This window comes from Panulirus ornatus, chromosome 29 (genome assembly GCF_036320965.1).
Source record: "Panulirus ornatus isolate Po-2019 chromosome 29, ASM3632096v1, whole genome shotgun sequence".
In the NCBI taxonomy this organism is placed as follows: domain Eukaryota; kingdom Metazoa; phylum Arthropoda; class Malacostraca; order Decapoda; family Palinuridae; genus Panulirus; species Panulirus ornatus.
Genome location: NC_092252.1, coordinates 19,687,695 through 19,829,476, shown reverse-complemented (window position 1 = coordinate 19,829,476; position 141,782 = coordinate 19,687,695). Strand labels below are relative to the sequence as shown.

The following is a 141,782-nucleotide window of genomic DNA, read 5'->3' as shown; positions in this document are numbered from 1 at the left end:
CACACCACACACATAACTATGGCACCAGGTACACCCCACAACTACACACTTAACTATGGCACCAGATACACCCCACACTACACACATAGCTATGCCACCAGGTACACCCCGCACTACACACATAACTATGGCACCAGGTACACCCCACACTACACACATAACTATGGCACCAGGTACACCCCACACTACACACATAACTATGGCACCAGATACACCCCACACTACACACATAACTATGGCACCAGGTACACCCCACACTACACACATAACTATGGCACCAGATACACCCCACACTACACACATAACTATGGCACCAGGTACACCCCACACTACACACATAACTATGGCACCAGATACACCCCACACTACACACATAACTATGGCACTAGGTACACCCCGCACTACACACAAAACTATGGCACCAGGTACACCCCACACTACACACATAACTATGGCACCAGATACACCCCACACTACACACATAACTATGGCCTGAATGTGTCTGTACCTGAGTGTGTCTCTTCCTGTGTGTGTCTGTTCCTGAGTGTGTCTGTACTAGAGTGTGTCTGTTCCTGAGTGTGTCTGTACCAGACACCTGTGTGTGTCTTTATCTGAGTGTGTCTGTACCTGTGTGTATCTGTACCTGTGTGTTTCTGTACCTGTGTGTGTCTGTACCTGTGTGTTTCTGTACCTGTGTGTGTCTGTATCTGAGTGTGTCTGTACCTGTGTGTGTCTGTACTTAAGTGTGTCTGTACCTGTGTGTGTGTCTGTCTGTACCTGAGTATGTCTGTACCAACGTGTCTGCACCTATGTGTGTCTGTACTAAAGTGTGTCTGCACCTAAGTGTGTCTGTACCTGTGTGTCTGTCTGTCTGTCTGTATCTGAGTGTGTCTGTACCTGTGTGTGTGTGTGTGTGTGTGTGTGTGTGTGTGTGTGTGTGTGTGTGTGTGTGAATCTGAGTGTGTCTGTACCTGAGTGTGTCTGTACCCCTGTGTGTCTGTACCTGAGTGTGTCTGTACCTGAGTGTGTCTGTACCCCTGTGTGAGTGTCTGTACCAAAGTGTGTCTGTACTTAAGTATGTCTGCACCTGTGTGTGTGTCTGTACCTGAGTGTGTCTGTACCTGAGTGTGTCTGTACCCCTGTGTGAGTGTCTGTACCAAAGTGTGTCTGTACTTAAGTATGTCTGCACCTGTGTGTGTGTCTGTACCTGAGTGTGTCTGTACCTGAGTGTGTCTGTACCCCTGTGTGTGTGTCTGTCCCAAAGTGTGTCTGAGCCTATGTCTACCAAAGTGTGTCTGTAAAAAGTGTGTCTGTACCTGTGTGTGTGTCTGTGCCTGAGTGTGTCTGTACCTGAGTGTGTGTGTACCTGTGTGTGTGTGTCTGTACCTGAGTGTGTCTGTACCCCTGTGTGTGTGCGTGTGTGTCTGTATCTGAGTGTGTCTGTACCTGAGTGTGTCTGTACCCCTATGTGTGTGTCTTTACCTGAGTGTGTCTGTACCAAAGTGTGTCTGTACCTATGTCTGTACCAAAGTGTGTCTGTACCTGAGTGTGTCTGTACCCCTATGTGTGTGTCTTTACCTGAGTGTGTCTGTACCAAAGTGTGTCTGTACCTATGTCTGTACCAAAGTGTGTCTGTACCTAAGTTTGTCTGTACCTGTGTGTGTATGTACCTGAGTGTGTCTGTACCTGAGTGTGTCTGTACCCCTGTGTGTGTGTGTCTGTACCTGAGTGTGTCTGTACCCCTGTGTGTGTGTGTCTGTACCTGAGTGTGTCTGTACCAAAGTGTGTCAGTACCAAAGTGTGTCTGTGCCTAAGTGTGTCTGTACCTGTGTGTGTGTGTGTCTGTACCTGAGTGTGTCTGTATCCCTGTGTGTGTGTCTGTACCAAAGTGTGCCTGTACCTACGTATGTCTGTACCTGTGTGTGTGTGTGTGTGTCTGTACCTGAGTGTGTCTGTACCTGAGTGTGTCTGTACCCCTGTGTGTGTGTCTGTACCTGTGTGTGTCTGTACCTGATTGTGTCTGTACCAAATTGTGTCTGTACGAAAGTGTGTCTGTACCTGTGTGTGTGTGTGTGTGTGTGTGTCTGTACCTGAGTGTGTCTGTACCTGAGTGTGTCTGTACCCCTGTGTGTGTGTGTCTGTACCTGTGTGTGTCTGTACCTGATTGTGTCTGTACCAAATTGTGTCTGTACCAAAGTGTGTCTGTACCTGTGTGTGTGTGTGTGTGTGTGTGTGTGTGTGTGTGTGTGTGTGTGTGTGTGTGTGTGTGTGTGTGTGTGTGTGTGTGTCTGCAAGGGAAGCAGCCAGTGCTCCACTCTGCAGGGGAAGTATCAAGTGCTCCACTCTGCAGGGGAAGCAGGCAGGAATGAATAACTTCCCCTGTAACTGCTCTTACCAGAGAGCAGTAACTTGATTGTCCTTCCAACCGTCGACTATATTTCCCCCAGACCAGTTGAGGGTAAGGTATGCTTGTGGTGGATGACAACATTTCCCCCAGACCAGTTGAGGGTAAGGTATGCTTGTAATGGATGACAACATTTACCCCAGACCAGTTGAGGGTAAGGTATGCTTGTAATGGATGACAGCATTTTAGATAATGTCCTTCGTCTTCATCACATCTTCCAACAACTGGAGTTGTTGGTGTCCCAGGATGATGCATGTGTGGCTCCTTCCTTCCTGCCTGCAGTGACTGACTCCTCCCCAGTAAACACAGTTCCAGGCTTTAGATTTGTGTGTTCCTTACAGAAGCTGGCCATCTTGTCTGTAACAATATCAGTTCATTCATTTTAGTTGTGTTGGCGCCAGACGTATGAAAGTTGACTGCGAAAATAATGGAATGACGCATTTAATCCATTGTGGACACGTCATCTGTAAGATGCCTTATTGAATGTATAACATCCCATTGTTGTTTGGAAGAGATCATGTTTACTCAGCGAAGTCAATAAACTCAGCACACACGAGACTCGAGCTGTTTGATACCCCCTCATGTGTTGCTCCGCCTCGCCAGTTATTTTTCACCGATTTCTCTTCCTATGGGACTTGTGTGGGAGGAACAAGTGGTGCCCAGACCCGGGAGCAGACTTTACGTGCTCAAGCGAACTGAACTTGTGTATGATTCTAAAGTAGCATTGTCATGGATAAAGGGAGACCCTAATGGATGGAAGACCTTTGTAGCGAATAGAGTAACTGAGATTCAGAGTTTAATCCCCCGAGTTCAGTGGAAGCATATTCCTGGTAAAGATAATCCAGCAGACCTTATTTCCAGAGGTGCCTTTGCTGAAGACTTAATTTCCTGTACCTCGTGGCTGTATGGTCCTGCTTGGCTCTCTGAACACTTTACTCCCATGCAAGAGGATGAGGTACCAGCAGCACTGCCCATTGTAGAGGAGGTATTCCCAGACAGCCTAGTGACATGCTTAGTGTCCGAGCCTCCATCAGTAGGGATTGACTACGCCCGCTGGAGTCATTTTACAAAAGCTATTAAGTGTGTAGCTTGGGTAATAAGGTTTGTGAACAATTGTAAACCTCATGCTGTTAAATGTTTTGGGCCCTTGTCTTATACAGAGTTAGATCAAGCAAAGACAAAGTTAATAATTTGTGTTTAGAGAGAAAGGTACAGCCAAGAGATCAGTGCCTTAATGCTTGGAAAGTCACTCCCTAAGAGTTCTGACATTAGGAAATTCGATCCTTTTATGGATGAAAATGGCCTTTTGAGAAGCAAGAGTCGGCTGGACCAGGCTGAATTAAGTTATGATTGCAAGTATCCTATGATTATTCCAGCAGGTCACATTGCCAAGCTGTTAGTTAGCTTCCAACATGTATTTCTGAAACACGCTGGTGTTTCCACTTTAATTTCAACATTAAGATCTTGTTACTTAATTGTCGGAATGAGAAAGCTTGCTAAGGTAGTGTGTAGAGAGTGTATGACTTGTCGTAGACATCACTCACAAGCTTGCCGCCAGCCTGTAGCTCCTCTCCCAGGACTAAGAATTAACTCTGCTCCTCCTTTCACTGTGACAGGTGTAGATTATGCTGGACCACTGTTTTGTGTTGATTGTCCATGCAAGAAGCTGTACATTTTGTTATTCACTTGTGGAGTTGTCCGTGCAGTACACTTAGAGTTGACTAACTCTATGTCTTATGATGATTGCTTACTTACCTTTCGTAGGTTTTCTGCCAGAAGAGGCCTTCCATCAGTTATTTACTCTTACAATGCCAAGACTTTTATTAGTATGTCTAAACAAATGCATCAGTTCTTTGGCACCCTTGCTCCCCAGTGGAAGTTTGTGGTACCCTATGCTCCATGGTGGGGAGGTTGGTGGGAAAGATTAGTCCCATCTGTTAAATTACCTCTGAGAAAGACTCTTGGTATAAAATGTTTAACAAGATGTGAGCTAGAGACTACCTTACATGAAATTGAGGCGTATGTAAATTCCAGACCCTTAACTTTTGCCACATATGATCCTAATTCTGTAAGCCCTTTAACACCTTCCCATTTTTTAATTGGACGCATTGCTGGATTTCATAGAGAGCTTAAAGGTGATTGCCAGGTTCCTGAAATGTCACATAAGGACCTATGTGAGCGAGAAAGCCTGAGACATCAACAACTTGATAAGTTTTGGAGTGTGTGGGTGTCTGACTGTTTATTGAATTTACCCCCTATCATTACAGGTTTCATACCCAGATGTAAACTGGTGAAGGGATCTGTTGTGCTGGTTCGGGAAGATAATTCTCCTCGTTTGCAATGGCCCCTTGGAGTGATTGTTGAGCTATTCCCTGGGAAGGATGGAATAATTCGTAGTGTCAAAGTTAAGACTGTAAAGGGAGTAATTAGTAGACCAGTGCAAAAACTGCATAACTTGGAGCTTTCATCTGCAGGGGAGGATGCTACAACAGATGAAGCTCATAGTCCCTTACCACCAACAGATGCCGCCTTCCCAGCATATGCTCAAGTTTCTGATGAGGCTCACTCCATGACACCGTCGTCAACTTATGTGTCTAGAACAGGACGAACTGTAAAGCCTCCTCAGAGGCTGAATATGTGAGATTGGAGGGTTTGAGATGTATTGTAGATTTAGGTTGATGATCAGTATAGTCCCTTTGGGGTATTGTTTATTGTTGTATTGTATCATTTGCTTCTCAGGGTGAGGGTTGAGTTGACTCTTAGTGAGACATTTGTATTTATACATCCTGATGCCATATGATCATGTTGTTGAGAGTAAAGATAGGAGTTATTAAAGGTACTCCTATAGTGGGGAGATGTTGGCGCCAGACGTATGAAAGTTGACTGCGAAAATAATGGAATGACGCATTTAATCCATTGTGGACACGTCAGTCTGTAAGATGCCTTAATGAATGTATAAGATCCCATTGTTGTTTGGAAGAGATCATGTTTACTCAGCGAAGTCAATAAACTCAGTACACCACGAGACTCAAGCTGTTTCATACCCCCTCATGTGTTGCTCCACGCCAGTTATTTTTCACCGGTTTCTCCTCCTATGGGACTTGTGTGGGAGGAACAAGTTGTATTTATTCAAATGTTTGTTGTTTCGTATTAATGCTGAGTTTGGCCACAAGAGGCACTTCATGTTGTTGTTGTTGTAGGATTGGAGAGGGAATACAAGATGTAGAGGATTGTCTTCTGTGCTTCATCCTGTCTGCTTATCATGAGAGGACAAGAGACACACATATTGTAACACACTCCACCTGCCTGCATGTGTGTTGGCAACTTGTACTAATTTCACTACGTGGGCGTGGGTTAGGTTAGGTTAGGTTAGTTAGGTTAGGTCCCCGCGTGGGTTTGGTTAGGTTAGGTTAGGTTAGGTCCCCGCGTGGGTTAGGTTAGGTTAGGTTAGGTTAGGTTAGGTCCCCGCGTGGGTTTGGTTAGGTTAGGTTAGGTTAGGTTAGGTCCCCGCGTGGGTTTGGTTAGATTAGGTTAGGTCTCCTGACAACGTTGCCTGAGCGGCAGGGTCGTCGGTAACACAGGTAACCGTAAAGTTATGACCTTCATGTGGCGTGACATTGTGTAACTCTCATCTGGTGTAGTGTAATACAAATCGTCACCAAGTTCCTCCATCCTTGATCGTGTTGTCAAGGTGGCCAGTTAGTACCTGGCTATTTGAATAAGGCAATAAAAACACGCCTAAACAAAATGAGTCACACGCATCACAAAACCTGCACCCAACACCTGTGCACACACACTACACTTTCCACCCAACACCTGTGCACACACTACACTCTCCACCCAACACCTGGGCACACACACTACACTCTCCACCCAACACCTGTGCACACACACTACACTCTCCACCCAACACCTGTGCACACACACTACACTCTCCACCCAACACCTGTGCACACACACTACACTCTCCACCCAACACCTGTGCACACACACTACACTCTCCACCCAACACCTGTGCACACACACTACACTCTCCACCCAACACCCGTGCACACACACACTACACTCTCCACCCAACACCTGTGCACACACACACACTACACTCTCCACCCAACACCTGTGCACACACACTACACTCTCCACCCAACACCTGTGCACACACACACTACACTCTCCACCCAACACCTGTGCACACACACATTACACTCTCCACCCAACACCTGTGCACACACACTACACTCTCCACCCAACACCTGTGCACACACACATTACACTCTCCACCCATCACCTGGGCACACACACTACACTCTCCACCCAACACCTGTGCACACACACTACACTCTCCACCCAACACCTGTGCACACACACTACACTCTCCACCCAACACCTGTGCACACACAGACCACACTCTCCACCCAACACCTGTGCACACACACTACACTCTCCACCCAACACCTGTGCACACACACTACACTCTCTACCCAACACCTGTGCACACACACTACACTCTCCACCCAACACCTGTGCACACACACTACACTCTCCACCCAACACCTGGGCACACACACTACACTCTCCACCCAACACCTGTGCACACACACTACACTCTCCACCCAACACCTGTGCGCACACACTACACTCTCCACCCAACACCTGTGCACACACTACACTCTCCACCCAACACCTGTGCACACACACTACACTCTCCACCCAACACCTGGGCACACACACTACACTCTCCACCCAACACCTGTGCACACACACTACACTCTCCACCCAACACCTGTGCACACACACACTACACTCCACCCAACACCTGTGCACACACACTACACTCTCCACCCAACACCTGTGCACACACACTACACTCTCCACCCAACACCTGTGCACACACACGACACTCTCCACCCAACACCTGTGCACACACACTACACTCTCCACCCAACACCTGTGCACACACACACTACACTCTCCACCCAACGCCTGTGCACACACACTACACTCTCCACCCAACACCTGTGCACACACTACACTCTCCACCCAACACCTGTGCACACACACTACACTCTCCACCCAACACCTGTGCACACACACTACACTCTCCACCCAACACCTGTGCACACACACTACACTCTCCACCCAACACCTGTGCACACACACATTACACTCTCCACTCATCACCTGTGCACACACACTACACTCTCCACCCAACACCTGTGCACACACACTACACTCTCCACCCAACACCTGTGCACACACACTACACTCTCCACCCAACACCTGTGCACACACAGACCACACTCTCCACCCAACACCTGTGCACACACACTACACTCTCCACCCAACACCTGTGCACACACAGACCACACTCTCCACCCAACACCTGTGCACACACACTACACTCTCCACCCAACACCTGTGCACACACACTACACTCTCCACCCAACACCTTTGCACACACACTACACTCTCCACCCAACACCTTGTGCACACACCTACACTCTCCACCCAACTCCTGTCACACACACTACACTCACACTGTGCACACACACTACGCTCTCCACCAACACCTTTGCACACAACACTACACTCTCCACCCAACACCTTTGCACACACACTACACTCTCCATCCAACACCTGTGCACACACACTACACTCTCCACCCAACACCTGTGCACACACACTACACTCTCCACCCAACACCTGTGCACACACACTACACTCTCTACCCAACACCTGTGCACACACACTACACTCTCCACCCAACACCTGTGCACACACACTACACTCTCCACCCAACACCTTTGCACACACACTACACTCTCCACCCAACACCTATGCACACACACTACACTCTCCACCCAACACCTGTGCACACACACTACACTCTCCACCCAACACCTGTGCACACACGCTACACTCTCCACCCAACACCTGTGCACACACACTACACTCTTCTCTTCTATTTTAAGCTAACCCATCCCCTGTGCCAACACTTCTTCCTCTCCTCTAACCAACACATCTGGACAACCTAACCTAACCTAACCAACACATCTGGACAAAGAAAAACAATTGTGGGTAGCGAGCGGCAGGGGGTCGAGGTGTGATAACCAAGTGACATGTGCACTTGGGTCCAGCGGGCCAGAGCACCACCCACTCACAACATTGTTGACAACAGTGTAACAAGCACCATTACAGTCATCATTACCAACAACTTAGTACAAACGAGACAACATAACTTATGATGCTGCTTGGGACACTACAGTTGACACTCTACAATGGACACTCTACAGTCGGCACTCTACAGTGGACACTCGACAGTGGGCACTCGACAGTGGGCACTCTACAGTGGACACTCTACAGTGGGCACTCTACAGTGGACACTCTACAGTGGGCACTCGACAGTGGGCACTCTACAGTGGACACTCGACAGTGGGCACTCTACAGTGGGCACTCTACAGTGGACACTCTACAGTGGGCACTCTACAGTGGGCACTCTACAGTGGACACTCGACAGTGGACACTCTACAATGAGCACTCTACTGTGGACACTCGACAGTGGGCATTCTACAGTGGGCACTCTACAATGAGCACTCTACTGTGGACACTCGGCAGTGGGCACTCTACAGTGGGCACTGTACGAACTTGAAAGGCTAGATATCGCTTTGATATCCAGCCCAGGGCAGGAGAGGCCGCTGACGCTGAGCATGACTGGTTATTTGTGATTGTTAAGCGTCAGAACCAGCTAAGCTTACCCGTGATTGTTAAGCGTCAGAACCAGCTAAGCTTAGCCGTGATTGTTACACGTCAGAACCAGCTAAGCTTACCCGTGATCGTTAAGCGTCAGAACCAGCTAAGCTTACCCGTGATTGTTAAGCGTCAGAACCAGCTAAGCTTAGCCGTGATTGTTACACGTCAGAACCAGCTAAGCTTACCCGTGATTGTTAAGCGTCAGAACCAGCTAAGCTTAGCCGTGATTGTTACACGTCAGAACCAGCTAAGCTTAGCCGTGATTGTTAAGCGTCAGAACCAGCTAAGCTTACCCGTGATTGTTAAGCGTCAGAACCAGCTAAGCTTAGCCGTGATTGTTAAGCGTCAGAACCAGCTAAGCTTAGCCGTGATTGTTAAGCGTCAGAACCAGCTAAGCTTACCCGTGATTGTTAAGCGTCAGAACCAGCTAAGCTTACCCGTGATTGTTAAGCGTCAGAACCAGCTAAGCTTAGCCGTGATTGTTACACGTCAGAACCAGCTAAGCTTAGCCGTGATTGTTACACGTCAGAACCAGCTAAGCTTAGCCGTGATTGTTAAGCGTCAGAACCAGCTAAGCTTACCCGTGATTGTTAAGCGTCAGAACCAGCTAAGCTTAGCCGTGATTGTTAAGCGTCAGAACCAGCTAAGCTTAGCCGTGATTGTTACACGTCAGAACCAGGTAAGCTTACCCGTGATTATTAAACGTCAGAACCAGCTAAGCTTACCCGTGATTGTTAAGCGTCAGAACCAGCTAAGCTTAGCCGTGATTGCTAAACGTCAGAACCAGGTAAGCTTAGCCGTGATTGTTACACGTCAGAACCAGCTAAGCTTACCCGTGATTGTTAAGCGTCAGAACCAGCTAAGCTTAGCCGTGATTGTTAAGCGTCAGAACCAGCTAAGCTTCGCCGTGATTGTTACACGTCAGAACCAGCTAAGCTTAGCCGTGATTGTTACACGTCAGAACCAGCTAAGCTTAGCCGTGATTGTTAAGCGTCAGAACCAGCTAAGCTTACCCGTGATTGTTAAGCGTCAGAACCAGCTAAGCTTAGCCGTGATTGTTAAGCGTCAGAACCAGCTAAGCTTAGCCGTGATTGTTACACGTCAGAACCAGGTAAGCTTACCCGTGATTATTAAACGTCAGAACCAGCTAAGCTTACCCGTGATTGTTAAGCGTCAGAACCAGCTAAGCTTAGCCGTGATTGCTAAACGTCAGAACCAGGTAAGCTTAGCCGTGATTGTTACACGTCAGAACCAGCTAAGCTTACCCGTGATTGTTAAGCGTCAGAACCAGCTAAGCTTAGCCGTGATTGTTAAGCGTCAGAACCAGCTAAGCTTCGCCGTGATTGTTAAACGTCAGAACCAGGTAAGCTTAGCCAGTGTGACTACCTCTCACATGGTTAGGTGTGCTGGAACTTGGCTGGAGGGAGGGAGGGAGGTTGGGAGGCAACATCATGTTGTTGGTGGACTCGTGTACCAGCCACTATAACCTGAGCCAACAACCTTCACCTGGGAGAACAAAGTGGCGGCGGAGCAAGACAATCAAAGCCGACCTAACTTAACCCAACCTAACCTAACCTAACCTAACCTAACCTAACCTAACTTAACCTAACCTAACCTAACCTAACCTAACCTAACCCTTCACACCACAACACATCATCTGGAGACTGCTTCAAGCTGCTCCGGTGAGGAAATACAATGTATATGATATATTGTATCCAAATACAATTTATATGATATATTGTATCCAAATACAATGTATATGATATATTGTATCCAGGAACAAATGACAAGAGATTTATATTATTTAGTTCCTGCCACATGATCATGGCTGAAGGTGGGAATATATTATGTATCTTGTTGACTCAAGGATTCGTGACGTGTTTACTCTACATTAAAGTGTTTAATGAAAAGTTAAGCAGATATATTTGGATGGCCATCATGACCACATGCATATAAATTACAATTCTAACATTGCAAAGGCATCATATGATGATCTGCATTGCATGAAAGGATGACTGATTTGGATAACAGTTGTTCATACACGACAAGTGCACAATGTAGTCATCATACATCGACCACTGGAGAAAGTTACAACCTCGTCTGATCTCAAGTGCACAATGTAGTCATCATACATCGACCACTGGAGAAAGTCACAACCTCGTCTGCTCTCAAGTGCACAATGTAGTCATCATACATCGCCCACTGGAGAAAGTTACAACCTCGTCTGATCTCAAGTGCACAATGTAGTCATCATACATCGCCCACTGGAGAAAGTTACAACCTCGTCTGCTCTCAAGTGCACAATGTAGTCATCATACATCGCCCACTGGAGAAAGTTACAACCTCGTCTGATCTCAAGTGCACAATGTAGTCATCATACATCGCCCACTGGAGAAAGTTACAACCTCGTCTGCTCTCAAGTGCACAATGTAGTCATCATACATCGCCCACTGGAGAAAGTTACAACCTCGTCTGATCTCAAGTGCACAATGTAGTCATCATACATCGCCCACTGGAGAAAGTTACAACCTCGTCTGCTCTCAAGTGCACAATGTAGTCATCATACATCGCCCACTGGAGAAAGTTACAACCTCGTCTGATCTCAAGTGCACAATGTAGTCATCATACATCGACCACTGGAGAAAGTTACAACCTCGTCTGCTCTCAAGTGCACAATGTAGTCATCATACATCGCCCACTGGAGAAAGTCACAACCTCGTCTGCTCTCAAGTGACCAGTTCTTAACTAATGCCAACCATGACAACTGATGGCCATATGTCAGCATAGTGTGCACCAACATGTAACACGTCCAGGACAAAGAAAATAATCTTAGGAAAAAATTAGTCTGGAAATTAGAATAATGTCCAGGAGACTTTATGTCCAGTTTACACGTCCAAGACATACTACGTGACCACGAAGATGACATGTGGGGATGGTAACATAATGGTAACATTTGGGGATGGTAACGTAAGGGTAACATGTGGGGATGGTAACATAATGGTAACATGTGGGGATGGTAACGTAAGGGTAACATGTGGGGATGGTAACATAATGGTAACATGTGGGGATGGTAACGTAAGGGTAACATGTGGGGATGGTAACATAATGGTAACATGTGGGGATGGTAACATAATGGTATCATGTGGGGATGGTGACATAATGGTAACATGTGGGGATGGTAACGTAAGGGTAACATGTGGGGATGGTAACATAATGGTAACATGTGGGGATGGTAACATAATGGTATCATGTGGGGATGGTGACATAATGGTAACATGTGGGGATGGTAACATAATGGTAACATGTGGGGATGGTAACATAACGGTAACATGTGGGGATGGTAACATAATGGTAACATGTGGGATGGTAACATAATGGTAACATGTGGGGATGGTAACATAATGGTAACATGTGGGGATGGTAACATAATGGTAACATGTGGGGATGGTAACATAATGGTAACATGTTGGTGACCAACAATGTATGTAGATCGTAAGTAACGTGATCAAGATGGTAACATTCCTTGTGGATGTCTCAAACTTGGTTCTCTTACATACAAGCAGATCTTATACCAAACTTTACGTTACGTTAGGTTAGGTTAGGTTAGGTTAGGTTTGGTCCCCGCATGAGTTAGGTTAGGTTAGGTAACATCATTATGTGTGGTATAACATTATGAGTGGCATAACGTCATCATGAGTAGTATATTATTATCATGAGTCGTATAACATCATTATGAGTGGTATAACATTATGAGTGGTATAACATCATTATGAGTGGTATAACATCATTATGAGTTGCATAACTTCATTATGAGTGGTATAACATCATTGTGAGTGGCATAACATCATTATGAGTGGTATAACATCATTATGAGTGGAATAACATTATGAGTGCTATAACATCATTAGGAGTGGTATAACCTTATGAGTGGTATACCATCATTATGAGTCGTATAACATCATTATGAGTGGCATAACATCAATATGAGTGGTATAACATCATTATGAGTGGTATAACATTATGAGTGGTATAACATCATTATGGGTGGTATAACACTATTATGAGTGGCATAACATCATTATGAGTGGTATTACATCATTATAAGTGGAATAACATTTTGAGTGGTTTAACATCATTATGAGTGATATAACATTATGAGTGGCATAACATCGTAATGAGTGGTATAACATTGTGAGTGGTATAACATCTTTAAGAGTGGTATAACATGAGTGGCATAACATCAGTATGAGTGGTATAACATCATTATGAGTGGTATAACATCATTATGAATGGCATAACTTCATTATGAGTGGTAAAACATCATCATCCAAACACGTGGTTAAATATTCTAATTCACCATGTGCTATGAGGCCGCCAGTACTTGACAGTTAGGAATTACCTGTGCCAGAGCCTTCAAGAAACATGAGTGATGATGAGTCTGGTGATGAGTGATGATGAGTCTGGTGATGAGTAATGATGAGTGGTGATGGGTAATGATGAGTCTGGTGATGAGTAATGATGAGTCTGGTGATGAGTAATGATGAGTTGATGAGTAATGATGAGTCTGGTGATGAGTAATGATGAGTCTGGTGATGAGTGACGATGAATCTGGTGATGAGTGATGATGAATTTGGTGATGAGTGACGATGCGTTTGGTGATGAGTAATGATGAGTCTGGTGATGAGTGATGAGTCTGGTGATGAGTACTGATAAGACTGGTGATGAGTGACGATGAGTCTGATGATGAATGATGATGAGTCTGGTGATGAGTGATGATGAATCTGGTGATGAATGATGATGAGTCTGGTTATGAGTGATGATGAGTCTGGTGATGCGTGACTATGAGTCTGTTGATTAGTGATGACGAGTCTGGTGATGAGTAATGATGAGTCTGGTGATGAGTGACGATGAGTCTGGTGATGAGTGACTATGAGTCTGTTGATTGGTGATGACGAGCCTGGTGATGAATGATGATGAGTCCTAGTGATGAGTGATGATGAGTCTGGTGATGATGAGTCTGGTGATGAATGATGATGAGTCTGGTGATGAATGATGACGAGTCTGGTGATGAGTGATGATGAGTCTGGTGATGAGTGACGATGAGTCTGCTGATGAGTTACAATGAGTGTTGATTAGTGATGACGAGTCTGATGATGAATGATGATGAGTCTAGTGATGAATGACGATGAGTCTGGTGATGAATGATGCTGAGTCTGATGATGAGTGATGATGAGTCTGGTGATGAGTGGCGATGAGTCGTGATGAGTGATGAGTCTGGTGATGAGTGACGATGAATCTGGTGATGAGTGAAGATGAGTCTGGCGATGAGTGACAAGTCTGATGAATGATGATGAATCTGGTGATGAGTGATGAAGAATCTGGTGATGAGTGATGATGAGTCTGGTGATGAGCAACGATAAGTCTGATGAGTGATGGTGAGTCTGGTGATGAGTGACGATGAATCTGGTGATGAGTGATGATGAGTCTGGTGATGTGACGATAAGTCGTGATGAGTGATGATGAGTCTGGTGATGAGTGATGAGTCTGGTGATGAGTGATGATGAATCGTGAAGAGTGATGATGAGTCTGGTGATGAGTGACCATGAATCGTGATGAGTGATATGTGGTGAGTGATGAGTCTGGTGATGAATGATGAGTCTGGTGATGAGTGACGAAGAGTCGTGATGAGTGATGATGAGTCTGGTGATGAGTGATGTTGAGTGGTGATGAATGATGATGAGTCTGGTGATGAGTTGAGTCTGGTGATGAGTGACGATGAGTCTGGTGATAAGTGATGATGAGTGGTGATGAGTGATATTGAGTGGTGATGAATGATGAGTCTGGTGATGAGTTGAGTCTGGTGATGAGTGACGATGAGTCTGGTGATAAGTGATGATGAGTGGTGATGAGTGACGATGAGTCTCGTGAGTGACGATGAGTGGTGTTTAGTGACGATGAGTAGTGATGAGTGATGATGAGTCTGGTGATGAGTGATGATAAGTGGTGATGAGTGACGATGAGTCTGTCTCGTGAGTGACGGATTAGTGGTGATTAGTGACGATGAGTGGTGATGAGTGATGATGAGTCTGGTGATGAGTGATGATGAGTCTGGTGATGAGTGACGACGAATCTAGTGATGAGTGATGATGAGTCTGGTGATGAGTGACGATGTCTGGTGATGAATGATGATGAGTCTAATGATGAGTGATGAGTCTGGTGATGAGTGATGATGAGTCTGGTGATGAGTGATGATGAGTCTGGTGATGAGTGACGACGAATCTAGTGATGAGTGATGATGAGTCTGGTGATGAGTGACGATGTCTGGTGATGAATGATGATGAGTCTAATGATGAGTGATGAGTCTGGTGATGAGTGATGATGAGTCTGGTGATGAGTGAGAGTCTGGTGATGAGTGATGATGAGTCGTGATGAGTGATGATGAATCTGGTGATGATTGACGTTGAATCGTGATGAGTAATGGGTGGTGATGAGTGATGATGAGCCTGATGAATGATGATGAGTCTGGTGATGCGTGACGATGAGTCTGATGATGAGGAAGTAGAACAAGTAGAGGACAATATGGATCCAATATTTGGAGCAGCTGTTCCTCAAGTGCACCATATGTGTTCCTCAAGTGCACCATATGTGTTCCTCAAGTGCACCATATGTGTTCCTCAAGTGCACCATATGTGTTCGTTCCTCAAGTGCACCATATGTGTTCCTTAAGTGCACCATATGTGTTCCTCAAGTGCACCATATGTGTTCCTCAAGTGCACCATATGTGTTCGTTCCTCAAGTGCACCATATGTGTTCCTTAAGTGCACCATATGTGTTCCTTAAGTGCACCATATGTGTTCCTCAAGTGCACCATATGTGTTCCTCAAGTGCACCATATGTGATCCTCAAGTGCACCATATGTGTTCCTCAAGTGCACCATATGTGTTCCTTAAGTGCACCATATGTGTTCCTCAAGTGCACCATATGTGTTCCTCAAGTGCACCATATGTGATCCTCAAGTGCACCATATGTGTTCCTCAAGTGCACCATATGTGTTCCTCAAGTGCACCATATGTGTTCCTCAAGTGCACCATATGTGTTCCTCAAGTGCACCATATGTGTTCGTTCCTCAAGTGCACCATATGTGTTCCTTAAGTGCACCATATGTGTTCCTCAAGTGCACCATATGTGTTCCTCAAGTGCACCATATGTGTTCCTCAAGTGCACCATATGTGTTCGTTCCTCAAGTGCACCATATGTGTTCCTTAAGTGCACCATATGTGTTCCTCAAGTGCACCATATGTGTTCCTCAAGTGCACCATATGTGTTCCTCAAGTGCACCATATGTGTTCCTTAAGTGCACCATATGTGTTCCTCAAGTGCACCATATGTGTTCCTCAAGTGCACCATATGTGTTCCTTAAGTGCACCATATGTGTTCCTCAAGTGCACCATATGTGTTCCTTAAGTGCACCATATGTGTTCCTCAAGTGCACCATATGTGTTCCTTAAGTGCACCATATGTGTTCCTCAAGTGCACCATATGTGTTCCTCAAGTGCACCATATGTGTTCCTCAAGTGCACCATATGTGTTCCTCAAGTGCACCATATGTGTTCCTTAAGTGCACCATATGTGTTCCTCAAGTGCACCATATGTGTTCCTTAAGTGCACCATATGTGTTCCTTAAGTGCACCATATGTGTTCCTCAAGTGCACCATATGCGTTCCTCAATTGCACCATATGTGTTCCTTAAGTGCACCATATGTGTTCCTCAAGTGCACCATATGTGTTCCTCAATTGCACCATATGTGTTCCTTAAGTGCACCATATGTGTTCCTCAAGTGCACCATATGTGTTCCTCAAGTGCACCATATGTGTTCCTCAAGTGCACCATATGTGTTCCTTAAGTGCACCATATGTGTTCCTCAAGTGCACCATATGTGTTCCTCAATTGCACCATATGTGTTCCTTAAGTGCACCATATGTGTTCCTCAAGTGCACCATATGTGTTCCTCAAGTGCACCATATGTGATCCTCAAGTGCACCATATGTGATCCTCAAGTGCACCATATGTGATCCTCAAGTGCACCATATGTGTTCCTCAAGCGCACCATATGTGATCCTCAAGTGCACCATATGTGTTCCTCAAGTGCACCATATGTGTTCCTCATGTGCACCATATGTGATCCTCAAGTGCACCATATGTGATCCTCAAGTGCACCATATGTGTTCCTCATGTGCACCATATGTGTTCCTCAAGTGCACCATATGTGTTCCTCAAGCGCACCATATGTGTTCCTTAAGTGCACCATATGTGTTCCTCAAGCGCACCACATGTGATCCTCAAGTGCACCATATGTGATCCTCAAGTGCACTATATGTGTTCCTCAAGTGCACCATATGTGTTCCTCATGTGCACCATATGTGATCCTCAAGTGCACCATATGTGATCCTCAAGTGCACCATATGTGTTCCTCAAGTGCACCATATGTGTTCCTCAAGCGCACCATATGTGTTCCTTAAGTGCACCATATGTGTTCCTCAAGTGCACCATATGTGATCCTCAAGTGCACCATATGTGATCCTCAAGTGCACTATATGTGTTCCTCAAGTGCACCATATGTGCTTTGCAATGATATTTGTTCAGTTATGGAGGCACTTGACCACCAATATGTCAGTGATGAGCAGAGTGAAAGATTTCACCGGACATTTTGGACATGATAAAGTAGTAGTAAGGAAAGTGGAGGTTTTGGACATGATAAAGTAGTAGTAAGGATAGTGGAGGTTTTGGACATGATAAAGTAGTAGTAAGGAAAGTGGAGGTTTTGGACATGATAAAGTAGTAGTAAGGAAAGTGGAGGTTTTGGACATGATAAAGTAGTAGTAAGGATAGTGGAGGTTTTGGACATGATAAAGTAGTAGTAAGGATAGTGGAGGTTTTGGACATGATAAAGTAGTAGTAAGGATAGTGGAGGTTTTGGACATGATAAAGTAAGTAGTAGTAAGGATAGTGGAGGTTTTGGACATGATAAAGTAGTAGTAAGGATAGTGGAGGTTTTGGACATGATAAAGTAGTAGTAAGGATAGTGGAGGTTTTGGACATGATAAAGTAGTAGTAAGGATAGTGGAGGTTTTGGACATGATAAAGTAGTAGTAAGGATAGTGGAGGTTTTGGACATGATAAAGTAGTAGTAAGGATAGTGGAGGTTTTGGACATGATAAAGTAGTAGTAAGGATAGTGGAGGTTTTGGACATGATAAAGTAGTAGTAAGGAAAGTGGAGGTTTTGGACATAAAGTAGTAGTAAGGGAAGTGGAAGTTTTGGACATGATAAAGTAGTAGTAAGGAAAGTGGAGGTTTTGGACATGATAAAGTAGTAGTAGTAAGAAAAGTGGAGGTTTTGGACATGATAAAGTAGTAGTAAGGAAAGTGGAGGTGGTCTGTGTTGGCAGGTGGACACTAAGGTGGCATGTTAACACACGAGGACAGATACACACGACCATCCTACACCTTAACATTGTAGTGGGAAGTTTTTAAGTGTAATACCAGCATGATTTATGAATAGTATACACTAGTGGTAAAATGGAATTGTTCTCTCACTTCAAAACCATGACTGATAGAAACACTGATTCGATTTCATCGTCAAAAGTACAATAAAGTTTATATATCATTGTTGATGGATCCAAACAAGTGACAATTGACTTGTGAAATATTATCAAGTCTTGTGTCACAGAATGACTTGTTGAATTTATAATAATCAACTCCAAATGAACATGAAATTAAGAGAGGTTTACATGATCGTGAATTGATTGAGAACTTCTAATCCCTGAAGGCATGAATTTATACCATTTCATTAAATTGCTAAAGACTTTTTGATTCACAAGTAGGTTGGCTTCAGCTTGTGTCCTGTCATTATGATGTATCATGTGTGTCTTGGTATGAAGTAACATATCTTTTTTTTGTTGTTTCTTATGAAATGTTTAATTTGTGGTATCATGTAATATTCTCAAGTTGTCATGGTAATTGATGTATTACCATGAATATATATTAGGATCATTTCATGACAGCTTCATGGATGAGCAATAACACCGTGAAAGCCACACGTCTGACCAGTAACAAACTCCAACAAATATCACCTCGACCTTCCCACTGTGGGTGGGGACATCTTGCCACACGGAGGGTCTCTCAGAAGTCACTGGAACATATTAATGTACATGTAATTGTAGTACGTTCTGTGAAGTCCCACTGTACTGAACTGAACTCAAACATCTCCAGATAACGAGTCCAATCGGTCATGGCTTGCGTGCGTCCACGATGAGAGAGTTCATATACTTGTCCCTCAACACAAGCTTTTGTAGCTAGGCTATCCCCCCCTCCCCTCCCCGGATAATACATTAATCATAATCAAATACAACAGCTACGTCTGCCACTACGGAACTGTTGTAAGTCCTATATAACTATTGTAAGTCCTGTATAACTGTTGTAAGTCCTATATAACTGCTGTAAGTCCAATACAACTGTTGTAAGTTCTATATAACTGTTTTAAGTCTTATATAACTGTTGTAAGTCCTATATAACTGTTGTAAGTCCCATATAACTGTTGTAAGTCCTATATAACTGTTTTAAGTCCCATATAATTGTTGTATGTCCTATAGAACTGTTGTAAGTCCTATATAACTATTGTGAGTCCCATATTACTGTTGTAACTCTTATGTAACTGTTGTAAGTCCTATATAACTGTTGTAAGTCCCATATAACTTTTGTAATTCCTATATAACTGTTGTAAGACCCATGTAGCTGTTGTAAGTCCTATATAACTATTGTGTCCCATATAACTGTTGTAAGTCGCATATAACTGTTTTAAGTCCTTTATAACTGTTAGAAGTCCTATATAACTGTTGTAAGTCCTATATAACTACTGTAAGTCCCATATAACTGTTGTAAGTCCTATATGACTGTTGTAAGTCCCATATAACTGTTGTAAGTCGCATATAACTGTTTTAAGTCCTTTATAACTGTTAGAAGTCCAATATAACTGTTGTAAGTCCTATATAACTACTGTAAGTCCTATATACCTGTTGTAAGTCCTATATAACTGTTGTAAGTCCCATATAACTATTGTAAGTCCTATATAACTATTGTACGTCCTATATAACTGTTGTAAGTCCTATTTAAGTGTTGTAAGTCCTATATAAATGTTGTAAGTCCTATATTACTGTTGTAAGTCCCATACAACTGTTGTAAGTCCCATAAAACTGTTGTAAGTCTATAAAACTGTTGTAAGTCCCATATAACTGTTGTAAGTCGCATTAAATTGTTGTAAGTCCCATATAACTGTTGTAAGTCCTATTTAAATGTTGTAAGTCCTATATAATTGTTGTAAGTCCTATATAACTATTGTAAGTCCTATATAACTGTTGTAAGTCCTATCTAACTGTTGTAATTCCTATATAACTGTTGTAAGTCCCATATAACTGTTGTAAGTCCTATATGACTGTTGTAAGTCCCATTTAACTGTTGTAAGTCCCATATAACTGTTGTAAATCTCATATAACTGTTGTAAGTCTTATATAACTGTTGTAAGTCCCATATAACTTTTGTAAGTCCCATATAACTGTTGTAAGTCCCATATGACTTTTGTAAGTCCCATATAACTGTTGTACGTCCTACATAACTGTTGTAAGACCCATATAACTGTTGTAAGTCTTTTATAACTGTTGTAAATCTTATATAACTGTTGTAAGTCCTACAAAACTGTTGTAAGTCCTATATAACTGTTGTAAGTCCCATATAACTGATGTAAGTCCTATATAACTGTTGTAAGTCCCATAAAACTGTTGTAAGTCCTATATAACTGTTGTAAGTCCTATATAACTGTTGTAAGTCCAATATAACCGTTGTAACTCCTACATAACTGTTGTAAGTCCCATGTATCTGTTGCAAGTCCCATATAACTATTGTAATTCCTATATAACTGTTGTAAGTCCCATGTAGCTGTTGTAAGTTCTATATAACTATTGTAAGTCCCATATAAATGTTGTAAGTCGCATATAACTGTTGTAAGTCCTCTATAATTGTTGTAAGTCCTATATAACTGGTAAGTCCTATATAAATGTTGTAAATCATATATCTGTTGTATGTCCTATATAAATGCTGTATGTCAAATATAACTGTTATAAGTCCTATTTAACTGTTTTAAGTCAAATATAGCTGTTATAAGTCCTATATAACTGTTATAAGTCCTATATAACTGTTGTAAGTCCCATATAACGGTTGTAATTCCTATATGATTGTTGTAAATCTTATATAACGCTTGTAAGTCCTATATAACTTGTAAGTCCTATATAATTGTTATAAGTCCCATATAACTGTTGTAAGCCCTATATAACTTTTGTAAGTCCTATATAACTTTTGTAAGTCCTGTGTAATTGTTGTAAGTCCTATGTAACCGTTGTAAGTCCTATATAACTGTTGTAAGCCCTATATAACTGTTGTAAGCCCTATATAACTTTTGTAAGTCCTGTGTAATTGTTGTAAGTCCTATATAACTGTTATAAGTCCCATATAACTGTTGTAAGTCCTATATAACTATTGTAAGTCCCATATAACTGTTGTAAGTCCTATATAACTGTTGTAAGTCCTATGTAGCTGTTGTAAGTCCTATATAACTGTTGTAATTCCCATGTAACTGTTGTAGGTCTTGAATAACTCTTGTAAGTCTTATATAACTGTTGTAAGTCCCATATAACTGTTGTAATTCTTATATAGATGTTCTAAGTCCCATATAAATGTTGTAATTCTTATATAAATGTTGTCAGTTCCATATAACTGTTGTAAGTCCCATATAAATGTTGTAATTCTTATATAAATGTTGTAAGTCCCATATAAATGTTGTAATTCTTATATAACTGTTGTAAGTCCCATATAACTGTTGTAATTCTTATATAAATGTTGTAAGTCCCATATAACTGTTGTAATTCTTATATAAATGTTGTAAGTCCCATATAACTGTTGTAATTCTTATATAACTGTTGTAAGTCCCATATAACTGTTGTAATTCTTATATAAATGTCAGTTCCATATAACTGTTGTAAGTCCCATATAAATGTTGTAATTCTTATATAAATGTTGTCAGTTCCATATAACTGTTGTAAGTCCCATATAACTGTTGTAATTCTTATATAAATGTTGTAAGTCCCATATAAATGTTGTAATTCTTATATAACTGTTGTAAGTCCCATATAACTGTTGTAATTCTTATATAAATGTTGTAAGTCCCATATAACTGTTGTAATTCTTATATAACTGTTGTAAGTCCCATATAACTGTTGTAATTCTTATATAAATGTTGTAAGTCCCATATAAATGTTGTAATTCTTATATAACTGTTGTAAGTCCCATATAACTGTTGTAATTCTTATATAGATGTTGTAAGTCCCATATAAATGTTGTAATTCTTATATAAATGTTGTCAGTTCCATATAACTGCTGTAAGTCCCATATAACTGTTGTAATTCTTATATAAATGTTGTAAGTACCATATAACTGTTGTAATTCTTATATAAATGTTGTAAGTCCCATATAACTGTTGTAATTCTTATATGAATGTTGTAAGTCCCATATAACAGTTGTAATTCTTATATAAATGTTGTAAGTCCCATATAACTGTTGTAATTCTTATATGAATGTTGTAAGTCCCATATAACAGTTGTAATTCTTATATAACTGTTGTAAGTCCCATATCACTGTTGTAAGTCTTATATAAATGTTGTCAGTTCCATATAACTGTTGTAAGTCCCATATAACCGTTGTAATTCTTATATAAATGTTGTAAGTCCCATATAAATGTTGTAATTCTTATATTACTGTTGTAAGTCCCATATAAATGTTGTAATTCTTATATAGATGTTGTAAGTCCCATATAAATGTTGTAATTCTTATATAAATGTTGTCAGTTCCATATAACTGTTGTAAGTCCCATATAACTGTTGTAATTCTTATATAAATGTTGTAAGTACCATATAACTGTTGTAATTCTTATATAAATGTTGTAAGTCCCATATAACTGTTGTAATTCTTATATAACTGTTGTAAGTCCCATATAACTGTTGTAATTCTTATATAGATGTTGTAAGTCCCATATAAATGTTGTAATTCTTATATAAATATTCTCAGTTCCATATAACTGTTGTAAGTCCCATATAACTGTTGTAATTCTTATATAAATGTTGTAAGTCCCATATAACTGTTGTAATTCTTATATAACTGTTGTAAGTCCCATATAACTGTTGTAATTCTTATATAACTGTTGTAAGTCCCATATAACCGTTGTAATTCTTATATAAATGTTGTAAGTCCCATATAAATGTTGTAATTCTTATATTACTGTTGTAAGTCCCATATAAATGTTGTAATTCTTATATAGATGTTGTAAGTCCCATATAAATGTTGTAATTCTTATATAACTGTTGTAAGTCCCATATAAATGTTGTAATTCTTATATAGATGTTGTAAGTCCCATATAAATGTTGTAAGTCTTATATAAATGTTGTCAGTTCCATATAACTGTTGTAAGTCCCATATTACTGTTGTAATTCTTATATAAATGTTGTAAGTACCATATAACTGTTGTAATTCTTATATAAATGTTGTAAGTCCCATATAACTGTTGTAATTCTTATATAACTGTTGTAAGTCCCATATAACTGTTGTAATTCTTATATAACTGTTGTAAGTCCCATATAACTGTTGTAATTCTTATATAACTGTTGTAAGTCCCATATCACTGTTGTAAGTCTTATATAAATGTTGTCAGTTCCATATAACTGTTGTAAGTCCTATATAACCGTTGTAATTCTTATATAAATGTTGTAAGTCCCATATAAATGTTGTAATTCTTATATAACTATTGTAAGTACCATATAACTGTTGTAATTCTTATATAACTGTTGTAAGTCCCATATAACTGTTGTAATTCTTATATAACTGTTGTAAGTCCCATATAACTGTTGTAAGTCCCATATAACTGTTGTAAGTCTTATATAAATGTTGTCAGTTCCATATAACTGTTGTAAGTCCCATATAACTGTTGTAAGTCCCATATAACTGTTGTAATTCTTATATAACTGTTGTAAGTCCCATATAACTGTTGTAAGTCCCATATCACTGTTGTAAGTCTTATATAAATGTTGTCAGTTCCATATAACTGTTGTAAGTCCCATATAACCGTTGTAATTCTTATATAAATGTTGTAAGTCCCATATAAATGTTGTAATTCTTATATAACTGTTGTAAGTCCCATATAAATGTTGTAATTCTTATATAGATGTTGTAAGTCCCATATAAATGTTGTAAGTCTTATATAAATGTTGTCAGTTCCATATAACTGTTGTAAGTCCCATATAACTGTTGTAATTCTTATATAAATGTTGTAAGTACCATATAACTGTTGTAATTCTTATATAAATGTTGTAAGTCCCATATAACTGTTGTAATTCTTATATAACTGTTGTAAGTCCCATATAACTGTTGTAATTCTTATATAACTGTTGTAAGTCCCATATAACTGTTGTAAGTCCCATATAACTGTTGTAAGTCTTATATAAATGTCGACATTTCGTCTGAAGAATTGTTCCGTCCTTACATAGAGTCCTTCTCTCACATGTACATCCTTACTTGACATACCTGATCCCCGGCTGTGTCACATGTACATCCTTACTTGACACACCTGATCCCAGGCTGTGTCACATGTACATCCTTACTTGACACACCTGATCCCAGGCTGTGTCACATGTACATCCTTACTTGACACACCTGATCCCAGGCTGTGTCACATATACATCCTTACTTGACACACCTGATCCCAGGCTGTGTCACATGTACATCCTTACTTGACACACCTGATCCCAGGCTGTCACATAATGGTCCGTGACCACTGCAGATTGGGCAGTTTAGCCAACTGTTTCCTTCCTGGCCTCCTGCAAAGCTTGACAACTCTCTGTCACCACATGTAGCACGTTCCTGTCGTGTTCGTGTGTACAGTTGTAGCACGTTCCTGTCGTGTTCGTGTGTACAGTTGTAGCACGTTCCTGTCGTGATCGTGTGTACAGTTGTAGCACGTTCCTGTCGTGCTCGTGTGTACAGTTGTAGCACGTTCCTGTCGTGTTCGTGTGTACAGTTGTAGCACGTTCCTGTCGTGCTCGTGTGTACAGTTGTAGCACGTTCCTGTCGTGTTCGTGTGTACAGTTGTAGCACGTTCCTGTCGTGATCGTGTGTACAGTTGTAGCACGTTCCTGTCGTGATCGTGTGTACAGTTGTAGCACGTTCCTGTCGTGCTCGTGTGTACAGTTGTAGCACGTTCCTGTCGTGTTCGTGTGTACAGTTGTAGCACGTTCCTGTCGTGCTCGTGTGTACAGTTGTAGCACGTTCCTGTCGTGTTCGTGTGTACAGTTGTAGCACGTTCCTGTCGTGATCGTGTGTACAGTTGTAGCACGTTCCTGTCGTGATCGTGTGTACAGTTGTAGCACGTTCCTGTCGTGCTCGTGTGTACAGTTGTAGCACGTTCCTGTCGTGATCATGTGTACAGTTGTAGCACGTTCCTGTCGTGATCGTGTGTACAGTTGTAGCACGTTCCTGTCGTGTTCGTGTGTACAGTTGTAGCACGTTCCTGTCGTGATCGTGTGTACAGTTGTAGCACGTTCCTGTCGTGATCGTGTGTACAGTTGTAGCACGTTCCTGTCGTGATCGTGTGTACAGTTGTAGCACGTTCCTGTCGTGATCGTGTGTACAGTTGTAGCACGTTCCTGTCGTGCTCGTGTGTACAGTTGTAGCACGTTCCTGTCGTGCTCGTGTGTACAGTTGTAGCACGTTCCTGTCGTGCTCGTGTGTACAGTTGTAGCACGTTCCTGTCGTGATCGTGTGTACAGTTGTAGCACGTTCCTGTCGTGCTCGTGTGTACAGTTGTAGCACGTTCCTGTCGTGCTCGTGTGTACAGTTGTAGCACGTTCCTGTCGTGATCATGTGTACAGTTGTAGCACGTTCCTGTCGTGATCGTGTGTACAGTTGTAGCACGTTCCTGTCGTGCTCGTGTGTACAGTTGTAGCACGTTCCTGTCGTGATCGTGTGTACAGTTGTAGCACGTTCCTGTCGTGCTCGTGTGTACAGTTGTAGCACGTTCCTGTCGTGCTCGTGTGTACAGTTGTAGCACGTTCCTGTCGTGATCATGTGTACAGTTGTAGCACGTTCCTGTCGTGATCGTGTGTACAGTTGTAGCACGTTCCTGTCGTGATCGTGTGTACAGTTGTAGCACGTTCCTGTCGTGTTCGTGTGTACAGTTGTAGCACGTTCCTGTCGTGATCGTGTGTACAGTTGTAGCACGTTCCTGTCGTGCTCGTGTGTACAGTTGTAGCACGTTCCTGTCGTGCTCGTGTGTACAGTTGTAGCACGTTCCTGTCGTGATCGTGTGTACAGTTGTAGCACGTTCCTGTCGTGATCGTGTGTACAGTTGTAGCACGTTCCTGTCGTGCTCGTGTGTACAGTTGTAGCACGTTCCTGTCGTGATCGTGTGTACAGTTGTAGCACGTTCCTGTCGTGATCATGTGTACAGTTGTAGCACGTTCCTGTCGTGATCGTGTGTACAGTTGTAGCACGTTCCTGTCGTGATCGTGTGTACAGTTGTAGCACGTTCCTGTCGTGTTCGTGTGTACAGTTGTAGCACGTTCCTGTCGTGATCGTGTGTACAGTTGTAGCACGTTCCTGTCGTGTTCGTGTGTACAGTTGTAGCACGTTCCTGTCGTGTTCGTGTGTACAGTTGTAGCACGTTCCTGTCGTGATCGTGTGTACAGTTGTAGCACGTTCCTGTCGTGATCGTGTGTACAGTTGTAGCACGTTCCTGTCGTGATCGTGTGTACAGTTGTAGCACGTTCCGTCCTGGTCTGGCTGCCACACAGGAACAGTGGGTCAGCACAAACCAAATGGGGTCGAATTCCGGTTGTGTCAGTCGGCCCACAGCCAACCCAGCTGTTCACCTCCGGCCTGGTGTATGTGTGTGTATGTGTGTGAGTGTGTGTGTGCGTGTGTGTGTGTGTGTGTGTGTGTGTGTGTGTAAAGAGCCAATACGTACATATATAGTTGGTTAAGAGGAAAGAGAGTGAGAACTGTCCACACCCACACACACACTGCAGTTTGCAGCAGGTCAGTACTGACCCCGGTACAAGACTGAAGCTGAAATTCTGTTCAAATTTTCGTTGTTTTCTTATTGGTTGTTAGGACAAGATGGGAAGGTGGTTGCAGGCATTTTGTTGTTGTTGTTGTTGTAGTTGAGGTGTATCGGCGGTGGGTGGGTGGAGACGTGGGCTGTGATTGGTGGTTGGCGTGGGTCACGTGACCAGGGCTGCACCATGCGTGTTTGTTGACATGGCCAGCCTGGGGGGGTGTTGACATCAGCTGGGGGGGCCCAACCTGACATCTACCTGCTGGGCCAACGAGTCGTTTCCTCGTCAGGTGATTCATCTTGTAGTTTGGATGATCATTAATGACCGTATTGATCAATTACATCGTCAGCAAGTTTAAGACTGGTCTTGATGGGAGGCGGGTCTAGCCCAGTCGTCTCGTATCATTTCATTTTGATATTTGCACTTGCAGTAAGTCATTGCTTATCTCTATATCATACTGTGCATTTAGCAGGAGTCCGGTAGTGCGGAAGGATTTCTAATATCATTTTTCCATTCTTGTCCAACATATTTACATAAGTAGAACAGGGGGGTGATGGAGGCTGGAGGTGGCTGTTATTATTAATACATGACTCACGTCACTGAGTTAGCTTCACATTGATGATGAAGTGAGAGAAACGAGGACTTCCATCACTTGTACAGAATGAAGGGAACATTTATAAGATGATATTATTATTATTATGAATTTATAATGTGCTTCTCACAGCAGAACTGCTCATGTACGTCTGCTGTCAATTGTACTATGTTGATATTGACACTTTTAAGCATAATATTTCTTCTGAGTCATTGAATGACATCTTAACAATTTTAACATTCACTTTGTAATGCCTTCTTAACCATATATACCATGGAAGAAGTGTAGGGACAGTGGATGGTCTCAGACTGTCCCCTCACCATACTCACACACGCACCTCTGGTGCCGACATTCAAGTAATACTGAATAACATGATTTTGTTTATCCTATAACACTGAAGAAGATGATAACATTGTAATAAGAACATGAGAAATTTGTGATTACCTTTTGCAAGTAGGTGAAGGATCTGTGGAAGTCAATAAATGTTTGAAATCTTCGCATGACTACTGGGCAGAGGTCTGAGGTCTGCTAGGCTGCCAATATTACATATTTAGGAACACCAAAATAATCTATGGCTTTGGAAGAAGTGAACATCATTGGACCTTTATTACTTAAGATAGAGGAAATTTGATGTCAAATGGGACAACATGACTTTCAGCATTAGATTTTATACCATGTTCCAACGTTTGGTTGTGGGTTGGGCTGCGATGATCATGGAAAATGTGCTGTGAAGTAGATCAAACACTTATTTTAATCAACAGAAGCTGCAGTATCCTTTAGATCACTGCAATGAAAATCTAAGTGATAATTACTCATTCTTACTTAATATACAAAGTAGTTTTCCTCTTATCTATTTCCTGTTGAGTTGCATTTCAAAGCTGATGATGTACTTGTTTAGCCCCATAGTTGAAATGTATAGGTACATATATGTGCGTGTGTGAATGTGTATGGATATATATGTGTATGTGGGTGGGTTGGGCCATTCTTTTTTTCTGTTTCCTTATGCTATCTTGCTAACGCATGAGACAGTGACAAAGTATAATAGAAAAATGAATGTAATGAATGTAAAATACATATATATATATATATATATATATATATATATATATATATATATATATATATATATATATATATATACGCATTTATATATTTTTTTATTTTTCATTATACCTTCTCACTGTCTCCCGCATTAGCGAGGTAGCACAAGGAAACAGACAAAAGAATGGCCCAACCCACCCACATACACATGTATATACATACACGTCCACACATGCACATATACTTACCTATACATCTCAACATATACATATATATACACACACAAACATATACATATATACACATGTACATAATTCATATTGTCTGCCTGTATTCATTCCCGCCACCCCGCCACACATGAAATGACAAACCCCTCCCCCCGCATGTGAGCGAGGTAGCTCTAGGAAAAGACAACAAAGGCCCCATTTGTTCACACTCAGTCTCTAGCTGTCATGCATAATGCACCAAAACCACAGCTCCCTTTCCACATTCAGGCTCCACAAAACTTTCCATGGTTTATCCCAGACGCTTCACATGCCCTGCTTCAATCCATTGACAGCACATCCATCCAGTATACTACATTGTTCCAATTCACTCTATTCCTTGCACGCTTTCACCCTCCTGCATGTTCAGGCTCCGATCACTCAAAATCTTTTTCACTCCATCTTTCCACCTCCAATTTGGTCTCCCACTTTTCCTTGTTCCCTCCACCTCTGACACATATATCCTCTTTGTCAATCTTTCCTCACTCATTTTCTCCATGTAACCAAACCATTTCAAAACACCCTCTTCTGCTCTCTGAACCGCACTCTTTTTATTACCACACATCTCACTTACCCTTTCATTACTTACTTGATCAAACCACCTCTCACCACATATTGTCCTCAAACATCTCATTTCCGGCACTTCCACCCTCCTCCACACAGCTCTATCTATAGCCCACGTCTTGCAACCATATAACATGGTTGGAATCACTATTCCTTCAAACATACCCATTTTTGCTTTCCGAGATAATGTTCTCGACTTCCACACATTTTTCAACGCTCCCAGAACTTTCTCCCCCTCCCCCATTCTATGACTCCCTTCTGCTTCCGTGGTTCCATCTGCTGCCAAATCCACTCCCAGATATCTAAAACACTTCACTTCCTCCAGTTTTTCTCCATTCAAACTTACCTCATAATTGACTTGTCCCTCAACCCTACTGTACCTAATAACCTTGCTCTTATTCACATTTACTCTCAGCTTTCTTCTTTCACACCCTTTACCAAACTCAGTCACCAGCTTCTGCAGTTTCTTACCCGAATCAGCCACCAGTGCTGTATCATCAGCGAACAACAACTGGCTTACTACCCAAGGTCTCTCATCCACAACAGACTGCAAACTTGCCCCTCTCTCCAAAATTCTTGCATTCACCTCCCTAAAAACCCCATCTTTAAACAAATTAAACGCATCCATGGAGAAATCATGCACCCCTGCTGCAACCCAACATTCTCTGAGAACCAATCACTTTCCTCTCTTCCTACTCATACACATGCCTTACATCCCTGATAAAAACTTTTCACTGCTTTAAACAACTTGCCTCACACACCATATATTCTTAATACCTTCCACAGAGTATCTCTATCAACTCTATCATATGCCTTCTCCAGATCCATAAATGCTACATACAAATCCATTTGCTTTTCTTAGTATTTCTCACATACATTCTTCAAAGCAAACACCTGATCCACACATCCTCTACTACTTCTGAAACCACACTGCTCTTCCCCAGGAATACACTTCTGAAACTGCACTGCTCTTCCCCAGGAATACTCACTTTTATCCCCTTTGCCTTTGTACAATGGCACTATGCAAGCATTCCACCAGTCCTCAGGCACCTCACCATGAGTCATGCATGATACATTGAATAACCTTGCCAACCACTCAACAATACAGTTACCCCCTTTTTTAATGAATTCCACAGCAATACCATCCAAACCTGTTGCCTTGCCAGCTTTCATCTTCCGCAAAGCTTTTACTACCTCTTCTCTATTTACCAAATCATTCTTCCTAACCCTCTAACTTTGCATACCACCTCGACCAAAACAACCTATATCTGCCACTCTATCATCTAACACATTCAACAAACCTTCAAAATGCTCACTCCATCTCCTTCTCACATCACCACTACTTGTTATCACCTCCCCATTAGCCCCCTTCACTGATTGTTCCCATTTGTTCCCTTGTCTTACACACTCTGTTTATCTCCTTCCAAAACATTTTTTTATTCTCCCTAGAATTTAATGATACTCTCTCACCCAATTCTCCTTTCCTTTCTTTTTCACCTCTTGCACCTTTCTCTTGACCTCCTGCCTCTTTCTTTTATACATCTCCCACTCATTTGCATTATTTCCCTGCAAAAATCGTCCAAATGCCTCTCTCTTCTCTTTCACTAATAATCTTACTTCTTCATCCCAACACTGACTCACTCACTACCCTTTCTAATCTGCCCACCTCCCACACTTCTCATGCCACAAGCATGTTTTGCACAAGCCATCACTACTTCCCTCAATACATCCCATATATATATATAGGAGACTTGTGTGAGGAAGTACCAGGAGAGACTGAGTACAGAATGGAAAAAGGTGAGAACAATGGAAGTAAGGGGAGTAGGGGAGGAATGGGATGTATTTAGGGAATCAGTGATGGATTGCGCAAAAGATGCTTGTGGCATGAGAAGAGTGGGAGGTGGGTTGATTAGAAAGGGTAGTGAGTGGTGGGATGAAGAAGTAAGATTATTAGTGAAAGAGAAGAGAGAGGCATTTGGACGATTTTTGCAGGGAAAAAATGCAATTGAGTGGGAGATGTATAAAAGAAAGAGACAGGAGGTCAAGAGAAAGGTGCAAGAGGTGAAAAAGAGAGCAAATGAGAGTTGGGGTGAGAGAGTATCATTAAATTTTAGGGAGAATAAAAAGATGTTCTGGAAGGAGGTAAATAAAGTGCGTAAGAGAAGGGAGCAAATGGGAACTTCAGTGAAGGGCGCAAATGGGGAGGTGATAACAAGTAGTGGTGATGTGAGAAAGAGATGGAGTGAGTATTTTGATGGTTTGTTGAATGTGTTTGATGATAGAGTGGCAGATATAGGGTGTTTTGGTCGAGGTGGTATGCAAAGTGAGAGGGTTAGGGAAAATGATTTGGTAAACAGAGAAGAGGTAGTAAAAGCTTTGCGGAAGATGAAAGCCGGCAAGGCAGCAGGTTTGGATGGTATTGCAGTGGAATTTATTAAAAAAGGGGGTGACTGTATTGTTGACTGGTTGGTGAGGTTATTTAATGTATGTATGACTCATGGTGAGGTGACTGAGGATTGGCGGAATGCGTACATAGTGCCATTGTACAAAAGCAAAGGGGATAAGAGTGAGTGCTCAAATTTCAGAGGTATAAGTTTGTTGTGTATTCCTGGTAAGTTATATGGGAGGGTATTGATTGAGAGGGTGAAGGCATGTACAGAGCATCAGATTGGGGAAGAGCAGTGTGGTTTCAGAAGTGGTAGAGGATGTTTGGATCAGGTGTTTGCTTTGAAAAATGTACGTGAGAAATACTTAGAAAAGCAAATGGATTTGTATGTAGCATTTATGGATCTGGAGAAGGCATATGATAGAGTTGATAGAGATGCTCTGTAGAAGGTATTAAGAATATATGGTGTGTGAGGCAAGTTGTTAGAAGCAGTGAAAAGTTTTTATCGAGGATGTAAGGCATGTGTATGTGTAGGAAGAGAGGAAAGTGATTGGTTCTTAGTGAATGTAGGTTTGCGGCAGGGGTGTGTGATGTCTCCATGGTTGTTTAATTTGTTTATGGATGGGGTTGTTAGGGAGGTGAATGCAAGAGTTTTGGAAAGAGGGGCAAGTATGAAGTCTGTTGTGGATGAGAGAGCTTGGGAAGTGAGTCAGTTGTTGTTCGCTGATGATACAGCGCTGGTGGCTGATTCATGTGAGAAACTGCAGAAGCTGGTGACTGAGTTTGGTAAAGTGTGTGAAAGAAAAAAGTTAAGAGTAAATGTGAATAAGAGCAAGGTTATTAGGTACAGTAGGGTTGAGGGTCAAGTCAATTGGGAGGTAAGTTTGAATGGAGAAAAACTGGAGGAAGTAAAGTGTTTTAGATATCTGGGAGTGGATCTGTCAGCGGATGGAACCATGGAAGCGGAAGGGGATCATAGGGTTGGGGAGGGGGTGAAAATTCTGGGAGCCTTGAAGAATGTGTGGAAGTTGAGAACATTATCTCGGAAAGCAAAAATGGGTATGTTTGAAGGAATGGTGGTTCCAACAATGTTGTATGGTTGCGAGGCGTGGCCTATGGATAGAGTTGTGCGCAGGAGGGTGGATGTGCTGGAAATGAGATGTTTGAGGACAATGTGTGGTGTGAGGTGGTTTGATCGAGTAAGTAACGTAAGGGTAAGAGAGATGTGTGGAAATAAAAAGAGCGTGGTTGAGAGAGCAGAAGAGGATGTTTTAAAATGGTTTGGGCACATGGAGAGAATGAGTGAGGAAAGATTGACCAAGAGGATATATGTGTTGGAGGTGGAGGGAACGAGGAGAAGTGGGAGACCAAATTGGAGGTGGAAAGATGGAGTGAAAAAGATTTTGTGTGATCGGGGCCTGAACATGCAGGAGGGTGAAAGGAGGGCAAAGAAAAGAGTGAATTGGATCGATGTGGTATACCGGGGTTGACGTGCTGTCAGTGGATTGAATCAGGGCATGTGAAGCATCTGGGGTAAACCATGGAAAGCTGTGTAGGTATGTATATTTGCGTGTGTAGACGTATGTATATACATGTGTATGGGAGTGGGTTGGGCCATTTCTTTCGTCTGTTTCCTTGCGCTACCTCGCAAACGCGGGAGACAGCGACAAAGTATAATAAATATAAATAATATATATATATATATATATATATATATATATATATATATATATATATATATATATAGTGGCAGATATAGGGTGTTTTGGTCGAGGTGGTATGCAAAGTGAGAGGGTTAGGGAAAATGATTTGGTAAACAGAGAAGAGGTAGTAAAAGCTTTGCGGAAGATGAAAGCCGGCAAGGCAGCAGGTTTGGATGGTATTGCAGTGGAATTTATTAAAAAAGGGGGTGACTGTATTGTTGACTGGTAGGTGAGGTTATTTAATGTATGTATGACTCATGGTGAGGTGACTGAGGATTGGCGGAATGCGTGCATAGTGCCATTGTACAAAGGCAAAGGGGATAAGAGTGAGTGCTCAAATTTCAGAGGTATAAGTTTGTTGTGTATTCCTGGTAAATTATATGGGAGGGTATTGATTGAGAGGGTGAAGGCATGTACAGAGCATCAGATTGGGGAAGAGCAGTGTGGTTTCAGAAGTGGTAGAGGATGTTTGGATCAGGTGTTTGCTTTGAAAAATGTACGTGAGAAATACTTAGAAAAGCAAATGGATTTGTATGTAGCATTTATGGATCTGGAGAAGGCATATGATAGAGTTGATAGAGATGCTCTGTAGAAGGTATTAAGAATATATGGTGTGTGAGGCAAGTTGTTAGAAGCAGTGAAAAGTTTTTATCGAGGATGTAAGGCATGTGTATGTATAGGAAGAGAGGAAAGTGATTGGTTCTTAGTAAATGTAGGTTTGCGGCAGGGGTGTGTGATGTCTCCATGGTTGTTTAATTTGTTTATGGATGGGGTTGTTAGGGAGGTGAATGCAAGAGTTTTGGAAAGAGGGGCAAGTATGAAGTCTGTTGTGGATGAGAGAGCTTGGGAAGTGAGTCAGTTGTTGTTCGCTGATGATACAGCGCTGGTGGCTGATTCATGTGAGAAACTGCAGAAGCTGGTGACTGAGTTTGGTAAAGTGTGTGAAAGAAAAAAGTTAAGAGTAAATGTGAATAAGAGCAAGGTTATTAGGTACAGTAGGGTTGAGGGTCAAGTCAATTGGGAGGTAAGTTTGAATGGAGAAAAACTGGAGGAAGTAAAGTGTTTTAGATATCTGGGAGTGGATCTGGCAGCGGATGGAACCATGGAAGCGGAAGTGGATCATAGGGTTGGGGAGGGGGCGAAAATTCTGGGAGCCTTGAAGAATGTGTGGAAGTCGAGAACATTATCTCGGAAAGCAAAAATGGGTATGTTTGAAGGAATGGTGGTTCCAACAATGTTGTATGGTTGCGAGGCGTGGCCTATGGATAGAGTTGTGCGCAGGAGGGTGGATGTGCTGGAAATGAGATGTTTGAGGACAATGTGTGGTGTGAGGTGGTTTGATCGAGTAAGTAACGTAAGGGTAAGAGAGATGTTTGGAAATAAAAAGAGCGTGGTTGAGAGAGCAGAAGAGGATGTTTTGAAATGGTTTGGGCACATGGAGAGAATGAGTGAGGAAAGATTGACCAAGAGGATATATGTGTCGGAGGTGGAGGGAACGAGGAGAAGTGGGAGACCAAATTGGAGGTGGAAAGATGGAGTGAAAAAGATTTTGTGTGATCGGGGCCTGAACATGCAGGAGGGTGAAAGGAGGGCAAAGAAAAGAGTGAATTGGATCGATGTGGTATACCGGGGTTGACGTGCTGTCAGTGGATTGAATCAGGGCATGTGAAGCATCTGGGGTAAACCATGGAAAGCTGTGTAGGTATGTATATTTGCGTGTGTGGACGTATGTATATACATGTGTATGGGAGTGGGTTGGGCCATTTCTTTCGTCTGTTTCCTTGCGCTACCTCGCAAACGCGGGAGACAGTGACAAAGTATAATAAATATAAATAATATATATATATATATATATATATATATATATATATATATATATATATATATATATATATAGTGGCAGATATAGGGTGTTTTGGTCGAGGTGGTGTGCAAAGTGAGAGGATTAGGGAAAATGATTTGGTAAACAGAGAAGAGGTAGTGAAAGCTTTGCGGAAGATGAAAGCCGGCAAGGCAGCAGGTTTGGATGGTATTGCAGTGGAATTTATTAAAAAAGGGGGTGACTGTATTGTTGACTGGTTGGTAAGGTTATTTAATGTATGTATGACTCATGGTGAGGTGCCTGAGGATTGGCGGAATGCGTGCATAGTGCCATTGTACAAAGGCAAAGGGGATAAGAGTGAGTGCTCAAATTACAGAGGTATAAGTTTGTTGAGTATTCCTGGTAAATTATATGGGAGGGTATTGATTGAGAGGGTGAAGGCATGTACAGAGCATCAGATTGGGGAAGAGCAGTGTGGTTTCAGAAGTGGTAGAGGATGTGTGGATCAGGTGTTTGCTTTGAAGAATGTATGTGAGAAATACTTAGAAAAGCAAATGGATTTGTATGTAGCATTTATGGATCTGGAGAAGGCATATGATAGAGTTGATAGAGATGCTCTGTGGAAGGTATTAAGAATATATGGTGTGGGAGGAAAGTTGTTAGAAGCAGTGAAAAGTTTTTATCGAGTATGTAAGGCATGTGTGTGTGTAGGAAGAGAGGAAAGTGATTGGTTCTCAGTGAATGTAGGTTTGCGGCAGGGGTGTGTGATGTCTCCATGGTTGTTTAATTTGTTTATGGATGGGGTTGTTAGGGAGGTAAATGCAAGAGTTTTGGAAAGAGGGGCAAGTATGAAGTCTGTTGGGGATGAGAGAGCTTGGGAAGTGAGTCAGTTGTTGTTCGCTGATGATACAGCGCTGGTGGCTGATTCATGTGAGAAACTGCAGAAGCTGGTGACTGAGTTTGGAAAAGTGTGTGGAAGAAGAAAGTTAAGAGTAAATGTGAATAAGAGCAAGGTTATTAGGTACAGTAGGGTTGAGGGTCAAGTCAATTGGGAGGTGAGTTTGAATGGAGAAAAACTGGAGGAAGTGAAGTGTTTTAGATATCTGGGAGTGGATCTGGCAGCGGATGGAACCATGGAAGCGGAAGTGGATCATAGGGTGGGGGAGGGGGCGAAAATCCTGGGCGCCTTGAAGAATGTGTGGAAGTCGAGAACATTATCTCGGAAAGCAAAAATGGGTATGTTTGAAGGAATAGTGGTTCCAACAATGTTGTATGGTTGCGAGGCGTGGGCTATGGATAGAGTTGTGCGCAGGAGGATGGATGTGCTGGAAATGAGATGTTTGAGGACAATGTGTGGTGTGAGGTGGTTTGATCGAGTGAGTAACGTAAGGGTAAGAGAGATGTGTGGAAATAAAAAGAGCGTGGTTGAGAGAGCAGAAGAGGGTGTTTTGAAGTGGTTTGGGCACATGGAGAGGATGAGTGAGGAAAGATTGACCAAGAGGATATATGTGTCGGAGGTGGAGGGAACAAGGAGAAGAGGGAGACCAAATTGGAGGTGGAAAGATGGAGTGAAAAAGATTTTGTGTGATCGGGGCCTGAACATGCAGGAGGGTGAAAGGAGGGCAAGGAATAGAGTGAATTGGAGCGATGTGGTATACCGGGGTTGACGTGCTGTCAGTGGATTGAATCAGGGCATGTGAAGCGTCTGGGGTAAACCATGGAAAGCTGTGTAGGTATGTATATTTGCGTGTGTGGACGTATGTATATACATGTGTATGGGGGGGGTTGGGCCATTTCTTTCGTCTGTTTCCTTGCGCTACCTCGCAAACGCGGGAGACAGCGACAAAGTATAAAAAAAAAAATATATATATATATATATTATCCCTGGGGATAGGGGATTAAGAATACTTCCCACGTATTCCCTGCGTGTCGTAGAAGGCGACTAAAAGGGGAGGGAGCGGGGGGCTGGAAATCCTCCCCTCTTGTTTTTTTTTTTTTTTTAATTTTCCAAAAGAAGGAACAGAGGGGGCCAGGTGAGGATATTCCAAAAAAGGCCCAGTCCTCTGTTCTTAACGCTACCTCGCTAACGTGGGAAATGGCGAATGGTTTAAAAGAAAAAAAGATATATATATATATATATATATATATATATATATATATATATATATATATATATATATATATATATATATATATTTATTCATTTATTTATTTTGCTTTGTTGCTGTCTCCTGCATTTGCGTGGTAGCGCAAGAAAACAGACGAAAGAAATTGCCCAACCCACCCCCATACACATGTATATACATACACGTCCACACACGGAAATATACATACCTATACATCTCAATGTACACATATATATACACACACAGACATATACATATATACACATGTACATAATTCATACTGTCTGCCTTTATTTATTCCTATCGCCATCTCGCCACACATGGAATAACATCCCCCTCCCCCCTCATGTGTGCGAGGTAGCGCTAGGAAAAGACAGCAAAGGCCCCATTCGTTCACACTCAGTCTCTAGCTGTCATGTAATAATGCCCGAAACCACAGCTCCCTTTCCACATCCAGGCCCCACACAACTTTCCATGGTTTACCCCAGACGCTTCACATGCCCTGATTCAATCCATTGACAGCACGTCGACCCCGGTATACCACATCGATCCAATTCACTCTATTCTTTGCCCGCCTTTCACCTTCCTGCATGTTCAGGCCCTGATCACTCAAAATCTTTTTCACTCCATCTTTCCACCTCCAATTTGGTATCCCACTTCTCCTCGTTCCCTCCACCTCTGACACATATATCCTCTTGGTCAATCTTTCCTCACTCATTCTCTCCATGTGCCCAAACCATTTCAAAACACCCTCTTCTGCTCTCTCAACCACGCTCTTTTTATTTCCACACATCTCTCTTACCCTTACATTACTTACTCGATCAAACCACCTCACACCACATATTGTCCTCAAACATCTCATTTCCAGCACATCCACCCTCCTGCGCACAACTCTATCCATAGCCCTCGCCTCGCAACCATACAACATTGTTGGAACCACTATTCCTTCAAACATAGCCATTTTTGCTTTCCGAGTTAATGTTCTCGACTTTCACACATTTTTCAAGGCTCCCAGGATTTTCGCCCCCCCCCCCACCCAACCCTATGATTCACTTCCGCTTCCATGGTTCCATCCGCTGCCAGATCCACTCCAAGATATCTAAAACACTTTACTTCCTCCAGTTTTTCTCCATTCAAACTTACCTCCCAATTGACTTGACCCTCAACCCTACTGTACCTAATAACCTTGCTCTTATTCACATTTACTCTTAACTTTCTTCTTTCACACACTTTACCAAACTCAGTCACCAGCTTCTACAGTTTCTCACATGCATCAGCCACCAGCGCTGTATCACCAGCGAACAACAACTGACTCACTTCCCAAACTCTCTCATCCCGAACAGACTGCATACTTGCCCCTCTTTCCAAAACTCTTGCATTCACCTCCCTAACAACCCTATCCATAAACAAATTAAACAACCATGGAGACATCAGACACCCCTGCCACAAACCTACATTCACTGAGAACCAATCACTTTCCTCTCTTCCTACACGTACACATGACTTACATCCTCGATAAAAACTTTTCACTGCTTATAACAACTTGCCTCCCGCACCATATATTCTTAGTACCTTCCACAGTGCATCTCTATCAACTCTATCATATGCTTTCTCCAGATCCATAAATGCTACATGCAAATCCATTTGCTTTTCTAAGTATTTCTCACGTACATTCTTCAAAGCAAACACCTGATCCACACATCCTCTACCACTTCTGAAACCACACTGCTCTTCCCCAATCTGATGCTCTGTACATGCCTTCACCCTCTCAATCAATACCCTCCCATATAATTTACCAGGAATACTCAACAAACTTATACCTCTGTAATTTGAGCACTCACTCTTATCCCCTTTACCTTCGTACAATGGCACTATGCACGCTTTCCGCCAATCCTCAGGCACCTCACCATGACTCATACATACATTAAATAACCTTACCAACCAGTCAACAATACAGTCACCCCCTTTTTTAATAAATTCCACTGCAATACCATCCAAACCTGCTGCCTTGCCGGCTTTCATCTTCCGCAAAGCTTTTACTACCTCTTCTCTGTTTACCAAATCATTTTCCCTAACCCTCTCACTTTGCACACCACCTCGACCAAAACACCCTATATCTGCCACTCTATCATCAAACACATTCAACAAACCTTCAAAATACTCACTCCATCTCCTTCTCACATCACCACTACTTGTTATCACCTCCCCATTAGCCCCCTTCACTGAAGTTCCCATTTGCTCCCTTGTTTTACGCACTTTATTTACCTCCTTCCAGAACATCTTTTTATTCTCCCTAAAATTTAATGATACTCTTTCACCCCAACTCTCATTTGCCCTCTTTTTCACCTCTTGCACCTTTCTCTTGACCTCCGGCCTCTTTCTTTTATACATCTCCCACTCATTTGCATTTTTTCCCTGCAAAAATTGTCCAAATGCCTCTCTTTTCTCTTTCACTAATAATCTTACCTCTTCATCCCACCACTCACTACCCTTTCTAATCAACCCACCTCCCACGCCTCTCATGCCACAAGCATCTTTTGCACAAGCCATCACTGCTTCCCTGAATACATCCCATTCCTCCCCCACTCCCCTTACCTCTTTTGTTCTCACCTTTTTCCATTCTGTACTCAGTCTCTCCTGGTACTTCCTCACACAAGTCTCCTTCCCAAGCTCACTTACTCTCACCACCCTCTTCACCTCAACATTCTCTCTTCTTTTCTGAAAACCTCTACAAATCTTCACCTTCGCCTCCACAAGATAATGATTAGACATCCCTCCAGTTGCACCTCTCAGCACATTAACATCCAAAAGTCTCTCTTTCGCGCGCCTCTTAATTAACACGTAATCCAGTAACGCTCTCTGGCCATCTCTCCTACTTACATATGTATACTTATGTATATCTCGCTTTTTAAACCAAGTATTCCCAATCACCAGTCCTTTTTCAGCACATATATCTACAAGCTCTTCACCATTTCCATTTACAACACTAAACACCCCATGTATATATGGTTGTGAGGCGTGGGCTATGGATAGAGTGGTGTGCAGGAGGATGGATGTGATGGAAATGAGATGTTTGAGGACAATGTGTGGTGTGAGGTGGTTTGATCGAGTAAGTAACGTAAGGGTAAGAGAGGTGTGTGGAAATAAAAAGAGCATGGTTGAGAGAGCAGAAGAGGGTGTTTTGAAATGGTTTGGGCACATGGAGAGAATGAGTGAGGAAAGATTGACCAAGAGGATATATGTGTCGGAGGTGGAGGGAACGAGGAGAAGAGGGAGACCAAATTGGAGGTGGAAAGATGGAGTGAAAAAGATTTTGAGTGATTGGGGCCTGAACATGCAGGAGGGTGAAAGGAGGGCAAGGAATAGAGTGAATTGGAGCGATGTGGTATACCGGGGTTGACGTGCTGTCAGTGGATTGAATCAGGGCATGTGAAGCGTCTGGGGTAAACCATGGAAAGCTGTGTAGGTATGTATATTTGCGTGTGTGGACGTATGTATATACATGTGTATGGGGGTGGGTTGGGCCATTTTCTTTCGTCTGTTTCCTTGCACTACCTCGCAAACGCGGGAGACAGCAACAAAGCAAAAAAAAAAAAAAAAAGAAAATATATATATATATATATATATATATATATGTATATATATATTATTATTATATATATATTTTTTTTTCTCTTTCATACTATTCGCCATTTCCCGTGATAGCGAGGTAGCATTAAGAACAGCGGACTGGGCCTTTGAGGGAATATCCTCACCTGGCCCCTTCTCTGTTCCTTCTTTTGAAAAAAAAAAAAAAAGAGGGGAAGATTCCAGCCCCCCGCTCCCTTCCCTTTTAGTCGCCTTCTACGACACGCAGGGAATATGTGGGAAGTATTCTTTCTCCCCTATCCCCAGGGGAGATATATATATAAATATATATATATATATATATATATATATATATATATATATATATATATATATATATATATATATATAAAATATATATATATATTTTTTTTTTTTGTCGCTGTCTCCCGCGTTTGCGAGGTAGCGCAAGGAAACAGACAAAAGAAATGGCCCAACCCACCCCCATACACATGTATATACATACACGTCCACACACGCAAATATACATACCTACACAGCTTTCCATGGTTTACCCCAGACGCTACACATGCCCTGATTCAATCCACTGACAGCACGTCAACCCCGGTATACCACATCGATCCAATTCACTCTATTCCTTGCCCTCCTTTCACCCTCCTGCATGTTCAGGCCCCGATCACACAAAATCTTTTTCACTCCATCTTTCCACCTCCAATTTGGTCTCCCACTTCTCCTCGTTCCCTCCACATCCGACACATATATCCTCTTGGTCAATCTTTCCTCACTCATTCTCTCCATGTGCCCAAACCATTTCAAAACACCCTCTTCTGCTCTTTCAACCACGCTCTTTTTATTTCCACACATCTCTCCTCCCCTTACGTTACTCGATCAAACCACCTCACACCACACATTGTCCTCAAACATCTCATTTCCAGCACATCCACCCTCCTGCACACAACTCTATCCATAGTCCACGCCTCGCAACCATACAACATTGTTGGAACCACTATTCCTTCAAACATACCCATTTTTGCTTTCGGAGATAATGTTCTCGACTTCCTCACATTCTTCAAGGCTCCCAGGATTTTCACCCCCTCCCCCACCCTATGATTCACTTCCGCTTCCATGGTTCCATCCGCTGCCAGATCCACTCCCAGATATCTAAAACACTTTATTTCCTCCAGTTTTTCTCCATTCAAACTTACCTCCCAATTGACTTGACCCTCAACCCTACTGTACCTAATAACCTTGCTCTTATTCACATTTACTCTTAAGTTTCTTCTTTCACAAATTTTACCAAACTCAGTCACCAGCTTCTGCAGTTTCTCACATGAATCAGCCACCAGCGCTGTATCATCAGCGAACAACAACTCACTCACTTCCTAAGCTCTCTCATCCACAACAGACTTCATACTTGCCCCTCTTTCCAAAACTCTTGCATTCACCTCCCTAACAACTCCATCCATAAACAAATTAAACAACCATGGAGACATCACACACCCCTGCCGCAAACCTACATTCACTGAGAACCAGTCACTTTCCTCTCTTCCTACACGTACACATGCTGCCTTACATCCTCGATAAATACTTTTCACTGCTTCTAACAACTTGCCTCCCACACCATATATTCTTAATACCTACCACAGAGTATCTCTATATATATATGTATATATATATACATATTATTAGGTACAGTAGGGTTGAGGGTCAAGTCAATTGGGAGGTGAGTTTGAATGGAGAAAAACTAGGGGAAGTGAAGTGTTTTAGATATCTGGGAGTGGATCTGTCAGCGGATGGAACCATGGAAGTGGAAGTGGATCATAGGGTGGGGGAGGGGGCGAAAATTTTGGGAGCCTTGAAAAATGTGTGGAAGTCGAGAACATTATCCCGGAAAGCAAAAATGGGTATGTTTGAAGGAATAGTGGTACCAACAATGTTGTATGGATGCGAGGCGTTGGCTATGGATAGAGTTGTGCGCAGGAGGATGGATGTGCTGGAAATGAGATGTTTGAGGACAATGTGTGGTGTGAGGTGGTTTGATCGAGTAAGTAACGTAAGGGTAAGAGAGATGTGTGGAAATAAATAGAGCGTGGTTGAGAGAGCAGAAGAGGGTGTTTTGAAATGGTTTGGGCACATGGAGAGAATGAGTGAGGAAAGATTGACCAAGAGGATATATGTGTCGGAGGTGGAGGGAACGAGGAGAAGAGGGAGACCAAATTGGAGGTGGAAAGATGGAGTGAAAAGGATTTTGTGTGATCGGGGCCTGAACATGCAGGAGGGTGAAAGGAGGGCAAGGAATAGAGTGAATTGGAGCGATGTGGTATACAGGGGTTGACGTGCTGTCAGTGGATTGAATCAAGGCATGTGAAGCGTCCGGGGTAAACCATGGAAAGCTGTGTAGGTATGTATATTTGCGTGTGTGGACGTGTGTATGTACATGTGTATGGGGGGGGTTGGGCCATTTCTTTCGTCTGTTTCCTTGCGCTACCTCGCAAACGCGGGAGACAGCGACAAAGTATAAAAAAAAAAAAAAAAAAATATATATATATATATATATATATATATATATATATATATATATATTTTTTTTTTTTTTATTGGCGGAATGCGTGCATAGTGCCATTGTACAAATGCAAAGGGGATAAGAGTGAGTGCTCCAATTACAGAGGTATAAGTTTGTTGAGTATTCCTGGTAAATTATATGGGAGGGTATTGATTGAGAGGGTGAAGGCATGCACAGAGCATCAGATTGGGGAAGAGCAGTGTGGTTTCAGAAGTGTTAGAGGATGTATGGATCAGGTGTTTGCTTTGAAGAATGTATGTGAGAAATACTTAGGAAAGCAAATGGATTTGTATGTAGCATTTATGGATCTGGAGAAGGCATATGATAGAGTTGATAGAGATGCTCTGTGGAAGGTATTAAGAATATATGGTGTGGGAGGCAAGTTGTTAGAAGCAGTAAAAAGTTTTTATCGAGGATGTAAGGAATGTGTACGTGTAGGAAGAGAGGAAAGTGATTGGTTCTCAGTGAATGTAGGTTTGCGGCAGGGGTGTGTGATGTCTCCATGGTTGTTTAATTTGTTTATGGATGGGGTTGTTAGGGGGGTGAATGCAAGAATTTTGGAAAGAGGGGCAAGTATGAAGTCTGTTGGGGATGAGAGAGCTTGGAAAGTGAGTGAGTTGTTGTTCGCTGATGATACAGCGCTGGTGGCTGATTCATGTGAGAAACTGCAGATGCTGGTGACTGAGTTTGGTAAAGTGTGTGAAAGAAGAAAGTTAAGAGTAAATGTGAATAAGAGCAAGGTTATTAGGTACAGTAGGGTTGAGGGTCAAGTCAATTGGGAGGTAAGTTTGAATGGAGAAAAACTGGAGGAAGTAAAGTGTTTTAGATATCTGGGAGTGGATCTGGCAGCGGATTTAACCATGGAAGCGGAAGTGGATCATAGGGTGGGGGAGGGGGCGAAAATTCTGGGAGCCTTGAAGAATGTGTGGAAGTCGAGAACATTATCTCGGAAAGCAAAAATGGGTATGTTTGAAGGAATAGTGGTTCCAACAATGTTGTATGGTTGTGAGGCGTGGGCTATGGATAGAGTTTTGCGCAGGAGGGTGGATGTGCAGGAAATGAGATGTTTGAGGACACTGTGTGGTGTGAGGTGGTTTGATTGAGTAAGTAATGTAAGGGTAAGAGAGATGTGTGGAAATAAAAAGAGCGTGGTTGAGAGAGCAGAAGAGGGTGTTTTGAAATGGTTTGGGCACATGGAGAGAATGAGTGAGGAAAGATTGACCAAGAGGATATATGTGTCGGAGGTGGAGGGAACGAGGAGAAGTGGGAGACCAAATTGGAGGTGGAAAGATGGAGTGAAAAAGATTTTGAGTGATTGGGGCCTGAACATGCAGGAGGGTGAAAGGAGGGCAAGGAATAGAGTGAATTGGATCGATGTAGTATACCAGGGTTGACGTGCTGTCAGTGGATTGAATCAAGGCATGTGAAGCGTCTGGGGTAAACCATGGAAAGCTGTGTAGGTATGTATATTTGCGTGTGTGGACGTATGTATATACATGTGTATGGGGGTGGGTTGGGCCATTTCTTTCGTCTGTTTCCTTGCGCTACCTCGCAAACGCGGGAGACAGCGGAAAAAAAATATATATATATATATATATATATATATATATATATATATATATATATATATATATATATATATATATATATATATATATATATATACATATATATATATATATATATATATGGTTGTTTAATTTGTTTATGGATGGGGTTGTTAGGGAGGTAAATGCAAGAGTTTTGGAAAGAGGGGCAAGTATGAAGTCTGTTGGGGATGAGAGAGCTTGGGAAGTGAGTCAGTTGTTGTTCGCTGATGATACAGCGCTGGTGGCTGATTCATGTGTGAAACTGCAGAAGCTGGTGACTGAGTTTGGTAAAGTGTGTGGAAGAAGAAAGTTAAGAGTAAATGTGAATAAGAGCAAGGTTATTAGGTACAGTAGGGTTGAGGGTCAAGTCAATTGGGAGGTGAGTTTGAATGGAGAAAAACTGGAGGAAGTTAAGTGTTTTAGATATCTGGGAGTGGATCTGTCAGCGGATGGAACCATGGAAGCGGAAGTGGATCATAGGGTGGGGGAGGGGGCGAAAATTCTGGGGGCCTTGAAGAATGTGTGGAAGTCGAGAACATTATCTCAGAAAGCAAAAATGGGTATGTTTGAAGGAATAGTGGTTCCAACAATGTTGTATGGTTGCGAGGCGTGGGCTATGAATAGAGTTGTGCGCAGGAGGATGGATGTGCTGGAAATGAGATGTTTGAGGACAATGTGTGGTGTGAGGTGGTTTGATCGAGTGAGTAACGTAAGGGTAAGAGAGATGTGTGGAAGTAAAAAGAGCGTGGTTGAGAGAGCAGAAGAGGGTGTTTTGAAGTGGTTTGGGCACATGGAGAGGATGAGTGAGGAAAGATTGACCAAGAGGATATATGTGTCGGAGGTGGAGGGAACAAGGAGAAGAGGGAGACCAAATTGGAGGTGGAAAGATGGAGTGAAAAAGATTTTGTGTGATCGGGGCCTGAACATGCAGGAGGGTGAAAGGAGGGCAAGGAATAGAGTGAATTGGAGCGATGTGGTATACCGGGGCTGACGTGCTGTCAGTGGATTGAATCAAGGCATGTGAAGCGTCTGGGGTAAACCATGGAAAGCTGTGTAGGTATGTATATTTGCGTGTGTGGACGTATGTATATACATGTGTATGGGGGGGGGGTTGGGCCATTTCTTTCGTCTGTTTCCTTGCGCTACCTCGCAAACGCGGGAGACAGCGACAAAGTATAAAAAAAAAAAATATATATATATATATATATATATATATATATGTTTGCATATGACTAAATCAGCAAGAGAACCTTATTCTTTGACAAGAATTGACAAAAGTGTCTTTAACCCTTTTGGTGCTAAAAGTGGATTTATCCAATTTGACATTCTTAGCCATATAATGCAAGAAGCAGGTTTACCCCCATGGCTTCACAAACACTTTTCCTTCTACTTCGACAAGTGAAAATACCCTTGCATCCTTGAAAGCTGTGCCACTTCTCCATTCAAGCTACCATCCATGAGCAACACCACAACTAGTGGATGTGTTTACATGTACTCACCTGTCTGCTCACGCAGTAAGTAGCTCCATGTTTTGAGGTTCTTTTATATTGCTGTTTGTATATTTTATTCTTTCTTTTTTTCATACTATTCGCCATTTCCCGCATTAGCGAGGTAGCATTAAGAACAGAGGACTGGACCTTTGAGGGAATATCCTCACCTGGCCCCCTTCTCTGTTCCTTCTTTTGGAAAAAAAAAAAATGTATTTTATACAAACTATAATACTAATATTATAGTAACTATCATCTGATATACAAATATACGACAGGTTTTGTAATGTGGTAAAATGAATGATAAGTCATTGTTCATCATTATTCACTGTTATTCTGTTCATTGTTCTTGTGTGCCGTGGTTGAGCCTTTTTTTTGAGCAAGTTGCGGTTGTTACGTAATCTTATGATATTTGTAAGCATGTTTGATAGGCCAGAAGTTTTGGAGAACTGCCTTATGCAAGCAGCTCAGCATATAGTGTTTGTTTACACTTGATCAGTTGATGCAGTGAGTGAGTAGCTATTTAACTCGTGTTTTTGATTCTTGTGTTTTGTGCATGATATTGAATTATTAGTCAACTGTCTGTTAACTATTACATAATTATTATGAATTATATTCCAATTCATGCAAATAAAATAAGCTGCCAAACAGTGTTTTTATGTTCATGTTTATGATTTCTGAAATGTTTTGTTTTTCCATAGTAATCATGAGTGGTAAGAGGAAGAGGACTGCAACTGATGAAGCCACTGAAGCTGTTTTGGCAAAGTCTGTGAGTGGGAATGAGTTAGAGAACATTGATGATTATGATGCCTGAGAATAACAGTTGGATGATGAGGAGGTGGAAACACCTGACCCACCTCTGTCAATCAGCTTAGCTACACCAGTTCCTGTACATGGACCTCTGTGGTAAAGTTTCTGACCATGAATCAGCACAGGCTTGAGGTCAGGCCCGCATGGGTTCAAATCCTGAGCATGGCAGTTGGCCCACACCCAACCCATGTGTTCTGAACCTCCTCTAGGGGCCTTTTGATAAATGGGTATCCAGCTTGGGCTAGGAGGTGTATACATGCATAGGAGTAAAAGCATGGTACATATATACAAGGTAAAGAGACAGAGCAACATGAGTGTATAACCTTCTCCATGTAACACAAAAAGTAATCATAAATGGTATGAAATTGAGAATGTCCAAGGCCCGAACTTCCCGGTTTGATGTGAAAAACTTGATATGTAGATTTGGGTAAAGTGTGAAATTTTATATTTTGGATGTTAGCCAGATTTTCATTCTTTGTAGATTTAGACAATTCATAATGTACATAATATGGTATTTTGTATTATCATTATCATTATTTACACTGAAATTGTAGTTACAAAATAAAACCCATAGCAAAATAACAGCTTTTGTTCTTCACCAGAAATCAGCACAGGCTTGAGGTCAGGCCTGCATGGGTTCAAATCCTGAGCATGGCAGTTGGCCCACACCCAACCCATGTGTTCTGAACCTCCTCTCGGGGCCTTTTGATAAATGGGTATCCAGCTTGGGCTAGGAGGTGTATACATGCATAGGAGTAAAAGCATGGCTACATATATACAAGGTAAAGAGACAGAGCAACATGAGTGTATAACCTTCTCCATGTAACACAAAAAGTAATCATAAATGGTATGAAATTGAGAATGTCCAAGGCCCGAACTTCCCGGTTTGATGTGAAAAACTTGATATGTAGATTTGGGTAAAGTGTGAAATTTTATATTTTGGATGTTAGCCAGATTTTCATTCTTTGTAGATTTAGACAATTCATAATGTACATAATATGGTATTTTGTATTATCATTATCATTATTTACACTGAAATTGTAGTTACAAAATAAAACCCATAGCAAAATAACAGCTTTTGTTCTTCACCAGAAATTTTTTTATTTCTCCAAGATGATCCTTCACTTTCTATATAGAAAGTGTTATTATGCAGTACATGTTGGAATTCAAATTTATTTTCTTTGTAACAGAAAATGATCTTCGCTATTTACTGACTTAGATGTGTCAGTTTGTGTGTTATTTGTTGAAAAAATATTTGTTTTCATGTTTTATGTAAATAATTTTATTATGGCCAGTATGGATTTTAAGAAATTTTTAGAAATTATACTCAGCTATAATGAAAGTAAATGTCAAATTGATAATTTTGTTTTTTGTGAATTACTGAAATGTTTTGGGAACTAGCTTTAAATTTAATTAAGCACCAAAAGAGTTAAATTATTGCTTCTGATTTTGCAGGAGAGGATGGGGAATATATACATATATATTCTTTATGATGTATAAAACAAAGAGGCAGGAGGTCAAGAGAAAGGTGCAAGAGGTGAAAAAGAGGGCAAATGAGAGTTGGGGTGAGAGAGTATCATTAAATTTTAGGAAGAATAAAAAGATGTTTTGGAAGGAGGTAAATAAAGTGCATAAGACAAGGGAGCAAACGGGAACTTCAGTGAAGGGGGTTAATGGGGAGGTGATAACAAGTAGTGGTGATGTGAGAAGGAGATGGAGTGAGTATTTCAAAGGTTTGTTGAATGTGTTTGATGATAGGGAGGCAGATATAGGATGTTTTGGTCGAGGTTGTGTGCAAAGTGAGAGGGGTAGGGAAAATGATTTGGTAAATAGAGAAGAGGTAGTAAAAGCTTTACGGAAGATGAAAGCCGGCAAGGCAGCGGGATTGGATGGTATTGCAGTGGAATTTATTAAGAAAGGGGGTGACTGTATTGTGGACTGGTTGGTAAGGTTATTGAATGTATGTATGAGTCATGGTGAGGTGCCTGAGGATTGGCGGAATGCTTGCACAGTGCCATTGTACAAAGGCAAAGGGGATAAGAGTGAGTGCTCCAATTACAGAGGTATAAGTTTGTTGAGTATTCCTGGTAAACTATATGGGAGGGTATTGATTGAGAGGGTGAAGGCATATACAGAGCATCAGATTGGGGAAGAGCAGTGTGGTTTCAGAAGTGGTAGAGGATGTGTGGATCAGGTGTTTGCTTTGAAGAATGTATGTGAGAAATACTTAGAAAAGCAAATGGATTTGTATGTAGCATTTATGGATCTGGAAAAGGCATATGATAGAGTTGATAGAGATGCTTTATGGAAGGTATTAAGAATATATGGTGCAGGAGGCAACTGTTGTTATAAGCAGTGAAAAGTTTTTATCGAGGATGTAAGGCATGTGTACGTGTAGGAAGAGAGGAAAGTGATTGGTTCTCAGTGAATGTAGGTTTGTGGCAGGGGTGTGTGATGTCTCCATGGTTGTTTAATTTGTTTATGGATGGGGTTGTTAGGGAGGTGAATGCAAGAGTTTTGGAAAGAGGGGCAAGTATGCAGTCTGTTGTGGATGAGAGAGCTTGGGAAGTGAGTCAGTTGTTGTTCGCTGATGATACAGCGCTGGTGGCTGATTCATGTGAGAAACTGCAGAAGCTGGTGACTGAGTTTGGTAAAGTGTTTGAAAGAAGAAAGTTGAGAGTAAATATGAATAAGAGCAAGGTTATTAGGTACAGTAGGGTTGAGGGTCAAGTCAATGGGGAGTAAGTTTGAATGGAGAAAAACTGGAAAAAGTAAAGTGTTTTAGATGTCTGGGAGTGGATCTGGCAGTGGATGGAACCATGGAAGCGGAAGTGAATCATAGGGTGGGGGAGGGGGCGAAAATTCTGGGAGCCTTGAAGAATGTTTGGAAGTCGAGAACATTATCTCAGAAAGCAAAAATGGGTATGTTTGAAGGAATAGTGGTTCCAACAATGTTTTATGGTTGCGAGGCATGGGCTATGGATAGAGTTGTGCATAGGAGGGTGGATGTGCTGGAAATGAGATGTTTGAGGACAATATGTGGTGTGAGGTGGTTTGATCGAGTAAGTAATGTAATGGTAAGAGAGATGTGTGGAAATAAAAAGAGTGTGGTTGAGAGAGCAGAAGAGGGTGTTTTGAAATGGTTTGGTCTCATGGAGAGAATGAGTGAGGAAAGATTGACCAAGAGGATATATGTGTCAGAGATGGAGGGAACGAGGAGAAGTGGGAGACAAAATTGGAGGTGGAGAGATGGAGTGAAAAAGATTTTGAGTGATCAGGGCATGAACATGCAGGAGGGTGAAAGGAGGGCAAGGAATAGAGTGAATTGGAACGATGTGGTATATCGGGGTCGACGTGCTGTCAATGGATTGAACCAGGGCATGTGAAGCGTCTGGGGTAAACCATGGAAAGTTGTGTGGGGCCTGGATGTGGAAAGGGAGCTGTGGTTTCGGTGCATTATTACATGATAGCTAGAGACTGAGTGTGAACGAATGGGGCCTTTGTTGTTTTTCCTAGCGCTACCTCGCACACATGAGGGAGGAGAGGGTTGTTATTCCATGTGTGGCAGGGTGGCGATGGGAATAAATAAATGCAGACAATATGAATTATGTACATGTGTATATATGTATATGTCTGTGTGTGTATATATATATGTGTACATTGAGATGTATAGGTACGTATATTTGCATGTGTGGACATGTATGTATATACAGGTGTATGTGGGTGGGTTGGGCCATTCTTTCGTCTGTTTCCTTGCGCTACCTCGCTAACATGGGAGACAGCAACAAAGCAAAATAAATATAGAAATGAATGTATTCTTTATCACTACACTATTATGTTATTGCATTGTTGTATCATTGTATCATCATAATTTGAGTTATTGCACCCTTGCTGTATTATATCTAGCTAATAAATGACCAATTAGTGATAGAATTTCCACGGTGAAAATGAAGTATGAAATTGTAAAACGTTTGATCATGCACTAGAACATCACTCATAGACATAGAAGGATATTTTTGATACTTTAAGCATTTGCTGATGACCACAAGGAAAATGAGACATGATAAGTTCCCAAGTGCACTTTCATATAATGATCACAACATCAGGGGAGATACAGGAATGAGATTAAAGACATAGTCAGTTGATATACTAGGAAGAGCCATAGCTAAGACACTATTGGTAAACAAGTGTTACTGGATGATGGTGTTTGGGTCTGGCACCATGCCTGTCATAGAATTTTATTAAGTGTACAGGAAAGGGAACTTTTTTCCAATTTTGCATACATCAAATCCATCCAGTTTGTGTAGACCTTCACTGATACTAATGAAACAATACTTTGTGTTTTTGATAATAGAAGATTCATTAATATTTCTCACTGTAAAGGAGTTATAGTAAATAACTGAATTAGCATAACTCCAGTCAGTACATTGGTCATGATTTCTAACATGAGTTGTTTGTTTATCAAGCTCAGTATTTGGTAATATGTCAAATTCTAATATGAACAATGTAGATTTACTTAACAAGCTTAATGATATCCAAGTTGATTTTGATATCAAAATGATAAATTTTGGTGTTTCATCCCTGTTCACAATAGTTCTCGTTGATGACCTCGTAGAATATCATGTTGATGTCTTGGATAATCTTGATTTATCAGTTTCAAATTCTGTGTTTATTGAACTGATAAAATTGTGTATAAGTGTAGTACTTCAGTTCAGTTAAGAAAATTATGCTCTGAAATTTGGTATGGCAATAGGTAACCTCCTATTACCAATATTAAGTAATCTTCATGTGGAATTCTTTCAAACAAAATTACTAAGGGATATCATACCCTCTAAGGCAATCTGGTTTAGGTATGTACATGATGATCTTTGTGTTAGGCCAACAAACAAAAATTTACAAACATTATATTCTATTTACTTAACAATTTAGAACCTTCTATTATATCTACTATAGAAGTGGAAAATAATTGTATGTTACCATTCTAAGATTGCATGATCCATATGGATAGAAACTGATTAAGTTTAGCATATACAGAAAACTCACCTGTGTTGGTTCTTTATTTTACTTTATATTATTTATTATCCCCTGGGGATAGGAGAGAAAGAATCTTCCCACGCATTCCTCATGTGTCGTAGAAGTTGACTAAAGGAGATGGGAGCAGGGGGGGCTAGAAACCCTCCCCTCCTTGTATTTTAACTTTCTATAAGGGGAAACAGAAAGAGACACGTGGGGAGTGCTCCTCCTCCTCGAAGGCTCAGATTTGGATGTCTAAATGTGTGGGGATGTAACCAAGATGTGAAAAAAGGAGAGATAGGTAGTATGTGTAAGGGGAACCTGGATGTTTTGTCTTGGGAGTAAAGTCAGGGGTTAGTGAGAGAATGAGAGCAAGGGAAGGAGTAGCACTACTCCTGAAACATGAGTGGAGGGAGTATGTGATAGAGTGTAAGAAAGTAAATTCTAGATTGATATAGGTAAAAGTGAAAGTGGATGGAGAGAGATGGGTGATTATTGGTGCATATGCACCTGGGTATGAGAAGAAAGATCATAAGAGGCAAGTGTTTTGGGAACAGCTGAGTGAGTGTCTTAGTAGTTTTGATGCACGAGACCGGGTTATAGTGATGGATGATTTGAATGCAAAGGTAAGTAATGTGGCAGTTAAGGGAATAATTGGTGTACATGGGGTGTTCAGTGTTGTAAATGGAAATGGTGAAGAGCTTGTAGATTTATGTGCTGAAAAAGGACTGATGATTGGGAATACCTGGTTTGAAAAGAGAGCTATACATAAGTATACGTATGTAAGTAGAAGAGATAGCCATAGAGTGGTATTGGATTATGTGTTAATTGATAGGCATGTGAAAGAGAGACTTTTGGATGTTAATGTGCTGAAAGGCACACCTTGAGGTATGTCTGATCATTATCTTGTGGAGGCGAAAGTGAAGATTTGTAGAGGTTTTCAGAAAAGAAGAGAGAATATTGGGCTGAAGAGAGTGGTGAGAGTAAGTGAGCTTGGGAAGGAGACTTGTGAGAGGAAGTACCAGGGGAGACTAAGTACAGAATGGAAAAAGGTGAGAAAAAAGGACGTAAGGGAAATGAGGGAAGAATGGGATGTATTTAGGGAAGCAGTGATGGCTTGCGCAAAAGATGCTAGTGGGAGGTGGGCAGATTAGAAAGGGTAGTGAGTGGTGGGATGAAGAAGTAAGATTATTAGTGAAAGAGAAGAGAGAGGCATTTGGATGATTTTTGCAGGGAAATAGTGCAAATGAGTGGGAGATGTATAAAAGAAAGAGGCAGGAGGTCAACAGAAAGGTGCAAGAGGTGGAAATGAGGGCAAATGAGAGCTGGGGTGAGAGAGTATCATTAAATATTAGGGAGAATAGGGATTGGGGAGAAAGAGTACTTCCCATGCATTCCTCACATGTCGTAGAAGGCGACTAAAGGGTATGGGAGTGGGGGCTGGAAACCCTCCCCTCCTTGTATTTTAACTTTCTAAAAGGGGAAACAGAAGAAGAAGTCACACAGGGAGTGCTCATCCTCCTCAAAGGCTCAGATTGGGATGTCTAAATGTGTGTAGATGTAACCAAGATGAGAAAAAAGGAGAGATAGGTGGTATGTTTGAGGAAAGGAACCTGGATGTTTAGGCTCTGAGTGAAACGAAGCTCAAGGGTAAAGGGGAAGAGTGGTTTGGGAATGTCTTGGGAGTAAAGTCAGGGGTTAGTGAGAGGACAAGAGCAAGGGAAGGAGTAGCACTACTGAAACAGGAGTGGTGGGAGTATGTGATAGAGTGTAAGAAAGTAAACTCTAGATTGATATGGGTAAAACTGAAAGTGGATGGAGAGAGGTGGGTGATTATTGGTACCTATGCACCTGGGCATGAGAAGAAAGATCATGAGAGGCAAGTGTTTTGGGAGGAGCTGAGTGAGTGTGTTAATAGTTTTGATGCACGAGACCGGGGTATACTGATGGGTGATTTGAATGCAAAGGTGAGTAATGTGGCAGTTGAGGGAATAAATGGTGTACATGAGGTGTTCAGTGTTGTAAATGGAAATGGTAAAGAGCTTGTAGATTTATGTGCTGAAAAAGGACTAGTGATTAGGAATACCTGGTTTAAAAAAAGAGATATTCATAAGTATACATACGTGAGCAGGAGAGATGGCTAGAGAACGTTATTGGATTATGTGTTAATTGATAGGCTTGCGAAAGAGAGACTTTTGGATGTTAATGTGCTGAGAGGTGAAACTGGAGGGATGTCTGATCATTATCTTGAGGAGGCGAAAGTGAAGATTCGTAGAGCTTTTCAGAAAAGAAGAGAGAATGTTGAGGTGAAAAGAGTGGTGAGAATAAGTGAGCTTGGGAAGGAGACTTGTGTGAGGAAGTACCAGGAGAGACTGAGTACAGAATGGAAAAAGGTGAGAACAAAGGACGTCAGGGGAGTCGGAGAGGAATGGGATGTATTTAGGGAAGCAGTTATGGCTTGCGCAGAAGATGCTTGTGGCATGAGAGGCTTGGGAGGTGGGCAGATTAGAAAAAGGTAGTGAGTGGTGGGATGAAGAAGTAAGATTATTAGTGAAAGAGAAGAGAGAGGCATTTAGACGATTTTTGCAGGGAAATAATGCAAGCGACTTGGAGATGTATAAAAGAAAGAGGCAGGAGGTCAAGAGAAAGGTGCAAGAGGCGAAAAAGAGGGCAAATGAGACTTGAGGTGAGAAAGTATCATTAGATTTTAGGGTGAATAAAAAGATGTATTGGAGGGAGGTAAATAAAGTGCATAGGACAAGGGAGCAAATGGGAACTTCAGTGAAGGGGTCTAATGGGGAGGTGATAACAAGTAGTGGTGATGTGAGAAGGAGATGGAGTGAGTATTTTGAGGGTTTGTTGAATGTGTTTGATGATAGAGTAGCAGATGTAGGGTGTTTTGGTTGAAGTGGTGTGCAAAGCGAGAGGGTTAGGGAGAATGATTTAGTAAACAGAGAAAAGGTAGTAAAAGCTTTGTGGAAGATGAAAGCCGGCAAGGCAGTGGGTTTGGATGGTATTGCAGTAGAATTTATTTAAAAAGGGGGTGACTGTATTGTTGACTGGTTGGTGAGGTTATTTAATGTATGTATGACTCATGGTGAGGTGCCTGAGGATTGGCGGAATGCTTGTATAGTGCCATTGCACAAAGGCAAAAGGGATAAAAGTGAGTGCTCAAATTACAGACATATAAGTTTGTTGAGTATTCCTGGGAAATTATATGGGAGGGTATTGATTGAGAGGGTGAAGTCATGTACAGAGCATCAGATTGGGGAAGAGCAGTGTGGTTTCAGAGGTGGTAGAGGATGTGTGGATCAGGTGTTTGCTTTGAAGAATGTATGTGAGAAATACGTAGAAAAGCAAATGGATTTGTATGTAGCATTTATGGATCTGGAGAAGGCATATGATAAGAGTTGATAGAGATGCTCTGTGGAAGGTATTAAGAATATATGGTGTGGGAGGCAAGTTGTTAGAAGCAGTGAAAAGTTTTTACCGAGGATGTAAGGCATGTTTACGTGTAGGAACAGAGGAAAGTGACTGGTTCTCAGTGAATGTAGGTTTGCGGCAGGGGTGTGTGATGTCTCCATGGTTGTTTAATTTGTTTATGGATGGGGTTGTTAGGGAGGTGAATGCAAGATTTTGAAAAGAGGGGCAAGTATGCAGTCTGTTGTGGATGGGAGAGCTTGGGTAGTGAGTCAGTTGTTGTTCGCTGATGATACAGCGCAGGTTGCTGATTCCTGTGAGAAACTGCAGAAGCTGGTGACTGAGTTTGGTAAAGTGTGTGAAAAGAGAGAGCTGAGAGTAAATGTGAATAAGAGCAAGGTTATTAGGTACAGTAGGGTTGAGGGACAAGTCAGTTGGGAGGTAAGCCCCCCCCCAAAAAAACCCTTTTATTTTGGTTTTTTTTTTTTTTTTTTTTTTGAGGGGGAAAAAAAATTTTTTTTTTTTTTTTTCCCCCAATTCCCCCCTCCCCCCCCCCCAAATTCCCCACCCCCACCCCACAAAAAAGGGAAATTTCCCAAATCCCCCCCCCCCTCCCCAAAATTTGTGCGAGGTAGCCCAAAGGAAAAAGACAAAAAAGGGGAACCCCATTTTTCACAGCCCTTCCACTTTTCACGCAAAAAAATGCCCAAAACCACAGCTCCCCTTTCCACACCCAAAGCCCCACAAAAATTTTTCCAAAGGTTTTTAACCCCCAACCCTTTCACTTTCCCTGTTTCAATCCACTGACAGCACAAAAAACCCCCCCAGTATACCACACCCGTTTCCAAATTTCACCCCAAATTCCCTTTGGGCCTCTTTTCCCCCTCCTTTCCTGCAAGTTCAAAGCCCCGACCCACACAAAACCTTTTTCACTCCATCTTTCCACCTCCAAATTTGGTCCCCCCCACTTCACCCCCTTCCACCCCCCCTCCCCCCCCCCCACCCCCCCCCGCCCCCCAACAAATAATCCCTTGGTCAATCTTTCCTCACCCTTTTTTCCTCTCCAAATTTGCCCAAACCCTTTCAAAACACCCTTTTTTTTGCTCTCTAAAACCACACTCTTTTTTTTTCCCCCAACACATCTCTTTTTTACCCTTAACTTTAACTTACCCCCGATAAAAAAAAACCACCCCAACCACACTTTTGTGCTAAAAAAAACCCCTTTTTCCAAGCACATCCACCCTCCGGGGCCCCCAAAAACTTTTATCCAAAACCCCCACGCCTCGCAAACCATACAAAAATTTTTGGGAACCACTTTTCCTTCAAACAAAACCCCATTTTTTTTTTTTCTAGAAAAATTGTTCCCCCCGACTTCCACAATTTTTTCAAGGCCCCAGGATTTTCGCCCCCCCCCCCACCCAAATAAATTTCACTTTCCCGCCCTTCCAGGGGTTTTTTCCACCCGCTGCCAATCCACCCCAGATATCTAAAACACTTTACTTTTTTCCCCTTTTTTTTTCCCTCCATTAAAACCCTTAAAAACCTCCCAATTGACTTAAAAACCCCCCCCCCCCTACTGAAACCAAAAAACCCTTTTCCCCTTTTCACTTTTAAACTTTTTTAAATTTTCCCTTTCTTTCACACCCCCCCTTAAAAACCCAAAAACTAAATAAAACCAGCTTTTTGCATTTTTTTTTCCACTTTAATAAACCCACCACCCGCTGAAATAAATAAAAGCAAAAACAACGATGAAATATATTATAATAAATATATATATATATATTAATATATATATAAATATATATAAAATATATAAAAAAAAAAAAAAATAAATTATAATAAATATATATATATTATATTTTAATAAATATATAAATATAATATATATAATTTGGCAACGGGAAGGGTGGATGTCCCTGGAAATAGAGTTTGGGGAAACAATATTTTGGAGGGAAGGTGGTTTATCGAGCAAGTAATGTAAGGGAAAGGGAAAAAGTTTGGTGGAAATAAAAAAGTGGGGTTTGGAGAGACAAAAAAGGGTGTTTTGAAATGGTTTGGTCACAGGGAGAGAATGAGTGAGGAAAGATTTGACCAAGAGGAAATATTTTGGGGGTGGGAGGGAACGGGGGAAAAGGGGGGGAAACCAAAGGGAGATGGAAAGATGGAGTAAAAAGTTTTGAGTGATGGGGGCATAACCCTGCGGGAGGTGAAAGAGGGGAAAGGAAAATAAAAGTGAATTGGATCGATTTTGGGTATACCCGGGGTCGACTTGCTGTAAAAGATTGAATCAGGGAAATGTAACCTTCTGGGGAAAACCAGGAAAGTTCTTTTTGGGGGACTGGATTTTGGAAAAAGGGAGCTGTGTTTCGGGAAATTTTTGCATGAAAAGCTAGAGAATGAGGTGAACGTTTGGGGCGTTTATTTTTTTTCCCTAGCACAAAACTAGTACACAAGATGGGGAGGGGATGTAAATCCATGTGGGCCCCAGGTGGCAGGGGAAAATGAATAAAGGCAACATGCACAAAAAAATTTGGGCATGTATAAATTTTATGTGCCCTGTGGTGTAAAATATGTGTGCACATTGAGTTTTAAATGGGTTATGAAAATTTTTCTTTGGGTGGCCCTTTTTTAAATTTTTAAAAAGGGGGAAGGGGGGTGGGTTAGGCCATTTTTTTTTCATCTTTTTTTCCTTGTCCCCCTCGAAAAATGTGGGAGACAGTGAAAAAAGAAAAAATAATAAAAATAATAATAGAATATATAATAAAAAAAAATAAATATATAAAAAAATATATATATAAAATATATAAAAATATAAAAAGGAAAAGGGAAGTATTTAGGGAATCAGTGATAAAATTGCGCAAAAGATCTTTTTCCCTTGAAAAGGGAGTGGGAGGTGGGTTGTTTTAAAAAGGAAAAAGTGAGGGGGGGGATGAAAAAATAAGATTATTAGTGAAAAGAAAAAGAGAGGAAATTTGGGGGAAAAAATTATTGCGGGGGAAAAAAATTAAATTTGGGAGGGGGGAGATGTATAAAAAAAAAAAGAAAAAAGGAGTCAAGAAAAGGTGCAAGAGGAAAAAAAAAAGGGGCAAATGAGAGTTGGGGGGAAGAGTATCATTTAAATTTTAGGGAGAATAAAAAGATTTTCGGGAAAGGAGGTAAATAAAGTTTTTTAAGACAAGGGGGCAAATGGGGAAACTTCAGTGAAGGGGGCAAATGGGGGGGGAAAACAAGTAGTGGGGGATGTAGAAGAGGGGAGTGAGGGAATTTTTAAGGTTTTTTGAATGTGTTTGATGAAGAGTGGGAGAAATAGGGGTTTTTTGGGTCGGGGGTTGGGGGTTCAAAAAATGAGAGGGTTTAAAGGGGAAAAAGATTTGGGAAAAAAAGGGGAAGAAAAAATTTAAAGCTTTGCGGAAAAAAAAAGCCGGCAAGGGGAGCAGGTTTGGGTGGTATTGCAGTGAATTTAATTTAAAAAAGGGGGGGGAAAATGTAATTTTTGACCCGGGTTGGTAAGGAAAATTTTTTTGTAAAGTAAAGACCCCATGGTGAGGTGCCTGAGGATTGGCGGAAATGCCATAGGGGCCCTTGACAAAAGGCCCAAGGGGAAAAAATGATGCTTTAAATTACAGAATATAAGTTTGTTTGGGATTTCCCGGAAATTATAAAAGGGGGGGTATTGATTGAGAGGGTTAAACCCTTTTTACAGAAGGGAAACAATTGGGAAGAAACAGTTTTGGTTTTTAGAAGGGAGAGGATGTTTATCAGGTGTTTTGGGTTTTTAAGAATGTATGTGAGAAATACTTTAAAAAGCAAATGGGGTTTGTTAAAGTAGCATTTTTGGGTCTGGAGAAAAAGGGAAAAATAAAAGTTGATAGAGATGTCTGTGGAAGGTATTAAGAATATATGGTGTGGGAGGCAAGTTGTTAGAAGCAGTGAAAAGTTTTTACCGAGGATGTAAGGCATGTTTACGTGTAGGAACAGAGGAAAGTGACTGGTTCTCAGTGAATGTAGGTTTGCGGCAGGGGTGTGTGATGTCTCCATGGTTGTTTAATTTGTTTATGGATGGGGTTGTTAGGGAGGTGAATGCAAGATTTTGAAAAGAGGGGCAAGTATGCAGTCTGTTGTGGATGGGAGAGCTTGGGTAGTGAGTCAGTTGTTCGCTGATGATACAGCGCAGGTTGCTGATTCCTGTGAGAAACTGCAGAAGCTGGTGACTGAGTTTGGTAAAGTGTGTGAAAAGAGAGAGCTGAGAGTAAATGTGAATAAGAGCAAGGTTATTAGGTACAGTAGGGTTGAGGGACAAGTCAGTTGGGAGGTAAGTTTGAATGGAGAAAAACTGGAGTAAGTGAAGTGTTTTAGATATCTGGGAGTGGGTTTGGCAGCTGATGGAACCATGGAAGTGGAAATGAATCGTTGGGTGGGGGAGGGGGGAAAGTTGTGGGAGCGTTGAAGAATGTGTGGAAGTCGAGGACATTATCTCGGAAAGCAAAAATGGGTATGTTTGAAGGAATATTGGTTCCAACAATGTTATATGGTTGCAAGACGTGGGCTATAGGTAGAGTTGTGTGGAGGAGAGTGGATGTGCTGGAAATGAGATGTTTGAGGACAGTATGTGGTGTGAGGTGGTTTGATCGAGTAAGTAATAATAGGGTGAGAGAGATCTTTCTTTTTTTCTTTCAAACTATTCGCCATTTCCCGCGTTAGCGAGGTAGTGTTAAGAACAGAGGACTGGGCCTTTGAGGGAATATCCTCACCTGGCCCCCTTCTCTGTTCCTTCTTTTGGAAAATTAAAAAAAAAACGAGAGGGGAGGATTTCCAGCCCCCCGCTCCTTCCCCTTTTAGTTGCCTTCTGCGACACGCAGGGAATACGTGGGAAGTATTCTTTTTCCCCTATCCCAAGGGATAGTCGAGTAAGTAATAGTAGGGTAAGAGAGATGTGTGGTAATAAAAAGAGTGTGGATGAGAGAGCAGAAGAGGATGTTTTGAAATGGTTTGGTCACATGGAGAGAATGAGTGAGGAAAGATTGACCAAGAGGATATATGTGTCAGAGGTGGAGGGAATGAGGAGAAGTGGGAGACCAAATTGGAGGTGAAAAGATGGAGTGAAAAAGATTTTGAGTGATCAGGGCCTGAACATGCAGGAGGGTGAAAGGCGTGCAAGGAATAGAGTGAATTGGAATGATGTGGTATACCGGGGTTGACATTATGTCAATGGATTGAACCAGGGCATGTGAAGCGTCTGGGGTAAACTTTGGAAAGTTTTGTGGGGCCTGGATGTGGAAAGGGAGCTGTGGTTTCGATGTATTATTACATGACAGCTAGAGACTGAGTGTGAAGGAATGTGGCCTTTGTTGTCTTTTCTAGCGCTACCTCGCGCACATGAGGGTGGAGGGGGATGTTATTTCGTGTGTGGTGAGGTGGCGATGGGAATGAATAAAGGCAGACTATGAATTATTTACATGTGTATATATGTATATGTCTGTGTGCGTATATATATATTTATATATGCATTGAGATGTATAGGTATGTATATGTGCGTGTGTGGACGTGTATGTATATACATGTGTATGTGAGTGGGTTGGGCCATTCTTTCGTCTGTTTCCTTGCTCTACTTCAAAATGCCCTCTTCTGCTCTCAGCCACACACTTTTTATTACCACACATCTCTCTTACCCTTGCATTACTTACTCGATCAAACCACCTCCCACCACATATTGTCCTCAAACATCTCATTTCCAGCACATCCCCCCTCCTCCGTGCAACTCTATCTATAGCCCATGGTGACTCACAACCATATAACATTGTTGGAAGCACTATTCCTTCAAACATACCCATTTTTGCTTTCCAAGATAGCGGTCTCGACTACCACACATTCTTCATCGCGCTCAGACCTTTCGCCCCCTCCCGACCCTATGATTCACTTCCACTTCCATGATTCCCTCCACTGCCAAATCCACTCCCAGATATCTGAAACACTTCACTTCCTCCAGTTTTTCTCCATTCAAACTTACCTCCCAGTTAACTTGTCACTCAACCCTACTGTACCTGGTAACCTTGCTCTTCCTCACATTTACTCTCAGCTTTCTTCTTTAACACACTTTACCAAACTCAGTTTCCAGCTTCTGCAGTTTCTCACCCAAATCAGCCACCAGCGCTGTATCATCAGCGAACAACAACTGACTCAGTTCCCAAGCTCTCTCATCCACAACAGACTGCATACTTGCCCCTCTTTCCAAACCTCTTGCATTCACCTCCTTAACAACCCCATCCATAAACAAATTAAACAACCATGGAGACATCACGCACCCCTGCCGCGAACCAACATTCACTGAGAACCAATCACTTTCCTCTCTTCCTACACGTACACATGCCTTGCATCCTTGATAAAAACTTTTCACTGCTTCTAACAACTTACCTCCCACACCATATATTCATAATACCTTCCACAGAGCATCTCTATCAACTTTATCATTTCCATTTGCTTTTCTAAGTATTTCTCACACATTTTTCAAGGCAAACACCTGATCTACACATCCTCTATCACTTTTGAAACCACACTGCTCTTCCCCAATCTGATGCTCTGTACATGCCTCACCCTCTCAATCAATACCCTCCCATTTAATTTCCCAGGAATACTCAAGAAACTTGTACCTCTGTAATTTGAGCACTCACTCTGATCCCCTTTGCCTTTGTACAATGTCACTATGCAAGCATTCCGCCAGTCCTCAGGCACCTCACCATGAGTCATACGTACATTAAATAACCTTACCAACCAGTCAACAATACAGTCACCCCCTTTTTTAATAAATTCCACTGCAATATCATCCTAACCTGCTGCCTTGCTGGCTTTCATCTTCCACAAAGCTTTTACTACCTCTTCTCTGTTTACCAAATCATTCTCCCTAACCCTCTTACTTTGCACACCATCTTGACCAAAACACCCTATATCTGCCACTCTATCATCAAACACATTCAACAAACCTTCAAAATGCTCACTCCATCTCCTTGTCACATCACCACTACTTGTTATCACCTCCCCATTAGCCCTCTTCACTGATGTTCCCATTTGTTCCCTTGTCTTATGCACTTTATTTACTTCCTTCCAAAACATCTTTTTTATTTTTTTTTTATTATACTTTATCGCTGTCTCCCGCGTTTGCGAGGTAGCGCAAGGAAACAGACGAAAGAAATGGCCCAACCCCCCCCCCATACACATGTATATACATACGTCCACACACGCAAATATACATACCTACACAGCTTTCCATGGTTTACCCCAGACGCTTCACATGCCTTGATTCACTCCACTGACAGCACGTCAACCCCGGTATACCACATCGATCCAATTCACTCTATTCCTTGCCCTCCTTTCACCCTCCTGCATGTTCAGGCCCCGATCACACAAAATCTTTTTCACTCCATCTTTCCACCTCCAATTTGGTCTCCCTCTTCTCCTCGTTCCCTCCACCTCCGACACATATATCCTCTTGGTCAATCTTTCCTCACTCATTCTCTCCATGTGCCCAAACCACTTCAAAACACCCTCTTCTGCTCTCTCAACCACGCTCTTTTTATTTCCACACATCTCTCTTACCCTTACGTTACTCACTCGATCAAACCACCTCACACCACACATTGTCCTCAAACATCTCATTTCCAGCACATCCACCCTCCTGCACACAACTCTATCCATAGCCCACGCCTCGCAACCATACAACATTGTTGGAACCACTATTCCTTCTAACATACCCATTTTTGCTTTCCGAGATAATGTTCTCGACTTCCACACATTCTTCAAGGCCCCCAGAATTTTCGCCCCCTCCCCCACCCTAAAATTTAATGATACTCTCTCACCCCAACTCTCATTTGCCCTCTTTTTTGCCTCTTGCACCTTTCTCTTGACCTCCTGCCTCTTTCTTTTATACATTTCCAGGTCATTTGCATTATTTCCCTGCAAAAATTGTCCAAATGCCTCTCTCTTCTCTTTCACTAATAATTGTAATTCTTCATCCCACAACTCACTACCCTTTCTAATCTGCCCATCTCCCATGCTTTTCATGCCACAAGCATCTTTTGCACAAGCCATCACTGATTCCCTAAGTACATCCCATTCCTCCTTCTCTCCCCTTACATCCTTTGTTCTCGCCTTTTTCCATTCTGTACTCATTCTCTCCTGGTACTTCTTCACACAAGTCTCCTTCCCAAGCTCACTTACTCTCACCACTCTCTTCACCCCAACATTCTCTCTTCTTTTCTGAAAACCTCTACAAATCTTCACCTTCACATCCGTAAGATAATGATCAGACATCCCAACAGTTGCACCTCTCAGCACATTAACATCCAAAAGTCTCTTTTACGTGCACCTATCAATTAACACGTAATCCAATAACGCTCTTTGGCGATCTCTCCTACTTACATACGTATACTTATGTATATATCTTTTTTTAAACCAGTTATTCCCAATCACCAGTCATTTTTCATTACATAAATGCACAAGCTCTTCAACCTTGCCATTTACAACACTGAACAGCCCATGTACACCAATTATTCCCTCAATTGCCACATTACTCACCTTTGCATTCAAATCACCCATCACTATAACCAAGTCTCATGCATCAAAACTACTAAGACACTCACTCAGCTGCTCCCAAAACACTTGCCTCTCATGATCTTCCTTCTCATGCCCAAGTGCATTTGCACCAATAATCACCCATCTCTCTCCTTCCACTTTCAGCTTTACCCATATCAATCTAGAGTTTACTTTCTTACACTCTGTCACATACTCCCACCACTATTGTTTCAGGAGTAGTGCTACCCCTTCCCTTGTTCTTGTCCTTTTCCACTAACCCCTGACTTTACTCCCAAGACATTCCCAAACCGCTCTTCCCCTTTACCCTTGAGCTTCGTTTCACTCAGAGCCAAAACATATATATATATATATATATATATATATATATATATATATATATATATATATATATATATATATGTATATATATATATATATATATATATATATTTTTTTTTTTTTTTTTTTATACTTTGTCGCTGTCTCCCGCGTTTGCGAGGTAACGCAAGGAAACAGACGAAAGAAATGGCCCCACCCCCCCCCCCATACACATGTATATACATACACGTCCACACACGCAAATATACATACCTACACAGCTTTCCATGGTTTACCCCAGACGCTTCACATGCCCTGATTCAATCCACTGACAGCACGTCAACCCCAGGTATACCACATCGATCCAATTCACTCTATTCCTTGCCCTCCTTTCACCCTCCTGCATGTTCAGGCCCCGATCACACAAAATCTTTTTCACTCCATCTTTCCACCTCCAATTTGGTCTCCCTCTTCTCCTCGTTCCCTCCACCTCCGACACATATATCCTCTTGGTCAATCTTTCCTCACTCATTCTCTCCATGTGCCCAAACCACTTCAAAACACCCTCTTCTGCTCTCTCAACCACGCTCTTTTTATTTCCACACATCTCTCTTACCCTTACGTTACTCACTCGATCAAACCACCTCACACCACACATTGTCCTCAAACATCTCATTTCCAGCACATCCACCCTCCTGCACACAACTCTATCCATAGCCCACGCCTCGCAACCATACAACATTGTTGGAACCACTATTCCTTCAAACATACCCATTTTTGCTTTCCGAGATAATGTTCTCGACTTCCACACATTCTTCAAGGCCCCCAGAATTTTCGCCCCCTCCCCCACCCTAAAATTTAATGATACTCTCTCACCCCAACTCTCATTTGCCCTCTTTTTTGCCTCTTGCACCTTTCTCTTGACCTCCTGCCTCTTTCTTTTATACATTTCCAGGTCATTTGCATTATTTCCCTGCAAAAATTGTCCAAATGCCTCTCTCTTCTCTTTCACTAATAATTGTAATTCTTCATCCCACAACTCACTACCCTTTCTAATCTGCCCATCTCCCATGCTTTTCATGCCACAAGCATCTTTTGCACAAGCCATCACTGATTCCCTAAGTACATCCCATTCCTCCTTCTCTCCCCTTACATCCTTTGTTCTCGCCTTTTTCCATTCTGTACTCATTCTCTCCTGGTACTTCTTCACACAAGTCTCCTTCCCAAGCTCACTTACTCTCACCACTCTCTTCACCCCAACATTCTCTCTTCTTTTCTGAAAACCTCTACAAATCTTCACCTTCACATCCGTAAGATAATGATCAGACATCCCAACAGTTGCACCTCTCAGCACATTAACATCCAAAAGTCTCTTTTACGTGCACCTATCAATTAACACGTAATCCAATAACGCTCTTTGGCGATCTCTCCTACTTACATACGTATACTTATGTATATATCTTTTTTTAAACCAGTTATTCCCAATCACCAGTCATTTTTCATTACATAAATGCACAAGCTCTTCAACCTTGCCATTTACAACACTGAACAGCCCATGTACACCAATTATTCCCTCAATTGCCACATTACTCACCTTTGCATTCAAATCACCCATCACTATAACCAAGTCTCATGCATCAAAACTACTAAGACACTCACTCAGCTGCTCCCAAAACACTTGCCTCTCATGATCTTCCTTCTCATGCCCAAGTGCATTTGCACCAATAATCACCCATCTCTCTCCTTCCACTTTCAGCTTTACCCATATCAATCTAGAGTTTACTTTCTTACACTCTGTCACATACTCCCACCACTATTGTTTCAGGAGTAGTGCTACCCCTTCCCTTGTTCTTGTCCTTTTCCACTAACCCCTGACTTTACTCCCAAGACATTCCCAAACCGCTCTTCCCCTTTACCCTTGAGCTTCGTTTCACTCAGAGCCAAAACATATATATATATATATATATATATATATATATATATATATATATATATATATATATATATATATATATATATGTATATATATATATATATATATATATATATATATTTTTTTTTTTTTTTTTATACTTTGTCGCTGTCTCCCGCGTTTGCGAGGTAACGCAAGGAAACAGACGAAAGAAATGGCCCAACCCCCCCCCCCCAACACCAGTATATACATACACGTCCACACACGCAAATATACATACCTACACAGCTTTCCATGGTTTACCCCAGACGCTTCACATGCCCTGATTCAATCCACTGACAGCACGTCAACCCCAGTATACCACATCGATCCAATTCACTCTATTCCTTGCCCTCCTATCACCCTCCTGCATGTTCAGGCCCCGATCACACAAAATCTTTTTCACTCCATCTTTCCACCTCCAATTTGGTCTCCCTCTTCTCCTCGTTCCCTCCACCTCCGACACATATATCCTCTTGGTCAATCTTTCCTCACTCATTCTCTCCATGTGCCCAAACCACTTCAAAACACCCTCTTCTGCTCTCTCAACCACGCTCTTTTTATTTCCACACATCTCTCTTACCCTTACGTTACTCACTCGATCAAACCACCTCACACCACACATTGTCCTCAAACATCTCATTTCCAGCACATCCATCCTCCTGCACACAACTCTATCCATAGCCCACGCCTCGCAACCATACAACATTGTTGGAACCACTATTCCTTCAAACATACCCATTTTTGCTTTCCGAGATAATGTTCTCGACTTCCACACATTCTTCAAGGCCCCCAGAATTTTCGCCCCCTCCCCCACCCTAAAATTTAATGATACTCTCTCACCCCAACTCTCATTTGCCCTCTTTTTTGCCTCTTGCACCTTTCTCTTGACCTCCTGCCTCTTTCTTTTATACATTTCCAGGTCATTTGCATTATTTCCCTGCAAAAATTGTCCAAATGCCTCTCTCTTCTCTTTCACTAATAATTGTAATTCTTCATCCCACAACTCACTACCCTTTCTAATCTGCCCATCTCCCATGCTTTTCATGCCACAAGCATCTTTTGCACAAGCCATCACTGATTCCCTAAGTACATCCCATTCCTCCTTCTCTCCCCTTACATCCTTTGTTCTCGCCTTTTTCCATTCTGTACTCATTCTCTCCTGGTACTTCTTCACACAAGTCTCCTTCCCAAGCTCACTTACTCTCACCACTCTCTTCACCCCAACATTCTCTCTTCTTTTCTGAAAACCTCTACAAATCTTCACCTTCACATCCGTAAGATAATGATCAGACATCCCAACAGTTGCACCTCTCAGCACATTAACATCCAAAAGTCTCTTTTACGTGCACCTATCAATTAACACGTAATCCAATAACGCTCTTTGGCGATCTCTCCTACTTACATACGTATACTTATGTATATATCTTTTTTTAAACCAGTTATTCCCAATCACCAGTCATTTTTCATTACATAAATGCACAAGCTCTTCAACCTTGCCATTTACAACACTGAACAGCCCATGTACACCAATTATTCCCTCAATTGCCACATTACTCACCTTTGCATTCAAATCACCCATCACTATAACCCAGTCTCATGCATCAAAACTACTAAGACACTCACTCAGCTGCTCCCAAAACACTTGCCTCTCATGATCTTCCTTCTCATGCCCAAGTGCATTTGCACCAATAATCACCCATCTCTCTCCTTCCACTTTCAGCTTTACCCATATCAATCTAGAGTTTACTTTCTTACACTCTGTCACATACTCCCACCACTATTGTTTCAGGAGTAGTGCTACCCCTTCCCTTGTTCTTGTCCTTTTCCACTAACCCCTGACTTTACTCCCAAGACATTCCCAAACCACTCTTCCCCTTTACCCTTGAGCTTCGTTTCACTCAGAGCCAAAACATATATATATATATATATATATATATATATATATATATATATATATATATATATATATATATATATATATATTTTTTTTTTTTTTATACTTTGTCGCTGTCTCCCGCGTTTGCAAGGTAACGCAAGGAAACAGACGAAAGAAATGGCCCAACCCCCCCCCATACACATGTATATACATACACGTCCACACACGCAAATATACATACCTACACAGCTTTCCATGGTTTACCCCAGACGCTTCACATGCCCTGATTCAATCCACTGACAGCACGTCAACCCCAGTATACCACATCGATCCAATTCACTCTATTCCTTGCCCTCCTTTCACCCTCCTGCATGTTCAGGCCCCGATCACACAAAATCTTTTTCACTCCATCCTTCCACCTCCAATTTGGTCTCCCACTTCTCCTCGTTCCCTCCACCTCTGACACATATATCCTCTTGGTCAATCCTTCCTCACTCACTCTCTCCATGTGCCCAAACCATTTCAAAACACCCTCTTCTGCTCTCTCAACCACGCTCTTTTTATTTCCACACATCTCTCTTACCCTTACGTTACTTACTCAATCAAACCACCTCACACCACACATTGTCCTCAAACATCTCATTTCCAGCACATCCACCCTCCTGCGCACAACTCTATCCATAGCCCACGCCTCGCAACCATACAACATTGTTGGAACCACTATTCCTTCAAACATACCCATTTTTGCTTTCCGAGATAATGTTCTCAACTTCCACACATTCTTCAAGGCTCCCAGGATTTTCGCCCCCTCCCCCACCCTATGATCCACTTCCGCTTCCATGGTTCCATCCGCTGCCAGACCCACTCCCAGATATCTAAAACACTTTACTTCCTCCAGTTTTTCTCCATTCAAACTTACCTCCTAATTGACTTGACCCTCAACCCTACTGTACCTAATAACCTTGCTCTTATTCACATTTACTCTTAACTTTCTTCTTTCACACACTTTACCAAACTCAATCACCAGCTCTGCAGTTTCTCACATGAATCAGCCGCCAGCGCTGTATCATCAGCGAACAACAACTGACTCACTTCCCAAGCTCTCTCATCCACAACAGACTCCATACTTGCCCCTCTTTCCAAAACTCTTGCATTCACCTCCCTAACAACCCCATCCATAAACAAATTAAACAACCATGGAGACATCACACACCCCTGCCGCAAACCTACATTCACTGAGAACCAATCACTTTCCTCTCTTCCTACACGTACACATGCCTTACATCCTCGATAAAAACTTTTCACTGCTTCTAACAACTTGCCTCCCACACCATATATTCTTAATACCTTCCACAGAGCATCTCTATCAACTCTATCATATGCCTTCTCCAGATCCATAAATGCTACATACAAATTCATTTGCTTTTCTAAGTATTTCTCACATACACTCTTCAAAGCAAACACCTGATCCACACATCCTCTACCACTTCTGAAACCACACTGCTCTTCCCCAATCTGATGCTCTGTACATGCCTTCACCCTCTCAACCAATACCCTCCCATATAATTTACCAGGAATACTCAACAAACTTATACCTCTGAAATTTGAGCACTCACTCTTATCCCCTTTGCCTTTGTACAATGGCATATATATATATATATATATATATATATCCCTGGGGATAGGGGAGAAAGAATACTTCCCACGTATTCCCTGCATGTCGTAAAAGGTGACTAAACGGGGAGGGAGCGTGTGGCTGGAATTCCTCCCCTCTCTTGTTTTTTTTTAATTTTCCAAAAGAAGGAACAGAGAAGGGGGTCAGGTGAGGATATTCCCTCTAAGGCCCAGTTCTCTGTTCTTAACGCTACCTTGCTAACGCGGGAAATGGCAAATAGTATGAAAAAAAGAAATATATATATATATATATATATATATATATATATATATATATATATATATATATCATTATTATTTTTCATTTTTATTATACTTTGTCGCTGTCTCCCGCGTTTGCGAGGTAGCGCAAGGAAACAGACGAAAGAAATGGCCCAACCCCCCCCCATACACATGTATATACATATGTCCACACACGCAAATATACATACCTACACAGCTTTCCATGGTTTACCCCAGACGCTTCACATGCCTTGATTCAATCCACTGACAGCACGTCAACCCCGGTATACCACATCGCTCCAATTCACTCTATTCCTTGCCCTCCTTTCACCCTCCTGCATGTTCAGGCCCCGATCACACAAAATCTTTTTCACTCCATCTTTCCACCTCCAATTTGGTCTCCCTCTTCTCCTCGTTCCCTCCACCTCCGACACATATATCCTCTTGGTCAATCTTTCCTCACTCATTCTCTCCATGTGCCCAAACCACTTCAAAACACCCTCTTCTGCTCTCTCAACCACGCTCTTTTTATTTCCACACATCTCTCTTACCCTTACGTTACTCACTCGATCAAACCACCTCACACCACACATTGTCCTCAAACATCTCATTTCCAGCACATCCATCCTCCTGCGCACAACTCTATCCATAGCCCACGCCTCGCAACCATACAACATTGTTGGAACCACTATTCCTTCCAACATACCCATTTTTGCTTTCCGAGATAATGTTCTCGACTTCCACACATTCTTCAAGGCCCCCAGAATTTTCGCCCCCTCCCCCACCCTATGATCCACTTCCACTTCCATGGTTCCATCCGCTGACAGATCCACTCCCAGATATCTAAAACACTTCACTTCCTCCAGTTTTTCTCCATTCAAACTCACCTCCCAATTGACTTGACCCTCAACCCTACTGTACCTAATAACCTTGCTCTTATTCACATTTACTCTTAACTTTCTTCTTCCACACACTTTACCAAACTCTGTCACCAGCTTCTGCAGTTTCTCACATGAATCAGCCACCAGCGCTGTATCATCAGCGAACAACAACTGACTCACTTCCCAAGCTCTCTCATCCCCAACAGACTTCATACTTGCCCCTCTTTCCAAAACTCTTGCATTCACCTCCCTAACAACCCCATCCATAAACAAATTAAACAACCATGGAGACATCACACACCCCTGCCGCAAACCTACATTCACTGAGAACCAATCACTTTCCTCTCTTCCTACACGTACACATGCCTTACATCCTCGATAAAAACTTTTCACTGCTTCTAACAACTCTCCTCCCCCACCATATATTCTTAATACCTTCCACAGAGCATCTCTATCAACTCTATCATATGCCTTCTCCAGATCCATAAATGCTACATACAAATCCATTTGCGTTTCTAAGTATTTCTCACATACATTCTTCAAAGCAAACACCTGACCCACACATCCTCTACCACTTCTGAAACCACACTGCTCTTCCCCAGTCTGATGCTCTGTACATGCCTTCACCCTCTCAATCAATACCCTCCCATATAATTTGCCAGGAATACTCAACAAACTTATACCTCTGTAATTTGAGCACTCACTCTTATATTTTTTTTTTTTTTTTTTTTATACTTTGTCGCTGTCTCCCGCGTTTACGAGGTAGCGCAAGGAAACAGACGAAAGAAATGGCCCAACCCCCCCCATACACATGTATATACATACGTCCACACACGCAAATATACATACCTACACAGCTTTCCATGGTTTACCCCAGACGCTTCACATGTCTTAATTCAATCCACTGACAGCACGTCAACCCCGGTATACCACATTGCTCCAATTCACTCTATTCCTTGCCCTCCTTTCACCCTCCTGCAAGTTCAGGCCCCGATCACACAAAATCTTTTTCACTCCATCTTTCCACCTCCAATTTGGTCTCCCTCTTCTCCTCGTTCCCTCCACCTCCGACACATATATCCTCTTGGTGAACCTTTCCTCACTCATTCTCTCCATGTGCCCAAACCATTTCAAAACACCCTCTTCTGCTCTCTCAACCACGCTCTTTTTATTTCCACACATCTCTCTCACCCTTACGTTACTTACTCGATTAAACCACCTCACACCACACATTGTCCTCAGACATCTCATTTCCAGCACATCCATCCTCCTGCGCACAACTCTATCCATAGCCCACGCCTCGCAACCATACAACATTGTTGGAACCACTATTCCTTCAAACATACCCATTTTTGCTTTCCGAGATAATGTTCTCGACTTCCACACATTCTTCAAGGCTCCCAGAATTTTCGCCCCCTCCCCCACCCTATGGTCCACTTCTGCTTCCATGGTTCCATCCGCTGCCAGATCCACTCCCAGATATCTAAAACACTTCACTTCCTCCAGTTTTTCTCCATTCAAACTCACCTCCCAATTTACTTGACCCTCAACCCTACTGTACCTAATAACCTTGCTCTTATTCACATTTACTCTTAACTTTCTTCTTCCACACACTTTATCAAACTCTGTCACCAGCTTCTGCAGTTTCTCACATGAATCAGCCACCAGCGCTGTATCATCAGCGAACAACAACTGACTCACTTCCCAAGCTCTCTCATCCCCAACAGACTTCATACTTGCCCCTCTTTCCAAAACTCTTGCCTTTACCTCCCTAACAACCCCATCCATAAACAAATTAAACAACCATGGAGACATCACACACCCCTGCCGCAAACCTACATTCACTGAGAACCAATCACTTTCCTCTCTTCCTACACGTACACATGCCTTACATCCTCGATAAAAACTTTTCACTGCTTCTAACAACTTGCCTCCCACACCATATATTCTTAATACCTTCCACAGAGCATCTCTATCAACTCTATCATATGCCTTCTCCAGATCCATAAATGCTACATACAAATCCATTTGCTTTTCTAAGTATTTCTCACATACATTCTTCAAAGCAAACACCTGATCCACACATCCTCTACCACTTCTGAAACCACACTGCTCTTCCCCAATCTGATGCTCTGTACATGCCTTCACCCTCTCAATCAATACCCTCCCATACAATTTACCAGGAATACTCAACAAACTTATACCTCTGTAATTTGAGCACTCACTCTTATCCCCTTTTCCTTTGTACAATGGCACTATGCACGCATTCCTCCAATCCTCAGGCACCTCACCATGAGTCATACATACATTAAATAACCTTACCAACCAGTCAACAATACAGTCACCCCCTTTTTTAATAAATTCCACTGCAATACCATCCAAACCTGCTGCCTTGCCGGCTTTCATCTTCCGCAAAGCTTTCACTACCTCTTCTCTGTTTACCAAATCGTTTTCCCTAACCCTCTCACTTTGCACACCACCTCGACCAAAACACCCGAAATCTGCCACTCTATCATCAGACACATTCAACAAACCTTCAAAATACTCACTCCATCTGCTTCTCACATCACCACTACTTGTTATCACCTCCCCATTTGCGCCCTTCACTAAAGTTCCCATTTGCTCCCTTGTCTTACACACTTTATTTACCTCCTTCCAGAACATCTTTTTATTTTCCCTAAAATTTAATGACACTCTCTCACCCCAACTCTCATTTGCCCTTTTTTTCACCTCTTGCACCTTTCTCTTGACCTCCTGTCTCTTTCTTTTATACATCTCCCACTCAATTGCATTTTTTCCCTGCAAAAATCGTCCAAATGCCTCTCTCTTCTCTTTCACTAATACTCTTACTTCTTCATCCCACCACTCACTACCCTTTCTAATCAACCCACCTCCCACTCTTCTCATGCCACAAGCATCTTTTGCGCAATCCATCACTGGCTCCCTAAATACATCCCATTCCTCCCCCACTCCCCTTACTTTCATTGTTCTCACCTTTTTCCATTCTGTACACAGTCTCTCCTGGTACTTCCTCACACAGGTCTCCTTCCCAAGCTCACTTACTCTCACCACCTTCTTCACCCCAAGATTCACTCTTCTTTCCTGAAAACCCATATAAATCTTCACCTTAGCCTCCACAAGATAATGATCAGACATCCCTCCAGTTGCACCTCTCAGCACATTAACATCCAAAAGTCTCTCTTTCGCACGCCTGTCAATTAACACGTAATCCAATAACGCTCTCTGGCCATCTCTCCTACTTACATAAGTGTACTTATGTATATCTCGCTTTTTAAACCAGGTATTCCCAATCATCAGTCCTTTTTCAGCACATAAATCTACAAGCTCTTCACCATTTCCATTTACAACACTGAACACCCCATGTATACCAATTATTCCCTCAACTGCCACATTACTCACCTTTGCATTCACGTCCCCACACGCAAATATACATACCTATACATCTCAATGTATACATATATATACACACACAGACATATACATATATACACATGTACATAATTCATACTGTCTGCCTTTATTCATTCCCATCCCCACCTCGCCACACATGAAATAACAACCCCCTCCCCCCTCATGTTTACGAAGTAGCACTAGGAAAAGACAACAGAGGCCACATTTGTTCACACTCAGTCTCTAGCTGTCATGTAATAATGCACAGAAACCACAGCTCCCTTTCCACATCCAGGCCCCACAGAAAAAAGTAGAGATAGGTGGTATGTTTGAGGAAAGGAACCTGGATGTTTTGGCTCTGAGTGAAAAGAAGCTCAAGGATAAAGGGGAAGAGTGGTTTGGGAATGTCTTGAAGGTAAATTCAGGGATTAGTGAGAGGACAAGAGCAAGGGAAGGAGTAGCACTACTCCTGAAACAGGAGTGGTGGGAGTATGTGATAGAGTGTAAGAAAGTAAACTCTAGATTGATATGGGTAAAACTGAAAGTGGGTGGAGAGAGATGGGTGATTATTGGTGCATATGCACCTGGGCATGAAAAGAAAGATCATGAGAGGCAAGTGTTTTGGGAGCAGCTGAAGGAGTGTGTTAATGGTTTTGATGCATGAGACTGGGTTATAGTGATGGGTGATTTGAATGCAAAGGTGAGTAATGTGGCAGTTGAGGGAATAATTGGTATACATGAGGTGTTCAGTGCTGTAAATGGAAATGGTGAAGATCTTGTGGATTTATGTGCTGAAAAAGGACTGGTGATTGGGAATAACTGGTTTAAAAAAAGAGATATACATCAGTATACATATGTAAGTAGGAGAGATGGCCAGAGAGCTTTATTGGATTCCGTGTTAATTGATAGGCACGCGAAAGAGAGACTTTTGGATGTTAATATGCTGACAGATGCAACTGTTGGGATGTCTGATCATTATCTTGTGGAGGCAAAGGTGAAGATTTTTGGAGGTTGTCAGAAAAGAAGAGAGAATGTTGGGGTGAAGAGAGTGGTGACAGTAAGTGAGCTTGGGAAGGAGACTTGTGTGAAGAAGTACCAGGAGAGACTGAGTACAGAATGGAAAAAGGTGAGAACAAAGGAGATAAGGGGAGTGGGGGAGGAATGGGATGTATTTAGGGAAGCAGTGATGGCTTGCGCAAAAGATGCTTGTGGCATGAGAAGCGTGGGAGATGGGCAGATTAGAAAGGGTAGTGAGGGGTGGGATGAAGAAGTAAGATTATTAGTGAAAGAGAAGAGAGAGGCATTTGGATGATTTTTGCAGGGAAATAATGCAAATGAGTGGGAGATGTGTAAAAGAAAGAGGCAGAAGGTCAAGAGAAGGGTGAAAGAGGTGAAAAAAAGGGCAAATGAGAGTTGGGGTGAGAAAGTATCATTAAATTTTAGGGAGTATAAAAAGGTGTTTTCGAAGGAGGTAAATAAAGTGCGGAAGACAAGGGAAGAAATGAGAACTTCAGTGAAGGGGGCTAATGGGGAGGTGATAACAAGTAGTGGTGATGTGAGAAGGAGATGGAGTGAGTATTTTGAAGGTTTGTTGAATGTGTTTGATGATAGCGTGGCAGATATAGGGTGTTTTGGTTGAGGTGGTGTGCAAAGTGAGAGGGTTAGGAAAAATGATTTCGTAAACAGAGAAGAGGTAGTAAAAGCTTCGCGGAAGATGAAAGCCGGCAAGGCAGCGGGTTGGGATGGTATTGCAGTGGAATTTATTAAAAAAGGGGGTGACTGTATTGTTGACTGGTTGGTAAGGATATCTAATGTATATATGACTCATGGTGAGGTGCCTGAGGACTGGCGGAATGCTTGCAAAGTGCCATTGTACAAAGGCAAAGGGGACAAAGGTGAGTGCTGAATTTACAGAGGTATAAGTTTGTTGAGTATTCCTGGTAAATTATATGGGAGGGTATTGATTGAGAGGGTGAAAGCATGTACAGAGCATCAGATTGGGGAAGAGCAGTGTGGTTTCAGAAGTGGTGGAGGATGTGTGGATCAGGTGTTTGCTTTGAAGAATGTATGTTAGAAAAGCAAATGGATTTGTATGTAGCATTTATGGATCTGGAAAAGGCATATGATAGAGTTGATAGAGATGCTCTGTGGAAGGTATTAAGAATATGTGATGTGGGAGGCAAGTTGTTAGAAGCAGTGAAAAGTTTTTATCGAGGATGTAAGGCATGTGTACATGTAGGAAGAGAATAAAGTGATTGGTTCTCAGTGAATGTAGTTTTGCGGCAGGGGTGTGTGATGTCTCCATGGTTGTTTAATTTGTTTATGGATGGGGTTGTTAGGGAGGTGAATGCAAGAGTTTTGGAAAGAGGGGCAAATATGCAGTCTGTTGTGGATGAGAGAGCTTGGGAAGTGTCAGTTGTTGTTCACTGATGATACAGCGCTGGTGGCTGATTCATGTGAGAAACTGCAGAAGCTGGTGACTGAGTTTGGTAAAGTGTGTGAAAGAAGAAAGTTGAGAATAAATGTCAATAAGAGCAAGGTTATTAGGTACAGTAGGGTTGAGGGTCAAGTCAATTGAGAGGTAAATTTGAATGTAGAAAAGCTGGAGGAAGTGAAGTGTTTTAGATATCTGGGAGTGGATTTGGCAGCAGATGGAACCATGGAAGTGGAAGTGAATCATAGGGTGGAGAAGGGGGCGAAAATTCTGGGAGCCTCGAAGAATGTGTGGAAGTCAAGAACATTATCTCGGAAAGCAAAAATGGCTACGTTTGAAGGAATAGTGGTTCCAACAATGTTATATGGTTGAGAGGCATGGGCTATGGATGGAGTTGTGCGCAGGAGGGTAGATGTGCTGAAAGTGAGATGTTTGAGGACAATATGTGGTGTGAGGTACCTAATAACTTTGCTCTTATTCACATTTGCTCTTAACTTTTTTCTTTCACACACTTTACCAAACTCAGTCAACAGCTTCTTCATTTTCTCACATGAATCAGCCACCAGCGCTGTATCATCAGCAAACAACAACTGACTCACTTCCCAAGCTCTCTCATCCACAACAGACTGCATACTTGCCCCTCTTTCCAAAACACTTGCATTCACCTCCCTAACAATCCCATCCATAAACAAATTAAACAACCATGGAGACATCACACACCCCTGCCGCAAACCTACATTCACTGAGAACCAATCGCTTTCCCCTCTTCCTACATGTACACATGCCTTGCATCCTCGATAAAAACTTTTCACTGCCTCCCACACCATATATTCTTAATACCCTCCACAGAGCATCTCTATCTACTCTATCATATGGCTTCTACAGATCCATAAATGCTACGTACAAATCCATTTGCTTTTCTAAGTATTTCCCACATACATTCTTTAAAGCAAACACCTGATCCACACATCCTCTACCACTTCTGAAACCACACTGCTCTTCCACAGTCTGATGCTCTGTACATGCCTTCACCCTCTCAATCAATACCCTCCCATATAATTTACCAGGAATACTCAACAAACTTATACCTCTGTAATTTGAGCACTTACTCTTATCCCCTTTGCCTTTGTACAATGGCACTATGCAAGCATTCCGCCAATCCTCAAGCACCTCAATATGAATCATACATACATTAAATAACCTTACCGAGTCGACAATACAGTCACCCCCTTTTTTAATAAATTCCACTACAACACCATCCAAACCTGCTGCCTTGCCGGCTTTCATCTTCCGCAAAGCTTTTACTACCTCTTCTCTGTTTACCAAATCATTTTCCCTAACCCTCTCACTTTGCACACCACCTCGACCAAAACACCCTATATTTGCCACTCCATCATCAAACACATTCAACAAATCTTCAAAATACTCACTCCATCTCCTCACATCACCACTACTTGTTATCACCTCCCCATTAGCCCCCTTCACTGAAGTTCCCATTTGTTCCCTTGTCTTACGCACTTTATTTACCTCCTTCCAAAACATCTTTTTATTCTCCCGAAATTTACTGATACTCTCTCACCCCAACTCTCATTTGCCCTCTTTTTCACCTCTTGCATATATATATATATATATATATATATATATATATATATATATATATATATATATATATGTTTATTTATTTATTTATTTATATTTTGCTTTGTCACTGTCTCCCGCATTTGCGAGGTAGCGCAAGGAGACAGACGAAAGAAATGGCACAACCCACCCCCATACACAATGTACACACACACACGCCCACACACGCAAATATACATACCTATACATCTCAATGTACACATATATATACACACACAGACACATACATATATACCCATGCACACAATTCACACTGTCTGCCCCTATTCACTCCCATCGCCACCCCGCCACACATGGAATACCATCCCCCTCCCCCCTCATGTGTGCGAGGTAGCACTAGGAAAAGACAACAAAGGCCCCATTTGTTCACAGTCTCCAGCTGTCACGCAATAATGCCCAAAACCACAGCTCCCTTTCCACATCCAGGCCCCACACAACTTTCCATGGTTTACCCCAGACGCTTCACATGCCCTGATTCAATCCACTGACAGCACGTCAACCCCAGTATACCACATCGATCCAATTCACTCTATTCCTTGCCTGCTTTTCACCCTCCTGCATGTTCAGGCCCCGATCACACAAAATCTTTTTCACTCCATCTTTCCACCTCCAATTTGGTCTCCCACTTCTCCTCGTTCCCTCCACCTCCGACACATATATCCTCTTGGTCAATCTTTCCTCACTCATTCTCTCCATGTGCCCAAACCATTTCAAAACACCCTCTTCTGCTCTCTCAACCACACTCTTTTTATTTCCACACATCTCTCTTACCCTTACATTACTTACTCGATCAAACCACCTCACACCACACATTGTGCTCAAACATCTCATTTCCAGCACATCCACCCTCCTGCGCACAACTCTATCCATAGCCCACGCCTCGCAACCATACAACATTGTTGGAACCACTATTCCTTCAAACATACCCATTTTTGCTTTCTGAGATATTGTTCTCGACTTCCACACATTCTTCAAGGCTCCCAGGATTTTCGCCCCCTCCCCCACCCTATGATTCACTTCCGCTTCCATGGTTCCATCCGCTGCCAGATCCACTCCCAGATATCTAAAACACTTTACTTCTTCCATTTTTTCTCCATTCAAACTTACCTCCCAATTGACTTGACCCTCAACCCTACTGTACCTAATAACCTTGCTCTTTTTCACATTTACTCTTAACTTTCTTCTTTCACACACTTTACCAAACTCAGTCACCAGCTTCTGCAGTTTCTCACATGAATCAGCCACCAGCGCTGTATCATCAGCGAACAACTGATGATATATATATATATATATATATATATATATATATATATATATATATATATATATATATATATATAAAATAAAAAAAAATAAATATATATATATATATATATATATATATATATATATATATATATATATATATAAGTGCACAGGAGGGTGGATGTGCTGGAAATGAGATGTTTGAGGACAATATGTGATGTGAGGTGGTTTGATCGAGCAAGTAATGTAAGGGTAAGAGAGATGTGTGGAAATAAAAAGAGTGTGGTTGAGAGAGCAGAAAAGGGTGTTTTGAAATGGTTTGGTCACATGGAGAGAATGAGTGAGGAAAGATTGACCAAGAGGATATATGTGTCGGAGGTGGAGGGAACGAGGAGAAGTGGGAGACCAAATTGGAGATGGAAAGATGGAGTGAAAAAGATTTTGAGTGATCGGGGCATGAACATGCAGGAGGGTGAAAGACGGGCAAGGAATAGAGTGAATTGGATCGATGTGGTATACCGGGGTCGACGTGCTGTCAATGGATTGAATCAGGGCATGTGAAGCGTCTGGGGTAAACCATGGAAAGTTCTGTGGGGACTGGATGTGGAAAGGGAGCTGTGGTTTCGGGCATTATTGCATGACAGCTAGAGAATGAGTGTGAACGATTGGGGCGTTTGTTGTCTTTTCCTAGCACTACGTAGTACACATGAGGGGGGAGGGGGATGTCATTCCATGTGTGGCGAGGTGGCGATGGGAATGAATAAAGGCAGACAGTGCACACAATTGTGTGCATGTATATATATGTATGTGTCTGTGTGTGTATATATGTGTGCACATTGAGATGTATGGGTATGTATATTTGCGTGTGTGGACGTGTATGTATATACATGTGTATGGGGGTGGGTTGGGCCATTTCTTTCATCTGTTTCCTTGTGCTACCTCGCAAATGTGGGAGACAGTGACAAAGCAAAATAATAATAATAATAATAGTATATATATATATATATATATATATATATATATATATATATATATATATATATATATATATAGGAATGGGATGTATTTAGGGAATCAGTGATGGATTGCGCAAAAGATGCTTGTGGCATGAGAAGAGTGGGAGGTGGGTTGATTAGAAAGGGTAGTGAGTGGTGGGATGAAGAAGTAAGAGTATTAGTGAAAGAGAAGAGAGAGGCATTTGGACAATTTTTGCAGGGAAAAAATGCAATTGAGTGGGAGATGTATAAAAGAAAGAGACAGGAGGTCAAGAGAAAGGTGCAAGAGGTGAAAAAAAGGGCAAATGAGAGTTGGGGTGAGAGAGTATCATTAAATTTTAGGGAGAATAAAAAGATGTTCTGGAAGGAGGTAAATAAAGTGCGTAAGACAAGGGAGCAAATGGGAACTTCAGTGAAGGGCGCAAATGGGGAGGTGATAACAAGTAGTGGTGATGTGAGAAGGAGGTGGAGTGAGTATTTTGAAGGTTTGTTGAATGTGTTTGATGATAGAGTGGCAGATATAGGGTGTTTTGGTCGAGGTGGTGTGCAAAGTGAGAGGGTTAGGGAAAATGATTTGGTAAACAGAGAAGAGGTAGTGAAAGCTTTGCGGAAGATGAAAGCCGGCAAGGCAGCAGGTTTGGATGGTATTGCAGTGGAATTTATTAAAAAAGGGGGTGACTGTATTGTTGACTGGTTGGTAAGGTTATTTAATGTATGTATGACTCATGGTGAGGTGCCTGAGGATTGGCGGATTGCGTGCATAGTGCCATTGTACAAAGGCAAAGGGGATAAGAGTGAGTGCTCAAATTACAGAGGTATAAGTTTGTTGAGTATTCCTGGTAAATTATATGGGAGGGTATTGATTGAGAGGGTGAAGGCATGTACAGAGCATCAGATTGGGGAAGAGCAGTGTGGTTTCAGAAGTGGTAGAGGATGTGTGGATCAGGTGTTTGCTTTGAAGAATGTATGTGAGAAATACTTAGAAAAGCAAATGGATTTGTATGTAGCATTTATGGATCTGGAGAAGGCATATGATAGAGTTGATAGAGATGCTCTGTGGAAGGTATTAAGAATATATGGTGTGGGAGGAAAGTTGTTAGAAGTAGTGAAAAGTTTTTATCGAGGATGTAAGGCATGTGTACGTGTAGGAAGAGAGGAAAGTGATTGGTTCTCAGTGAATGTAGGTTTGCGGCAGGGGTGTGTGATGTCTCCATGGTTGTTTAATTTGTTTATGGATGGGGTTGTTAGGGAGGTAAATGCAAGAGTTTTGGAAAGAGGGGCAAGTATGAAGTCTGTTGGGGATGAGAGAGCTTGGGAAGTGAGTCAGTTGTTGTTCGCTGATGATACAGCGCTGGTGGCTGATTCATGTGAGAAACTGCAGAAGCTGGTGACTGAGTTTGGTAAAGTGTGTGGAAGAAGAAAGTTAAGAGTAAATGTGAATAAGAGCAAGGTTATTAGGTACAGTAGGGTTGAGGGTCAAGTCAATTGGGAGGTGAGTTTGAATGGAGAAAAACTGGAGGAAGTGAAGTGTTTTAGATATCTGGGAGTGGATCTGGCAGCGGATGGAACCATGGAAGCAGAAGTGGATCATAGGGTGGGGGAGGGGGCGAAAATTCTGGGGGCCTTGAAGAATGTGTGGAAGTCGAGAACATTATCTCGGAAAGCAAAAATGGGTATGTATGAAGGAATAGTGGTTCCAACAATGTTGTATGGTTGCGAGGCATGGGCTATGGATAGAGTTGTGCGCAGGAGGATGGATGTGCTGGAAATGAGATGTTTAAGGACAATGTGTGGTGTGAGGTGGTTTGATCGAGTGAGTAACGTAAGGGTAAGAGAGATGTGTGGAAATAAAAAGAGCGTGGTTGAGAGAGCAGAAGAGGGTGTTTTGAAGTGGTTTGGGCACATGGAGAGGATGAGTGAGGAAAGATTGACCAAGAGGATATATGTGTCGGAGGTGGAGGGAACAAGGAGAAGAGGGAGACCAAATTGGAGGTGGAAAGATGGAGTGAAAAAGATTTTGTGTGATCGGGGCCTGAACATGCAGGAGGGTGAAAGGAGGGCAAGGAATAGAGTGAATTGGAGCGATGTGGTATACCGGGGTTGACGTGCTGTTAGTGGATTGAATCAAGGCATGTGAAGCGTCTGGGGTAAGCCATGGAAAGCTGTGTAGGTTTGTATATTTGCGTGTGTGGACGTATGTATATACATGTGTATGGGGGGGGTTGGGCCATTTCATTTCGTCCGTTTCCTTGTGCTACCTCGCAAACGCGGGAGACAGCGACAAAGTATAATATAAAAATATAATAATATATATATTTATAAAGAGCATGGTTGAGAGAGCAGAAGAGGGTGTTTTGAAATGGTTTGGGCACATGGAGAGAATGAGTGAGGAAAGATTGACCAAGAGGATATATGTGTCGGAGGTGGAGGGAACGAGGAGAAGTGGGAGACCAAATTGGAGGTGGAAAGATGGGAGTGAAAAAGATTTTGTGTGATCGGGGCCTGAACATGCAGGTGGGTGAAAGGCGGGCAAGGAATAGAGTGAATTGGATCGATGTGGTATACTGGGGTTGACGTGCTGGCAGTGGATTGAATCCGGGCATGTGAAGCGTCTGGGGTAAACCATGGAAAGTTGTGTGGGGCCTGGATGTGGAAAGGGAGCTGTGGTTCCGGGCATTATTACATGACAGCTAGAGACTGAGTGTGAACGAATGGGGCCTTTGTTGTCTTTTCCTAGCGCTACCTCACACACATGAGGGGGGAGGGTGATGGTATGCCATGTGTGGCGAGGTGGCGATGGGAATGAATAAAGGCAGACAGTGTGAATTGTGTCCATTGGTATATATGTATGTGTCTGTGTGTGTATATATATGTGTACATTGAGATGTATAGGTATGTATATTTGCATGTGTGGACGTGGATGTATATACATGTGTATGTGGGTGGGTTGGGCCATTTCTTTCGTCTGTTACCTTGCGCTACCTCGCAAACGCGGGAGACAGCGACAAAGCAAAATAAAAAAAAAAATTCATATATTATACTTTGTTGCTGTCTCCCGCATTAGCGAGGTAGCACAAGGAAACAGATGAAAGAATGGCCCAACCCACCCACATACACATGTATATACATACACGTCCACACACGTACATATACATACCTATACATCTCAACGTATACATATATATACATACACAGACTTATACATATATACACAGGTACATAATTCATGCTCTCTGCCCTTATTCATTCCTGTCTCCATCCCGCCACACGTGAAATGAAATCCCCCCACCCCCGCATGTGTGCGAGGTATTACTAGGAAAAGACCACAAAGGCCACATTCGTTCATACTCAGTCACTAGCTGTCATATATAATGCACCAAAACCACAGCTCCCTTTCCACATCCAGGGCCCACAAAACTTTCCATGGTTTACCCCCGACGCTTCACGTGCCCTGGTTCAATCCATTGAGAGCACATCGACCCCGGTATACCACATCGTTCCAATTCACTCTATTCCTTGCACGCCTTTCACCCTCCTGCATGTTCAGCCCCCAATCACTCAAAATCTTTTTCATTCCATCTTTCCACCTCCAATTTGGTCTCCCACTTCTCTTCATTCCCTCCACCTCTGACACATATATCCTCTTTGTCAACTTTCCTCACTCATTCTTTTGATGTGACCAAACCAATTCAAAACATCCTCTTCTGCTCTCTCAACCGATCAAACCACCTCACACCATATACACATATACACACATACACATATACACACATACAGTAAACCCTCAATTTAATGGACTGATTGGAGAAGGGGTGTCTGTTAATGCTGAAAATTCATTAAATCAAATGTAGTCTATCAGCTAATTTTTTTACTGTACAGTATAAAATTATCAAATTATGATAAAGAATATGTAATATTTACTCACCTTTTTGAATGTAGTTGAAGAGTATTTTGCCATGACCACAGTGGTAGTAGTGCTGTAGTCTTTATTCAGTCTACCCTATGTTACCAAAACCACGTGCAATATTAAATGCACATGGCATGGCGTTTGAGATTTTCTATTATTTTATTTTCAAAATTTTAATGTACTGTATCATTATTTGTCCAGTCCTTTAAATCTGAAATCTGTTACATTGTGGTCCATTTAATCGAGGGTTTATGTATTTTCTCATCGTTATACTTCATCACCATTTTCCGCATCAGTGAGGTAGTGCCAGGAAACAACCAAAGAACAATCCATTGACTCATATTCACATATATATTCATAAATGCACATACATTTACATATACATATATCAACATATACACATGTACATACATATATATACACATACACAGATATATACATATATGTACATATTCATACTTGCTTGCCTTCATCCATTCGCAGCACCACCCCGCCACACAGGGTACAGCATCTCCATCCCCTGCATCAGCGAGGTAGCACCAGGAACACCAAGAAAAATGCCACATTCATTCTCACAGTCCTCAGCTGTCATGTGTAATGCACTGAAACCACAGCTCCTTATCCACATCCAGGCCCCACAGACCTTTCCATGATTTACCCCAGACATTTCACATGTTCTGGTTCAGTCCATCGACAGCACATTGACCCCGGTATACTACATCATTCCAATTCACTCTGTTCCTTGTATGCCTTTCACCCTGCTGCATATTCAGGCCCCATTGGTTCAAAATCTTTTTCACTTCATCCTTCCACCTCCAATTTCGTTTTCCACTTCATGTTCCCTCCACCACTGACACATCTATCCTCTTTGTCAGCCTTTCCTCACTCATTCTTTCCATATATCCAAACCATTTCGACACTCCTTCTGCTGTTTTAGCTGTGCTCTTTCTGTTACCATATAGTTCTTATCCTTTCATTACTTAATCAAGCCACCTCACACCACATATTGTCCTCATCCATTTCATTTACAGCAATCCACCCTCCTCCATACAACCCCATCTATAGCCCATGCCTCTCATCCATATAGTATTGTTAGAGCTAGTATTCCTTCAAACGTACCCATGATACATATATACATATACATTTTTTTATGTTCATATTCACCATTAAGAGCAGAGGACCAAGCCAAAGAGGGAAAATTCTCACTTGGCCCCATTCTCTGTTCCTTTTTTTGAAAAAGTCAAAATTGGAGGGAAGGATTTCCAACCCTTGTTCCCTCCCCTTTTAGCCACCTTTTACAACATGCAGGGAATGTGTGGGAAGTATTCTTTCTCCCCTATCTCCAGGGATAACATACATATACATACACATACATAAAATTATATGCACATCCATACATGAGATGTCATGTGTAATGCATCAAAACCACAGCTTCCTGTCCACATCCAGGCCCCACAGGCCTTTCCATGGTTTACCACAGACATTTTACATGCCCAGTATACTACATAGTTCCAATTCACTCTGTTCCATGCACGCCTTTCCCCCTTCTGCATGTTCTGGCCCTGATTGCTCAAAACCCTTGAATGTTGTTTAACTCAGAGTAAGAACATCCATGTCTCTTTCCTCAAACATACTACCTATCTTTCCTCTCTTCTCATCTTGGTTACTTCCACACACATTCAGGTACCCCAGTCTGACCCTTCAAGGAGGATGAGCACTCCTCTCCTGACCGCTTCTGTTTCCTCCTTTAGAAATTGAAATACAAGAATGGGAAAGTTTTCAGCCCCATGCTCCTGCCTTGTTTAGTCGCCTTCTTCTATGACATGCAAGGAATTTAGAGGTAGAAGTCTTTCTCCCTTACCTCAGGGATAAAAGATGATAATGGTGATAAAGATTATAACAATAGTACAGGTACACCACTGATTTTCCGGCACTCATGGTTCCAAAGCCTTATCGGATTAACTATTTTGCCGGACCAACCGTGGTCATGTAATAATAATTCATCAACACACCTCCAACCCACTAATCATACATTTCCCATGTGTCTAAAGTATTCCATAGACTGCTAGAAATTTTAATTAAACAAATATTAGATGTTTGAGCACCCCAAGATGGTAAGTCTGTCCTTAGATTGTGTGAATCCAGTGGGGTCTTCTTCATCTTCTGTTGTTAGTGTTTTCCTAAGAGTGTGCATCGCCAGAATAATGCAGTTTCATCTCCATTGTATACCTGCTTAGGACTTAGGTGTTTGTCAGCTACAAGTTTCACAAATTCATCCACATACTCGGCAGCTCCTTCGTAGTTTGCAGACCGCTTTTCTCCACACACTTTATTCATGGAAATTTCACGAGGCTTCTTTAATCTTTGAAGCCAATTTTCACTATAGCCATGCTCATGTTGTAATTTAAGTTCTTTATGGAACAACTTATCTTGGTCCATTATCATGCTACGTGACATCCCTCCATCACTCCGATGCTGTCGAAACCATTCCATCATCAGTCAATCATGCTCAGTACTCTTACCATCTTTCATAGTGTTTCTAATAGTCATTCACTTCTTTGAATCACTGTCTGCATATAATTTAAATATTTTCTCCCTTTGCTTCTTTTTATCATGAAGAGTTGATGAACCAATACTGTAGATGTCACTCAGCTTATGCACCGAAACACCACGGTCCTTTTTTTTCAACAGTTCTACTTTATCTTGGATCGATATGGACTGGTGTTTACGTTTGACACCACGACTGACATTCTCATATATCTTAGAAGCCATAGCTAGGGTTAGATTTAAGCAAAATAAGCTAAGAATCTCACAGAATTGCAGTATCACCACCAACAAGCGCAGTGTAAAGAATGTATATAAGCATGCCCTACACGCAATGCCATCTGTGGCCGCCCAGTAAACTAGTCTGGTGGCTGCGGTAATTTCAAGTTCCTAATGTAATTTTTCCGAACTAAAGGAGGTGCTGAACCATCTGTTGCCGGAAATTCGGTGGTGTACCCATAGTAATAATGCTTAAGGTGGGAGGTGTGCTTATTAAAAAGGTTGTGGATTGTGGGATGACGAAGTGTAGTTGCTCGCAAAACAGAAAAGAGAAGTATATGGGTGGTACTTACTAGGAAGGAATACAAATGATTAGGAGATGTATGAGAGAAAGTGGCAGGAGGTAAGGAGGGAGATGCTTGGGTTGAAAAAGAGGTCAAAAGAGAGTCGAGGTGAGCCAGTATCAGCAAACTTTAGGGAGAATGAAAAGACATTTTAGAAGGAGTTTGATATTGTGTAAAAAGAGGACAAATGGGAACATCAATGAAGGGGGCAAATGGGGAAGTGGTAACAGGTAATGATGAAGTGAGTATTTTGAAGGACTGTCAAATAAATTTGTTGATAGGGTGACGGATGTAGGATGTTTAGGTCAGGGTGGTATGTGAAGTGAGAGAGTCATGGAGAGTGGTTTGATGAAGAGTGAAGGGGTTGTGAAAGCTTTACATAACATGAAATGTGGCAAGGCAGCTGGAGTGAATGGTACTGCTGTTGAATTTCTTGAGAAAGGGGATGACTGTTGTTGATTGGTTAGCTAGGATTTTAGGATGAATGTGTAGATCATGATGAGGTGCCTGAGGATTGGCAGAATGCATATATAGTGCCTTTGTATAAAAGTAAAGGGGATAGAGGTGAGTGTTCAAACCACAGAGCTATAAGTTTGTTGACCATACCTGTTAAGTTGTATAGGGGACTGGTGATTGAGAGGGTGCTGGCATATACAGAGCATCAGACTGGGGAAGAACAATGTGGTTTCAAGGATGGTGGAGGATTTTTGGATCAGGTGTTTGGTTTAAAGGATGTATGTGACAAACACTTATAGAAACAGAAGTATTTGTATGTAGCATTTATGGATATGGAGAAAACATATGATACTTTTGATAGAGATTCCTTGTGGAAGCTTCTAAGAATATATGGTGTGGGAGGAAAGCTACTAACAGCAGTGAAAAGTTTTTATCAAGGGTGTAAGGCTTGTGAATGAGATGGAAGAGAGGAGAGTGAGTGGTTCCAAGTGAAGGCTGGTCTGCAGCAGGGGTGCATGATGTCACCATGAATGTTTTATTTCTTCATGGATGGGGTGGTGAGGGAGGTGAACACAAGAGTCTTGGAGAGAGGAGTGAGTATGCAGTTTGTAGAAGATGAGGGGGTCTGGGAAGTGAGTCAGTTGTTTGCTGGTGATAAAGCTCTGGTAGCAGATTCAAGTGAGAAATTGCAGAAGACTGTGACTGAGTTTAGAGGAGTGTGTGAAAGGAGGAAGTTGAGAGTAAATGTGAATAAAAGCAAGGATATTGAGTTTTGTAAGGTAGAGGTACAGGTCAGTTGGGGTGTGACGTAGACTGGAGAAAAATTGGAGTAAGTTAAGTGTATCATAAAACTGGGAGTGGACATAGCAGTAAATGGATCGATGAAAGCGGAAGTGAGTCATAGGGTGGGTAAGGGGGTGAAGGTTCTGGGAGCTTTGACAGATGTGTGCAAAGAAAGGTCATTATCAAGGAGGCCAGAAATAGGTATGTCCGAAGTAGTCCCAACAATGTTATATTGATGTGAGGCATGGACTATAGATGAGGATGTGTGGAGGAGAGTGGAGGTATTAAAAATGAAATGTTTTGAGGACAGTATGTAGTGAGGTGGTTTGACTGAGTATACAATAAAAGAGAAAGAGAGAGGTGTGGTAATGAAAAGAGTGTGGTTGTGAGAGCTGAAGACGGTGAGGATGTGTGGAGGAGAGTGGAGGTATTGAAAATGAAATGTTTGAGGACAGTATGTAGTGAGGGTTTGACTGAGTATACAATAAAAGAGGAAGAGAGAGGTGTGGTAATGAAAAGAGTGTGGTTGTGAGAACTGAAGACAGTGTGTTAAAATGGTTTGGACACGAGGAGAGGTTGACAAAGAGGGCATTTCTGTCAGAAGTGGAGGAACAGGTGAAGAGTGAGTCCAAATTGGAGATGGAAGGATGGAGTGGGAAAGAATTTAAGTGGTTGAGTCATGAACATGCAGGAGGGTGAAAGGCATGCACAGGATAAAGTGAATTAGGATGATATGGTATACAGGGGTTGGTTTGCTATCAGGGAACTGAAACAGGGTATTTGAAGCAGCAAGGTAAACCATGGAAAGGCTTTTGAGGCTTGGTTGTGGGTTTTGGTGCATTACACAGGACAGCTAGATAATGAATATGAGTGAATGCAGCCCTACTTTGTTCCTGGCACTGCCTTGGTAATACAGGAAACAGCTATCAAGTATGAAAAGAAATATTGATAATAAAACCTGGGAGTAGACATGGCAGCAAATGGAACCTTTGAAGTGGAAGAGAGTCAAAGGGTGAGTAAGGGGACAAAGGTCCTGGAAGCATTGTGGAATGTATGGAAAAAGAGTTCATTCTCTGGGAGTGCAAAAATGGGTATGTTTGAAGGTATAGTGATATTGTATGGATGTGAGGCATGGGCTATAGTTGAGGATATGCAGAGGAGGGTGGATGTGTTGGAAATATAATCTTTGAAGCCATCATATGAGGTGCATTGATTTGATTGTGTAAGTAACAAAGGGTAAGGGAGATATGATAATAAAAAGAGTGAGGTTGAGAGAGCTGAAGACATTTTTCTGAAATTATTTGGACATATGGAAAGAACAGTGAGGAGAGGATGACAAAGAGAATATGCATCAAAAGTGGAGGGAACAAGAGGGGAACCAGATAAGAGATGAAAGGATGGAGTGAAAGTGAATCTTCTGCATGTCTAAACATGCAGGAGAGTAATAGGCATCCATAGGATAGGGTGAATTGGAACACTGTGGTATGCAGAGGTTGACTTTCTGTCAGTAAACTGAACCAGAGCATGTGAAGCTAGGGTAAATCATGGAAAGGTATGTGTGCCCTGGTTGTGGATTTTGGTGCATTGCATATGACAGCTAGAGAATGGATGGGAGCAAATGTAGCCTTTCTTTGTTTGTATGTGGTGCTACTCATTAATGCAGGAAATGGTAAACAAGTATGAAAAAATCATTCATCAATCCAGCTTTGACTTAATATGTTAAACATTGCTATTGTGGGAGATTTTATAAATACATGTTGAGATGAGCTTGAAGGAGCATTACCATGCACCCAGAGCAGTTGGAATGTTTACAAAGTTAAAAGTGGTGGCCACCAGAGCTTCAGAGGGGAGAATAACACACATCTCAACACCAAGAAATGATAGACAAATATGAAGGGTCAAAAATTTTACCAATGGTGTTTACTAAAGTTGAGTAGCCCTTAGGTTGGATGAAAATGTATTGCAGCATAAGTCGAAGAAGGTGTCTAAAGAGTTAAGCAGGCATATAGATTTAATTGTGCTTCTGAAAGATGAAGTGTTTTCCAGGCAAAGATAAGAATGATATTGATCTTATGAATAGAAAAAACATCAAATAAGAATAAGAAAACAACAGAGAAACAAGTGAAATAGACCTCAACTTACTCTTGGACTAAGAATTCATGGTGTGAGTATTTTTGTTGAGACAGTGATTACTGCAAAGGAATCTAGTACTTGCAATACATTTGTTTTCACTTCTCATCCATTACTAACATCCATCTCTTCACTGTCAGAGTTTCTGTCAGATTCATGTATGTTATCATCTAATAGATTACAAGTATTATCTAAATCACAAGAATCCTCATTACTGTGAAGCAAAAACTGCTTGATTTCATGTGCAGTTGGCAGTTTACTGCATTATCCTATCATTGCCTCAGCTGAAGCGTAAGTGAAGAATGCATGAATTTTTGTAGTGTAAGTTGGCCTTATGTATCTCATGCCACCACCATAGATCAGCTGAAATTTGACTTCTGGCACAGACATTGATAGTTATACTGTAGGAAGTCCCCTCTGTGCATCACCGTAGATTTAAGAGAAATCAAGCTAAGGAGTTAATTGCAAAGATGACAATATCCCCATATTACTTTAAAACCTTATCCTTCTGTTGCATGAACTGTTGTGTATCACAGCCTTTAAAATGCCCACCAAACTGCACCAAGTACTGCCATCAGTTAGTGATATTGGTAAATGTGAAGGTACAGTGTCCACAGAGAACATTGACTTCCCCCATGTATTTTCAAAGGCAGTACAAGCATATGATGCTCTGAGGGTGAAATTATCATACATCTGATTGCTGGGACTAGAGTTTCTGTCAATATGAGCACTAGCAACTTGCTTCAGTGTGCCTCAGGCTGTATTGAGGAAAGTGTGTTCTTTCTTTACTCTTGCTGGCTGCCTCTTCATTCTGGGAATTTTGCCTCTAGGTGCAGTATTTCTTCCACCTGCACTTCAAGATGGTTTGCTCTTACATTTTTAAGGAGCAGAAAGCCCAAATTTTCACTGGAGGCAAGAAAATGTGTGTGCATTTGAGATTTCTAGACATGCTGGCCACTCAGAACACACAATTAGGTCACTTCATCCTGCAATAGCTCATTTGTGCCTCACTTCATTCAGGAGTTCAAGATCCTATGGACACAAAATATGAACCTAGAATACTTTTGGAACCTTGACAGTCCCATGCCTAGATGCCTGCAGGTGGTAATCAAGGCCAAAGTGAAATGACAAAGTACTAAAATGTAAGTGTAAATATTGCCTTTGAAAATGTATGGGGAGCCAGACAAGAATTTTGGTGGACACTGTAGATAAACTAGAGCTAATCCTCTAACAATTGTGACTTGTGTACATTTTTCTTGTACTTCACCATGATGTAGTTGAATTATGGACACATTAATATCAATTATCAGCATAAGAGTTTATTATATTGTATTCATAACATGCAATATGATAATTAAATTTGTATTTTTTTTAAGAAGTTGTGCCTTCCTAGAAATAGTTTAGCTAGTTCATTTTTACTTTTTTTATATCTTTATTGTTTTTCTTACATCATGAGTCAAATCGTGAAGAGAAGTGTTACAGTAGAGGTAACAGCTGAGATGCAGTGGTTTGGTCTAGTGAGTAATATAAAGTTGTGGTAGTAAGAGGAGCGTGGTTGAAAGAGCTGAAGAGGGTGTACTGAAATGGTTTAGATGAAAGGAGAGAATGAGTGAGGAGACATTGACAAAGAGGATATATGTGTCAGAAGTGGAGTTGACAAGGAAGAGGGAGAGACCAAACTGGAGGTGGAAAGTTGGATGAAAAAGATGAGTGATCATGACCTGAACATGCAAGAGGATGAAAGATGTGCACAGAATGTTTGAGTTGGAATGATGTGTAATACAGGGGTCAATGTGATGTCAGTGGACTGAACCAGGGAAAATGAAGTGGCTAGGAGAAACCAAGGAATGCTCTGTGGTGCCTGGTTGTGGATGGGGCCATGGCTGAGGTTTCAGTGCATTGCACATAACAGATAGAGAATGGATGTGAGCGAATGCAACCTTTCTTTATATGTTCCCAGCACTACCTCACTAATGCAGGAAACAGCAAACAGATATGAAAAGATATGAAAAAGATATTTCTTTTTTCCATACTTAACCAGCATTTTCTGCATTAGAGGTAGTGCCAGGAATAGACAAAGAAAGGCCTCATCCACTCGCATCCATTCTCTTAGAAGCTATCATGTGTAATGCACAGGAACATACCTCCCTATCCACAACCATGCTTTACCCTGGCTGCTTTACATACCCTGGTTCAGTCTACTGACAGCATGTTGACCCCCGTACACCACATTGTTCCAATTCACTCTATTCTATTAACACCTTTAACCCTCCTGCATGTTCAGGCCCCAATCATTTGTTTCACTCAGGGCCAGAATGTCTAAGTTTCTTTCCTCAAGCATACAACTTATGTCTCTTTTATTCTAATCTTGGTTGCACCCACACACATATAGACACCCCAGCCTGAGACTTCAAGGAGTATAAGTACTCCCTGCTTGGCACTTTCTTTTTTCCATCACTTAGAAATTGAAATACAAGAGGAAAAAATATCACCAGTGGCTGTCGACTTATGGAAGCCATACTGGTGATCAGAGAGAAGATTGTAATTTTCCAGGTGTTTTAGGATATGGGAGTTGAGAAGGGATTCAAAGACTTTGGAAATGGTAGATGTCAAGGCAATAGGACGATAGTTATAGGGGTTAGAACAGTCACCTTTCTTAGGGATGAGATGTATCAATGCATGCTTTCAAGAAGGAAAAGTTTTGGTTTTTAAGCAGAAATGGGACAAATGAGCAAGCACAGGTGCAAGTTCAGAGGCACTCTCTTTCAGTACTTGGGAATAGATGCCATCAGGACCATAAGCCTTGCTTGTATTCAGACACAGAAGTTCTTTTCAGACAGTCCAAAAAGAGAATAAGGGAAGAGACATGGGATTAGTAAGAGGAGCATCAGGAGGTGAAGAAATGTTAGAGTCTTCCGAGGTGTAGTTAAAGGAGAAACAGATACTAAAGAGTTGCTTTGGTTATGGGAGAGACAACAATAGTGCCGTCAGAACAGAAAAGTGAAGGAAAGTTAGAGTGACAGAAGTGTTAGAGATGCCCTTAGCTAAAGACCAGAAAGATCTATCAGTTGATGATGAGGAGAGGTTATCACACTTCCTTTGAATATAGGAACACTTTGCCTCAGAGAATGTGCTTGCAGTGATTACGGGCAGTGATAAAAGCTGAGAGGGAGCCAGAGGAAGAAGAGTTTTTATAAAATGGCCTCAGAACAAGAACAGTTGAACTGTGTATTGGATGAAGAGGTCATTTTTTAGGAAGAGGGAATAAATGCATCAGCGAGGTAGTGCAAGGAAACAGACGAAGAATGGCCCAACCACTCACATACACACATATATATATACATAAATGCCCATACACACACATAACATACATATACATTTCAGTGTATACATACATATACATACACAGACATATATATATATATACACATACATATTCGTACTTGCTGCCTTCATCCATTCCCATTGCCACCCAGCCACACATGAAATAGCATCCCCCACCCCTTCCAGCAAGGTTGTGCCAGGAAAAGACAAAAAGGCCACGTTCATTCACACTGTCTATAGCTGTCATGCATAATGCACCAAAACCACAGCTCCCTTTCCACATCCAGGCCCCACAGACCTTTCCATGGTTATCCCCAGAAGCTTTACATACCCTGGTTCAATCCATTAACAGCATGTCGACCTCGGTATATTACATCTTTCCATTTCACTCTGTTCCTTGCATGTCCTTCACCCTCCTGTATGTTCAGGCCCTGATCACTCAGAATCTTTTTCACTCCATCCTTCCACCTCCAATTTGGTCTCTCACTTCTCTTTGTTCCCTCCACCTCTGACACATATGCCCTCTTTGTAATCTTTCCCCGCTCATTCTCATTCAACACACCCTCTTCTGCTCTCTCAACCACACTCTTTCTATTACCACACATCTCTGTTACCCTTTCATTACTTACTCGATCAAACCACCTCACACCACATATTGTCCTCAGACATTTCATTTCCAACACATCCACCTTCCTCCACACAACCCTATCTATAGCCCATGGCTTGCAGCCATATAACATTGTCGGAACCACTGTTCCTTCAAACATACCCATTTTTGCTCTCCAAGAAAACGTTCTTGCCTTCCACACATTCTTCTATGTTCCCAGAGCCTTCTCCTCCTCCCCCACCCTGTGACTCACTTTTGCTTCCATGATTCCATCCACTGCTAAGTCCACTCCCAGATATCTAAAACATTTCACTTCCTCCAGTTTTTCTCCATTCAAACTTACATCCTGGTTAACTTGTTCCCTCAACCCTACTGAACCTAATAACCTTGCTCTTATTCACATTTGCTCTCAACTTTCTTTTTTCACACACTTTATGTATATAAAGATTTTGGGCGATCGGGGCCTGAACATGCAGGAGGGTGAAAGGCGTTCGAGGAATAAAGTGAATTGGAAAGATGTGGTATATCGGGGTCGACGTGCTGTCAGCGGATTGAACCAGGGCATGTGAAGCATCTGGGGTAAACCATGGAAAGTTTTGTGGGGCTTGGATGTGAAAAGGGAGCTATGGTTTCAGTGCATTATACATGACAGCTAAAGACTAAGTGTGAATGAATGTTGCCTTTGTTGTCTTTTCCTAGCACTTCCTTTCCACATCCAGGCCACATAAGACTTTCCATGGTTTACCCCAAATGCTTCACACACCCTGGTTCAATCCATTGACAGCCTGTTGACCCCGGTATACCACATCATTCCAATTCAATCTATTCCTTGCATGCCTTTCACCCTCCTGTATGTTCAGAACCCAATCCCTCAAAATCTTTTTCACTCCATCCTTTCACCTCCAATCACTTTCTACAACACGTGGGGAATATGTGGGAAGTATTCTTTCTCCCCTGTATACATCCATATACATATCAACATATACACATATACATACATATATATATACATACACATACAGTAGGGTTGAGAGACAAATCAATTGGGAGGTAAGTTTGAGTGGAGAAAAACTGGAGGAAGTGAAGTGTTTTAGATATCTGGGAGTGGATTTGGCGGCGGATGGAACCATGGAAGCGGAAGTGAGTCATAGGGTGGGGGATGGGGCGAAAGTTCTGGGAGCATTGAAAAATGTGTGGAAGGCGAGAACGTTATCTTGGAAAGCAAAAATTGGTATGTTTGAAAGAATAGTGGTCCCCACAATGTTATATGGTTGCGAGGCATGGGCTATAGATAGAGTGGTGCGAAGGAGGGTGGATGTGCTGGAAATGAGATGGTTGAGGACAATATGTGGTGTGAGGTGGTTTAAGTAATGAAAGGGTAAGAGAGATGTGTGGTAATGGAGTGTGGTTGAGAGAGCAGAAGAGGATGTTTTGAAATGGTTTGGTCACATGGAGAGAATGAGCAAGGAAAGATTGGCAAAGAGGATATATGTGTCAGAGGTGGAGGGAACGAGGAGAAGTGGGAGACCAAATTGGAGGTGGAAAGATGGAGTGAAAAAGATTTTGAGTGATCGGTGCTCGAACATGCAGGAGGATGAGAGGCGTGCAAGGAATAGAGTGAATTGGAATGATGTGGTATACAGGGGTTGATGTGCTGTCAGTGGACTGAACCAGAGCATGTGAAGCGTCTGGGGTAGACCATGGAAAGTTTTGTGGGGCCTGGATGTGGAAAGGGAGCTGTGGTTTTGGTGCATTATACATGACAGCTAGACACTGAGTGTGAATGAATGTGGCCTTTGTTGTCTTTTCCTAGTGCTACCTCGTGCACTTACTGGGGGGAGGGGGTTGTCATTTCATGTGTGGCGGGGTGGCGACGGGAATGAATAAGGGCAGACAGTATGAATTATGTACATGTGTATCTATGTATATGTCTGTGTGTGTATATATATGTATACATTGAGATGTATAGGTATGTAAATGTACGTGTGTGAACCTGTATGTATATACATGTGTATGTGGGTGGGTTGGGCAATTCTTTTGTCTGTTTCTTTGCACTACCTCGCTAACGTGGGAGACAGAGACAAAGTATAATGAATAAATAAATGAGTAAACATACACATACACAGACATATACATGTATACACATGTAAATATTCATACTTACTTGCCTTCTTCCATACCCTAATCTGAGCCAGATGCCCATTTTATCGACCAACCCTTAGGGCTGGATGAACAGCTGGGTTGACTGTGGACTGACTGCCACAACCAGGATTTGAACCTATGCGCTTGACCCTGGGTGGCACATGAATGCATCATGGTCAGGAACTCTAACCGCTACATCACAGGAGTTATGAAAAGTCTGTTGCTGTAGCCACCCCTTTGACGGAGTTCCAATTGGCATAGGCATCAGAGATATAAGGTAGTTAGATAGATCGATAGATTTGTATATACTAATGAGACTAATGCCTCATTGGTGTTTTAGCATTGCTCACTGAATATTTAGAACATTGCTTTTGCATTTCCAACATGAATGTATAAGATAGTACATATGCTGCCCCCACTCACATTTCTGATATAAAACCAAGATATAGATTTACATTAAGTTCAAGGTAAATGCTTATTTCTTTTAATTAGCTTTTAACATGCGATCATTATTTTTCAGAATCATACATGAAGGGGATTCACGATGTTCAACACGATTTTGAAGTGTCATCTGTCAAGATGATTATTAAGGTAACGTATTGGTGTCCACCATCAAGCCTGGAAATAACTGTATTATAATGGTTTGACGGAGACATTAAGTAAGCAGCAATATGTTATGTGTAAGTGAAACAAATTGATGTTTACTGAAACAGTTATTGGCATAAGACAAGGGTAGAATTTGCAAAACAGAACTAGGGATGATATGTCAAGTGTCTTGTTGATAACCCAACAGCTGGCCTCAGAATATGTAAAGAATTATGCATGTTGGTTTATCCCATAAATACAGCACTAAAAAGTATGAAGTGAGAGTGTATGAATAGAGGAAGAGCTACTTGAGCTCTATAAAGGAGGAGAAAACAAGAAGTCAAGAAAAAGGACAAAATATAGGAAAGAGGAAAATAGGAAGCAGAAAAAGACTGAGGAAATTAAGATTAGAAGAGAGTGTGATAGAAATCTGGGAACTGGCAGTATGTGTTGGAATATGGAATGGTATAAAATATGTGGTACACCATCTTGTTTCAGTGCATTAATGGAACAAAAGAAAAGAACTATTATTGGGATGGAAAGGACAAATTCATCTTCTCCCACATACGTCTTTCTTCACCAAGTTTTGTCCTCTTCTTTGTAACATAAGGGAGCATTGTTTTGATTCTTCATTAACGAAGAAGTACAAGAATAGAGAGAGTGACTGTGCCACTTAAGATAGCACAGGTAAGTGATCAACAGAGGAGTTGCAGGTAGTATTATCTTTATTTAAAGAACTTGTAATTGATCTCTTTGGATCAAGGAATTCTTTTTTGAATTGTAATAAGTTAGGAAAATGAGATCTTGCATGCAATTATTGGAACCTTTTCTTCTAGCAGTGATTTAGCTATAGCATCAGCTTAGACATATTGATAACTCATATCTTATAAAGATTTCTTAGGCTGTCTTGTATCATAAGGTAATGATTAAGGTAATGATTATTGGACATTCTGTGTATGGAAAGGCAGTTAAATGGTGTTTGTGAAGTTGTGAGATTCATATGTCTTATTATCCTGGTTTGAAACTATATTAATGGTAGTTTCAGCAGAAATTTTTACAAAAGTTTTAAGTAGTGTTACAAAAAGAAATTTAGAAATAGATACCTCACTGTAACTCTTGTTAGTAAGAGTTACAGTTGTAGATGAATGTTGAAGCAGGTCTCATGAATATTTAATATCTCTTCATGATCAGAAATGTCCCAAGAACATGAGAAAACCCAAGTCTTCTAATGGGCATTGTTTTAGGGCTGTGCCATAGGAGATATGGCTTACCATCTCATCCCATTTGTGTTGGCTTTCATTTATGACTAGTGCAATTCTCCCATAAGCATACCCTGTATAACCCTTTTAAGACAGTTGAAAAAAATTAGATTTTTTTCTTTATAACTCTTTTGGGAATATTAAATCAAAATATCAGCAGTTTTGAATTTGTAAGAACTTACCAGCATTTTCTGGTGAACTGTTTCATAATCAGTTTCCCTCAGGAAATGAATTTCTGCAAAACGAGCAAATTAGAATGACCTCCATTTTGTCTTGACAGAACTATGACCTCACTTAATTCTTAACAAAACTGCAGTTTTTTAAATGTTCTCTAACAAGAAATAGCACTGTTTAAGAGAATGACCTCAGTCGTGAAGCATTTTTAAAGAATATTGTAGCAGCTGCTATGATAAACATACTAAATTAGCAGACGCAGAATGCTACCAAGACATTTGGAACCATTGACCTTGCAGAATGGTAGGTATATTGCTGCCCCTCATCATCATTGTCATATTTTTCATAGGTACTGTCAGGCTCTAGTGTTATGTACATAAGTGTGTTAAACAAGTGATGGTGCACATGTACAAAATTGGCAAGTTCTTTCAACATCATCCCATCCACAGACAATTCAGATGGACATGGTCATGAAAATTGCCTCACATTTGCAATGCTATTGCATTTTTTTTTTTTTCTTTATTCAAATGCCTGCATTTCTTGTAAAGTGTGGATTTTTCTTGGTGAACTAGAAGATATTTCACAACTCAGTTGACCTGTGACAGGTAGGTAGGCATTCCATCTGAGGTTCTCTGCGTGGTTTATTATAAGTGTTTATTGTTTGTTCTTTAAATAAACCGATTTGGCATAGGTTGGCAATTTCTCCTGTAAATACAGCATCAGAATCAGGATTTTCATCATAATCGACTTGCTGGCTAAATTCATTTGCATCCTGGAAACTTTCTGAATTTAGATTACTCGACCTTGAACACATTCATTTTACATTTAGCAAGTCTAATAGCTTAATTAAGATCAAACCATGGATTGGCAGGTGGTTATGAGATCACAGTTTTTTAACACATTCTTCACAGTGGTGGCTGTGAGCATCAACCAGAACTCCAACCAGTAAGTCAGCAACACATCACTCTGATTTTGCGTGTTTGTAGAATGGCCAGGTATGGTGCTAAACTTCACAGATTGCTCATTAGAATGTAGTAACTCATGGGATCATCGTAGATTTATTTTCCTTCACGGAATGATGATTGCCTTACATTTTGCCCATCAGTACCAACTTCTGTTTCTTGGCTCCTTAGTAGCATGCACCAGCCCACTTCTGCCACATGTTCAACCTCTACAATCTGTTGCTGAAAAAAGTACAAGTCTGTTGTAGGAGCCCAAGAAGATTCCTACATTCCTTGATATCTGAAAACAGAGAAGCAGCACCTAGATTCTGCTGGCATCCAAAATGATAACCACTTGCAAAGTAGGCAGAAGGTACTGGATCATGATACTGTGAAACCCTGTTCTGACAGCCTAATTGGAGAGAAACACGGTCTTTTAGAAGCTAAATACTGTTACATCCCACATTTTTCCAAAGACTATTAAAAATGTACACTTTTGATATGTTTTCTGTGAAGTAGCTTAGACCAACAATGATTTTATGTTGTAAGTATCCACCATGAGGTAGAGGGTGTTCAGCAGGTTGAAAAGACTACGCGAGATCAGCAGAAAATAACTACAGGATTGGATCTGAATTCACTTGAATCACTTCATAATCGGATATAGGGCATGCATGAGGTGCATTCATGAGGTGTTTTGTGGACCTCTTAGCATGTGCTTCACTAATAGCACTCTTATTTGCCTTAATGTAATACAGAAAGACAGGTCTTTATGTCATCAAAGTCACTGCAGTTGTGTGAGAACATAGGAACAGTGTTTGTTTTATGTCTTGACGAAACGCCTGCTTGTCTTAGACTAGTGGGCACTAACCAAGCTAGGTCTTGTTTCATCCTAGAATTTCTTCTAATGTTATCTTTGTAGGTTTAAAAATACCTAGAAAAAAAGCACAGCTTCATTAGATTATAGAAAATCAGTGTAAAACTATGTGTATGTGTGCAGGGAGAAGATTGTATGTGAATGAAATAAAAATGAATGTGCACGGAGTTGACATGCAATAAAGGTTGTTCAGATGTTTTTATTTTGCCCAGTTTTATGGACTCAGATGAAGAACTCATGGTTTATTTCATTAGATTTTAGACTCAGTCTGACAGGGCCATACCAGGCTGGGAAAATAATGGGGATTTGCTTGAACCGTCTAATGACTTCTGATATTTATTCATTTATTTATTTTGCTTTGTCACTGTCTTCCGTGTTTGCGAGGTAGCGCAAGGAAACAGACGAAAGAAATGGCACAACCCACCCCCATACACAATGTACACACACACACACACGCCCACACATGCAAATATACATACCTATACATCTCAATGTACACATATATATACACACACAGACACATACATATATACCCATGCACACAATTCACACTGCCTGCCCCTATTCATTCCCATCGCCACCTCGCCACACATGGAATACCATCCCCCTCCTCCCTCATGTGTGCGAGGTAGCACTAGGAAAAGACAACAAAGGCCCCATTCGTTCACACTCAGTCTCCAGCTGTCACGCAATAATGCCCGAAACCACAGCTCCCTTTCCACATCCAGGCCCCACACAACTTTCCATCGTTTACCCCAGACACTTCACATGCCCTGATTCAATCCACTGACAGCACGTCAACCCCGGTATACCACATCGATCCAATTCACTCTATTCCTTGCCCGCCTTTCACCTTCCTGCATGTTCAGGCCCCGATCACTCAAAATCTTTTTCACTCCATCTTTCCACCTCCAATTTGGTCTCCCACTTCTCCTAATTCCCTCCACCTCCGACACATATATCCTCTTGGTCAATCTTTCCTCACTCATTCTCTCCATGTGCCCAAACCATTTCAAAACACCCTCTTCTGCTCTCTCAACCACGCTCTTTTTATTTCCACACATCTCTCTTACCCTTACATTACTTACTCGATCAAACTACCTCACACCACACATTGTCCTCAAACATCTCATTTCCAGCACATCCACCCTCCTACGCACAACTCTATCCATAGCCCACGCCTCGCAACCATACAACATTGTTGGAACCACTATTCCTTCAAACATACCCATTTTTGCTTTCCAAGATAATGTTCTCGACTTCCACACATTCTTCAAGGCTCCCAGGCTTCTGATATTTATTTGCCTTAATTATTTTTTATGGCAAATTATTAGCTCTGATTTTTTTTTTCTCTCTGGTTCTGAGAGTTTGATAGTATGCTAGATTAGTAATAAGGTGAAATACATTTAAGGTAATGCTGTTTATTATTTTTCTAGATATTTTTTGAACCAGTAATTGATATAGTTTTACAATTTCAAATACATATTATCACAACTTCACAAGTTAACGTCTTTCTACATGAAAAATTTCATGAAAATGAAATGTTTCTAATTCTAGATACAGTTATTCATAGGGATAGGTGAAAGAGAATATTTCACATGTATTCCATGCTCATCTCAGAAATTGACTGAGATGAGTTGGAGTTGGAAAGCTGGAAGTCTCCCCTTCTTGTATTTCAATTTCTGAAAGTTGTCTCCAAAGGAGTGCTTATCATCCATGAAGGCTCAGGATGGGTGTTTGAATGTAAGAAAGATGAGAAGAAGGAAGGCATAGATAGTATGCTAGAGAAAAGGAACCTGGATATCCTGGCTCTGATTAAAACAAAGCTTTAGGGTAAGGGGAAAGAATGATTAGGAATGTCTTTTGAGTAAAGTCATGGGTTAATGTGAGGGGTAGCACTTCTGCTGAAGGGGGAGGTGTGGGAATATGTGAGAATTTAAGGAAGCGAGCCCCAGACTGATGTGGGAAAAATGGAAGTGGATAATGAGAAGCAGGTGATTATTAGTGCTTCTGCAACTGACCAAAATAAGAATGACAAAGAGAAGTTAGTGTTTTGGGAACAGTTGAATGAATGTGTCAGAAGTTTTTATGCAAAAGGTCAACTATTAGTGATAAGTATTTTGAATATGAAGTGGATAATGTGACAGTTAAGGGTATGATTGGGGTGCAGGGAGTATTCAGTAAGATGAATGGAGATGTTGAACAAGATGGCCTTGATTGCCTGTGCTAAGTGAGTACTGTACCTGGTGAAGTCTTTAAGGTTCTTCACCCCCACAGCCCGAGCTTATCCAAGAGTGCTGTGTGGATCAGTGTAAAAAGAAAAAACTTTATTCCTATTTGTTTTCTGGAGTTCCTTTTTTCTTCACCTGAGATGCCCTTGATTGCATTCAAATCACCCATCACTAATACTCAGTTCCTTGCATCCAGAGACGCTTGTGACAGAATCACAAGAATTGTGTAATATTGTATGTAAGCATCCCACTCACTCTTTTTATGCCCAAGTAAAAGACCAAGGGAGCAATAAAAATTTAGTTAGTTTTAGGCCCATGCACTCACTGCACAGCCTGACTTATGAATCAGCAATGTTGTCACTCCCATGAGAGACTCATTTGCAGTCCCATTCATTCCCAACATTACCACATTTCTTCTTGCCCTAACTTTACCATTCCCCACGCCACATTATCCCAGACACACCACATCTACCTGCCTGTTGTCTGATGCATTAAGTAGTCTTTCAAAATACTCATGCCATCTCTTTCTCACCTTTGTTATCATTCCCCCATCCAATTTTACTGTTGTCCCTATATGTACTCTTGTGCATCTCCCACCAAAATATTTTCCTTTTTTATATTTATACATTATTGATATATTTGCTATTCAAATTTTTTTGGAGGTTTTGTTAATTAAATTTGATATGCAGTCTTGAATGCATGGATATAGGCATAGTTGAAAAGTTGAGATAGATATTTTTAAGATCTTTTCCTTTGGTGAGGAAAATTATGTGAAAAAAGATCCATTTTATTCAGAAAAAATAGAGAAATGGAATTTAACTCTTTTAATCTGAATCTAGATTAAGATATAATGAATCACTATTAATTTATCATTGGTTCCTTTTTTCAGAGAAAAATTACCACCATTTTGACCAAGACTGTGAAGTTTATGGATAAGCAAATATTATTCTGGAAACAATTAGAAAATGAAAGTCTTATTTAGTGTTTGAGTTTTAAGAAAAGAAAGTTATGTTGTGCTGGATGACTGTTAGAAACTCACAAATTACACAGATTATGAGAAAATGCCGTAGAATGTACTTTGTTCTTGTATATGGAGGTAAAACGAAATGCAAAATTTAAATGTAGATAATTTGGTGGACAAGTTTTCTGCTAGGCATTACCATAATATGCACATGATTTTACATAATGGCAGTGAGAATTTTCGATGTGGAGACTGTGGGGATTTATTTACAGAAAAAGATAGTTTAAACACTCATATGTTTTTGCATAGTGGTGAAAAAAAGAACTTTTGTAAATTATGTGGAAAACAATTCACTCGTAAAAGTGATTTGAGCAGACACCATCTTATACATAGTGGTGAAAAGAAATTCAAATGCAGTGCATGTGGGAAGCTCTTTACTCGCATGAGTGATTTAAACAGGCATGTTATGATTTTGCATAATGACAGTGAAAATTTTCAGTGTGGAGACTGTAGAGGATTATTTATAGAAAAAGATACAATGAAAAATCATATTCTTCCAATTGACATTGAGAAAAAGAACTTGTGCAGTTTATGTGGGAAACAGTTTACGCGTAAAAGTGATTTGAGCAGACATCTTCTCATACACACTGGTGAAAAAAAATGTAAATGCAATGCATGTGGAAAGCTCTTTACACGTACAAGTGATTTGAACAGACACATACTTGTACACAGTGGTGAGAAAAAACACATGTGTAATGAGTGTGGTAAGCGATTTACACGCAAGAGTGACCTAAACAGGCATATTCTCATTCATAGTAGTGAGAAAAGATGTGAATGTGAAGAATGTGGAAGGTTTTTCAGTCAAGAGGATAGCTTGAAAATACATATGCTTTTGCATACAGAAATTAAGAGATTTCAATGTGAGGAATGTGGAGAGTTTTTCGGTGATAACATTAGCTTGAAGGAACATAAACTATTGCACACTAATGAGAAACCTTACAAATGTAATGAGTGTGAGAAGCAGTTCACTCGTAGAAATGATTTAAAGCGACATTTTATGATGCATAGTGGTGAGAAAAAATACAAGTGTAATTCATGTGATAAACAGTTTGTTTTAAAAAATGAATATAACAGTCACATGCTTGTGCACTGTGAGGAGAGAGATTATAAATGTGAAGAATGCAGCAAACGGTTCATTTGTAACTCCAAACTAAAGAGACACATGCTTGTTCACACTGGAGAGAGAAATTACAAGTGTGAGGCATGTGGGAAACGATTCACTTGCAATTCTAAACTCAAGAGACACATGCTTATCCACACTGGGGAGAAGAATTACAAGTGTGATGTGTGTGGCAAACGATTCAGTTGCAACTCCAAGCTCAAGAGGCATGTGTTTGTGCATAACAGTGATAAGCCATACAAACCCAAAGGTGAAAACTTTTGTGGAAACTTCACTCCCAATTGTTCCTTTTTAATGCCAGAAACTGTTAATGAAGTGTTTGTGATGCAAGAGGTAGTTAAGTAAATTTTCTGTGAAGGCAGAAATTTAGAATTAGATTATTGTGTGTTTGTGAATAAAGTGCAATTCTATTATGTTGCTTGTGTTTGATAAACATGAATTCTTTTTATTAGATTTTCTAAACAAATTCTATAGGGCATTTTGATGTATAGATGAAGCTGTTCTTTTTATCAGGTGAGCTACTTTTGGTCATCTGTAATATGACAAATACTGTAGTCTGTTCATTTTATTACGTAGGATACATGTATGTAGCAGTTTGACCATGCTGTGCAATACTGAACCTGTAGGAAAATTATTTGTCACTATAAGCTTTGATGTAACAAAGTATTTCTTTTGAGATGTAATGACCTCCTATAGGTATACATGATGACCTCATATAGTAATGACCTCATATAGGTATACATGATGACCTCATATAGGTATACTTTATTGGGAATCTCAGGATTAGAAAAGTGAAAACACTAATCCTTATTATTTTCAAGACAGTTCTAGTCAGTTAGATCTAAATAGCATTTGCAGGCAACACTTAAGTGAAAAATGTAATTTTAAAAGCATTTCTTGACAGTCTAATCATTGCATGGACTATGCAGTCTAATTATTGCATGGACTATGCATTGTATTACTAGCAAAATTAAGGAATATCAAATCTCAAAAATCAATTTCTAGTGAAGCAAGTTATTACAAACACTGATGTATCAACTTGATTCATTGAATTACTAAATTGTAAGTACATTTTCAGGCAAAATTGTTCATAATGTTGAATACAGTAAGGTGTTTTCATTTAATAAGATATGCATTTTTTTTAGTAACATTTGCAAGGTGGTTAGTCTTCATCCATGTTGGTTACTGTTATGTATATGCATGTCCTGGAAAGTTAACCTAGGTTTCACCTGTCATTGCTCTGTATTTATTATAACAGTGTTTTGCCTTATGTATTTTGTGTTTTTAGCAAAAATTGCTCCAAAGTGTAATAAAAAAAAAAGGAAAATTAATGAAAATTAGAGATACAAAACTGTAACAGCTGCTTGCATTACAACTAGATATATTCTGTATCTCATCAGCGAACAGAGCTCATGAGTATCACCTTACCCACATGCATTCTTAGATATATTCTGTATCTCATCAGCGAACAGAGCCCATGAGTATCAGCTTACCCACATGCATTCATAGATATATTCTATATCTCATCAGCGAACAGAGCCCATGAGTATCAGCTTACCCACATGCATTCATAACAAGATTGTTCCATTAGAATGCTGGAACTGCATATCTAACCTAAAATTATTAACGACACTGTTTCTTTCTTGGGTCGCTTTGTCTATTGAGCCATAAAAGATGTGTCGGACCTTTAGGGGTTTGAAACCTCTTTAACTCCTGTCTTCTTGGCCATTCACTTGTCAGCTGCTTGATAGTTAATGGCATGGCTTGGCCTGGGCCTACCTTCTGACCAGTCACCAGACTTCATTAAGTGATGATATCACCATCCCCAGGACATTGGTCAGGACACACCTGAAAACACAAAGATGATGCCATGTTGTCAGTGGCTGCCAACTTCTTCCGGGACAGCTTTTACTATCCTAACACAGATAGATATCTGTGTTTGACTTTATCTAGATTTTAAAGGTTGGATTGTTTTCATTCACTGAAAGCACATGTTCGTGGTTTGCTTTCAAAAGACATGAACACAAGTACCATATATGCAGAGAGCATGTACATTCTTAGAATTATCTTGAGCATTAAAAGAAAAACTCTTTAATGTTTTTTACTTTATGGTTACAAAATGATGTCATCAGCCTTGTTAACCCTCATTTACAACAAACATAGCCTTCCCAATCATATTTATAACCTTTCATGCCCTGCAGTACTTGCATAGGCCATATTCACCTTCCTCCCATCCTTGGTTCTTTTTTTCTTTGCTGTGGAGGCTTTCAGTATATAGACCACCTTTTATGGGGAATGCACAGACTTATGGACTAGAATATTGTTTTCCCAGAGCAGCAATACTGATTACCACCCCCAAGTTTGTGCTCTCTGGGATTGAATGTCAATCAAACCTTTGCTGCTAGGTTTGTCTTTATTGGCTTTTACTGGCATTTGATAAAAGAGAGCTTCCCTTAGCTCAGTGTTGGGAGGAAGGGAGTATTTCTTTGTTACAGTTTTCCTCATAGGGTTAGTTGTATTGGGAGCAACTTTTGGACCAAGGTCAACACTCCAAGTTATGGTTGGTTGTTTGTATCATTTGGTCAACTACTGTCAGATTACAAATATGATGGTCCCACACTTCAGCCATTGCTGCACAATGAAGCATCAGGGACCAGGTTCCCTGTAGGGTAGACACAGACAGTGCCCTAACAGGGCCAAGCTTTTCATATAAAGGAAGGTCATCTTTTTTCCCGTGGATGATGATTATTGGATTTTCAAAGCAGAAATCAAGCCAAAAGCTAGTTTAACCCTATTTGACTGGTTTACCATAAGAGTAGCCTATCCCTTTTAAGGTTTTCACCCTTTTCTTAATCTCCCACCATTTCAGGTATTATACAGTGCATGTACATTAAGTTCCTGATGTATTATAAGAATTTTGTTAAAGAAGATTCTCATGTATAATGGGTCATTGTTTGTGGATATGAAAGATAGATATTACTTATTCTTATTTATATTTATATTTATTTTGCTTTGTTGCTGTCTCCCGCGTTAGCGAGGTAGCGCAAGGAAACAGATGAAAGAATGGCCCAACCCACCCACATACACATGTATATATATACACATCCACACACGCAAATATACACATACCTATACATCTCAGTGTATACATATATATACCCACACAGACATATACATATATACACATGTTCATAATTCATACTGTCTGCCTTTATTTATTCCCATCGCCACCTCGCCACACATGGAATAACAACCCCCTCCTCCCTCATGTGTGCGAGGTAGCACTAGGAAAAGACAACAAAGGCCCCATTCGTTCACTCTCAGTCTCTAGCTGTCATGTAGTAATGCACCGAAACCACAGCTCCCTTTCCACATCCAGGCCCCACAGAACTTCCCATGGTTTACACCAGACGCTTCACATGCCCTGGTTCAATCCATTGACAGCACGTCGACCCCGGTATACCACATCGTTCCAATTCACTCTATTCCTTGCACGCCTTTCACCCTCCTGCATGTTCAGGCCCCGATCACTCAAAATCTTTTTCACTCCATCTTTCCACCTCCAATTTGGTCTCCCACTTCTCCTTGTTCCCTCCACCTCTGACACATATATCCTCTTGGTCAATCTTTCCTCACTCCTTCTCGCCATGTGAGCAAACCATTTCAAAATACCCTCTTCTGCTCTCTCAACCACACTCTTTTTATTTCCACACATCTCTCTTACCCTTATATTACTTACTTGATCAAACCACCTCACACCACATATTGTCCTCAAACATCTCATTTCCAGCACATCCACCCTCCTCCGCGCAACTCTATCCATAAGCCATGCCTCGCAACCATACAACATTGTTGGAACCACTATTCCTTCAAACATACCCATTTTTGCTTTCCGAGATAATGTTCTCGACTTCCAAACATTCTTCAAGGCTCCCAGAATTTTCGCCCCCTCCCCCATCCTATGATTCACTTCTGCTTCCATGGTTCCATCCGCTGCCAAATCCACTCCCAGATATCTAAAGCACTTTACTTCCTCCAGTTTTTCTCCATTCAAACTTACCTCCCAATTGACTTGACCCTCAACCCTACTGTACCTAATAACCTTGCTCTTATTCACATTTACTCTCAACTTTCTTCTTTCACACACTTTACCAAACTCAGTCACCAGCTTCTGCAGTTTCTCACATGAATCAGCCACCAGCGCTGTATCATCAGCGAACAACAACTGACTCACTTCCCAAGCTCTCTCATCCACAACAGACTGCATACTTGCCCCTCTTTCCAAAACTCTTGTATTCACCTCTCTAACAACCCCATCCATAAACAAATTAAACAACCATGGAGACATCACACACCCCTGCCGCAAACCTACATTCACTGAGAACCAATCACTTTCCTCTCTTCCTACACGTACACATTCCTTACATCCTCGATAAAAACTTTTCACTGCTTCTAACAACTTGCCTCCCACACCATATATTCTTGATACCTTCCACAGAGAATCTCTATCAACTCTTATCATATGCCTTCTCCAGATCCATAAATGCTACATCCAAACCATTTGCTTTTCTAAGTATTTCTCACATACATTCTTCAAAGCAAACACCTGATCCACACATCCTCTACCACTCCTGAAACCACACTGCTCTTCCCCAATCTGATGCTCTGTACATGCCTTCACCCTCTCAATCAATACCCTCCCATATAATTTACCAGGAATACTCAAAAAACTTATACCTCTGTAATTTGAGTACTCACTCTTATCTCCTTTGCCTTTGTACAATGGCACTATGCAAGCATTCCGACAATCCTCAGGCACCTCACCATGAATCATACATACATTAAATAACCTTACCAACCAGTCAACAATACAGTCACCCCCTTTTTTAATAAATTCCACTGCAATACCATCCAAACCTGCTGCCTTGCTGGCTTTCATCTTCTGCAAAGCTTTTACTACCTCTTCTATGTATACCAAATCATTTTCCCTAACCCTCTCACTTTGCACACCACCTCGACCAAAACACTCTATATCTGCCACTCTATCATCAAACACATTCGACAAACCTTCAAAATACTCACTTCATCTCCTTCTCACATCACCACTACTTGTTATCACCTCCCCATTGGCCCCCTTCACTGAAGTTCCCATTTGCCCCCTTGTCTTAAACACTTTAGTTACCTCCTTCTAAAACATCTTTTTATTCTCCCTAAAATTTAATGATACTCTCTCACCCCAACTCTCATTTGCCCTCTTTTTCACCTCTTGCACCTTTCTCTTGACCTCCGGCCTCTTTCTTTTATACATCTCCTAGTCATTTGCATTTTTTCCCTGCAAAAATTGTCCAAAAGCCTCTCTCTTCTCTTTCACTGATAATCTTACTTCTTCATCCCACCACTCACTACCCTTTCTAATCAAACCACCTTCCACGTTTCTCATGCCACAAGCATCTTTTGCGCAAGCCATCACTGCTTCCCTAAGTACATCCCATTCCTCCCCCACTCCCCTTACCTCCTTTGTTCTCACCTTTTTCTATTCTGTACTCAGTCTCTCCTGGTACTTCCTCACACAAGTCTCCTTCTCAAGCTCACTTACTCTCATCACTCTCTTCACCCCAACATTCTCTCTTCTTTTCTGAAAACCCCTACAAATCTTCACCTTTGCCTCCACAAGATAATGATCAGACATCCCTCCAGTTGCACCTCTCAGCACATAACATCCAAAAGTCTCTCTTTCGCGCACCTATCAACACGTAATCCAATAACGCTATTTGGCCATCTCTCCTACTTACATACGTATACTTATGTATAACTCGCTTTTTAAACCAGGTATTCCCAATCACCAGTCCTTTTTCAGCATATAAATCTACAAGCTCTTCACCATTTCCATTTACAACACTGAACACCCCATGTATACCAATTATTCCCTCAACTGCCACATTACTCACCTTTGATTCAAATCACCCATCACTATAACCCGGTCTTGTGCATCAAAACCACTAACACACTCATTCAGGTGCTCCCAAAACACTTGCCTCTAATGATCTTTCTTCTCATGCCCAGGTGCATATGCCCCAATAATCACCCATCTCTTTCCATCAACTTTCAGTTTTACCCATATCAATCTAGAATTTACTTTCTTACACTCTATCACATACTCCCACCACTCCTGTTTCAGGAGTAGTGCTACTCCTTCCCTTGCTCTCGTCCTCTCACTAACCCCTGACTTTACTCCCAAGACATTCTCAAACCACTCCTCCCCTTTACCCTTGAGCTTCGTTTCACTCAGAGCCAAAACATCTAGGTTCCTTTCCTCAAACATACTACCTACCTCTCCTTTTTTCTCATCTTGGTTACATCCACACACATTTAGACACCCCAATCTGAGCCTTCGAGGAGGATGAGCACTCCCCGCGTGACTCCTTCTTCTGTTTCCCCTTTTAGAAAGTTAAAATACAAGGAGGGGAGGGTTTCTAGCCCCCCGTTCCCGTCCCCTGTTGTCACCTTCTACGACACGTGAGGAATGCGTGGGAAGTATTCTTTCTCCCCAATCCCTGGGGATAGGGGAGAAAAAAATTCTTTATACCCTCCGATAAGATATACTGGTTGATATTTTTGTCAGTGATGGACCAGTCCAAGTAAGATTGAGATCCCATCCCCTATGTCATGATTGTGCTATAGTGCCAATGAAGAAATAACTGTCAGCACTAGTAGAATGTGGTAGTGCATGGTGCAATCTCATCCTTTATAGAAGATTAGAATGATCTCTGTATCCCTGAGTCATTGATAGGGGATATGAGGACAAATTGGCATTTGTACAACATCATGACTGGACTAGCCTGCTGATGATGCAAGAGTGTACGTGAGGAAAAAGGTTTATCATATTGTTTTTGTTACTTCCAATTTGAGACTGAAAGACTAAGATTACACTGTAGTTCTTTGAGTCTTTGATTACATTGTAGTTCTCATGGTATTTGGGGATTTTTCTTTTGGGCCTGCACATAGAATATTTGTAGTAATGTCACTTTACCTGTTTATGCCAGTTGAGTTTATGATTAGTAGGTACCAGTGTGCTTCATCATGGAATAAAGATGAAAAAGAAAAATCCTTTCTAATAAGTTTTGGCAGCCTCTGGGAGATCTCACGCTTTGCCAAAAGGAGGAGTCTGTCTGAGATATATGTAATTAAACAACTAAGTATAACTTTTACCTCTCAGTGTACTTTATGCTGAGGGTACATTCCTGAAAGACACAACTTAGTAGAATCACCATGTATTGGAACCCATTTACCATGCCAATAGAAAAGAGAGGTGTATGGGCAATACCTGCAAGGATGGAGTGTTAGTGATTTAGAGATATACAAGAGGAAATGACAGCAGGTCAAGAGGAGATGCAGGGGCTGAAAAAGAGGGTAAGTGAGAGATACAATGAGGGAGTATTGGCAAGCTTTAGGAAAATAAGAAAATTCTGTTGAATTCCAAAAAGGTGAACAGTGCAAGGAGAACAAGAGATCATAATGAAGCAATAGTGTGGGGAGAGGATGTGGAAATGGTAAAAGGTAAAGGCAAAGAGGAAATGGAGTGAGTATTTTGAAGTACTGTTGAATGATCAACATGTGTTGATCTACCACATTTCTTCTTTTCTTATGTAATTGTATGTCATTTCCCAAGTTAGCAAGATAGCTCTTGGGACAGATCAAGAAAAGTTTTCATTCTTTCACATGACTTATGAAGTTGTAATGTGTAATGCAATTGAGTGGAATGGCAGGGGGGCATTCTGAAATGTTCAGTGAACTTGATTTAAAAATGTGAAAATATTAAAGGAGCATTATTTCCATAACACTCAGTATCAGCTTTCTATCCATTTTAAGGACATTATGTAAGGGTTTTCAACAGAATGTATTCTTGATGTAGAAGTTACATGAATGTATATGAAGGAGGCACCACCATTCATCCTTACTTGAAAGGGATGAAAAAGATTGAGAAAAACCATGTTAAATTAGGATGGCAGGTGTTGGATGTTTGGGAGGTGAAGGTATGTGAAGTAATAGGGTTATGGCAAATAGTTTGTTAAAAAGAGAAGAGGTCTTAAAAACCTTGCATCACAATGAGTGTGGTAGAGTGGGTAAAGTTGGATTGAAGTTGAATTGCATAAGAAAGGGGATGACAGTGTTGTTGATTGTTTATACAGAATTATTGATATATGTGTGGTTCAAGCTGGGGTGCCTGAAGGGTGGTAGAATGTCTTTATAGAGCTTTTGTATTAAGAGAAGGAAGTCAAAACATAATATACAAATTACAGAGATATAAGTTTGATGAGTGTGCGTGGTAATTTGCCAGGAAGAGTGGTGATTGAGTTAATGGTGTCATGCTTAGATTATCATATTAGAAATTGCATAAGAGATACATAGAGAAAGAAAGGGATTTGTATGTGGCATTTATGAAGTAGGAGAAAGCATATGATATCTCTGTTAGGGATGCTTTGTGGAAGTTGCAATGAGTGTATGGTGTGGGAGGAAAGCTACTTGAAGAAGTGATTTTCTGTCGAGAGTAAGGCTTGTGTGCAAGGAGGAACAGAGAAGGGTGTGTAGTTCTAGGTGGAGGTGATTATGCATGAAGGGTGGTAATGTCACCATGGCTGTTTAATATGTTAATGGAGGGGGCAGTAAGGATTATAGAAAGAGGGGATTCTGCAGTCTGTTGGGGGTGAGGGTGACTGGGAGGTGAGTCTCTTACTCTTTACAGATGACATGACTCTGGTGGCAGACTTGATGAAGAAATCGCAGAAACTAGTCTCTAAATATGGGAAAGTGCATAAATGATTGGCATTGAGAGTGATTATGAATAAGGGTAAAGTAAGGAGGTTTAGCAAGGGAGAGAGAGTTCATTTTGAGTGTGAGTTTGAATGGAGAGAAGATGAAGGAAGTTGGGTGTTTTAGATACCTAGGAGTGGATATGACAACGTATGGAACTATGGGAGCTGAAATGAACCAGTTGCATAGTGGAGTCTGTTAAAAGGGAGATCACTGCGTGTGAGGGCAAAGATTGTTATGATCAGTGGAATTATTGGCCTAGTATGTTTTCACACATGCCTCTTTTCCTCACTCACTCACTTTCACTACCCTCCTCCCACCCATCTCATTTCTTCTTTTCTGAGAACCTCTGCAAACCTTTTCCTTCATCTCTGCTAAGAAATGATCAGACATAGTACCAGTGGCCCTCAGCACAGTCACATCCAAGAGTCTTTCCTCTTGTGTGCCTGTCTATTTGCACATAATCTGGTAATGCATGCTTACCATCCACCCTACTCACCAAAATATACTTATGTATGTCCTCCCTTTTAATCCATGTATTCCTAATAAGTGGTCATTTTTCACCATTCAAATCTTCAAAATGGTCACCACTTTCATTTACATCATTGATTTCCCCATACCCACCAATGATTGTATATCCTCAACTGCTACATTATGCACTTTTGTATTCAAATCACTCATCACTGATATCCAATTTTTCACATCATAATTGCTGACACACTCAATCAGCTCCCCAAAACACTTGTCTCTCTTCATGCATCCTCTTGCTTCCAGGTGCTTAAGTACTAACAATCATACGCTTCCTGTAATCTGCTTTTATTTTTACTCACATCAGTTTAGGGTTCACTTCCTTACACTCACTGATTCTGGCAACTTCTTGCCCTCACACTATCCCCTGACTTAACCCCCCTAAGACATTACCAAACCATTCATCCCTTTTGTCCTTGAGCTTTATTTCACTCATAGTTGGAAAAGAATACTCATAAACACCTCTTATCCGTAATTCAAGAGAAGGAAATATTCAAAACACTGTGTTTTTGTCTATTTCTGTTGGCAACCTTCATTCATCCACAGAAAATTGAAAAACTAAAAGATATAAAAAATACTTTAAATTGCACACACACCAAGCTGCAGTGATTAGTGTCCTCACCACCCAGTGTTTAGTGGTACTTGAGATTGTGTACCATACCATCTCCCATGTGCACTGGTCTTGCCCAATTGTGTATTTTATGCACCCTTGGTTACTATTATGTGGACAAAGGCCCCCTTTCAAGCGTCATTAGCAATTGCTTGAGATCCATTTGAAGCTGTCTACATTTCCCATGAAGCAGAAGAGGAATGTTTTAAGCCTTGAGAGGAGGTTGGATTTGTGTAAGAGGTTGGCTGAGGGTGAGTCCAAGGCAGCACGTATGTAGGACTTCAACATCAGCATAACAACAATTTACAACATCACCCAGTAGCAGAAGATCAAGGCATTTAGTAGTATTTAATTGATTACATATTTTGATACTTCCTTGATGTAAAATATGTTTGAATAGGTAAAATATTACAGTTTTTGAATTATTTAATACATTTTGAAATATTCAAATAACAGATTTTATTTGTGATGTAGCTGATTATACAAATATTGCGGATAACAGAGAATCTACTGCATCACTTTTTTATTTATATATGTGCAGGATTTTACAGTAAAGTTTTTAAGTGTTGGTTTTATATATTGCCACCTATATTGTCTCTGATCTGTTAAGAAACTGCACATAAAATTTGGTTCAAGTAACTACCCTTGCCCTCACCCATTAAGTTTCTCTGCATAACACTGATAGCTTCGCAAGTTATCGTGTACTCACATTAGTGAATTATTTAGTTTCGGTAACAGTGCTGCCTCCCCTTAAATAAGCTCAGGATGGTCATTAGACTAAGTGGGAAACCCTAAGTGGTCCACGTGCAAGAGAAAGTTAAAAAACCCTAAAGTAGAACAAGTTTAGGAAAGATCTTTTTGCAACCCTTTGCATGACTTGGTGAGGCAGCATGTCTTGGCTAACAGAGTTTTTTGTGCACTGATTAAGATTTTTCACATACTTCTAGCATCCTAAATTGATGGTATATTACAGAAAAGACCCTCGTTTTGGGTGCCTCCAGCAACTCTGGTTATTCGGATGGATGCTTCCAGTAAGAATGCATTTCCCATTCTTTAGCTTTACATGTCTTTAGGCTCATGGTTTTGTCACTTCCCAGAGTGTCGTGTTCTCAGGTGCAGTTTTTATAGATCATTCTGCAGGAGTCCTCTACCTGATGCTTAAGGCTCTGGCAGTCCCTGCCTCTTTCAAGTCAATAATTGAATTCTTTGCCTATGTTCTGAGGCCCCTTCTCCAAGTTTCTTATCTCCAGGAGAGTTTCTGTGTCTGGGTAGATGTCTTATACAGATCAGACACTGTAAAGTTTTCTGTAAGAAGAGAGACGTTTTACAGTGGGTTTCTTCTTTTGAGTAGCACTTCAGTGGATCTCCGTGCCTGTGCATTACTTCTGCTTTATGTTTTTTCCCGTTTTAGAAGTAAGGACAGTTAAAACAGATCCCTGTCCATGGCTTAGAACTAGTACAGGTTGAGCATCCCAAATTCGAAAATCCAAAATCCAAAATGCTTCAAAATCCAAAACTTTTTGAGCAGCAACATGATGTTACAAGTGGAAACTTCCACACCTGCCCTCACTTGCCCATGCTGGACTCTTACATTCTGTTGGCACCAGTTTGTTACAAACCATCATCACCACCAGACCCACGTGCATTTTTTACTGTTTTTTGCTTATTCTCTGCTCTTTGTGAATAAGTGTAAGAAAATAATTGCTTATCAGTAACATATAAAATCAGAGTCAGAAATGAAGGTGATGCCAAACAACCACAGATTGCCCACATTGGTGGCTGAGGTTGTGACGCCTTAGCTTTCTGATGGTTCACTGTCACACAAACTTTATTTCATGCACAAAATTATAAAAGATATTGTATGCATTACCTTCAGGCTTTGTGTATAAGTTGTATATGATACATAAATGGATTTTGTGTTTAGATGTGGATCCCATCCCCAAGATATCTCATTATCCATTATTCATCATGACAAATATGGAACACAGGATGGTATGGAAACAAACTGGATAGAGCTAAGATATACCCCAACGTTTTGACATTTCAAGTCTTCTTCAGGAGATATTGGTTCCAGCATTCGGGAGGAACGTATTCCCCAGCAAGTGATGGACACCTAGTCGGATGCTTAGATGTGTCACTCTGATTGGATTGTTTGTCCTGCTGCCTCTACCCATTCAAAGCAAAATTCTCTGCCTGAAGTGACCAGCAGATGAACCCAAACCTTGTGTTAACGCTATTCTTAATCCCTTCCTCTTGGTAAGCTTTCACATTGTTGCTAAACGGTTGACACCAAGGCAACTAAAGGCGAGTGACAAACCATTTAGTGATAGGTTGAAAGCTTACCTAAAGGAAGGGATTAGGGGATAGGGGAGAAAGAATACTTCCCACGCATTCCCCGTGTGTTGTAGAAGGTGACTAAAGGGGACAGGAGCAGGAGGCTAGAAACCCTCCTGTCTTTGCATTTTTGTCTTTCTAAAAGGGGAAACAGAAGAAGGAGTCATGCGGGGAGTGCTCACCCTCCTTGAAGGCTCAGATTGGGATGTCTAAATGTGTGTGGATGTAACCAGGATGAGAAAAAAGGAGGGATAGGTAGTATGTTTGAGAAAAGGAACTTGGATATATTGGCTCTGAGTGACATGAAACTCAAGGGTAAAGGGGAAGATTGGTTTGGGAATGTTTTGGGAGTAAAGTCAGGGGTTGGTGAGAGGACAAGAGCAAAGGAAGGAGTATCACTACTCCTGAAACAGGAGTTGTGGGAGTATGTGATAGTGTAAAAAGGTAAACTGTAGATTGATATGGGTGAAACTGAAAGTGGTTGGAGAGAGATGGGTGATTATTGGTGCCTATGCACCTGGGCATGAGAAGAAAGATCATGAGAGAGGCAAGTGTTTTGGGAGCAGCTGAGTGAGTGTGTTAGTAGTTTTGATGCATGAGACTGGGTTAGTGATGGGTGATTTGAATGCAAAGGTGAGTAATGTGGCAGTTGAGGGAATAATTGGTGTACATGGGGTGTTCAGTGTTGTGAATGGAAATGGAGAAGAGCTTGTGGATTTGTGTGCTGAAAAAGGACTGGTGATTGGGAATACCTGGTTTAAAGAGAGATATACATAGGTATACGTATATAAGTAGGAGAGATGGCCAGGGAGTGTTATTGGATTACATGTTAATTGATAGGTGCACAAAAGAGAGACTTTTGGATGTTAATGTGCTGAGAGGTGCAACTGGAGGGATTGTCTGATCATTATCTTGTGGAGACGAAGGGGAAGATTTGTAGAGGTTTTCAGAAAAGAAGCGAGAATGTTAGGGTGAAAAGAGTGGTGCGAGTAAGTGAGCTTAGGAAGGAGACTTGTTTGAGGAAGTACCAGGAGAGACTGAGTGCAGAATGGAAAAAGGTGAGAGAAAATGACGTAAGGGGAGTGGGGGAGGAATGGGATGTATTTAAGGAAGCAGTGATGGCTTGCACAAAAGATGCTTGTGGCATGAGAAGCATGGGAGGTGGGCAGATTAGAAAGGGTAGTCAGTGCTGGGATGAAGAAGTGAAATTATTAGGGAAATAAAAGAGAGGCATTTGGATGATTTTACAGGGAAATAGTGGAAATGACTGGGAGATGTATAAAAGAAAGAGGCAGGAGGTCAAGAGAAAGGTGCAAGAGGTGAAAAGAGGGCAAATGAGAGTTGGGGTGAGAGATTATCAATAAATTTTTGGGAGATGTTTTGGAAGGAGGTAAATAAAGTTAAGACAAGAGAACAAATGGGAACATCGGTGAAGGGGGCCAATGGGGAGGTATTAACAAATAGTGGTGATGTAAGAAGGAGATGGAGTGACAATTTTGAAGGTTTGTTGAATGTGTGGCAGATATAGGGTGTTTAGGTCAAGGTGGTATGCAAAGTGAGAGGGTCATGAAGAATAATATAGTAAACAGAGAAGTAGTGAAAGCCTTGCGGAAGATGAAATCTGGCAAGGCGGCGGGTTTGGATGGTGTATACATATATATATATATATATATATATTTTTTTTTTTCTATTGTCGCTGTCTCCCGCGTTTGCGAGGTAGCGCAAGGAAACAGACGAAAGAAATGGCCCAACCCCCCCCCCATACACATGTATATACATACGTCCACACACGCAAATATACATACCTACACAGCTTTCCATGGTTTACCCCAGACGCTTCACATGCCTTGATTCAATCCACTGACAGCACGTCAACCCCGGTATACCACATCGCTCCAATTCACTCTATTCCTTGCCCTCCTTTCACCCTCCTGCATGTTCAGGCCCCGATCACACAAAATCTTTTTCACTCCATCTTTCCACCTCCAATTTGGTCTCCCTCTTCTCCTTGCTCCCTCCACCTCCGACACATATATCCTCTTGGTCAATCTTTCCTCACTCATCCTCTCCATGTGCCCAAACCACTTCAAAACACCCTCTTCTGCTCTCTCAACCACGCTCTTTTTATTTCCACACATCTCTCTTACCCTTACGTTACTCACTCGATCAAACCACCTCACACCACACATTGTCCTCAAACATCTCATTTCCAGCACATCCATCCTCCTGCGCACAACTCTATCCATAGCCCACGCCTCGCAACCATACAACATTGTTGGAACCACTATTCCTTCAAACATACCCATTTTTGCTTTCCGAGATAATGTTCTCGACTTCCACACATTCTTCAAGGCCCCCAGAATTTTCACCCCCTCCCCCACCCTATGATCCACTTCCGCTTCCATGGTTCCATCCGCTGCCAGATCCACTCCCAGATATCTAAAACACTTCACTTCCTCCAGTTTTTCTCCATTCAAACTCACCTCCCAATTGACTTGACCCTCAACCCTACTGTACCTAATAACCTTGCTCTTATTCACATTTACTCTTAACTTTCTTCTTCCACACACTTTACCAAACTCAGTCACCAGCTTCTGCAGTTTCTCACATGAATCAGCCACCAGCGCTGTATCATCAGCGAACAACAACTGACTCACTTCCCAAGCTCTCTCATCCCCAACAGACTTCATACTTGCCCCTCTTTCCAAAACTCTTGCATTTACCTCCCTAACAACCCCATCCATAAACAAATTAAACAACCATGGAGACATCACACACCCCTGCCGCAAACCTACATTCACTGAGAACCAATCACTTTCCTCTCTTCCTACATGTACACATGCCTTACATCCTCGATAAAAACTTTTCACTGCTTCTAACAACTTTCCTCCCACACCATATATTCTTAATACCTTCCACAGAGCATCTCTATCAACTCTATCATATGCCTTCTCCAGATCCATAAATGCTACATACAAATCCATTTGCTTTTCTAAGTATTTCTCACATACGTTCTTCAAAGCAAACACCTGATCCACACATCCTCTACCACTTCTGAAACCACACTGCTCTTCCCCAATCTGATGCTCTGTACATACCTTCACCCTCTCAATCAATACCCTCCCATATAATTTACCAGGAATACTCAACAAACTTATACCTCTGTAATTTGAGCACTCACTCTTATCCCCTTTGCCTTTGTACAATGGCACTATGCACGCATTCCGCCAATCCTCAGGCACCTCACCATGAGTCATACATACATTAAATAACCTTACCAACCAATCAACAATACAGTCACCCACTTTTTTAATAAATTCCACTGCAATACCATCCAAACCTGCTGCCTTGCCGGCTTTCATCTTCCGCAAAGCTTTCACTACCTCTTCTCTGTTTACCAAATCATTTTCCCTAACCCTCTCACTTTGCACACCACCTCAACCAAAACACCCTATATCTGCCACTCTATCATCAAACACATTCAACAAACCTTCAAAATACTCACTCCATCTCCTTCTCACATCACCACTACTTGTTATCACCTCCCCATTTGCGCCCTTCACTGAAGTTCCCATTTGCTCCCTTGTCTTACGCACTTTATTTATATATATATATATATTATCCCTGGCATATATATATATATATATATATATATATATATATATATATATATATATATATATATATATATATATTTATATATATATATACATATATATATTCTCCCCTCTCGTTTTTTTTTTTTTTAATTTTCCAAAACAAGGAACAGAGAAGGGGGCCAGGTGAGAATATTCCCTCAAAGGCCCAGTCCTCTGTTCTTAACGTTACCTCGCTATCGCTGGAAATGGCGAATAGTATGAAAAAAAAAAAATATATATATATATATATATATATATATATATATATATATATATATATATATATATATATATATATATTATCCCTGGCATATGATAGAGTTGATAGAGATGCTCTGTGGAAGGTATTAAGAATATATGGTGTGTGAGGCAAGTTGTTAGAAGCAGTGAAAAGTTTTTATCAAGGTGGTAAGGCATGTGTACGTGTAGGAAGAGAGGAAAGTGATTGGTTCTCAGTGAATGTAGGTTTGCGGCAGGGGTGTGTGATATCTCCATGGTTGTTTAATTTGTTTATGGATGGGGTTGTTAGGGAGGTGAATGCAAGAGTTTTGGAAAGAGGGGCAAGTATGAAGTCTGTTGGGGATGAGAGAGCTTGGGAAGTGAGTCAGTTGTTGTTCGCTGATGATACATCGCTGGTGGCTGATTCATGTGAGAAACTGCAGAAACTGGTGACTGAGTTTGGTAAAGTGTGTGAAAGAAGAAAGTTAAGAGTAAATGTGAATAAGAGCAAGGTTATTAGGTACAGTAGGGTTGAGGGTCAAGTCAATTGGGAGGTAAGTTTGAATGGAGAAAAACTGGAGGAAGTAAAGTGTTTTAGATATCTGGGAGTGGATCTGGCAGCGGATGGAACCATGGAAGCGGAAGTGGATCATAGGGTGGGGGAGGGGGTGAAAATCCTGGGAGCCTTGAAGAACGTGTGGAAGTTGAGAACATTATCTCGGAAAGCAAAAATGGATATGTTTGAAGGATTAGTGGTTCCAACAATTTTGTATGGTTGCGAGGCGTGGGCTATGGATAGAGTTGTGTGCAGGAGGGTGGATGTGCTGGAAATGAGATGTTTGAGGACAATGTGTGGTGTGAGGTGGTTTGATCGAGTAAGTAACGTAAGGGTAAGAGAGATGTGTGGAAATAAAAAGAGCGTGGTTGAGAGAGCAGAAGAGGGTGTTTTGAAATGGTTTGGGCACATGGAGAGAATGAGTGAGGAAAGATTGACCAAGAGGATATATGTGTCAGAGGTGGAGGGAACAAGGAGAAGTGGGAGACCAAATTGGAGGTGGAAAGATGGAGTGAAAAAGATTTTGTGTGATCAGGGCCTGAACATGCAGGAGGGTGAAAGGAGGGCAAGGAATAGAGTGAATTGGATCGATGTGGTATACCGGGGTTGACGTGCTGTCAGTGGATTGAATCAGGGCATGTGAAGTGTCTGGGGTAAACCATGGAAAGCTGTGTAGGTATGTATATTTGCGTGTGTGGACGTGTATGTATATACATGTGTATGGAGGTGGGATGGGCCATTTCTTTCATCTGTTTCCTTGCGCTACCTGGCAAACGCGGGAGACAGCGACAAAGCAAAAAAAAAAAAAAAAAAAATTATCCCTGGGGATAGGGGATTAAGAATACTTCCCACGTATTCCCTGCGTGTCGTAGAAGGCGACTAAAAGGGGAGGGAGCGGGGGGCTGGAAATCCTCCCCTCTTGTTTTTTTTTAATTTTCCAAAAGGAGGAACAGAGGGGGCCAGGTGAGGATATCCCACAAAGGCCCAGTCTTCTGTTCTTAACGCTACCTCGCTAACGCGGGAAATGGCGAATAGTTTAAAAGAAAAAGAAAAGATATATATATATATATATATATATATATATATATATATATATATATATATATATATATATATATATATATATATTTTTCATACTATTCGCCATTTCCCGCATTAGCGAGGTAGCATTAAGAACAGAGGACTGAGCCTTTGAGGGAATATCCTTACTTGGCCCCCTCCTCTGTTCCTTCATTAGGAAAACTAAAATTTTATTATACTTAACTGCCATCCCCTGTGTTAGTGAGGTAGTGCAAGGAAACAGACGAGGAATGGCCCAACCCACCCACATACACATGTATTTACATAAACGCACATGTACATGCATAGACATTTCAACATGCACATATACATATATACACATGTATGTATCCATACTTGCTGCTTTTATCCATTCCCGTCGCCACCCTGCCACACACAAAATAGAATCCCCCCCCCAGCAAGACAGCGCAAGGAATAGACAAAAATGGCCATATTTCACACTCAGTCTCAGGCGCTTATCATTTGTAATGCACCAAAACCATAGATCCCTTTCCACATCCAGGCCCCACAGAACCTTTCCATGGTTTACCCCAGACGCTTCACGTGCCCTGTGTCAGTCCATTGACAGCACATCAACCCCGCTATACCACATCATTCCAAATCACTCTATTTCTTGCACGCCTTTCACCCTCCTGTATGTTCAGGCCCCAATCATTCAAAATCTTTTTCACTCCATCCTTCCACCTCCAATTTGGCCTCCCGCTTCTCCTTGTTCCCTCTACCTTTAACACATATATCCTCTTTGTCAAGCTTTCCTCACTTATTCTCTCCATGTGACCAAACCATTTCAACACTCCCTCTTCTGCTCTATCAACCACACACTTTTTATTACCACACAACTCTCTTACCCTTTCGGTACTTAGTCGATCATACCACCTCACACCACATATTGTCTTCAAACATCTTATTTCCAACACATGTACCCTCCTCCACACAACCTTATCTGAAGCCCATGCCTCGCAACTATTTAACATGTTGGAACCACTATTCCTTCAAACATACCCATTTTTGCTCTCCGAGATAACTCTTCTCGCTTTCCACACATTCTTCAACGCTCCCAGAACCTTCGCCCCCTTCCCCATTGTGTGACTAACTTCAGCTTTCATGGTTCCATCCGTTGCTAAGTCCTCTCCCAGATATCTTAAACACTTCACTTCCTCCAGTTTCTCTCCATTCAAACTTACATCCCAATTAACTTTTCCTCAACCCTACTGAATCTAATAACCTTGCTCTTATTCACATTTACTCTCAGCTTTTTTCTTTCACACACTTTACCAAACTCAGTCACCAACTTTTGCAGTTTCTCACCCAAATCAGCCACCAGCACTGTATCATCAGCGAACAACAACTAACTCACTTCCCAAGTCCTCTCATCCACAACAGACTGCATACTTGCCCCTCTCTCCAAAACTTGCATTCACCTCCCTAACCACCCCATCCATATACAGATTAAACAACCATGGAGACATCATGCACCCCTACCACAAACTGACATTCTCTGGAAACCAATAACCTTCCTCTCTACCTACTCGTACACATTCCTTACATCCTTGGTAAAACCTTTTCCCTGCTTCTAGAAACTTACCTCCCACACCATATACTCTTAAAACCTTCCACAGAGCATCTCTATCAAGCCTATCATATGCATTCTCCTGATCCATAAATGCTACATACAAATCCAAATGTTTTTCTAAGTATTTCTCACATACATTCTTCAAAGCAAACACATGATCCACACATCCTCTACCACTTCTGAAACTCCACTGCTCTTCCCCAGTCTGATGCTCTTTATATGCCTTAACCCTCTCAATCAATACCCTCACATATAATTCCCCATGAATACTCAACAAACTTATGCCGCTGTAATTTGAGCACTCACCTTTATCCCCTTTGCCTTTGTTTAATGGCACCAAGCATGCATTCTGCCAATCCTCAGGCACTTCACCATGATCCATACATACATTGGATATCCTTACCAACCAGTCAACAACACAGTCACCCCCCTTTTTTTTTTTTTTTATAAATTCCACAGCAATACCATCCAAACCCGCCACCTTGCTGGCTTTCATCTTCCAAAAGGCTTTTACTACCTCTTCTCTGTTTACCAAACAATTCTCCTTGACCCTCTCACTTCACACACCACCCCAACTAAAACACCTTATGTCTGCCACTCTGTCATCACGCACATTCAACAAACCTTTAAAGTACTCACTCCATCTCTTTCTCACTTCATCACTACTTGTTATTACCTCCCCATTAGCCCTCTTCACCGATGTTCCCATTTGTTCTCTTGTCTTACACACTTTATTTACCTCCTTCCAAAACATCTTTTTATTCTCCCTAAAATTTGATGATACTCTGTCACCTCAACTCTCATATGCACTCTTTTTCTCCTCTTGCACCTTTCTCTTGACTCCTGCCTCTTTCTTTTATACATCTCCCAGTCATTTGCACTACTTCCCAGCAAAAATCATCCAAATGCCTCCCTCTTCTCTTTCACTTACAATCTTACTTCTTCATCCCACCACTCACTACCCTTTCTAATCTGCCCATCTCCCACCTTTCTCAAGCCACAAGCATCTTTTGCACAAGCCATCACTGCTTCCCTAAATACATCCCATTCCTCCCCCACTCCCCTTACATCGTTTGCTCTTACCTTTTGCAGTTCAGCACTCAATCTCTCCTGGTACTTCCTCGCACAAGTCTCCTTTCCAAGCTCACTTACTCTCACCACTGTCTTCTCCCTAACATTCTCTCTTCTTTTCTGAAATCCTCTAAAAATCTTCACCTTCGCCTCCACAAGATAATGATCAGATATCCCTCCAGCTGCCCCTCTCAGCACATTGACATCCAAAAGTCTCTCTTCCACTTGCCTATCAATTGATTAACACATAATCCAATGATGCCCTCTGGCCATCTATCCTACTTACATACGTATACTTTTGTTTATCTTTCTTTTTAAACCAGGTATTCCCAGTCACCAGTCCTTTTTCAGCACACAAATCCACAAGCTCTTCACCATTTCCATTTGCAACACTGAACAACCCATGTGCACTAATTATTCGCTCGACTGCCACATTACTCACCTTTGCATTGAAATCACCCATCACTATAACCCAGTCTCGTGCATCAAAGCTGCTAACACACTCACTCAGCTGCTCCCAAACACTTGCTTCTCAAACCTTCTGCAGGTGAAGGTTTGAAGGTTATCATATTTGCTCTTTCTCCTTTTCAGTACCATTTAGCCTGATATTCATTTGCCTCCCTTGAAGAATCTAATGTCTCAGTCAGAATAAGGTTCCCCCACCTGAGAGTCAGCTTCCTCTCTGTGGTTGGAGGATTTCATGGATTTTTCATAGGAGACATGTTCTTCTCCTTTATTCTGTCCATAAATGAAAGAAAAGGTGTCCTTTTCTTTTGGTGAAAATAGCAAGGATATATCCTTATCCATCAAAATTATTCTGGAAGGATTGATAAAAAATATCCTACTCTGGATTCCTCACATGATTGAAGATAACTGTAGTCGTTTGATTGTTGTCACAGCACACAAAGAGTATTGGATCATTTTTTGATGAAAGAATAACTGGAGGTTGCCTTTGGTTCCAGGAGAGGCACCTAAATTTATTCAACTCCCTGTGCGCTCTCTGGTATACCCTCCAACTTAGTTGAAAAACCATCAAATTTTTTTATGTTATCTGTCTAAACAGTCAGGCAAATCCTTGCTCAGTTAATTACAGGAAAGCTAACCCAGTGTATTTGCAGCAGGTAGGGTATGGGGTTATCTTGTGGAACATCAGTCCTACTGGTCACATTAGAGAAAATTATTTTATTATAAGTTTGAGATGGCACAGGTAGCTAAATGCCCTAATTAAAGCCATCTCATTGATCCTATGTATAGCCTAAACCAGGTGCCCACTTTATCGACCAACCCCTAGGGAATGTTGAATAGCTGGATTGAATGTGGACTGACTGCTGCAACCAGGATTCGTACATGTGTGCTTGACCCGGGGCAACCTGTGAATGCATCTGAATCAGCAACATTAATCTCTACACCATGGAGGTCCATATGAGACTCAAGATATCTTTTTATTTCTAAAGGATTTGTACTGAAACTTCAAACCGTGGATGGAAGAGAAGCCTAGCTTACCCATCATGGAAATGATGTGAAAGTAACCTCTGCTGCCCTTGGCATGGAAATGGGACTTGAACATCATGATGGTGGAATTCCTTTGGATACCAATACAGCTGAAGAATTGGAGCCTGGTTGCAAGTAAAATAATAATTTTGGGAGAAATTTCAAGATTATTGTAAGAATATGTTCAAGTTGAAAGATGACTCACTCTGAAGTTTTCAATAACTTAAACTATGGTAGTATCACATTCTGTAATAAAAGATTAGTTGTGGAATGTAATGATATTTATTCATTTATTTTACTTTGTCTCTGTCTCCTGCGTTAGCGAGGTAGCGCAAGGAAACAGACGAAAGAATGGCCCAACCCACCCACATACACATGTATATACATACACGTCCACACACGCAAATATACATACCTATACATCTCAACGTATACATATATATACTCACACAGACATATACATATATGCTCATGTACATAATTCATACTGTCCGCCTTTATTCATTCCCACTGCCACCCCATCACACATGGAATAACAACCCCCTCCCCCTGCATGTGCGTGAGGTAGCACTAGGAAAAGACAACAAATGACACATTCGTTTACACTCAGTCTCTAGCTGTCATGTATAATGCACCAAAACCACAGCTCCCTTTCCACATCCAGGCCCCACAGAACTTTTCATGGTTTACCCCAGACGCTTCACATGCCCTGGTTCAATCCCTTGACAGCATGACAACCCCGGTATACCACATCATTCCAATTCACTCTGTTCTTTGCACGCCTTTCACCCTCCTGCATATTCAGGCCCCCATCACTCAAAATCTATTTCACTCCATCTTTCCACCTCCAATTTGGTCTCCCACTTCTCCTCGTTCCCTCCACCTTTGACACATATATCCTCTTGGTCAATCTTTCCTCACTCATTCTCTCCATGTGACCAAACCATTTCAAAACACCCTCTTCTGCTCTCTCGACCACACTCTTTTTATTACCATACAACTCTCTTACCCTTTTATTACGTACTCGAACAAACCACCTCACACCACATATTGTCCTCAAACATCTCATTTCCAGCACATCCACCCTCCTCCACTTAACTCTATCTATGGCCCATGCCTCTCAACCATATAACATTGTTGGAACCACTATTCCTTCAAACATACCCATTTTTGCTTTCTGAGATAATGTTCTCGACTTCCACACATTCTTCAACGCTCCCAGAACTTTCGCCCCCTCCCCCACCCTATGATTCACTTCCGCTTCCATGGTTCCATCCGCTGCCAGATCCACTTCCAAATATCTAAAACACTTCTCTTCCTCCAGTTTTTCTCCAGTCAGACTTACCTCCCCGTTGATTTGTCCCCCAACCCTACTGTACCTTATAACCTTGCTCTTATTCACATTTACTCTCAGCTCTCTTCTCTCACTTACTTTACCAAACTCAGTCACCAGCTTTTGCAGTTTCTTACACAGATCAACCACCAGCACTATCATCAGTGAACAACAACTGACTTACTTCCCAAGCTCTCTCATCCACAACAGACTGCATACTTGCCCCTCTATCCAAAACTCTTGCATTCACCTCGCTAACAACCCCATCCATAAACAAATTAAGCAATCATGGAGACATCACACACCCCTGCTGCAAACCAACATTCACTGAGAACCAATCACTTTCCTCTATTCCCACACATACACATGCCTTACATCCTCGATAAAAACTTTTCACTGCTTCTAAAAACTTGCCTTCCACACCATATATTCTTAATACCTTCCACAGAGCATCTCTATCATCTTTATCATATGCCTTCTCCAGATCCATAAATGCTACATACAAATCCATTTGCTTTTCTAAGTATTTCTCACGTACATTCTTCAAAGCAAACACCTGATCCACACATCCTCTACCACTTCTGAAACCACTTTGCTCTTCCCCCAATCTGATGCTCTGTACATGCTTTCACCCTCTCAATCAATACCCTCCCATATAATTTCCCAGGAATACTCAACAAACTTATACCTCTGTAACATGAGCACTCACTCTTATCCCCTTTGCCTTTGTACAATGGCACTATGCAAGCATTCCGCCAATCCTCAGGCACCTCACCATGAGTCATACATACACTAAATAACCTTACCAATCAGTCAACAATACAGTCACCCCCTCTTTTAATAAATTCCACTACAGTACCATCCAAAGCCACTGCCTTGCTGGCTTTCATCTTCTGCAAAGCTTTTACTACCTCTTCTCTGTTTACCAAATCATTCTCCCTAACCCTCTCACTTTGCACACCACCTCGACCAAAACACCTTATATCTGCCACTCTATCATCAAATACATTCAACAAACCTTCAAAATACTCACCATCTCCTTCTCACATCACCACTACTTGTTATCACCTGCCCATTAGCCCCCTTCACTGATGTTTCCGTTTGTTCCCTTGTCTTACGCACTTTATTTACCTCCTTCCAAGACATCTTTTTATTCTCCCTAAAATTTAATGATACCCTCTCACCCCAATTCTCATTTGCCCTCTTTTTCACCTCTTGCACCTTTCTCTTGACCTCCTGCCTCTTTCTTTTTTACATCTCCCAGTCATTTGCATTATTTCCCTGCAAAAATCGTCCAAATGCGTCTCTCTTCTATTTCACTAATAATCTTACTTCTTCATCCCACCACTCACTACCCTATCTAATCTGCCCACCTCCCATGCTTCTCATGCCACAGGCATCTTTTGCGCAAGCCATCACTGCTTCCCTAAATACATCCCATTCCTCCCCCCTCCCCTTACGTCCTTTGTTCTCACCTTTTTCCATTCTGTACTCAGTCTCTCCTGATACTTCCTCACACAAGTCTCCTTCCCAAGCTCACTTACTCTCACCACTCTCTTCACCCCAACATTCTCTCTTCTTTTCTGAAAATCTCTACAAATACTAACCTTCGCCTCCACAAGATAATGATTAGACATCCCTCCAGTTGCACCTCTCAGCACATTAACATCCAAAAGTCTCTCTTTCGGACGCCTATCAATTAACATGTAATCCAATAACGCTCTCTGGCCATCTCTCCTACTTACATACGTATACTTATGTATATCTCTCTTTTTAAACCAGATATTTCCAATCACCAGTCCTTTTTCAGCACATAAATCTACAAGCTCTTCACCATTTCCATTTACAACACTGAACACCCCATGTACACCAATTCTTCCCTCAACTGCCACATTACTCACCTTTGCATTCAAATCACCCATCACTATAACCCAGTCTCGTGCATCAAAACTACTAACACACTCACTCAGCTGCTCCCAAAACACTTGCCTCTCATGATCTTTCTTCTCATGCCCAGGTGCATATGCACCAATAATCACCCATCTCTCTTCATCCACTTTCAGTTTTACCCATATCAATCTAGAGTTTACTGTCTTACACTCTATCACATACTCCCACCACTCCTGTTTCAGTAGTGCTACTCCTTCCCTTGCTCTTGTCCTCTCACTAACCCCTGACTTTACTCCCAAGACATTCCCAAACCACTCTTCCCCTTTACCCTTGAGCATCATTTCACTCAGAGCCAAAACATCCAGGTTCCTTTTCTCAAACATACTACCTACCTCTCCTTTTTTCTCATCTTGGTTACATCCACACACATTTAGACACCCCAATCTGAGCCTTCGAGGAGGATGAGCACTCTCCGCGTGGCTCCTTCTTTAGTTTTCCCTTTTAGAAAGTTTAAATACAAGGAGGGAAGGGTTTCCAGCCCCCCACTCCCGTCCCCTTTAGTTGCCTTCTACAACACGTGAGGAATGCGTGGGAAGTATTCTTTCTCCCCTATCCCCAGGGATGATAAATTTGATGAATTTAGACTAAAATGATTAGAAATTTTTGTGGGCATATCAGAAAATTTTGAGAAAAAGAAAAAGTAATAGAAAGAGAATCACAAGAATGCAATATGCCTAGATATATTACTTTCAAAATGGTACCAGGATATCAAGAAAGTAAACTTTAGAAACCGATTGAAGAGAAATGAAAAAGTAATATCAAACAAATGAGTTAGGAGACTTATGATTAAAGCTTAAACCAACATCTAAGCAAAAGAATTATTCCTGTGTGCTAGTCAAAGTTTATTGCCCTGGCAGTCAAAGTGAATTATTTCCCATTGGTTGCTATGAAATGAAAAAGAGGAAAGCCTGAAAGATATAAATCCATATATTATCAGTGTAAAAAGAATAACTAAGAAAAGAGGGAATAAAGAACCATGATTATAACATTTGACAGCTATACCTTCCATCTTCAGATTAATGGTGGTGTCAATTATGTGGACATACAAAGGACAAATATGAGAGTAATATCATGGTAACTGTATGGTTTGAGGGGAATCCTTTGAGACATTTCGCATATGTACAGAATTATTCTTTGTAACTGTGTAGGTAAACAAATCCAGTGAAAAAAATTCATCAACTTTAGAAGAAACAAATTCTAACTTCTGTATACACCCCAAAAAATGGGAGTTGCAGAAGCAAGAATAGATATAAACAGAATCTTCCTGAAGAGATCTTTGCAGATGCATCAAAGGCCTTTGCGTCGTATGGAAGATTACCAGCTTAACAGTCACAAGTTTTCACTCTAAATAAAGGAAATGGACTTAATAACATTTCTCTTCCTCCTTCTCCTCACAGTGGAAGCAAATCAAGTGTTACTCTTGATGCCCTTTCAGGGGCATCATTTGGATGCCTCATCTGTTCTTTAGTTGTTCCTTCCAGGCTTCCCAGGAATATCCTTTGGGTGTTCATTCCTTCTGAGGAATTTCCTTTGGACATACACCTAAAGGGATGCTCATCAGGTGCTTCTAAGAGCCAGAAGTGAGCAAAATAGAAAACATTCCGACTCCAGACTAGTTGATTCTGAGTTTGGTAGTGAGAATGAGTCTTTAGATTATGCCATGGGGTATGCATTGCAGTCATCTGTTGTATTGCGAAGGCATGATCGTAAACTCATAGAGTCAACAGACAAACACAATATTTTAAACTGCATAGAGTAAGGAGCTCCTAATATTTCAGAAACCTGCCAAATTTCATTTTCCTGCTAGCAATCAAGTTATGAATTTTTTTCTTAATTATTTTTCTTAAATTTATTGCCGTACATATTATGGAAAAATATAGTAATCATTGTCTACAAAACTGAATATGGCAGAGCCTACTAAATTGAAGCTTTTTAGCTGACATTAAATGCATTATCAACAATTAAGTGTTCAGTACAGACAATATGCATTTTCAGTATATATATATATATATATATATATATATATATATATATATATATATATATATATATATATATATATATATATATATATATATATTTTCTTTCTTCTTTCAAACTATTCGCCATTTCCCACATTAGCGAGGTAGCGTTAAGAACAGAGGACTGGGCCTTTGAGGGAATACCCTCACCTGGCCCAATTCTCTGTTCCTTCTTTTGGAAAAAAAAAAAAAACTTGAAGATATGATATACATCAATTTTATGATGCTTATAAGCTAAGAAGACTTCAAGGTGAACATATGATTATTTTCTTTTTAGATGTAGACTGGTTGCTTATAGTGCTTTGAATTTTTGTATTGTCTGTTAGAGAATTCCACACTTAGGACCAGTAGACAAACAGTGTTTTGGGAGAGTTGTTTGAGCTTGTGGACATATTAGATTAATATTGTTCCCCCAAGTTTTATGGACATGCTGTACAAGCTTAATGATCATACTGTGTGCATGACCAGTGATATTTTGTAGAACAAATTAAATAAGAAAGTATGTATGAACAAAATTAGGTTTGGTAGTTTCAGTGATGTAAAAATATTATCCATGGAGTGTTAACATTTACCCATAAATGATAACCATCAGATTTTTTCTTGGGCTACAAATATACTGTTATCAATGTGAGGGCCAGATACAACCCTGAATATACAAACAGTATTTAATATTAGGATAAGGTGTAATAAATGCTGACCATCACTTCTATGGTAAGTTGATGTTTGACCAAGTTTAATAAACCACACATTTTTTACAAGTTTAACAAACAGCATAAATGCAAGTTTTCAGCATAAATTGTTGTCAATATACATGCCAAGAAATTTTGTGTAATCTACACATTGTACTATTTCACCATTCAAAAGTAGAGGAGGCATGATATTTGTTACAAAGCAGGTTGGAAATAGAATATTATTAGTTTTGTTTCAATTTACCTTTAGTCTGGTTGCTTTCAACCATTTAACAGTAAGATATCTAAGCTTGAATGTGTCGAGTTGATATCCCTATTAACTAATAAAAGATTAGTGTCCTTTGCAAAAAGTACAAATTTGAATTGGAAACTAACACATGAAATATCACTGATATAAACCAAAAATGAAATTGGGCTCAACATAGATCCTTACAGATATTTTTTTGAACTAGAATATTTAGTATCACAAAGTACAATTTTCTTCCTATATTACTTATATAGCTATAAAACAAGTTAAGTGGTTCACCTTTAAGTCTAGTAATTTTCAGTTTATCAAATACCATATTATGATTTAGGGAATCATAAGCTTTGGATATATCTATGAAAATTTTTGCAGTGTTTAGATTTTTCTTCTGTGTATAAACCTTACCAATGCAGTGCAATAAAGTAGAATCTTTGGGTCAATTTTAATGAAATCCAAACTGACAATTAGATAGTAAATTGATTGTTCAAGAAAAGTAATGAGATGAACTGAAATTGCTTTTTGACATATTTTACTAAATGTTAGTAATGGTGAAATTGGTCAGCAATTGTTATATCATCTTTGTTGCCAGACTTATGCAAGAGAATACCTTAAGCTATTTTCAATTTATCTGGAAAACCTCCATAGTGAAATGTGAAATTGATTATGTGTCTAATTGAAATTGAAATGATTTTAGAGGTGTGCTTCAGCAACTTTGGTTGGATATCACCATACCCATGAATGATGGATTTTAGTGCTTTCAAATATTTTCAGTTTCTATGTAATATACTGGGGAAAGATACAGCAAAAAATCAGGGGGCTGGATATATATTGCATATGTGCTTTGTCTTCACCTGTATTATGAGATAATTTTGTCTCAGCCTTTAGAAAATGATCATTAAACGCATTCATTGTGTTGGTACAAAGTTGTTATAAGTAGATAGTCCGTTTGATTATTGTGCTGCTTGTTTTTGCCAAGTAAGAGAGTTGATGGACTTCCACTGGTGTTTTGTGTTACCTTGATTCTCTATTAGTTGATCTTTAAAGTGCTTATTTTTTATTGCTCTTGGTAGGGACGTTAATTTATTCCTGTAATACCTCTATACTTCACTGTGTGGTAATGGCCCCTTCTCTGCCAATTTTTGTTGTTGATATTTTTCTCATACTGTTTTTCAGAGAGAGACATGAGAGCTTAACCCTTCAGTGTGACTGTATATTTTTTAAGTCCTACCCTCCACCTAGTAATAAGGCTAAAGAAGGAGCTGGCATTATTCTGAAATCAGAGGCACATCATACTGTAGTACCCGTGAGGACTTCATTGTATGACTCGGCATCAAGAGTAAATTTTAAATAAGAAATTACCGTCTGATCCTTTTATCTCCTTCCAAAAGAACCAATTTGCCTTCTAGAAGAACCAGTGCAAACTGATATTGAAGATTTTAATTAAAGAGTGAACTACTGAGCACATTTCCTCTGCTTCATAAACTTAGTTTACACAGTTCTTTATGGGACAGAGAAACGATAAAAGGGATACTAGAAGGAAATTAAGTAAGGCTTTTTTATCAAACATTGATATTAGTGTTTTTTAATGATGTTAGCCCTTTATACCTTAGTGTGCACTTTGGAAAACTTTGGTATTAACCACTCAGTTTATTCCTGCAGTGTTTTCATAGATTTTAATTGATCACTTGTTCAGTACCTAAATAGTAATCACTTTTTAGTCTGGCTGAATAGAGCAATAAATCCTACACCAAACAGCCCTTATAGATGGAAATTTTAGAGGGGTGATTGGGATGAATATAAAAGTAGAGCTTTAACCACAAGAAGAATTCATGAATTTCCTGGTTTTGAAGAAGTGTGTGGATATTATGTAAACATTATTCTAGATGCAGCTAAGATTAGCTTCCCTAGAATCAAGAACAAATAGTCACAACCACCGGTTCTATGGTGAAACCAATCTTGTGGTAAGCATCACAAAATTGTGCCATCTGCCCAAAGAAGGGTAAGGGATGAAAATCATTTGATCAGTATATTAATTTATCGGTGATGCTGTTTCTTGTGGGGCAGGATGTCACTAGGAATGGATAAAGGTGTACAAGTATGAATATTTTTTTTTTTTTTGTCGCTGTCTCCCGCGTTTGCGAGGTAGCGCAAGGAAACAGACGAAAGAAATGGCCCAACCCACCCCCATACACATGTATATACATACATCCACACACACAAATATACATACCTACACAGCTTTCCATGGTTTACCCCAGACGCTTCACATGCCCTAATTCAATCCACTGACAGCACGTCAACCACGGTATACCACATCGATCCAATTCACTCTCTTCCTTGCCCTCCTTTCACCCTCCTGCATGTTCAGGCCCCGATCACACAAAATCTTTTTCACTCCATCTTTCCCCCTCCAATTTGGTCTCCCACTTCTCCGCGTTCCCTCCACCTCCGACACATATATCCTCTTGGTCAATCTTTCCTCACTCATTCTTTCCATGTGCCCAAACCATTTCAAAACACCCTCTTCTGCTCTTTCAACCACGCTCTTTTTATTTCCACACATCTCTCTTACCCTTACGTTACTTACTCGATCAAACCACCTCACACCACACATTGTCCTCAAACATCTCATTCTCAGCACATCCATCCTCCTGCACACAACTCTATCCATAGCCCATGCCTCGCAACCATACAACATTGTTGGAACCATTATTCCTTCAAACATACCCATTTTTGCTTTTTGAGATAATGTTCTCGACTTCCACACATTCTTCAAGGCTCCCAGGATTTTCGCCCCCTCCCCCACCCTATGATCCACTTCCGCTTCCATGGTTCCATCCGCTGCCAGATCCACTCCCAGATATCTAAAACACTTTACTTCCTCCAGTTTTTCTCCATTCAAACTTACCTCCCAATTGACTTGACCCTCAACCCTACTGTACCTAATAACCTTGCTCTTATTCACATTTACTCTTAACTTTCTTCTTTCGCACACTTTACCAAACTCAGTCACCAGCTTCTGCAGTTTCTCACATAAATCAGCCACCAGCGCTGTATCATCAGCGAACAACAACTGACTCACTTCCCAAGCTCTCTCATCCCCAACAGACTTCATACTTGCCCCTCTTTCCAAAACTCTTGCATTTACCTCCCTAACAAATGAATATATACATGTATAATTTTCCAAAAGAAGGAACAGAGAAGGGGGCTAAGTGAGGATATTCCCTCAAAGGCTCAGTCCTCTGTTCTTAACGCTGCCTCGCTAATGCGGGAAATGGTGAATAGTATGAAAAGATATATATGTGTGTGTGTATGTATATGTACATGTATGCATGTATATGTATATATATATGTGTATGAGAGTGGATGGGTCTTTCTTCATCTGCTTCCTGGCGCTAACTCAGGAAATAGGGATCAAGTATGATAATGAAAACAATTAATTTACCAAAGAGTATGTATAAGAAAATAAAGCAAGGAAGCCAAGAGGATATCAGCTCCTATACCAAATCTGAAAAAGTTTGGAAAAGAATAAAGAAATGAGTTGGAAAGTATTCTCCCACTCCATAGCTTTGTCTTGATAAGCAAAGGGTTAAAGTAGATGACCCTTCTTTAGTAGTTGATATTCTTGCTAAAGTTTAAAGTGATTGACCCTTCTGTGGTAGCTAATATTCTTGTTAAAGTTTAATTTGAATGACTTCTGTGGTAGCTAATGTTCTTGCTAAAGTTTAATGTAAACGACCCTTCTGTGGTAGCTAATATTATTGCTAAAGTTTATAGTAAATGACCCTTCTGTTCTTGCTAATGTTTCTCTTTCTTGTCTAGTTTCATCAGATGTAATAGGGAGTTTCAGGAAATAAGGCTTATCAGACACTAACCAACTACCCCTAGGGAGGATGAAATGCATTATGATATGTTAAAGTAGCTTCCTGAACCCTCCAAAGAATTTTTGTTAGAGTAGTCTAACCTAATACGTATACTTAGTGTAATCCCATGTACTTGGAAGATACCCCATATTCTTACTATTCTTACCCTAAGTAAAGATTGTGCCATTGTTACAGGCTGTAGACCTACATATTGTACCGACTGGTTGTCTTTGCAAACTTATGGAAATATTATTGATATTTGATTAGGCTGGTATCTTGAAGAAACAATTTTTTTCCAATTCCAATTTGATTTTATAAAATTCTAGTGTACCAGAGACCCTCCAATATGAATTTCAAGTGGCATTCTGAATAGCCTTGTGAATCATCTTCTTACAGTAAGTGTTCTTTGATTTAGAGAAAGGTTGTGATGATGTTTGGAGATTTGCCATCATAATCAGCCATCAAAGCAAACTGTTTAAATCTTTGGTGCCAGCTCCCTTCGGGAACTCCCATCAAGGGTTGGCCACAGCAAAAGAGTCTCCATGTCACAGGAAGTCTTCCACTCACACCAACCCCTTTAATTTTACTATCATACATTCTCCTTGTAAACTTGCAGGCTTGCATTCTTTCCACATGCATACACCACCTCAAAGTATTTCATTTCACCCAATCTACCTTTCCAAGTTCACTCCCTTTGTATTCCCTGCCATACCACATTGCTTATACACCTTTTTATTTCTTTCTTCATTCCATCTAGTCACACCACATGCTCTTCTCAAATAGCTCATTTTCACAGTCTGGATTTTTGACCTCTGTGACTTATTCCACGTCCATGTTCAGCTGCATAGGTCAGGGGGTTGGGAGGACAATGCTGTCTCTTAATCCTCTCTTCACTTCCATACTTATACCTCTAAACTTCATTATTCTGTTAAGGGATCCAATGACTCTTCTACCTTGTACTGCTCTCTCCCTTATCTTTCATTTCATATCACCACACTTACCCAAGACAGCTCCTAGATACTTAAATTCTCTCACTTCTTCCAGTCTTTTTCCCCCCATATCCACAACATAATTTAATATACTTTCATCTTTCACTCTATATGGTTTTACAAAATTATACTTTCACAGTGTTTCCTTTCAAACACCATTACTTTACTTTTTGCATTTACCTTCAATCACCTACACTTACACACATCAATAAACACTCAACCTTCTGCAACTCCTTTTAACTCTCAGCAAACAACACAGTATCACCCACAAACAGGCTTGCCACTAGCCACCATATCTCATAGCCACACTCCATCTCTGCACCCCTTTTCCCTAGTTTTGCATTCATCTCTTATCACTCCATTCATATATATGTATCAAAAAGGCATGGTGACATCACACAGCCCTGCCTCACACCTACATGTATCCCAAAATTTTTGCTCAGCGACTCCATCCACTCTTACACGTGCATTTGCTCCTCAATAGAAGGCTTTCACACCATCCAACAGTTGTCCTCCTTTACCATATATCCTTAATGCATCCTACAAAGCATTCCACTCGACTATGTCATATGCTTTCTCCATTCAACTTCTTACTATTAACATTTACTCAAGATATTTTGAAAACCAGAAAATCAAATGTGAAGGTCAGTTGTAAGTACTCAAGAGAATTCCCGCAAAAAGCAAGGTTTACTGCAGGGTAGCATAATGCGTTACCTTTGCTGTTGATTTAGCTATCATTTGTTTATCATCATGTTCTGAAGTTTCTGTAAGACATATGCAAGCTACTGTTGATAACATATTTAGTTGGGTACTTAACTAGTTGTAATTTTTCTGGCCAATTTACAAGATCAACAACCAAAAGATTAGCAGTTCCACATGTATTGTTGAAAGGTGTTCTCATTCCATATGAAGAATAGACAAAATCTTGGGACATAATATTTGCTAGATTAACAGAGGTCTCTGATATTTAAAACCTTTCAAGTAAAGTGAGAAAGTTGATGAATTTTTGAAGATAGTGTCTCTACTCCTAAGTGGCAGATAGGAAGACCATGCTGAGGTTCTTTGATTCATTATCTAGACTGAAGGTGGTCATGATTGCCAGATATTTTTGTCGGTCACTCTTAGCATATGGAAAAGGTCAGTGTCCATTATCATGAAACTGAAAAATGCACAAGAATGTTCAGTCCCTCTCAAGTTGAAAGTCTGTGTAAAAATTATAGTGAGCTCACTTTGATTTTAAGATGCAAAAAACTTGGCTTAAGTTTTCTTTAGGGTTAAACAAATGCCATATAACATGCATATGAGTATGTTTTTGTTGCTGAGAGGACTCAGGTATTTGATCTACATCCAGATTCTCAAAGCTGTTTGATATAAAAATGTAAAATGCCATAAGTGAGTGTAGTTTGGACGTAAAGCAATTAAAGGAGAAGGTTGTGCTTGGTTTCCCTTGGGAAGGTTTCAGAAAAACTTTGCAAGGAATGGATGAAAGTAATTAAAAGCAATATTCCTCTTGAAATAACAAAATGTAGATTCCTTCAGCATGTTAATGTTCATACAAACAAATCATAGATATTTACCTACAGTTTAACCCTAAAGAGTGAATGTTGGGGTGAAGAGGGTGGTGAGAGTAAGTGAGCTTGGGAAGGAGACTTGTGTGAGGAAGTACCAGGAGAGACTGAGTACAGAATGGAAAAAGGTGAGAACAATGGAAGTAAGGGGAGTGGGGGAGGAATGGGATGTATTTAGGGAATCAGTGATGGATTGCACAAAAGATGCTTGTGGCATGAGAAGAGTGGGAGATGGGTTGATTAGAAAGGGTAGTGAGTGGTGGGATGAAGAAGTAAGAGTATTAGTGAACGAGAAGAGAGAGGCATTTGGACGATTTTTGCAGGGAAAAAATGCAATTGAGTGGGAGATGTATAAAAGAAAGAGACAGGAGGTCAAGAGAAAGGTGCAAGAGGTGAAAAAAAGGGCAAATGAGAGTTGGGGTGAGAGTATCATTAAATTCTAGGGAGAATAAAAAGATGTTCTGGAAGGAGGTAAATAAAGTGCGTAAGACAAGGGAGCAAATGGGAACTTCAGTGAAGGGCGCAAATGGGGAGGTGATAACAAGTAGTGGTGATGTGAGAAGGAGATGGAGTGAGTATTTTGAAGGTTTGCTGAATGTGTTTGGTGATGGAGTGGCAGATGTGGGGTGTTTTGGTCGAGGTGGTGTGCAAAGTGAGAGGGTTGGGGAAAATGATTTGGTAAACAGAGAAGAGGTAGTAAAAGCTTTGTGGAAGATGAAAGCTGGCAAGGCAGCAGGTTTGGATGGTATTGCAGTGGAATTTATTAAAAAAGGGGGTGACTGTATTGTTGACTGGTTGGTAAGGTTATTTAATGTATGTATGACTCATGGTGAGGTGCCTGAGGATTGGCGGAATGCGTGCATAGTGCCATTGTACAAAGGCAAAGGGGATAAGAGTGAGTGCTCAAATTACAGAGGTATAAGTTTGTTGAGTATTCCTGGTAAATTATATGGGAGGGTATTAATTGAGAGGGTGAAGGCATGTACAGAGCATCAGATTGGGGAAGAGCAG

General features: G+C 41.1%; 1 protein-coding gene across 22 annotated transcripts; it reads left to right on the top strand.

Moving 5' to 3' along the window:
- Positions 1 to 27,509: 27,509 nt before the first annotated feature.
- On the top strand, positions 27,510 to 136,981 carry LOC139758177 (uncharacterized). Of its 22 annotated transcripts, none has more exons than XM_071679374.1 (5): positions 27,516 to 27,651; positions 46,999 to 47,113; positions 98,079 to 98,275; positions 98,519 to 99,270; positions 104,952 to 106,616. In XM_071679374.1, the coding sequence occupies exon 5, from the start codon at positions 105,169 to 105,171 to the stop codon at positions 106,546 to 106,548; it is 1,380 nt and encodes a 459-aa protein (XP_071535475.1). In that variant the 5' UTR covers positions 27,516 to 27,651; positions 46,999 to 47,113; positions 98,079 to 98,275; positions 98,519 to 99,270; positions 104,952 to 105,168; the 3' UTR covers positions 106,549 to 106,616. The 22 variants fall into 22 exon arrangements, 17 of the variants coding, with proteins under 17 accessions (XP_071535475.1, XP_071535474.1, XP_071535484.1 ...); XM_071679373.1 differs by having other exon boundaries at positions 46,932 to 47,113; XM_071679377.1 differs by lacking the exon at positions 46,999 to 47,113 and having other exon boundaries at positions 27,534 to 27,791; positions 98,519 to 98,589; positions 99,082 to 99,270.
- The last annotated feature ends 4,801 nt before the right edge of the window (positions 136,982 to 141,782 follow it).

Bases quoted from the DNA above. Each gene is read 5' to 3' on its own strand.
- LOC139758177 (XM_071679385.1), top strand. From the start codon at position 105,169: ATGCAAAATTTAAATGTAGATAATTTGGTGGACAAGTTTTCTGCTAGG.